Below are 123,354 nucleotides of genomic sequence, written 5' to 3'. Positions count from 1 at the left end.
AAGACCCTCCCCTCCCCCCAAATATATATAGGTGATCTGGGTGGGCAGTATGTCTTACCCAGCACACAGTCAAGGTTCCATCCTCACCAACAGGAAGGAGTCTTTCTTAAACTGTGGAAGGGTCACAGATACAGGGAAAACCAAGGCAGAAGGGGAAATGAGGAGTCTACAGAACATAAAACCCCAGGAACTGTGAAGCTACCAAGGGACGGATTCTCAGAGCACTCACAAGACACACGGACGGACAGGTTTGGACTGATGGCTTGCAGACTATAAGAACATGTTTCTTCTGTGATCAGCCACCTAGCCTCCACTAACGCGTTCCAGCTTCCAGGAGGCCTAGCCTCCACTAACGCATTCCAGCTTCCTGGAGGCCGCGCACACCCCACTTCCCAACTCTCCGCCTTTTATCCTGTACTTTGTAAGTGCTAGGCAACTGCTCTATCATTGGACCTCACACCTAGACCTCCATTTCTATCTTATTTCTGACAGAGTCTTAAGGTCCTCTGGCTGCTGTCTGGCTGTCTCTCAGTGCTTTTGTGTATCTCACTATTTCATTCTTTTTTTATTGCCACATCGTCCTGTAAGGACATACCACAACATGTCTTGCATTCCCAGTGGATGGATAGCTACATTGTTTCCAGCTTTTGTGTAGAGCAAATAAAAATCACTGTAGGTGTTCAGGTGCCTATGATGTAATCAGCTGGCTGTCAGTCTCCTGGCTCCACACCTGTGTGTTCTAGGACCCCATACATGGAAAACATTTGAAAAAAGTTATTTTACTAAACATATATGGCCTTCTTCTGAGGTCATGGTTCACCAGACAGATGGTATAGGAAAGACCTACTGAGAGGCTCTGGATTGTACAGTGTCCACCGGAGCAAGTTGGGCGTGGTGGCACACCTGTGATCAGAGGGTTGGAGCAGGAACATGCTGTGGATTCCAGAATCAACTGGGCTATGGAATGCTTTCCTGTCTCAAAACTACAGGACAACAAATCAGCGGACAGCTAGTGTTGTGACCTGGAGAGTTTGTCATGCACACCAGAGTTTCTGTCCCCAAGCACGAGAAAGACAGTCTGGAAGACTGTGCAGGTTGTCTCTGTACCAGCACAAGACAGAGGGAGTCCTGAGCATGGGCGCGTCCTGGAATCTGTGCTCCTGAGGCCGCCATGTCTCCTGGGGAATTCATTTCTTCAGTGGCCATGATCTGACTGGTTTAATATTGGGGGCAGGACTGAGACAAAGTAATATGTAGCCCAGGCTGGCCTCCCATTCGCTATATAACACAGGATAACCTCTTTAACACCTGACCCTCCTGCCTCAGCCTCATCTTGTCTAGCAAGAAGCTCAGGAGCCCTCCCATAATCTCTCCCCTACCATTTCCTCCATTATTTTATTTTGTTATTTTATTTTATGGTTTGTTGGTTTTTCTGAGACAGGGCTTCTTGGAGTAGCTCTGGCTGTCCTGGAACTTGAACTGTAGATAAGGCTGACCTTGAACCCAGAGATCTGCGTGACTCTGCCTCCCCAGTGCTGGGATTTTAACTGCACCACCACTATATGGCCATCACACCCCTTGTTTTTTTTTTTTTCTCCCCTTTTATTTGTATCTATGCAAACACAGGCTGAAGTAGGGCACTGGGAGACCGGAGGACAGCTTGCAGGACTTGGTATTCTCCTTCTACTGTATAAACTGTGGAGAATCGAACTCACATTCTCTGGCTTGGCAGCAAGCTCCTTTGCCTATTAAGCCCTCTCTCCAGCCCCTTTTCTTTTTCACTCTGGCCTTGATTCTTTTTTCTTATCTGGATGGCAAACATCTGCACAGCAGCATTAGCTGCCAGCCAGGGTGGCGGCCACCCAGCCAGGGTGGCGGCAGTCCTGCCTCACCCAGAATGTGTTGTGTCTGTCCTGCAGTCACCTGACAAGAGGCAGGCATTCCTATCCACTCCCTAGCATGGAGCCTAATTTCCCCAGCTTCTCATTTAGCACAAGGGCTTGCAGATGCTCTCAGGCTCCTCAGCACGGTGAGCTGCTCTTCGGGAATTTTTCTTCCTCTCATGTTTGAATGATCCAGGCCCTCCGGAGCTCCAGGGTTCTTCTGGTCCCTGGAATGAAAACCTTGCACACCCCTGGCATGGTGGCCTCCAAAGCACAGCTGACTTCAATCTCCTAATATTGTTTTTAGCATTTTTGCATGCACAGTCTCCTGCACACACACACACACACACACACACACACACAAACACACCACTGTTCTCAGCAGCTCTATCCTGCGGTGCCTTGATCTTCTGACTCACACCAGACTCTCACTCCAGACCCTCTCCAAGAACTGCCTGTGCCTGGACCAAGCAAGCACAGGGCCCTGGCCTCCCCCTCCTCACCCCCACATCCCACCCTTACTGACAGTCTCAAAGGGCCAGGTGGTACCTCTCCTTCAAGGCTGGTGGCTGTGTCTGTCTCCCCTGCTGGTCTAGGCATCCATGGCTCGGGCCAAGAGCCGACATTCCTGGAGCAGCAGTGTGCGGTCAGGAAGCCAGGAGGAATGGAGCCCACACTAGGCAGGAAGCAGTTAAGTTCCTTTGGCTGAGTCAGCTTTGGGCTTGGCTGGCTCCAGGGACACCTGCGATGCTGAAATCCAAGGTTCGCCCTGCTAGGTGGGATGTGCCCCGTCATCCTAACACATGGGAGGTGGAGGTGGGAGGATCTGAAGCTCAGGGTGTCATCCTTGGCTTCAGGGAGAGTACAGAGCCAGCCTGGGCTGCCTGAGACTGTCTCGAGTCTCAAACAGCAACCACAAATAAATTCAAGATTCAAGTCTTGTCCACAGACATTGGAGGCAGAATTGGGGTCCTACCTCATAACTAGGACTCCTCAAACTTGGCTCCCAGCACATAGCATTATCCACTAAAACTGAATTCCATGAGGTTGCTGTGTAACCTACACCCAGTGGCTGGGCCTCTCTGGTTCTCCACACTGTTTCACCAGGGCTGGCCAGGAAATGGGTTTACACAGCGGGGAACTGAGATGCCGTTACCCTAGCAACATAAAGCCAACCAGATTCTGGAGGCTGCTCATCTAAAACTCCTGCATCTTGGATCAGGAACATGTCTCAGCAGGAGGGCACCTGCCTGCCCATCACGTGTGACCTGCTGACTGTGCCAGAGGAAGGGATCCTGGGTCCTGGCTGTCACCCCACACCCTCCGACAGAGTGGGATCTGAGCTTCCCTCCCGTGCAGCTGTGGCAACCCTGGCCCCCAGAGTCTGTCTTAAACACAACAAGCAGTAACAGGAATGGGAGGAGGGAGTGGGTGTGTGAGCCAGCAGGGCTCTTCAGGGTGGGGGCGGTTGGCCGGGTGGACCGGAAGCACTGTTGTGGACCACCGGAAGCACTGTTGTGGACCACCGGAAGCACTGTTGCGGACCACCGGAAGCACTGTTGTGGACCACCGGAAGCACTGTTGCGGAGTCGGGATGAGCAGGCCTGGACCTGGCTGAAGCCTAGCTGGCTCTGGTGGGGCTCAGAGCATGCTGAGTGCTGTCTGTTCCTTGATTGAGATGATGGTTTTCTCGATTTCATCCAACATGGGTGGTGAACCTGTGGCTTCAGGACTTTTAACAAACCTCAAGAACAATCCCACCATTTCCTCTATGACAAAAATAAAAAGCAAATTTTAAGAGCTGGAGAGCAGGGGCTGGAGAGATGGCTCAGTGGTTAAGAGCACTGACTGCTCTTCCAGAGGTCCTGAGTTCAAATCGCAGCAACCACATGGTGGCTCACAACCATCTGTAATGGGATCTGATGCCCTCTTGTGGTGTGTCTGAGGATAGCTACAGTGTACTTATATATAATAAATAAATAAATCTTAAAAAGAAAAGCTGGCGAGGCCTCAGGATCCTCTTGTAGAGTCCCCAGCAACCACATCAGGTGTCTCAGCTCCAGGAGCTTCCATAGCCATTTCTGACCTTTGCAGGCACCAGGGAGCACACACATCCACATAATTAAAAATAACAAAATCAGTATCTTTAAAAAGAAAGAAAGGCAAAGATGAACAAGATTTATTCAGCTGGATAAGGTGGTGCACACTTTTAATCCCAGCACTCAGGAGGCAGAGGCAGGTGGATTTCTACTAGCTCTAGGCCAGCCTGGTCTACAGAGTGAGTTCCAAGATAATCAAGGTTATACAGTAAGATGCTGTCTTGAACACACACACAGAGAAGGCGGGAGGGAGGGAGGGGGGAGGGAGGAAGGGGGGAGGGAGGGAGGAATGTGCAGTTGGTTTTTGGTGTCCTGGAGCTGTGACTTCGCAGGAGCAGACCCCACAGGGCGGCTGTTTGATGTCTGCTGCTTGTCCACATCAGCACAGCCCACATTATCCTGTGCAACAGATTGCCACAGGAGAGGAGGAGAGGGGTCAACCCCAGAAAGCAAACTGGCCCTTGGCCTCTGCTTTTTGTCTCCAGGGGCCTTGTCACGCTGGGCTTCATGCCTGCCCAGCCCACCTCTGAATAGGGCTCCTGCGGTTACAGGACTTGGTCCTTTCTCAAACATTTGTTTTGAGACAAGATGCCTGCAGGTGAGTCATGGCCAGGGCAGCTGAAGGGAGAGAGCTGGGGCAGGGCCGCAGCTGCACAGGCCCTGGGGGCAGATGAGAATCTGGGGCCACTGGGGCCTGGAGTCCTGAGGGGGGACCAGCTCGAGGCACAGTGTTAGGACAGAGGCCATGAATCTGCTGGGAGGAAACTGACAGTGCAGGAACAGAAGTTCCCAGAGCAAGTGACTCCATTGATTGACAGGCCCAGAGCAGGTCAGGGTGGCAGCGAGGGGAGCCCCGAGTGACTGCCAACAGTTTGGGGTTGGGATATTCTGTGACTCGACAGAGGTAGGGTCCCTTAGAGGAGAAGAAACCACTGGCCTGTAGCCTGGAGTCTCAATTACGTAACTTTGATCAAATAAACCATACACAGGAGCTGGAGAGACGGCTCAGCAGCAAAGAGCACAGTTGCTCTTGCAGAGGATCCAGCACCTCTGTGAGCATTGGCTGCACATGGGGCAGACAGACAAGGAGGAGAAACAGTTATACACATGAAAAGTTAAAAGGCAAAATACACTAGGCACACTGCTCTAATTGCAGCAGTGGGGATGCAGTGACAAGAAGCCACGTTGGTGACCTCCAGGTGCAGCGAGAGCCTGTTTCAGCAGGGAAGACACCCAAGGCCATTTGCACATGCACACAGAGTGAAGAAACAAGCAACTGAGAGACATAATAAAAACCAAAACCGAGGCCAGGCTTCGTGCGGCCAAGCACAGTGCACAGGCGGAGGCCACGAGTCCCAAAGGAAGAGCCCAGAAGCGGTTTCTTCTGTGCCCTAGCTCTGAGTCTCACAGCAGAAAGAAGCCCTAGAAGGCCAACTCTGCTCCCCGGAGCCTCCTCTGGTGTAGTGGCGCTGACTTGGTGACAAAGACACATGGAGTCTCCTGCCCTTAACTGAGTAGCCAGAGACTTGTTTAGATATTTGGATTCGTCTTAACTAAACCAACACCATTCTCTTTTCACATACTAGCTTTGTCCTTCTAGCTCCTCTGCTTGAGGCAGAACTAAGAACAGGTTCCAACCCCTCTCTGGGGATTCTAGTCAGGGGCTCCACTCCAAGTCATGCCCCTGCACCTCCCTGAGAGATTCTGGGCAGGAACTCCACCCCTGAGCCACACCCACAGCCCCTCACTGGAGATTCTAGGTAGGGGCACCACTTCAAGCAACGCCCCTTGCCCCTCACTAAGGGATTCTGGGCAGAGGCTCTATCCTTGGGTCCTGTCCCCACCCCTCTTTATTGTATCCCTGGGCACCTCTGGGCCCCACTAACTGTGTGAGAAGATAAAGCAGTTTGCTCTGGCTGTGGATGGCTGGGCTTGCTGATTGAGGTGCGTGACCTCAGAGGTATATCAGGTGCAGAAGATTAAGGCTTGATTCTGGGTAGACGAATTTCGCAAGCAAGTGTGTGAAAAATGTACCTTTTGGGAGGAGCATATAGAAAGTTCTTCAAGGTGTTTTCCAAGGTGCTGTATCAGAGGAGGTAGCTTAAAACTGGGGTATTAGGTCCCATGGCTTAAAACTGGGGTATTAGGTCTCCTCTTTCAACCCCTAGTTTTGGAGGTGATGTGGTCACTGACTGAGCTGACAGATTCTGAGGTGAGTTCATCCTATTTCTGTCACCCTCTACATGAGCAGTTGAAGCATCAGGGTTTGAGGAAACCTAACCTCCACAGGGAAACCTACTTCATAGAAAGCAGTAGTGGCTGGTCAGCTGGTTGATACAGTGCTTACAGCTCGGTTGTTAGAGTGCTTGAGGCTCAGGGATATAGAACTTACCTAGCATGCACGAAGCCCTAGGTTCCATCCCCAACATATCAGGGTATGGCACCCACCCACACCTTTACTTCTGCCACTCAGCAAGCTCAGGAGGGCGAATCCCTTAGGCCAGTCTGTTGACACAGATTCTGTCTCAGCATCAACAACAAAAAGAGGTCCACCTGGTTGCTCCAAGAATTTCTGTCTCTGAACAAACTGCAAACGTATCGTGCCTACCAATGTCGTCTGTGAACTTTGCCATTCAGATAAAATTAATAAGTTTAATAACAAACAAACACCAGGGGATGGATTATCAGGAACAAATGTTTGTATTTCTCTAAAGGGACCTACAGGCTGTCGCCTCTCGCAGAGGCGAGTCTTCCTTCTGTCCCTCAGGGAAGTAGACAGAACTTTTTTCATAGTTCCTTTTTTCCTCCCTCACTTTCTGGTTTTCTGATTTTTTGTTTCGTTGTTTAAACGAGGTCTCTCTATATAGCTCTGACTAGCCTGGAACTCACAGAGATCCTCCTGTCTCTACCTTCCAAGTGCTGGAATCAAAGGTGTGCCACCAAGTGCCCAGCTTTCTGGATTTTATTTGTTTGTTTTGCTTTTTGGTTCAGGGTTTCCTATGGCCCCTGCTGGCCTCAAATTCAAGGCTAGCTTTTGAATTCTTCCCATCCTCAGACCCCTGTGTCCTGGGGTGGATGACCAGCCAGTTTATGAGCTTTGTCCACACAAGCGTTCTACCCACTGAGCCACACTCTACCAACTGAGCTACAATCACACGAATAACTTAGTCCCAGCACCCACTTTTTAAAGATACATCTTACTTTGTAGCCCAGTTTGGTCTCAGACTCATGATATTCTCCTGCCTCAGCCTCCCTGGTGCTACCACACCAGGTACTGTTTAGCTAATGTTTTCTTCTGTGACTCTCATACACAGTTGGGATGTATTCATAGCAACAGAAGTGCACTGCGCTGGGCCCAGCAGGACATCTCCAGTTCCGCCATCACAGAGGCTGACCGCCTCCAAAAGGCCTGAAGGCCTGAGAAAGTCGACATGAGCAGTCCACAAACTGAAATGCCATGTTGACAGTTGTACATCTGTCCTTCTGTCCTTCTCAAGGTCTACTCATGGATGGGAGCCAGTTCTGGCTGTTGTTGGGGTCAGAGTGGGGCAGCGCCTCTACCCACGGAGCCATCTTTCCTGCCCTGTGTTTCCAGCTGGAATTGCACCTTCTGCTTTCTTTCCTACAGGGCATGCCTGCGGTCCTGGGACAATGAGGCGGGGCATCAGCTCAGGGTCACCTATGGCTACATTACACTCTCTCTCTCAATAAACCAGCAAACAAAGCCAGGTGTGGTGGCACACACCTGCCTGTCCCAGCAGAAGCAGGAGGATCTCTGTGTGTTCCAAGGCTAGTCAAGACTAGACAGTCAGAACCTCTCAAAATAAAATAAAATAAAAATATGAGGTCAGACTCTTCATGGAAGGTGCAGTCCTGGTCTGTGCACCCCCACACCCAAGTCAGCCTGACAGTTTCCAATGCTCAAGGCCCCTCCCTCCCTGGCTGGAAACCTGCAATTTTCTGGGCGTCTCCAAAGACCCCATTTCTAGGGAGGACAAGTTCATGCGTGCACCTCAGCAGCTGCCTCGGTACATCCCTATCTGCAGCTGGAGGTGACGGAGATAATCAAGCAGTCCTCGGACACTCACACACACATACACACTCACATGCACGCATACATACGCACACACACAGCTGCACACACATGCACACACGCACATGCACACACAACCTAAGTAAAATGTAATTTTGAAAAAATGTAAATGGCTTTTATCAAAGCAAGGCTCTTCCTTAAAAATCCTCGCCTGCGTTATCGAACCTTCATGAGCACCCAGGTTTCACCGGAGTCAATTTCTCTGGAAATTTCTTCGGGGGACAGCGGGGAGGGAGCTGTGCTCCAGTCCCCAGCCTCACAGTGAGTAGACAGGATCCGGCCTTAGGGTATGAGGAAGATGGGCTCAGCCCCTCCCTGTCCTTGTGCCCCCCCCTTTTCTGGATGCCAGACCACACCCCAATGCCTGCAGGTTCCCTGTTCCCAGCATCACAACACAGGGAAAACAGAATCAGGCAGGACCAGGCCTGGCAATTTTGGGAAGGAGGCTGGAGGGACTGGGGCTGAAGGGAAACAGGAAGCTGGTTGCTAGGGCGGTGGAAGAAGACCCACAGGCAATGGGGAGCCACGGCAGATGTAAGATCAGGAGAGATCCCTGGGGTGACTCAGGTACCAGTAATGGTGTCATTGGGAGGAATGACTCAACTTGTCCTCCTTCTGACACATGGAAGCTCCAAGGATGACCCGAGGTGGCAGTAACTGTGATGGGGATACACAACATCTCAAGTGTTACAGACTAACATGAATTTAATCGCCTCAAAAAAGAACTAGAGGAGGGGTGAGTAAAGAAAAGCAAAAGGATTAAACTGTGATAGTCGGGTTCCAATTTCCAGTGTCTACTCCCTCTGATCCTCAGTTTCCCGACTCAGACAGAGCAAAGAATGCCTTCAGACTTGGCACTGACCTGGGGTAGCCATTGGCCTGACAAAGCCCAGAGCAGTCAGGCCCACACCCCGCGTGGGGCACGTACGCCCCCTGGCGGCACGACAACAGGCAGTCGCGCATAGGGCTAGGGCCGGTCTCGCCATCTTTTCTCCGGGCAGCGGCCATCTTGGTGAGGTCACTGTTATAAAGTGTAGTTTTTAATCTTCCGCTTTTGTTTATCAGTGTCTGAAATGAGCCCATAACATGATAGTCTAAGAAACATTTTGCTTGAAAAGACGAAGAGCTGGCAACACTGGTTTAGTATTTTGGCTTAGAGAAAAACTGGTACAGCCTCTACCAAGATGGCGGCATCTGAGAACGTCATGAACAGAGCGCCACGATGATGAGAGCGCAGGTGTGGCGACGTCATCGACATGCGACCGAGCCGGTGCCGGGGGAAGAGGTAGGAACGGCTGTGGCGCGGGCGGAGCCGGGCTGCGGGGCACGCTGGGCGGGCGCGGCCCGGTCCGGGGGTCCCGCTGGCGGGAAGGCGGAACCGGAGATGGGGTGCCCCGTGGTGGGTGCTCCCAGCGCGCAGGCGCAGAAGCTCGCGGGGGAGTTCAGCCAGTTTCTGGCCCAGGTCGAGCCAGGAGGGCTTCCTGGAGGAGGAGAAGGCGTTTCCCTGCACTTTCCTCCTGTCGCGCGGCCTGGCAATCATGGGGAACCACGGAGGCACTTTTCGAAGGGGATCATTTAGACTCCTGGGCTCATTTTGTGCCCTAGGCTGCCTCGAACTTGGTGTATTCCTCCTGCCTCAGCATTGCCAAGTGCTGAGATCACAGGCGTGGGTCCAGGAAGCCCGGCCTAGGACTGTCTTTCCTGGTAGTTGACGTTCGTAGGTTGGGAAACCGAGGTGGTAGTACGGATTTGATCAGGTCTCTGGTGAGGTGGGTCCTTTGCCGTCCGTGCTCGCGGATTCCTTAATGCCCCCAACCTGCTGCTGACGATAATTTGTTAAATGTACAGTAGCCATTCAGGCAAGAGGATTGTGAGTTCGAGATCAGCCTGGGCAAGATACCGGGGCTCAGTCTGGATAAAAATGGCCCCACATACCACCACCATCCCCCGTCCAAAAAAAAAAAAAAAAACCAAAATCACCACCACCACCAAATGCCTAAAAGGGAATTTCCACTCTGTGAAAGTGAGAGAGCTCTCAGTGGGCATTCTCACTGGGGCCACACCTGAACTGGATTGCTTCTTGAGGGGTGTTCTCATTGGATAGCCTAGGCTGGCCTGGAACTCAGAACTATCCACCTGCCTCTTCTGGGACTAGAGGCATGGCAGCCATGCCTCACCTGGCCCTGAAGTTTCAACAAGAGTTTACTGGGTTAGAAGAGTAACAGGACCCCTGCTGGCCCCGTGAGGAGCTCAGGAGACTGGGGTCAGCTGCTGTGTCTCTGGCAGGGTCATAATTCACTGTCCCTATGAGAAAACTGAGGCACATGGGAGTGCCTTGGCCACAGGGACCCAAGTTGCGCTTTGTCTGTTTGATGGCCCATTTGAAGCCAGATGGTGCTTAGGAGCCAAGTCAGGGCCGTTCACTGTTCATGAACTGGCCTCATAGCCAGCTCTCAGGACCCTGTGCCCACAGAAGCTGAACCGGGCTTTGTAAGCCAGATAGGAGTGTGTCCCCAGCCTTCCTCCTCTTTCCTTCCCTTCACTCACCAGAGTCTCCCTGGACCCCTATAAACACACAGCCTCATTCCTGCCACAGGGCCTTTGCAAGCTCCAAGCTGTCTATGGGAGCCCTCTCCTGATAGGACGCATGGCTGTGTATGCACGGGGTTTCAGTAGGGGCGGGTGGGTTTGTGGGGGGTGATATCCTGGTGGTCCTGGGCTACTTGGGACTGTTGCTCTCATTCTGAGGCACTGACCTGGAGATGGGAATGAGGCAGAGAATATTCCAGATGAGGGCACTAGGTGGGGAAGTCTGAGGCCCAGTATATTGCAGGCCTCGGGTAGATGCATACTGGGTGTGGCTGTTTCTTTGTGTGTCTAAGATGACCTGAGACTAGTGATCCTCCTGCCTCAGCTTCAAATGTTGGGATCTAAGGTGCACCCAGCACACCTGATATAGCGGCACAGCCTCCCCTTCATCTGAAGTCCGGGCTGTTAGTTTGTCAACTCACCCTGAGGATGACTGACCACCCACAGTTGAGTCAGTTTACACAGTGTAAACTAGCTGTGCATCCTTTCATCTGGTGGGATCCAGTGTACTCCCAAGGCCACAGAGCGGCCCCCAGTGTACACAGATTTGGAGCCTGGGGACAGTGGGAAAGAACTCATATACGTACAGTCTAAAATAGGGCATCCCAGCATGCCTTGCAGGTTCTACAACACTGACTGTTAAATGCTCACACCTTGGTGGATGGTTAGACAGGCTCCACACAGCATGTGTCACCACGGAGGCTCTGACACAGACACAGAAGGCCACATGGTGAAAAGGAAATACCTCCAGGGACTGGAGCAGGGGACAGGAGTGACAGCTGATAGGAATGCAGGCTCTGGAGCAGGCAGTGCTGGGCTTCCCACAAATCGGAATTACAATGTTAAAAAATTATTTCAATGGCTGCAGAGATGGCTCAGCGGTTAGGAGCACTGACTGCTCTTCCTGAGTTCAATTCCCGGCAACCACACGGTGGCTCACAATGATCTTTCATGGGATCTGATGCCCTCTTCTGGTGTGTCTGAAGAGAGTGACAGTGTACTCACATAAATAAATAAATCTTTTAAAAAACTATTTCAAAGGCCTCAAAAGAGGCTCTGCAGTAAAGCCCCTGTGTAGGATCCCCCAGGGAGGAGCTGGGACACGGCTCAGGGCTAGAGCACCTGGTCTAGAATCCTCCAGTGTGGGACTTTGGGTGTAGCTCCAAGAGGAGGTCCTGCTACATTTTGTGGGCGCAGAATCATATGTTACTAAAATGAGAGGAAACGCTGGCTTGAGGGACACCTTGCCCCTTGTTATCCCAATCGCTTCCAAGGGTCAGACCGGATCGTGTTGTCAGGCCCACCCTATCTTTTAAATGGCTTTTGCATGCGGTCTCTAAAGTCGTGGAGAGGGGCGACCCTAGCCACAGCCCAGTACCCCCACGGTGTCCCTCCTGCAGCCTGCTGAGGGATGCCCAAGAAGTTCCAGGGCGAGAACAGCAAGTCGGCCGCTGCCCGAGCACGGAGGGCTGAAGCCAAGGCGGCAGCTGATGCCAAGAAACAGAAGGAGCTGGAAGATGCTTACTGGAAGGATGAAGACAAACACGTGATGCGGAAGGAGCAACGGAAGGTGGGCGCAGTGGGGCTTCGGTGTTGAAAGGTGGCTCGAGGTAGCCATGGAGGGAGGTATACACAGAAGCTAGCTGAAGTGGGTCCGCGTCTGTTTCCTGCTTTAATTGTGCCATCCGTCCTTCCTGTCCAAAGCCTGTCTTTGAGCCAGTTCCAGGTGCCTACTTGGTACATGGAGTGGTTCCGGCCTGGTATTGATGGGTCTTCCCACTAGGTGGCGACAGAGACCTTGTCACCTCAGCGGGCCTCTCTGCTGGACTGCTTTCTTTGCCTTTAGGGTTTCTGTGACTCAGGCTGGCCCGGAACACCTGGGCTCTGCCTCTCCTGCCTCAGCTCCCCCTGCAGCTCGGTAGTACGCCAGGTTTGTGCCGTGATCAGGATTTTGTGTTTCTCACTCAATACTGATGACCACTTGACCCTGGGCTCATGGAATTGTCCGAAAAGTCTTCCTTCTTTTGGAAATGGGCTCTCCTGCTGCACGACCCTATTTAGGCTCTGTCCCTGGAGGGCTGGGAGTGGGATATTCAGAGCCAGTGGAGGAATTCTAGAGGGCAGGCTGCTGTGCAGAAACCCTGTAGCGGGACAGGGCTGAGGCAGAGGAGCCTCGGGAAGATGCTGCCCCTGGTTTATAGAGAGGCAGAGGTTGACTCCAGTAGCTGCCCTCAAGCATCTTTGACTTTGACCTCAGACAGACATTCTTCCTCACGTTTGGGGCAGCGGCACATGGAATATCCTGTGAAACACGTTAGCTGTCCAGGTCCTTTTGCTCAAGGCTGCTCTGGGGATCGGGAAGGAGGAACCCAGGCAGTTTCCGTCTGAATAAGCCTTCCTTGGGTGACACTGTTACCTCTGCAGGAGGAGAAGGAGAAGCGACGCCTGGAGCAGCTGGAGCGCAAGAAGGAGACGCAGCGCCTGCTGGAGGAGGAGGACTCACGGCTCAAAGGCGGCAAGGCCCCTCGTGTGGCTCCCGCCAAGGTCACACGCGCACAGATAGAGGACTCCCTGCGCAAAGAGCAGCGCGCAGAGCCAGGTGCGTACGTGGCCGGGGCAGACCTGGAGAACTTCGCCCACTGCTGCGTTCTTACATTCTGTCCCTGTCACCCGCAGTGGAAAAGGCCAAGAGCCACCTAGAAGTACCACTGGAGGAGAACCTGAACCGGCGCCTACAGGAAGAGGGCAGCTTGGAAGCTCGCACTGTGGAAGACGCCATAGCAGTGCTCAGGTGGGTGGGGTGGGGCTCTGTGGGCGGAGCCCTGAGGAGGGCAGCTGGTGTGGGCGGGGCCTAGACATGGGTCCTGACTCTTTGGCTTGCAGTGTGGCTGAGGAAGCTGACCGGCATCCTGAGCGCCGCATGCGCGCAGCCTTTAACGCATTTGAAGAAGTGCAACTGCCACGGTTGAAGCAGGAGAACCCCAACATGCGGCTTTCGCAGCTGAAGCAGCTGTTGAAGAAGGAGTGGTTGCGCTCCCCTGACAACCCGATGAACCAGCGCGCGCTGCCCTTCAATGCGCCCAAGTGATGGAACCGGGCTGAATCCAGCTTGTCTAAGTTAGCTCATCCCCCTCCAACCAGGCCTGACCAGGGATTCATTGTTCCGGGCCTGGGGCTCTCCCAGCTGCGCCATAGGTCACCCTCAACAAGCCAGAGGGTCGCTGCTCTGACATCCTAGCCCCCGTGCGCCCTGCAGAGCCCATGGAGTACCTGCCCAAATAAAGGCTGTGGTGAGGCTGTTTGAGGCCCATGTCTGTATGTGTAGTGGGGTCCAGCAGGAAGGGCTGTGTGGCCACCATGTCTGAGCCACTGGTCCAGACTTGCAGCACCCCCTGGATAGCAGGGTGAGGTGATTGGAGAAGTGGCTGAGGCTTGAAGTCATACAGCAGGCAGGGGAGCTGCAGCCTGTGCACAGCTGAACCTAAGGTGTAAGGCAGGTTTCTCCAGGCTGACACGGGAACACAATTGTGCTGGGCTGGCTGAGGCTGGCTGGTGGTGGAGGTCATTGGCCAAGATGGAGAAGAGAATAGGATTTGAACCCAGAACTGCTTTTTCTAGGTGTGTGAATCCTGAAGAACAGAGAGGGAACTAGAGAGAGAGACCCACAAGCCTGTGGGCAGTGCTAACTCCATGCCACTGTGAAGAAGGCTGGCTTGCACCCTGGTTGTGTCCCCGTCTGACAATGACTGTTGGAAGCGCCTTTGAGAGGCAGTGGTCAGACAATCAGCAGCATGTACTGAATGTAGAACTTACTGTCCAACAGATGTGGGCACTGAACTCTTGCTCTACTCCTGACTCAGTGGTCAGAGGACATGAAGATGGCCTATCATGGGGAGCTAAGGCACAAGGGTGGGGGCAGGGGGTGGGGTTTAGCAAGTCCTATAGTGCTGACACTTGCATACACGAGGTTGTCACCGCTGCTTGTGCCCTTGTTAGCCCGGAGTTTTCTCTTGGATTCTCCGACACAGCAACTGTCACTCAGGACCTTTTCCTGCTCAGGAATGATGTTGGTGTTCCTGCTCCCAAGGGCAAGGCTGAAGGGTCCCATACAGATGTAAGTTTCATGGAGAGGGCCTTGTAAGGATGTGAGGGGTTCTGTGCCTGAGCAAGGGACACGGAGATGGTGCGTATGGCCAGAGCTCCTCGTCGACAGTAAAGTTAGCCAGGTATGTCAGGTGAGTACCTGACCGCTCGTGGCCAGCATGTGTGTGGCCTCGAGCTCCAGCCAGTCAGGCATTCGTCGTCTTCCTGTGCTGAGGCCTGGGGCTATGTGGTCCTGAAGGGCTGCCTTGTGGGAGAAAAGTCTACCAAACAAGCTGATGGAGTCCTGGAGTGCACCAAGGCAGCCCCAGGGGCAGGCAGGAGGGTCCCCTGGCATCTCTGGAAAAGACCCGGGACCCTTGGCAAGGCAAGGGGGGTGGGGAGGTGCCATGCAGCAGCCGGCAGCAGCACACTTGACTGTGTTGTCTCCTGTACCCGTGTGGTATCCTCATCTTCCAATGACAAGGCAGCTAGGACACAGGAGAAGCCCACCGTGCTTGCAGCTCCAGGTGCCTCAGCTAGAAAACAGGTCCCATTAGTTCTCTATAAAGACGTGTTTCCGCTGTATCCCACCTTGGTGGCTGCTAAGATCGTAAGCAAAGTTATCTTGTGTCCTGGGAGGTTGCAGCAGGAGCCTTCTCCCGACCCACCCCATCCCCAAAAATGAGAACTGAGGGAGCTAAAGAGTTGGTTCCGTAGGTAGAAGCGCGCCACAACTCTGACACTAGTGCTAGGGTCTTCGATGACCTCTGATATCCAAGGGATATCACAGAAACACGTGGTACATACACATATCTACTTATGTGCGGCTACATATGTGTCCAGACAAAACACTATATACTTAAACGTTGGAAATTAAAAACGAGCTTGAGACTGAGTCTGATGTAGCTAAATTGACCTTGAACCCTCACCCTCCTGCTGGTGCTAGGATGCACTGCCACACCCAGCTTCCAGGACCACCAACAACGCAGAATTGGCCACACCATGTAGGCCATCTCTAAAAAAGGCACAGACGCCCTAAAGAAGGCTACCCATGGAACCTCCCACTTGCCTGTGTTGGACTCTCCTGGTGACAGGAGGAAGTAGGGTCAGGGGCCTGGGAGCACACTGCAGAGCAACGCGGAGCCACGCGTCTGGCTCTTTTCCTACAGAGTGAGGACTTAAAGAACAAGAGCCACATGTGGTGGCCCTTGCCAGTCATCCCAGTGATGTGGAGTCTGAGGCAGGAGCATTGCAGTAAGTTCAAAGCCAGGCTGAGCCACATACAGAGTCACTGTGTCAAAATAGAAAAGACACGGACACGAGCAGAGGCAACAACCTTTGTTCTCTAGAAAAGCCCCAGCTCCCAGAATTCCAGCCCGCGGCTGCGCACTAACAGCGGGGAAATCCCTTACTGGAGGGGGGGGTGGAAGGGATGGGATGCTAGAAGGGAGTTCCGTGCAGTTGCCAAGGAGACCAGGCGGTCACGCACTGCGCATGCGCGAAGTACTTTGTTTCCCTTACCCGGGCTTTCCCTGTGTGTGGGGGGGCGCGCATGCGCCAGCCGCTGCGAGTCCCGGGGGACTAGGGGAATCCTCCACCGCCCCAGCGCCTACGCGGTCCTGGGTAATCCCGCTCCTACCAGAGATGAGCTCCTGGCGAGGGTGGCGGGGGAGGGCTGCCGGCGGGGTCTTCCCCAGGTTTCCTCCCTCGCGATCGCCATGGCAACCGTGTGGGGGCTGCAGAGAGGGCTGCAAGAAAGCCGGGCAGATTTGCGCATGCGTCACCAAGGCCGGGGTTCCCCTTAGCGGGGCGGGGCGACGAGGACAAAGGGACCCAGGCGCTGCCGTAGAGCCGGGTCGGCCCCGTGCAGTTTGCTACACCTGTTATCACAACACTTAGTGGAGGCAGGAGAATTAGGAGTTCAAGGCAAACATGGGCGCCCTTGTGAAAAAAAATCAAGGATAGATTACTCGGCACAGAGCCTGCAACCATAATTTGGTTCCTCTCTCCACTCATTTTCCCCTCCCCCCTCCTGCAACTTCCCATCCTCAAACATCTCCCCAGCCTCTCCCTTTGCCCCCAACACTTCCTCACATCTACACCCTCTCCTCATCCTGGTGCCAGGAATTCCAGCCCAGAGTGTGTGTGCAAAGACGTGGCACCCTTACGTGGCGCCGTTCAACTCAGTGCCTGGCCCCGAGGCTACGCCTTTGGTGCCCAACACGTGCCTCTCCTTCTGCATCACTCTGAGGTGCGTGGCAGTGTCCAGAGGAACAGTCCCCTGTCGTGGGCCGCAGCGCCACTGTTTAGGGTGCAGACGCCTTCCTTGTGCTTTTGTCCTTAGTACAAAGCTTTCCTCCATCCTTTGTTTGTGGAGAGCGCGTGTGCCACACGAGGCCGTGGGAACAATGAGCCGCAAGGAGAGTCAGGTCCCAGCGGACACTCTGAGCACACACTGTACGGCCCCACTGCGTTACTGAAGTTTTGGGGGAAACGCCCTGCAGAAGGCATAAAGGACTTCTGTGCTGGGTCCAAAGTCCTTCCCAGGTGTTTGTGCACAGTTCCCATTCTCTGGCACCTTTCTTTGAGATGGACTCGCCCCAATTGCAGCTTCCTCCTAGTTCCCTAAGCGTCTTTAAACTCCTCTTTCTCCTTGGGGAGGATGATGAATGTATCAGGAATGGAGGGCGTCAGGGATCTGAAACCCGGGCGAGATGGCCAGTAGGGAGGCCGGTCGGGGGCGATCACCTTCAGGCTGTGAGTGGGAGATGGGAACAGTTGGCACAGGGCAGAGCTGGCCAAGGGGTCCAGATCGTAAGCTCCTGGAAGCTGGAACGGTTCCGACAGACGCTGGGGTTGGTCGGGGTTACCCAGGGGTTCTGGGAAAGACTATGGGGCTGGGAAAAGTCGAGTTGGTTTCCTCGATTGCTTGGATAGGACAGATGTGCGAGACAGGAATGTGACTTGTCACTAGGCTATCAAGGTGTTTCGTGAGGCAGGGATTGTAGGGAGTCCAAGAATCGCGGCGCCAGGACTCCACTCAGGGCGATATAAGGTGCAGGGTTCTCCACAGAGATGGGAGTCCTTTGTGGTTCCCCCCCACCACGGCATCTACGTCCCTCCCTCTGTTCTGCAGACCCCGAAGTTCCCCTTTCTGTCTTGTCTCTCCCCGCCCTCCCGAGGCTCCGCGGTGGGAGGGGCCCTCTCATCCCGCGCCGTTGCCAGCGCTTCCCAGCCCCGCCCGTCCGAGGAATCCCCGGCCACCGCGGGAGCGCGGCGTAGCTCACGACAAGCTGCGGGGCTGGGGGACTGGCGAGAGAGGAACAGCTATTTTTAGCTCATATGGAAGAAAAAAATACAAAAACAAAAATAACAACAACGAAAAATGATGGAGACTCTTAAAGGCCTCCAGACTCCCAGGAGGAAATCCCCCTGTCTCAGACTGTGGCAGAAGGTGGGTGGGTGGGTGCTCAGGGGTGGGGCTAGGAGGGAAGGGCTACGAGAGGGTTTGGGGTGTTGACACTTAGAGGACAAAGCAGGACGGAGCCAGCAGCCACATTTCAGTTTTGGAGAGCCACCCCAGAGTGGGCTGGGGGAAACTGAGTCTTGGGTCTAGCCAAGATCACCAAAAAGGTCTCGGTCTCTCCCCAGACTCATGCCTGCTTTCTGGCTCCTTGAGCACTCCAGACCCCAGGAGGCTTATTGTTCTGACTGGGTAGTTTGACCTTCACGGTCCCGCCACCCCAGCATTCGCCGTTAGGGGCGCAGGGGGGACCCCAGCTGCGTGAGTGGCACCCAGACACAGGGACGGAGAAGTTTTCTCTTCCTGCCTCTCTGGTCACTTAGGCACCGCCAACCCCCAACCCCCAACCAGGACCTTCCAGCCTGGGCCGCGTCATCAGCTGCTGGAGTCTCCCGGCGTCTCTCCTTCTCGACCCTCCCCTGCCCCAGGCTCAGCTTCGCGCAGGAGGGCAGTCCCCTGTGGGAGGCGACAGCTGCTGCGCCTGACTGGGTTGAAGGGCAAGGATTCCCGGTCCTTGTCCCAGCCTCAGTTTCCCCGACTGTAAACTGCGTGCGTAAAGCCAACGAACACCAAGGATCTCCTCAGCCTTTGGCGTGTCCTCGGTCACTGTCCTCGGCCTCGGCGGGGAGCGCGCTGGGAGCCGCCGCGGAGGGGACACCTGACTGTCCCCAGCGGTCCGTGAGGGTGGGGGTCTGGGCTGCAGCGGCGCGCGCACCTCTGTCCCCCGCCCTTGCCGGCTGTTTGCTCACTTGATTTTGCTCTCGGGCTGGGACGCAGGGACTCCAGCAGCTGCGGCCGGAGACTGCTGGTGAGTGAACAGGCAGAGGGGGTTGGGGGGGCGGCGATGAGGTGGGGGTGTCTCATTGCCGGGCTTCACTAAGTCGACCCATGCTTGGGAGACCTGCGGGAACCACGGATGTCCCTTCACCTTCCCCAGACAACCCTGAGCAGAGACTCTGGGAGTCCCTGGGAGAAAGGGGCTCAGCTTCAGGTGAGGATGGGGACCGCCAGTCACTCAGGGTGGCAGTCCTCCGCGCAACTCCCCTTGGCTCCTTCCTTAGGCACTGGTCCTCATGTTTGGCGGGGATTCCCCCCAGAGGTGGTGGGCAGGAGCTTCGGTGCTGACCTGCTGGGCCCTCAGGCTTTTCCTTTGCCTTTTTCAGTTCACCACCCCTGCGGTGGGTAGCTGTGGGTGTCCAGAGAGGGCTAGTACTTACCCAAGGTCACCCAGCAAGGCAGGGGACAGAGCAGTCCTGAACCCAACAACCCCTGGGTGGGTCCTGTCTGGGCTTTATGCTTCATCCCTGAGCATGGGGTGTGAAGCCCCTCAATCTGGAGCCCAGGAACTAGCAGGGGAGGTTAAGTTAGGCTCTCCAGGACTCATTTCAGGGCCAAGATCTAGATCGGCTGGCTGGGCTGAGGCCGGTCCTGAGGATCACCTAGGAGGCAGGTGTCTGGAGGAGGCCGGCAGAGTGACCTTGGCAACCCCTGGCCTTCCCAGCCACTGTTAGCCCACCACTACCCATGGTCACTGCCCCCTGCCCAGGTCCTGGGAAAAGAAGAGTCACCTTTAAGTTCTCAACAGCAAGCAAGGGAGAACCTGGAGGTGGAGGGAAGGGGAGTGTGGGACAGCCGTGTGCAGGGAGGGGTGGGCTGGGGCTCAAGGAGGGCGCGGCCTCAGGGGGCGCCTGCCACAAACAAGCATTTCACGCATTTGGAGAAAAAGTCTCATTCCACAGCCCTGGCTCGCTTTGAGTCTGAGGCCAGCCCTCCTCTGCCCTGCGTGTTACCACAGAAAGCTTGGGCTTCCTGCTCCACCTTGTCTATTTCTTTGATTTGGTTTGATTGTTGTTTTTTGTTTGTTTGTTTGTTTTAGGTTTTGGGGGGGTTTTGTTTGCTTTTTTTCTTTCTTTTCTTTTCTTTTTTTTTTTTCTTTCTTTCTTTCTTTTTTTTTTTTTTTTTTTGTGCTTTTTTGGCTTTTCTAAAGACACTATCTCACTGTGAAACCCACATTGTTTTGAAACTTGAGATCCTCCTGCCTCAAATGTGAGGCTCACAGCTGTGGGTGCCACAGTTGCCAAAGCCACTGATCTTAAAGAACACTGAGGTCCATAGGCCTTCAGCCTGGTGGTGTTACCTGCCTTTTAATCCAGGACAGCAAGGGCCACACAGAGACCTTGTCTCAGAAACCAAAGGCAAAGCCAAACAAGAAAAGGGGCCCGTGGCCCTGTCCCATCTGGTTCCTGTGTCTGGTCCTTACAGGTGCAGAGAAGAAAAGAGCCACAGGCAAAGCCATCCCACATCTGAGGGAAACTTCAAGGCACGGAAGAACACGGACCTCAGGTTGGTGGAGCCCCTTGCACCCCAGGATGAGTTACCTGGACCTGGTCATCCCTAGGTGTGGGGTAGGAGGGTTGATGACCACCAGGCCTGAGTTGGGGGAGGAGGGCAGCCTGGGCTACAGAGTGATACTTCGTCTCGTAAAACAGCAACAAAAAGCAGGTGAGTCAGGTGAGAGGACCTGGGTGTGGATCTGCCGGAACAGGAAAGCAGGGTGTGGCCATGCCTGTACCTAGAACCTCAGCACTGTACAGGGTGGAGGCAGGAGGGTGGCAGGGTTCGATGACTGCTGTGAAAGCCTGTCTCAGGGTGTAAATCCAAGAGTGATCCACAGACACCTCATACTCCCTGGCCTACTCATGTACAACACACACATACACACACACACACACACACACACACACACACACGCACACACACGCACACACACAAAGAGAGACACACACAGACGCACACAGACACAAACACATGCACACACACACACACACACGCACACACACAGAGAGAGACACACACAGACGCACACAGACACAATCTGGGTAAGTGAACAGTAAGTACAGCCACGTCAGTTCGAGCCTGATGTCCCAGCACTGGGCAGTTGTACACAGAAGGCTTAGCTAGCGCCTTGACTCTGAAGTAAGTTTGAGACCAGGGTGACTTAGAATCTTGTCCCTTTACAAAACACACACAGAGACCTGAAGTTAATTTTTAAAAAATTTTTAATTAGTTTTAATTGGGGGGGGAGGGCAGTTCCCAAGACAGAGTTTCTCTGTATAGCCCAGGCTGTCTAGGAACTTTCTCCAAACACCAGGATGGCCCCCAAACTCGCTAAGATCCACCTGCCTCTGCCTCCCGAGTGCTTAGATTAAAGGCATCAACACTGCCCTTCCTAATTTTGATGTTTTAAAAAGTGTCTGTCTTCAAAGGCTTCGCACCTAAGTGCAGGCGGAGATGTAGGGAAACCACTGATGCGGTGCCGGGCGGGGCCTCTCCCAGAGCGGTGGGTGCCCTGCTCAGCCGTTTTGCCTGTGTGTACCGGTGCAATGCTGCTGACCTTGGGAGCCAGAGGAAGGGTTGGATCCTCTGGAGTTAGTTACGGAAGTGGTATCTGCCCTCTTGGGTAAATATTTTAACCAGGCTGGGCAGCTCCTGTGGAGCAAGAGCCTGAGCCACAGCAATGCCTGCCTTCCATTCCCAGAAAACTAGGCATAGGAAGAGCCAAAGCTCAAGGTTATCCTTGTTCCCACAGTGGTAATAGATAACCCGAAAAAGTAAGAATCTGAAGCCTATAACAACATCAGCCAAAGCTGATACAGTACGGTAAGAACAGCAATGGCTGGGGCCGTTGTCCGGTCTGTCCTCTCAGCAGGAGCGGTTTGAAGAGGTTGGTGACCTGCTCAGTGCCACACAGCCTGGTTGGTAAAGTTAAAGGCAGGTCCAAAAGATCCTGACCCACCCCTCAGTCTCCAGTTCTGACTGATAGCTGATGTTAGTTGTGAGCTGTCCATGGGGTCAGTATTAGTCAATCAACAAACACGGCATGACCAACTACTACCCATGAGATCTTGGGCTGGGCGCCGTGTACACAGTAGGGACTGAGAGCTTGTCTCAAAACGAAGAAACATCGACTAGTACTTCTGAATAAGGCCAGCTTGTGAAGTTTGGGGACAAACAGAGGTCCTGATGGTTGCAGAGATGAGCAGGCTAGGTCTCCAAAAACCTCTTTAGGAGCTCAGTTGTGACCCCTTGTGTGTTATTGGGGAGCTATCTTCCTGGAGAGGAGTGGGGCTGCTGCTCTCCCGTTTGAGGTCTGGCGTGTTGGGGGCTTCTGTCATCCCTGAGAGTGCACGTTCTGTATACAAGACAGACTCAGGGCACTGATGGGTGAATCCAAGCTCTCTGAGCCCAGATAATCCTGAATTAGCTCCCTAAGATGTGTGCCCCAGTTGGGTAGGTGAAATGGCTCAGCAGTTAGAGCACTGGCTGCTCTTCCAGAGGTCCTGAGTTCAATTCCCAGCAACCACATGGTGGCTCACGACCATCTGTAATGAGATCCGATGCCCTCTTCTGGTGGGTCTGAAGACAGTGACAGCATACTCAGAAATTAAATAAATAAAATCTTAAAAAAAAAAGAAAAAGAGATGTGTGCCCCCACTACTCCTGTGACTTCCTTCCTTGCTCCTGCCTCTGGGCCTTTGCACACTCAGCACAAACTCCTTCCTAATTTTCTGTTCATTTTGCAGCAGGGCTGTAGCCCAAGATGGCTTCCTATGTAGGGAAGGCTGGCCTTTCTCTTCAGGGCTCCACATCCCATGTGCTGGACAGCAGGTGTGCAATGGCCCTGGCTGATTTCAGAGCTTGGTGGGTGTGGTGGAGGTGAGAGTTTGTGTGACCAGACTACCTCTGTTTTGGCCCCGTCTCTGGGCGCCATCAGGCCTGAAAGGGTTCCCCGGTGTCCTTCAGCCACGGCCCAGGGCTGGTGGCTCATGTTCAGCAGTCTCCAAAGGACAGTTTTTGTAAGGCTGTTTCCTGTCACAGTATCCTAAGTGTATCTGTGGCTCCTCCGCTCCCTTCCTGCCCACCATGGCACCCGGAGCTTATGCCCAGGATGAAGGTGCGGCCTGTTTGCATTCAAGCCTAGGAAGAGTCCCTGCCCATTTCTATTCCCAGCCTCTGTGTCTCCAGGGCTGGGGTTCTGGGAGACCTCAGGGCCATCCCAATTGGTTGCTAGGATATCTCCTCCTGGAGGGGCTCCCTGAAGGCAAGGTGGGGCCCAAGAGGCCAAGGTGTCTTAGAGGCAGCAGTGGCTGCTGGGCCAGTGAATTCCTTTGTTGGACTTGATTGTGTGGGTGTACGCGGTGAGACAGGGACTCAGAGGAGAGTTTGATGGCAGAGAGTCCCTAATCCCTGGGGGCCTGAGATGCTGAGGTGTGTCTACGGAGGCTGAGTGCTGAACAGTGGGGCTTGACGTCCCAGGCAGGAGGGTGAGGTCCTCCAGGTCATCCTCCCAAACATGAGAAACCCAGTTTCAAAAAAAAAAAAATGCCTGGGTGGACCAAGTAGGGGGCAGGCAGGGAAGGCCCAGGGCCGCAGGATGAGGTGACCTCGGGCAGATGGTTTGGGGGCCGGAGATAGAACCTGCTGCTCTTGGCCTGTCCTTTGGTGGTGTCTCTTAGAACCTGCTTATGTCTGTCACCTCAGGCTAGTTTCATCTGGCTCCACCTCTGTGGACAGTGCAGATGTGGCAGTGACCTCCGACACCTGGACTGTCACTGTGTTGGTGGCTCTGCCAGGCTCAGTGCTGTCACTGCTCTGGGGCCACTTGCTGGCCACACACCTGCCCCTCAGTCCTTCCTGAGGCTCTCTGAGCTGCATAGATGTTGGGCCAGGAAGGAATTGGATGGAGCTGGGAGGACCTCAGCTTGTCAGGTATCTTAGGAGACACCTGAAACTCCGGCACCTTAGGGAGAAGGCTGAGGCAGGAGGATTTTAGTGAGTGAATTCAATTAGCTTTTGGATACAGAGTGGGACCCTATCAAAAAAAAATCCACAAAAAATGGTGCATGAGCTGGGAAGGGTGGCCCAAGCCTGTCCCAGCGCTCGGGAGGTGGAGAAGGAACAAGACTTCCAGGTCATCCTTGACTACAAAGCCAGTTCAAGGCTAACCTGGGTTCCCTGGTAAGTTCTAGGGCAACCTGCACTTCACAGTGAGTTTGATGCCAGCCTAGGTTATATGAGACCTTGATTCAAAACAAACACTTGCACGGGTGAGCTCTGCAGGTCTGGCTTTGGTGATGGGAGGACAGCGGGTTTGGGGGTCTCCCCAGCCCAGCCCTGATGATTCCAGCTCCCTAGAGCTCTTTCTGCCCTGATAGGATACAGGACCGGGGGTCCCCGAGGTCAGTGGGCTTGTCTGTCCCTAGAGATGAAGTCCTGGTGTGCAGGACCCCCTGCAGTAGTAGGCTGTGCGCACTGATGGCCATCACGGGGCTCCTAATCTTGCAGAGCACCCAGGAGGGAGCTTTAAGCATGGGCGGGGCCTGCGGGGTCACGGGGCGGGGCCTGGCGCGCTCAGCCAATCCAAGGCTCCGCTCATTCGGGGCGGTGTTGCTCCCCTCCCTGGCTGGCCGCGGCGGGGACGCACTGGCACGCGGGTCCAGGTCCCCGCTGTCGCCCGCAGGTATTGGCGAGAGGAAGCGGGGGTGGGAGGGCTGATAATAGGGAGTCCCTGGGCTATGCGGCTGGGGATGATGTCGCTACCGGGTCAGGGTCAGAGACACAGAAGAGTAGGTGCGCGTGTCCCCCCCCCCCCATGAGGGAAGCTTGCGAGTGGGAGACGCTGAGTCTACGAAGTCCGTGCACAAGGGTGGATGTGGTACAGCCAGTGGCATGAGCACGCGCTCGCCGGCCACCCTGAACCGAGGTCAAGGTGCTCAGTGACAGCACCTGGGCTGCCAGCCTGGCCTTGTAAGCTCCCTGGCGGCCAGTGGGCAAAGGGCAAGCAGAGCCGGTCACCCTGGGGAGTCAGTGAGCCTGGTGAGAAGAGCTCTAGCAGCCTTCCTCCGCCTCATTCCCACTTCGGCTGCTGGGGAAGCCACCGGACACGGCTCTAGTGTCCTGGGAGTTTCTGTCCTGGGCAATTCTTGTTGTGGTTCCTGCAAAGGGGTGTGGGGAGGTGGCTGCCTCCTTGAGACTCAGCAAGGGACACCTACTGATCTGATTTTATTTTATTTTGAGTCAGGGTCTCACGTAGCCTAGGTTGGCCTCAAACTCACAAAGGACGGGCTAGCCTTGCCTCAGCCTCCCCGGTTGCTTACATGATAGGTATGTATCACCGTTTCTGGCATGACAACTCACACCCGCCATCCCTGCACCTGGTGTTTGTCACAAGGTCTAGGCCAACCTGGGCTACCCACTGAGAGCCTGTCTCTAAAGTGAATAAATAAAATCAGAGAAGACAAGAGAAAGAGACGGACTGAGCTGGTGCCTCAGGCCCCGTGACAGAAAGCAGGTCCCTGTTTTCTCACAGCCCCCAGGCTGGTTCCCTGTCATGGCCCTGCCCTCCACTGCTGGGCAGACTTCATCAGTCTCTGCTCTAACTTGGTGCCGGCTGCCTGACCTCCTTCAGCTTCTCTAGAAAACCAGAACAGGAGTTCCCCTGATGCCTGGGGCAAGTGGCTCAAAAGGCACCCAACCCAGGACTGTTCACTGAGGTAGATGCCCTGCCTGCTCTGCACCCGTCCTCCTGTGCCAGCCCAGCCTGCCCGGGAGGAGGCTGTCTCAGGGGAACAACATGGCAGCTCCTAGGCTGTGCTTGGCACATGTGTCAGGCAGCTGAGTCACAGCCCCAAACTGCCTCTTCTGTGTGGGGAGAGGTATGCATAGCCTTGCAGGCACCCAGGCTACCTTGTCACCTGCTGTCAGTAGCTTGAGGGGAAGGGGTGTTTGTGGGCCACGGCGGTGTCACCGGGGAGCTGAAGCAGGGTCTGAGCAGGGGAAGCTACATGCTGACTTTCCAGATGATTAATGCATCCCGGACTCTCCCGAGCCTTGGAATGTTCTGGAATGGCCATGGTAATGTTTGCCCTTTCCTATCTCTGCAGGTCTGCTTGGAAGCCCTGCTGCTGAACCATGCTGGGCCCCAACAGGCCTGCCGCAAGTCCAGCCCACGGACACAGGTGGCCATGAGTAGCCGCAGCCATAATGGCAGCGTGGGGCGGCCTCTGGGCAGCGGGCCTAGATTCCTGGGCTGGGAGCCGATGGACCCTGAGGCAGGCCGCCCCCCACAGCCCACCCAGGGCCCAGGCCTACACATGGTGGCCAAGGGTCAGCCTGCCAGGCTGTCACCCGGTGGCCCCAGGGGCCACCCGCAGGAGCAGGAGGAGGAAGAGGAAGAGGACGATGAAGACAGGACAGGCTCAGGGAAGCCCTCTACGGTCAGCCACCGCCTGGGCCACCGTAGGGCCCTCTTTGAGAAACGTAAACGACTCAGTGACTATGCACTCATCTTTGGCATGTTTGGGATTGTCGTCATGGTCACGGAAACAGAGCTGTCCTGGGGTGTGTACACCAAGGTAGGCTTCATGCCCTCACCTCTGCTCAGCCTGGGGTTGGCATCTCAGCTGGGCCCCATGAGCAAAGGCAAGGGACACAGGAGAGGGGGTGCAGACAGGTACTGCAGGGGGAAGTCACCAAGAGCCGTAAGGCGGTGGCAGTAAGATGCCTCTGGGAGCCAGCGGAGACTTGGAGCGGGGGAGGCACAGAGACAGACCCCATTTGGGCGGCAATTGTCCCCACTCAGCTGGCGTCTGGGCAGCGATGCCAGGAGCCCACAGTGTCCCTTCCTCTCTGTGTGCAGGAGTCACTGTGCTCATTTGCTCTGAAATGCCTCATCAGCCTGTCCACTGTCATCTTGCTTGGCCTTGTCATCCTCTACCACGCCCGCGAGATCCAGGTTGGTACCCAGCACCTTGGAAATGTGGCCCAGTCCTGGGCCAGGGCCTCTGGGGTAATGTCCCGCTCCCGACCCTCCCAGTGTTCCCGTTCCCCCTTTGTCTGCTCTCTAGGGGTCTCAAGTAGCCCAGGTGACTACTGATCTTGTCACCATCTCTCATGCTGAGATGACAGCTTGGGCCCAGCTAAGACCAGTTTTTCCTTCCAGCCGCCCCTTTGATGCTGGGAAGGCAGGTGCCCTTTGATTTCCACCCACAGCCTTCTGACCCAAGCAGAGGGATGGAGGCTGAGGGATGGAGGCTGAGGGAGGCCACAAAGCCACAGGTGTAGCTCTTTGGTTCTCAGAAGGTTCCAGAATGGGGAAGCTGCTAAGATGATCAGATTCTGGGCTGTGGGGGTGAGGAAATGAGGACTGACAGTGATGAGGTCACTGATTGGCAGTTGGGCCACAGAGCAGGTGTCACCTGAGTGTGGGGCAGGTCCCCAGAGCCCAACCCAGTGCCTCCTTTTTATCTTTTCTTTTGTGTGTGTGTATATGTATGTGTGTGTGTACATGTGTGTGCGTGTGTGTGTGTGTGTGTGTGTGTGTGTGTCCATGTGGAGGTTGTTTCAGTGGGATCCAGTACTTGAACTGAGGTCTTTAACTTGCTGCCAAAGTGACCTTGATTGGCTTTGAGTTTTGGCTGCAGCTAAGAAACCAAGTGTCCTACATGGCACATACCTCATCATCCTAGTACTTTGGAGGCTGAGGCAGGAGGATTCCTGATAGTTCAAGGCCAATCTGGGCTTTATAATGAGAGCCTATCTCAAAAAAAGACAAAACAAAACAGCAGAGCAAACCCAGCCAGATGGGGCGTCTTACCACTGTCATCGAACTTTTGGCAGGCTGATGCATGAACATCAGGACTTCAGGGTCATTCTTGGCTATCTAGACGTTCAGGGCCAGCCTGGGCTAAACGAGACCCTCTCTCAAAAGTACACAAACAGAAGTAATCTTTGTCCAAACTCCTGATCTGGGTGGGGCTGAGACCTCTGCCAGTCTTCCCTCTGAGGGGTAGCCCCATCCCCAGGAGGTAGCCCCATCCCTGGGAGGTAGCCCCATCCCTGGGGAGTAGCCCCATCTCCGGGAGGTAGCCCCATCCCCGGGAGGTAGCCCCATCCCTGGGGACCCACTCAATCACTTCCTTCCCACAGCTCTTCTTGGTAGATAACGGTGCTGATGACTGGCGTGTTGCCATGACGTGGGAGCGAGTGTCCCTGATCTCGCTGGAGCTGGCCGTGTGTGCCATCCACCCAGTGCCCGGCTACTACCGCTTCACGTGGACGGCGAGGCTGGCCTTCTCGCTGGTGCCGTCGGCGGCCGAGGCAGACCTGGATGTGCTTCTGTCCATCCCCATGTTCCTGCGGCTCTACCTGCTGGCTCGGGTCATGCTCCTGCACAGCCGCATCTTCACCGACGCGTCTAGCCGCAGCATCGGGGCCCTTAACCGCGTCACCTTCAACACTCGCTTTGTCACCAAGACGCTCATGACCATCTGCCCCGGCACTGTGCTCTTGGTCTTCAGCATCTCCTCCTGGATCCTTGCTGCATGGACAGTTCGCGTGTGTGAGAGGTGACCAACCATGGACCGCCACCAACCTGCCTTTGACCCCAAACCCAGGTCCCCAACTCACTCCATGCACCTGCAGACAGTCCTCCTATCCTCCTGTGACCTTTCAGGAGCCTGGAGGAGGACTTTAGTATCCCTAGCTGGGGACTGTGTCCATCCCTGCCTGTGTCCTGTGCCTCCACTGTCCCCAGGGAGACCTATCACTCAGTCCCTGGCTCTCTCCAGACATTCCATGCTGGCCTCTGACTTCAGTCCCCCATCCCAGGCCCTCCACTGATACCCCTGCTTTCCTTTTTCTGGGGAGCTGGGGTAGACTTCAGGGCCACCAGGTACAGGCTCAAGTTTAATGTTAACTTTCCCTCCCTGTCTCTGGCCTTCCAGACCCTAGGGGGACCAGGAGTCCCAGGTCAGCTGAGCTGCCTCCAGCCTCCACCACGATCCTTGCACCCACTCCCATGACTCAGCTACCCAGCTACCCCTGTGGTCCCACCAGCTGAGAATTTAAGACTAGCTTTGAGGGAGAGGAGCTGGCAGACAGGATGGACCTGGCTGGGAGGAGGAACACCCTGTCCAGGGTCTTTGTCAGCTCTGGGAACCAGAAGTCTCAGATTATGGGCTGCTGGGAGTGTGCAGGGGGGGAAAGCCATGCTCTTTGAAGTCCCAGAAGAAGACTGAGGTCCTTGAGCATTGAAGGACTTGCCTGGGGTTCCAGACCTGACTGACAGGTACAGCTAGGCCTCCTTAGCACGGTGGGTGTGGCAGCCACCTGCTCTGTACAGGAAAGGCCTGGTTGGGCTGGCTCTCAAGGATCTGCTGTGCCTACAGGTCTCATAGCCCCACCCTGATAAGAGAGGAACCTGAGGACCCTCCCTGCACCCCTGCTCTGAGCTGGGAGCACAGGAGAGAAGCATGCAGCCTGTCTTAAACACCGGGCTCTGCTGTTTGCCGTCTTGCCTGGCTGTTACCCCCATAGCCCTGTCCCCACCCCTGCTCATCCTGTTCCTGCAGTCAGACATGGGGACTACACCTGTCACCTCAGCACTTGGGAGGTGGAGGCAGGAGGTTATCCTTAACTACAAAGCAAGCTTGAGGCCAACATGAGTTATGTGATGCACAGTCTCAAAAAAAAAAAAAAAAAAAAAAAATCAAAACTAACTTCAGAACCATCTCTGAGAAGCTTGGGATTGTGGGCAAGTTGCCTGCCCCAGACCTGAGCAGTCCCTGCCCCTGTCGGGTGCTTGGTCTCCACAGCCCTAGTAGGTTAGGCTGCCTTCTGCAGAGGCCAAAGTCCAGCTCTGCTCTCCAGTGCCCTCTCCTTTGCATGTGCAAGGCCTCAGGCTGGGGGCAGCATGGGGGGCTGTCTGCCACCTTCTTCAGTGCCCCTCCCCCTCTTCACACTACTGCCACCTCTGGCCTTCTGTCTTCCCCAGTCCTCTTTCCTCAGGCCTTGCCAGCTGTGCTATGGGAAGTTCTTCCTAGTGTCTACCCTACATGCTTGTCTTCATGTGGCTGTGCCTCTGGGACATCCTGGGTCATGCCATGGGGGGTAGGGCAGACATGGGTGTCAGAGAAACGGGAGGCTGGAAGGACCACTGGGGAGGAGGATGGCATGGTTATCCCCATCCCAGCTCAGCCTCACCTCAGTTCCTGAGCAACCAGGGAAATGCACCCCAAAGTCCTGTCCCCATCTCAAGGGACGAATGGAGATTGTGAGGTCAGCGTGGAATGATGAGCCTTGTCTGTCCCCCAACACCAGGTACCATGACAAGCAGGAAGTGACCAGCAACTTCCTGGGAGCCATGTGGCTCATCTCCATCACCTTCCTGTCCATCGGCTATGGAGACATGGTGCCACACACCTACTGTGGGAAGGGCGTGTGTCTGCTCACTGGCATTATGGTGAGTGCACCCCAAGTCTGGTTCCAGTGTTACAGGGTTTGTCCAGGGAATTCTGGGGATATTGCACCCATGCCTAGAGGTCCCAGCTGGCCCCACATCTGTTTTCAGGGAGCTCGAGTGACTGTCAGCACCTATAGAAGTGTCTCTGTAGTGACTCTACACTGGATTCCTCACGGGAGGAAACATCCTCAGCTCTCACCTTTGATGGGTGTGGTCCACTTGGGACATCAGATCCATTTTCTCCTGATTTAAGCAACAGTTTTCTTGTCTTTGCTTGAGATGGGAGTCTTACTATATATCCCTGGCTGCCCCGAAATCACAGAGATCCGAATGTCTTGGCCTCCCAAGTGCTGAGATTAAAGGCATGCACCATCAACAGCACAGGCTAGGCAGCAGTTTTCTAATCCACTAACTAGCCCATCATTTCTTGCTAAAGCACAATATTCTTGCAAACACAGGATCATCAGCGGTCATGGTCGCTGTATTAGTCAGAGTTCTCTAGAGTCTCAGGACTTACATGTAGTAAGGGGATTTGTTGGTGACGTACATAGCACATGCCTGTTATCCCAGCATTTGGGAAGCTGAGGCTGCAGGTGGATGGCCACACCCAGGCCAGTTTGGGCTACCATAAGAGATGCTGTCTCAAAACAAAATTAAACTAAAAGAAGTTCTCAGCCACACAAACCTTAGCTGGCTCTTGCCAGACCCAGCTCTTGTAACCCCGCCTCCCTAAAAGGTTTCATTGTACTTGGCTGATTCACCCAGCTGTGTTTCACCCAAGAAAAGAGGATGAACAAGGATGGGCCTTAGCCCACTCTCCCAGAGCACAGAGCTCAATTCAGACTTCCAGATCAGAGTGGCCTGGAGGGAATACAAAACTACATTTCCTAATCGCCAGATTCCTCCAGAATGTTCTGTGGCTAACCATAGTTCCTTAATGGACATGGCTTTAAAAGTCCTACTCCTTTCAGAAAAGTCTAACTAGCAGCTGGAGCAGCACACCAGCCCCTCACTGGGGGATTCTAGGCAGGGCCCCACCCCTGAGCCACTCCCACAGCCCCTCACTGGGGGATTCTAGGCAGGGCCCCACCCCCGAGCCACGCCCACAGCCCCTCACTGGGGGATTCTAGGCAGGGGCTGCACCCCTGAGCCACTCCCACAGCCCCTCACTGGGGGATTCTAGGCAGGGCTCCACCCCTGAGCCACTCCCACAGCCCCTCACTGGGGGATTCTAGGCAGGGGCCCCACCCCTGAGCCACTCCCACAGCCCCTCACTGGGGGATTCTAGGCAGGGCCCCAACCCCGAGCCACGCCCACAGCCCCTCACTGGGGGATTCTAGGCAGGGCCCCACCACGGAGCCACGCCCACAGCCCCTCACTGGGGGATTCTAGGCAGGGCCCCACCCCCGAGCCACGCCCACAGCCCCCCACTGGGGGATTCTAGACAGGGCCCCTGAGCCATGGTCCCCAGCCACTAATTTTTCGCCAGTCTTACTGAAACTCCTGAACTCTGGGTCTCAGCATCTGCCTCCTCCTCCATGCCCTAATGGCACCCCTTGGGTGCTGGAGGCTCCATGTTTCAGTATGGCAGAGTACTCTCCCTCTTTTCTGTGTAAGTTCTCGGAGGGGCCAGGACACAGGGAGGGCTTCCTGGAGGAGGCGTTGCCTGGCACTGGGATTCTCATATGCCCTCCCACCACACACAGGGAGCAGGCTGCACTGCACTCGTGGTGGCCGTGGTGGCCCGGAAGCTGGAACTCACCAAGGCTGAGAAACACGTGCACAACTTCATGATGGACACACAGCTCACCAAGCGGGTGAGGCACCTGTAGACCACTCCTGTCTCTGTGAGCCACCACTGTAGCTGTTCCAAAGTGGCATCGGGCTCAGCCCAGTGTCCACTGTCCGCAGCTCACTGAGGAGACAGGGCCATTCTGCGCTCCCTGTTCTGGATCAAGCCGCTAAGTGCACGCCCCAAACTCTTCACATTTGCACAGCGCCCTGTCTGTGCCTCGGTGCCCCGTATATAAGATGAGGGGCTGGAATTCGGTCGGAGTGTTTGCCTAACATGCACAGAACCCTGTATTCCCCCACCCTCCACCACACAAACCAGCCAGAGGCAGGCATGCAAGGCTAGCCTCAGCTACATAGTGAGATTGAAGCTAGCCTGGGGTACATAAGATTGTGTAAAACAGTGGCTCTCAGTTTTCCTAATGCTGCTACGCTTTAATATAGTTCTTCTTGTTGTGTTGACCCCCAACCATAAAATTATTTCCGTTGCTACTTTGTAACTGAAATTTTGCTACTTTCTGAATTGTTATGTGATATCTGTGTTTTGACCCCACGGAGGTCGCGACCCACAGGTTTGGAACCACTGCTGGAGTAGCTCAGAGCACGGCACAGTTGTTACATTTCCATTTTCAGTATTGGATTGTCCAGTGCCCGTGTTGTATAGCCACGAGCAAACTTGTGGCTAGTACGCAGTGCGGAGGTTCCGGGACAGGTGGTTTTTGGATTTCCCAGAGGTTTCTAGAAATTGGCAGAAGTTTCTGATCCTCTGATAATGACCTTATTTTTTTGTTTTTATTTATTTATTTATTTATTTATTTATTTATTTATTTATTTATTTATTTATTTATTTTGATCCCCAGGTCAAAAACGCCGCTGCAAACGTTCTCAGGGAGACATGGCTCATCTACAAACACACCAGGCTAGTGAAGAAGCCAGACCAAGGCCGGGTTCGGAAACACCAGCGTAAGTTCCTTCAGGCCATCCATCAGTAAGTCCGGCTCCTTTGCAGCGCCTTTCTCTGCTCACCTGGCTCCACAGCTTTGCCCTAGTGCTGACCTCAGGGAATGTTCAAGAATATCCAAAATGATTCCAGAAGAGGACAGGGGGAGGTTGGGGGACTGAAGAGTAGACTCTTGAGAGACAGGATACCTGTGTGAGTCACCAGTGTCTGGGATATGACATTCTGATGCAGCACCTCCCCTCCGCCGCCCCGCCCCTCCGCCGCCCCGCCCCTCCGTCACGTTTCCCTGAATCCTCCAGCAGTTATTGAGGTCAAACACGTTTGGATTAGGGCCGAGAAGGAGGCAGAGGCATGGACAGACATTCCCCAGGCAGCCATACCGAGGAGGGTGTGAACCCAGGCTGAGGTAGGGAGGTGGGGGAGCCATCACAGCTATAGGAGGCGCTGAGAAAAGCCCTGACAATGGAACCAGTGTTTGAGCTGGCGGGAAACCTAAGAAATAAATCCCAAAAGGAATAGTCCTGAGGAAATACCCAGAGGCACATGTGATGGGGGTCTGAGTCTTCCCAGCCGTGTGGTGTTCCTTGGCGTGTAGAGCCTGCAACCCCTCAGTCCTCATGGGGCTCCTGGTGTTGGATCTGTCCCTCTCCCCCTTCTCTTGCCTATGATGCAGTGACAGTCCAAGGTACCAGAGTCAGAACTCTGAGCCTTAGGAGGCAGCCCACACCCCTGGGGTGGCATATGAGGAAGAGAGAGTGGAACAGCACTCCAGGGGTTAAGGGAACCTGACCAGCAGCTTTGGGTTCACATCCTGTGTGTGCTGTGCCGACCCCCATGGCACTGGCCCTGCCAGCCTCGGTTTCTATTCAGGATGTTTTCTGAGCAAGTTGCCCATGGAGTGCCTGGCACCTGCCACTCAAGGGGCTGTGGGAGAAAGGCAGTGACTGGCAGTTACCCAGGGCTGCTCGGAAGTCGTGTGTGTGTGTGTGTGTGTGTGTGTGTGTGTGGACAAAGGTGTCTTAGGGGGCTGGCCTCTTACCTTATGAGACCAGATCCCTGCCTGTCCTATGGAGACTGCTCAGGACCCCCTGCTGGGAACCAGGGAGTCACCTGGTGATGAGCCCTGAAGGCCACTCAGCATGAGATTAAAGTTGCGCTGTGCTTTTCTCTTTCTGTTTTCTTTTGCTATGCTCTCCTGGCTCTTCCTAGGGCGCAGAAGTAAGTCTTGGGGTAACTGGGAGTCTGGTGTGCATGGTGCCCATGGGGAGGGGTATGCCACGGGCATGTTCCTAGTGGGTAGAGGATGGATATCTGTCTCTGTCTTGTGGATGAGCCCACCCCTGGGTTCTTGAAAATGGCCTGATATGGGCCAGGATTACAAATGCACCCCACCCTCCACCCTGAGGGTCTGCTGCAGCCTGACCTGCCCCTGTCCCTGCCCCATCCCCAGGCTCCGGAGTGTGAAGATTGAACAAGGGAAAGTGAATGATCAGGCCAACACGCTGGCCGACCTGGTCAAGGTGAGCACCAGCAGGATGGGAGGGGAGGACATGGGCTTCCAGGGACATGGGAACGCTAGAAACCCACAATGCAGCATCAAGTGTTTATGTTTAACTTGGCTCTTCAGTTTAAATTCATGAGTAATATTCCAGGCATGGGAACACAAGCCGGGGCTCTACCTTCTCCATAGGCTGAGGCAAAGGATTCTTTGAGGCTTAGAGATCAAAAATAGCCTGGGCTATATAAAAACCTAGGCCTGAATACATATACAGCATAGGATGCTAGACATGGGCTCCACCCCTGAGCCACACCCCCAGCCCCTTACTGGGGGATTCTAGGCAGAAGCTCCACCCCTGAGCCACACCCCCAGCCCCTTACTGGGGGATTCTAGGCAGAAGCTCCACCCCTGAGCCACACCCCCAGCCCTCTCACTGGGGGATTCTAGGCAGAAGCTCCACCCCTGAGCCACACCCTCAGCCCCTTACTGAGGGATTCTAGGCAGAAGCTCCACCCCTGAGCCACACCCCCAGTCCCTTACTGGGGGATTCTAGGCAGAAGCTCCACCCCTGAGCCACACCCCCAGCCCTCTCACTGGGGGATTCTAGGCAGAAGCTCCACCCCTGAGCCACACTCCCAGCCACTCTCTGGGGTATTCTAGGCAGAGGCTCAACCTCCCAGTCTCGTTCTACACAGTATTGTCTAAGATGTTAAATTCTTTTTGTTTTTGAGACAGTATGTCATGTAGCCCAGTCTGTCCTGGAATTCACTGTATAGCCAGGGACAACTCAGAACTCCTGATGCTCCTGCCTCAGCTTCTAGAGTTCAGGAATGTTAGGCAGAAGTCACAGTGATTTGTTTCACATCATTGACTCAGTATACACATGGCTGCAGGAAGATGATTGCTTTGAATCTAAGGACAGCCTGGAAACTGTGTCTTAAACAATACATACATACATATAAATAAAACAAACAAATAAATAAAGCCAAGCTGGGTCTGGTGACATATGCCATTAATCTCAGAATTCTGGCTTGTGAGTTTGAGACAAGTCTGGTCTATATAGCGAGTTCCAGGCCAGCAAAGGCTACATGGTTATTTATGCCCTGTCTAAGGAAATAAATAAGTCAATAAATAAAATACCAGAGAGGTCTACGAGCCGACTGGAGGCTGGGTGCAGTTACGAGTGTTTCCAAATGCCATCCTGGTTTCTGGACAAGTGGGGACAGGTGAGGTACAGTTTGGGCAAAGGCGTCCTGGCCTAAAGGAGAGGACCTTCCTCTAACTCTGTCTGAGCCTGCTATGTTTGTGTGCCCCCTGGTGGTGAACGTGGTGCCAGTGTTGGGACTCCGAACCTCCTGCGCCCCCTGCTGGTCACAAAAAGCCAGGCCAGCTGCTGGAACAGAAACTGCTCAATTCCCCCTGCTCTTTAATCCTCATGATGGCCTCTACTGTCCTTAGCTCTCTATCCTCAGCCATTTCTTGGTCCCTCACTTTGTCACTTGGTCTGTCTCTCCATCTCTGCAGGCACAGAGCATTGCATATGAGGTAGTGTCGGAGCTGCAAGCCCAGCAGGAGGAGTTGGAGGCACGCCTAGCTGCCCTGGAGAGCCGGCTGGACATCCTGGGCGCCTCCCTGCAGGCCCTACCAGGACTTGTAGCCCAAGCCATATGCCCTCTGCCACCGCCCTGGCCTGGGCCTGGTCACCTGGCCACAGCCACCCAGAGCTCACAAAGCTACTGGCTGCCCACCATGGGATCAGACTGTGGGTGATAGCCTGTTGGTCACTGGACTACTTAATCTCAGCCCTCGTGTGGCCACAGCTAGCTCCTCATCGTTCTGAACCTCTGGACTACTGCACTGGCAAGCTTGGGCAGAACTGAGCCGACTGGACTGGCATTCATCCCTCCGAGGCTGGACCACAGGATCCACGCTCCTTAGCTGTCCCAAGCCCCAGGAGGGCAAAGAGTAGTGGCAGGGGCCTCACCATTTCTAAGTAACTCAGGAGCCTCCAGCCCACTTTCTGTTTACATGGCAGGGGGGCCGTGAGCATCTCCCCAGAGGAGGTAGATGACCCGGCCTGAGGATTCTGAATGGGCGAGGACAGGGTGGAAAGTCACTGCACATGCATTGAGTGCCTGCTGTATACAGGAACTGATACAATGAGTTTTCTTCCAGATCTAACTGGAGTAAGATACAAACCAATGAAGGTTCAGAGAGGTGAGGTCACTTGCCTGCAGCCACACAGCAACAGTCTGAGGCAAACGTGCATAGGTGGATAGATTCTACTTGGGGGTCCTGATGTCAAAATAAGGGCACATGGGAGGGTATGAGGGCAGGTTTGAGAGGGTGAGAGGCCAGGGGTACAGACAAGCAGAATTACCACCGATCGTTCAGACCTCGGGTTCTAGACTTTGGGTACTTGGGGAACACTGATAAGGCGGCAGCCCCTGATAAGGCTGTCAGCCACCTGGCTTGGGAGATAGTGGGCCTGTGCTGGGATCCCAGAGGCCCAGCTTGGACTCTGCGAGTTTGTGGGGAGGAGCTATTGGATGGAACAGAGCTGGTTTATTCCCCGGTTGCTGTGGGGCATGTATGTATCAGGGAAACAGGCCTAACCCAAAACCTCACACAGGTCAGACAGTAGGTGCTCAATAAATGCTCCCTCCTTCCTGAGACTGCCCATGAGGGTTTGGGAAACATGGCCTGATCCTGTCCCTTCTGAGCCCAGTGTTAGCTCCTGTTCATCAGGAGGGGACTGGTATAAAAACAGGACCGGAAGAAATAAGGCAGGTTAATGTGACATACGCCTTTCTTCCTAACACTTGGAAGGCAAAGGCAGGTGGCTCGCAATGTATGCATAGTAAGACCTGGGGGTGGCACAGAAATAAACAAGGCTGGAGGTGACTTGGAACTCCGGTGGTGACATTTGGGCGTGGAAGACAACAGGGTCCCTCAGACGGGTACTGCATGCTGCATGTTCTAAGGTCCGAGCAGGATCTGTGGTCTGTGCATCACTGGGAGGTGGGATGGAGCTGAATGAGAGTAAAACACAGATGTGAGGCCACAGATCGCCCTAGTCAGCGGCCACTCTCTCCCTGCCACGGCCTGAGTAACCAACACCCTGGAGCAGGAAGTCCGGGTGTCACGAGGACCCGGCCCGCGGGACATGCAGCTGGGCTCCCTGCCCAGTTTTGAACTGCAGGACGCAGACGCCACAGTGTGCGGGGGTGGGGGTACAGTGCTGGGCCGGGAGCTGTGTAAGCGCTCATGGTGGTGGCGCGGGGCCGGGCAGCCATGACTGGAGGGCACAGTGCGACCAGCGACTTCACAGCAGCTGAGACCTACCTGTGACGCCAGGAGGTGCTGCTCCCAAGTAAGTGAGCTCGCAAAAGCAGGGGCGCTACACAGTACACACTCAGAAAGCTGAGGCAGGAGGATTTCCAGGAGCTCAAGGCCAGCCAGACCTACATGGAGAGACCCTGTCTCAAAACTTAAGAAACAAACAAAAATCCAGAACAGCATAAGAAACAAAAGTTAGATGTGGCTGCACGTGTGTGTCATTCCAGCACTGGAGAGCTGAGGCAGGAGGATCAGGAGTTAATAATTTGAGGGTACCATATACTGTCATAGAACTCGGCTCCTAGAGGTGCGGTTTCACAAAGGGACACCCATTCATCCTGGATGAAGTTCTCCTGCCTGATCTATGTCCCTATTTCAGGCCTATGACAAACTAGAAATAGAGGTCCACAGTGGGATACCCCCAATTAAAGTGGGGAGGGATTCAGGACCCATGCAGAATCTACTGAAACCCGGAGTGGGCTAGAGAGTCTCCTGTTTAGGACCTCCAGGTGAGGGGGTCCCAATTCTCAAAGAGGCTTCTCAGGTGTGCACTCAGAATTCTGCCTTAATTTGCCTTGCCCCATCTGCTATTCTGGGCCTGTCCCTGAATTGGGGGCGGGTCTGATGGTGTGTGTGAGAAGGAAGGGAAAGTTTTCCACCGGGGAGAAGCCGGTTGGGATTGGATTGGGGGACATTCCACTGTGGATCAGGGTTAACCCCTCCCACCTCACTGTGCTGGACCGGACCGGCAGAAGCAGGGGCCGCATCTGCTTCCAGCAGCTCTGAACAGATAAATTCTCAGTTGGATGAAGGAAGTCAGCATCCGCTCGGGTAGGGCAGGAAAGGACCCCGTTGAAACTTTCTTCTCCAGGTGACTCAAAGGAAATCCTGAAGCCACCCAGACTTTCACTAAGGGCTGCTTCCTCTAACACACACACACACACACACACACACACACCACACACCACACCACACACACACCACACACACACACACACACCACACACACCACACCACACACACACCACACACACACACACACACACACACACACACACACACACACACACACACGGGGTGAGGTTGGGTGTGACTTGCTGTGTGACTCCAGGCAAAGGCCTGGCCCTCTCTGGGTCTCGGAGGCTTAACTGTGTGGTACACTCACTGTGGGAGGGGCCGTCCTCAGTTCCCGCACTTCTCTTTAGGCCAAGGCCTGTGGGGCCTCTCTGGTCCTCCAGGCCGCCTCTCCACCCCCCCACCCCACCCCGTCCTCTCCGGGTGTTGGCGAGGGGTGCTGCAGCCTGCGATTCCCTGTGTTCACACGAGGGGGGCCTCAGGAAAGAATTCGAGCCGCAGTGCATCCCACGTCCACCAGGGAGCGCCAGTGTCCCACAAACGCCAGGCAGGTTTCCCCGCAGGAGCAATTCTTCCTGTGGCTCTTAGGGGAAACTGAGGCCCCAAAAGGGTCTCTCTGTCCCAGGCACACTGCAGCCCTGGACTCAAAATGTCAGTGTCTCCTGGATTTGCTGCCTAGGCACGGCGATCCCCTTCTGGATCTGAGAGACTAAGTTCTCCCAGGCCCTATGGAAGTGGAAACTGAGGCACGTCTTCCTTGTCCCTTCCCAGGGTCCCCTAGGTGAATAAGAGTGTCTAGTGCGGGAAAAGACCAACCTTTCCCTGTCCTCACCAATTCGCACCGCCGGAAACAATAGGCCTGTAGTAGGGTGCCCCAGGTAAGTCTGCAGGCGGCAGGCAGCGAGTTGATGATTAAGCTGGGAGGTTCTGGACCAGTGGTCATGCCTGCCAACCCAGCGCCTAAAAGGCTGAGACCTGAGCTCTGTTGCTGTGAACAGCCTGGGTTACGGTGTGAGATCCTGTCTCAAAACATAAACAGTCAGGCACTGTGGCAAATGCCTAACAAGCCAGCTTTGGAAGACTGGGGGAGGAGGGCAAGTTCAACGTCAGGCTCCGTCCCAGTATGTAGTGAATTGGAGGCCACTCTGAGCTATGTGAGACTGGCCTCAAAATAAATAAACAAACAAATAAATAAATAAATAAAGCTTTCGGGTTAAAAAATCCGCTTTGAGCTTTAATTCCAGGACTAGGGAAGCAGTTCGAGTTCGAGGCCAGCCTGGTCTACATAGTGAGTTCCAGACCAGCCGAGGAAACACAGTGAAACCCTGTCTCAAAACTACCTGCCTATCATCCAAGCACTCGGGAGACTGAGGCAGGGGGAGTGTCTCAAGTCAGAGTCAAGATTGGCCTACGTGAGAACCAGTATCTAAAAACAACAGGAAAAAAAAAAACAGTGACAGCTGTCACGCTGGGTGACTAGGACCGGGTCCCCCATTCCTGGGTCTCAGTTTCCTTGTTTGACTGTGTATTTGCCAGACTCTAGGCGACAGGACTGCACTGCAGCACCTCCCACTCAGGCTCCAGGTCAGAAACCAGCCACGCCCCACCACGCTATTGGTGAACTTCTTTCCGGTAGGCGGGGCTTTCTCTAAGGCCCCGCCCCACCCCCGTGCTTTCTTGCCAGAGCGGATTTCCCCCTCAGACCACGCCCCTAACACGTTATTGGCCTATTTCCTTTTAGGGGGCGCGGCTTTCTCTCGGGCCACGGCCCTCGAGGAGACTGGCCTAGTTCTCCCAGCAGAACCAGGCTTTCTCAGACCCCGCTTCCTCGCCGCGCTATTGGTGGGCTCTTTTCCTGAGGGCGTGACTTTCTCCTCAGGCCATTCCTTCGCCGAGCTATTGGCCTGGTCTTTTTTGGGAGGGCGCAGCTTTCTCCCTCAGGCCCCGCCCAGACTGTCTTGTTTGCGGAGTCTTTTCCGGTAGGCGCGGTCTTCTGCTCAGGCCCCGCCCTCGCCCCGTTGTATAAGAGCGACCCAACCGCGGTCCCCAGCGATCTTCGGTGCTGCTGTCCCGCGTGTGCGTGCACGCAGTTCGAGCCTGCAGTACGCTCAGTCTCTAAGTAGCTCTTTTTTATCGCGGGTTCGAGCACTGGGTCGGTCTGTTTTTGGGTTCGCGACCGTCAGCTCAATGCTGTTCGATAAGGTGAAGACGTTCGTGGTAGAGCTGGACGGGACACGCGCGGGCACCGAGCCCGTGTTCCACGGAGGCCAGGCCGTGGCGGGCCGGGTACTGTTGGAGCTTACGGGCGCGGCACGCGTGGGCGCGCTCAGGCTGCGCGCTCGGGGCCGCGCGCGCGCGCACTGGACGGAGTCGCGCAGCGCGGGCTCTAGCACGGCTTATACTCAGAGTTACAGCGAGCGTGTTGAAGTCGTGAACCACCGCGCCACGCTGCTCGCGCCAGGTACGGGCTGGGGACTTCTTGGGGCGCACCGACCATGCGATCCCCAGGCCCACGTCCGCTGAGCCCCGGGTCTTGTTCCTAGACTCGGGGAACATCGCCACGCTTCCCGCTGGACGCCACGAGTTTCCCTTCAGCTTCCAGCTGCCTATGTAAGCCCCGCTTTTGCCCTCTGGCTGGGCATCTAGGGTCCCCTCATTCCTGACGTCACGGGACACCCCTCTTGCATGCCCTTCACCTCACTATCTCCTGATAGTGACCCTGATCTCCACTCTTGCCACCCCAGCTCCCTGGTGACATCCTTCGAGGGCAAACATGGCAGCGTCCGCTATTCTATCAAAGCCACCCTGCACCGGCCATGGGTCCCTGCGCGCCGCGCCCGGAAGGTGTTCACTGTCATCGAACCCGTGGACATAAACACACCTGCCCTGCTGGCAAGTGACTGTCCCATAGAGGAGGGAAGGGGACCCAGCATGGCAGCTTGGTGCTTTTTAGATTTGAGGGTCTTAGGTGGCCTCTGAAACAGGGAGCCAGAAATTAGTACAGAGCCCACTATAGCTGGGTGCAGATTCTGAGGGTGCTCACCTGAGTGCTTCTGTTTGGAAAACGGGATATGATAGGGCTTTTTCCCCCCTTGGTTTTTGTTTTTACTGGTTTTGTGTTTTTGTTTCGTTTTCTTGTTTGTTTGTTTTTTCGGGTTTTTTTTTCTTATTTTAATTTTATAAAGGTTATTCTGTGTGTAGCCCTGGCTGGTTTGAGACTCACTGAATAGACCAGGCTGGCTCCAAGCCAACAGAGATCAACCTGCTGGGACTAAAGGTGTGCACCACCACGTCTAGTCTTGTTTTGATTTTGATTCAACTTTTGGCTTCTTAAGACAGGGCTAGATTCTTTAAGGGTGTCTGGTCAAATTTTACAAGTGTCCAGTGCCCAAAGTGACCCTTGGTGTCTTTATAGGAACCCCAGGCTGGAGCCCGAGAGAAGGTGGCACGATCCTGGTACTGCACCCGTGGTCTCGTGTCCCTCTCAGCCAAGATTGACCGCAAAGGCTACATTCCAGGTAACGGGGAGCGGCAGCGGCAGCAGGGATAGATGGTAGCAGGGAAACTGAGGCAAGCTGCTGTCTCTGCAGGCGAGGTCATCCCTATCTTTGCGGAGATTGACAATGGTTCCACGCGAGCTGTGCAGCCTCGCGCCGCCCTAGTACAGACACAGACTTTCATGGCCCGAGGTGCCCGCAAGCAGAAGCGTGCTGTGGTAGCCAGTGTGGACGGGGAGCCTGTGGGCGCTGGTTGCCGTGTGCTGTGGCCGGGTCGTGCGCTGCGCATCCCCCCGGTGGGCCCGTCCATCTTGCACTGCCGCGTGCTCAGTGTGGACTACTCACTCAAGGTATCCAGGCTCCCTCACCCTACCTCAGGGCCAAGGGGACGGCAGGGTGGGCGTCACACTATGGCGCTGCTCCCCTCAGGTCTGCGTGGACATCCCAGGCTCTTCCAAGCTGCTGCTGGAGCTGCCGCTGGTCATCGGCACGGTCCCCCTGCATCCTCTGGGCAGCCGCTCTGCTAGCGTGGGCAGCCGCGCCAGCTTCCTGCAAGACTGGGGCCTGTGCACCCTGATGGAGCGGCCAGAAGGTGAGCTTAGCCGGCTGACAAGGGATGTGGGCGGGCAGAGCCACGACCTAGGCCCCGCCCTTTGTCCCTGGGGTCTCTATACAAGCAAGGCCTAATCCCAGGCACCTATCAAACCTGCACACTGAGGGCTAAGGAGTCAGTTCAAGGCCAGCTTCCAGAACTTAATTATTTAGAAGCCAGCATGAGCTTCAAGAGTCCTGGACTAAAAGCCAAGCCAAAGCAAGGTGTAAAAAGACAGCCTCTAATGCCAGCGAGCTTTGGAAGGGCAGTCTCCTCTACACCAAGATCCTGGCTCAAAAAAAAAAAAAAAAAAAAAAAAAAAAAATCCAGGTTGCCAGCTGAGGCAGGAGGATTGCTACAAGTTAGATGTCAGGCTGAGCAAATGAAGCTGTCCCCAGGGAAGAGGACTCAGTGGTAATCATGCTACAGCCACGGGTCTCCCAAAAGCTGAGCTCCAGAGCCTCACTCACTGTCTCTCCTTTCCAGCCCCGCCTGAGTACTCGGAGGTGGTGAGGGAGAGCCAGCTGGGAGCTGCTTCCCCGGGGCTCTTCTCCTTCCGACATGACCCGGGTGTGACCACCGAAGGGCCCTATTTTGCTTGTCTCCAGGAATTCCGCTACCGCCCGCCTCCTCTGTACTCAGAGGTAAGCCCTTTCTAGCTGGGATGGGCTGCCACGGGGCGGGGTTGGTCCTTGGGAGGCTGAGGCAGGAGGATCCTAAGATCCAGGTGACACCCTCCTCGGGACCCCTGACTGCCTGCTCTGAGCTGATCTATAGGAGTTGGGCTGGTGGGGCAGGATGTGTGGCTCACTGGGGCTCTGTCTGGCAGGAGGACCCTAATCCACCCTCCGAGGCTGTGAGGCCACGTTGCATGACCTGCTGACCCATGAGCTGACACCTTTGTACCAGGTTCACATGTCTTTGGCCACTGCAGTCCTGCCATCTGCTTTGGGAACACAGGGCCAGATGAGGTCATGTGTCTTCCAACGGTGCACAGGACTTAGGAGCAGCACGCGGCTTCTGTGGACGAGTCGTCTCTCTGCGTTTGACCCACCTCTAGGCTGTGGAGCAGTGCTAGGCTCCTCTAGGGAATTATCGTCTGGGAGAGATGAATGTAGGGGTGGACACTTCCAGTCTCACAGAACCAGAACCAGCTAGAAGTCCAGAGGGGAGGCAGAAGGCTTCCAAAGAGCGTTTCAGCTGAGGTTCTAATGTATGACCAGGAATCAGCAAGCAGACAGCACCCACTCCTGCCTAGGGCAGGGAGCCCAGGGGTTTAAGTGTCTTAGGTATGGCCTCACTGTGAGGTTAGCAGGGCAAAGGGCCCAGGGATAGACACAAAGGGGGAGTGAGCAGCCCAGGTGAGCTCAGAGCTGCGGGTGTGATCTGCCATGTCCAGAACCTCAAGCCTCCCTCAGGGACCAGGATCCAGACAAGGGCATTGCAGGGAGAACAGGCAACTGGGGGGCAGCTGGGTAACCCCCACATGCCAGACCTGCCAGGGACTTGCCACTTCCACTGAAGAATCGATCACTTTTGTATATTAAATAAATAAACAAAAATGGGAGGAATACACAGGGCCGTCTCATCAATTCATCCGTGACAACTGGAGGCCAGCGCAGCTGTGACCCATCCTGGGAAGGTCACCGGGACTGACCCCACCCCACACACCTGCTCTGCTCAACAGTTCTGCCTGCTGTTTGTTATACGATTTGGTTTTCCCCTGAGTACTTTGCCACACATCTCTGCATTTACACACAGTGCCCACGGAGGCTGGAGAGGCATCGTGTCCCTGTAGCAGGAGTCGGCAGACAGCAGTGAGCCCTCACGGGGTCTAGGGACAGAACCCAGGTCTTACCCTCCAACCCCGTCCCTGGCAGGTCTGCTCCGTTTATATTTTTAAAGTTTTAGAGTATCTTCCTCAGCCCTGGGTGTGGTTTCTGTCCATGATCCCCAGATCCCCTCCCCGAGGCACACCTTATATGGTTGTCACCAGCACATAAATACATACAGTTAAAAACTGGCTGAGCACTCAGGAGGTTGAGGCAGGAGGATTTCAATGAGTTCCAGGCCAATCTGCACTACCTAGTGAGATGGTAGCAATGACCACTGATCAGTTAATCAATCATTATTAATTCCATCACTGGGAAGCAGAGGCATACGGGGAGACCAAACAAAACTACAGTCTTAAGTGGCGTTGTTCTCTGGAGCCTCAGGGTAAGATGGGAGTCCAAGGGAGTGCAGACCCGCCTCCAGAGCCCCGCACAGCCAGGGGATCCTTCAGGGTGTCTAGGTTAGGGAGCCATCTTCACTACTGTCCCCCAAACTCAAACCTGTCCCCACCACTTGGGTGGGTGTGGGATCCTACTTCTAGGTGTGTTCCTGAGACTCACAGAGTGTCCCAAAAGGGGACATTCGACAGTTCCAGGGCAGTGCCCTCAGGCCAGGCCAGCTGACAGCTGGACATCTGAGCCGGCAGTGGAGACCTGATGCTTACAGAGGGTTTTTGGGGTCAGGGGAGCGACTAGCAGGAAGGGGCTGGTTCAGTGGTCCCGGGACAGAGGAGGGGGAGGGGCCGGGCAGATCAGGCCCCATGCTCAGTCTGGCTCCTCCCTCTGCTGGGCCCAGGGCCGCTTTTCCACCAGTGACTACAGAACTGAAGGCGGCATGCACCTGATCCCGGACCCCCTTCATCTGACAAATGAGGGCTCAGTGTCAAACTCTGTCTCTCTGAGCCCTGACTGTGTCCCTGCTGCCACTGAGCCCCGGGGTGACAGGCACGCAGGGCACAGACACTTGGCAGCTTGCCGGGCTGGGCCAGGCGGCCGTGCAGGAATCTACCCACAGTTGTGGCTGCCCTCACCATCTCGCGGCTGCTCCTGGGCACATTCTGTCCAGAGCAGAGCGCCCTGGGGTGCCTGGGAGGGGGCTGCTGTCTTTCTGGGCTCCAGTTACAGGACACCCTGTCCCTTTCTCCCGTCAGCGCAACCTCCAGAGTCCTCTCCAGACTCCTGCTTGGGTCTTCTGAGGATGCAGAGCAGCTCCGACCCCAGGACGTTTACTCCACCAGCAGCTCCTGCTCCTCAGCCTCCGAACCCTGTTTGTTTTTATTTTTTGTTTGTGTTTTGAGACAGTCTTGTGTAGCCCAGGTTGGCCTTGAACTCCTGATCCCTGCCTTCCCCTGTCCTGACAGGCATACACGGTTTACGTGTTCCTGGAATGGGCGGGGCTTGCCCACGCTAGGCCAGTGCTCTGCCTACTGAGCCCCAGCCCTGATCCCTAGGCTTTGTTTATGATGTTGAGGAAAGTCCCCAAAAAAGCTGAGGAGGAAGCAGTGACTCGCCCAGGTCAGGTGGTGCCAGCTGTGGCCAGTGGGGGAGGGGAATACAGCCCAGGAAGAAAGGGGACAGAAACAGCAATTTCTCTGCAGGAAAACTGTCCAGGGCTCCTCACAGCCATAAGGGGCAGAAAGGGATACCAAGCCTTGTACACAAAGCCCTGTCGGGGTGTGGGGCCCTCCCCTCCCAGCCAGGCCCGCCCCATTTCCGGGCTCCGTGTGACCACAGACCATCTGATCTGGCAGAGTCACTGGGGTTGGCTCACAGGGTCCTGACAGAACCAATCAGTGTGGGACTCAGCCGAGGTAATCCAATCCCATATACCTCTGTGACTAAGGTAGTAGGACTGTCTCAGGGACACCTGGATGGGGAAGGGAAGGGACAGAGTCCAGGACTCAGGGAGTCAGGGTGGAGCCATGCGAAGAGACTGGTCTGGAGGGTCCTGGAAAGAGGAGAGGACATTGGAGTTGGGGTTTGGGTGGATGAAGAGGAGTTTGCCTGGGACCCGTGTTCCCGTCACAGGGAAGCATCTGTGCAGTGACATAGCCGACAGCAATCTAAGACAGCCATGGAAGTGGTGAATAGAACGGGGGTGAGGGGACATGGCTCTGGGAACCCCCAGGAATGAAGCCTCAGGTACTTCCTCAGGCTTGAACTTTTGGCCCAGTGAATAGGGCAGAGCAGGAGTTGGCTCTAGATTCTTGTCTTCCCTGAGCAGGCAGCTGACCACTGGACTGTGGTCTCTTCATTGGGCACCGGCCATCTGTGAGGAGGGGTGAGGAGATTGTGGGGTTCAGGACTGGCTGAGGAGTGCCAGAGTCTGTTTCTAAGCACAGGCTGTTCCTTGTGTGGGCAAAACAAAAGGCAGGTCTTGGGGGAGCCCCAACCACAAGTGCATTTGGCAGGTTGGCCCAGTAGGTGAGGACACTGCCAGTGACCTCCGTGTAAGGAAGCACAGAGGCTGGTTTGTCCGCCGTCCTGAGGGGAGCCCAGGCCTGTGTCTCCCTATGGCCACACTGGTAGCTGTGGTGGAGACCAGACAGGAGCCTTAAACAAGGAGTCCAGCTTCAGTTTGGCCATGTCCCTTTCCAGGGCCTCCATCTTGACTACATCAAATGGAAACAGTTCTAGTCTGAAGTCATTTTGCCTCCGATCCTGTTGGGGGTTCACTTTCTCTCCTATTACCAGGATGGATGCTACATCGTTTTTGTTTTGTTTTAAAGATTTACTTATGTGAATATACCGCAGCTGTCTTCACACACAGCAGAAGAGGGCATCAGATCCCATTACAGATGGATTGCTGGGATTTGAACTCAGGACCTCTGGAAGAGCAGTCAGTGCTCTTCACCACTGACTACATTCTTGTGGTAAACTTCTAGTCACCCTTCAAACCCCTAAACTGAGCCTGGCCCCCCTCGGCCTCTCAGCCTGGTTCTGAGGGTGTCTGCATCCTGCCCAAGACTGAGGCCTCTCTGGGGACCAGCATCACAGAAAAAGGAAGATAGGACCATATTTCTCAAATATGACCACCTAGCTGGGTCCTATAGACTGGCCACACCAACCTCCACATAATTAGCCTTTTTTATTTGTGAGGCAGGGGGCTGAGTTGAGTACACGGTTATTCTCCTTCCTCAGCCTGTGGGTTGCTGAGCTCATCTGCCTGGGAGAAGCCACACGGTGTCTGAATTCAGCTCTTCCATGACTGTGCCTGCAGGATGGCCCGACGGGAGCCCCATCCCATCTGGAACTAGCAGCTGCCCCTGTGGGGACAATGTTTACTAAGTATCGAGGGATATCAACAAGTGACCAGACGGGGTCACAGGAGGGAGGCTCTAGGGCTCCATGGCAGTGCCCTGTGCTGACGGTGAAACCCAGCCTGCTGCTGGCACGGCCTAGCCAGGTTGGCTGCCAGACACCAAGTCCAGGTGACCGAAGATGAGCCAATGGTGCCCTGCCTGCCTGGACCCAGCCTGTCTGCCAGCTGGCTGTGCCACCATGCCACACTTCTTCAGTCGTGATGGACTTAGCTTTCTCACTGAGGTGGAAAAGTGAGTAGAGGCTACCCCCACAAAGTGCTGGTGTCCCAGGAGGCTCCGTTTCAGATGAACACTGAGACTCTATCTCTCTTTCTTGTTTTGGGGAGTCAAGGTGTGAGCTTGCAGATGTGTTTGGTGGAAACGGCCTAGCTAGGGCCTAGCCTCTGCAACCCCAGGGCCTTTTTCCCCTCTGAGTACTTCCCATCAACAAGCAAGAAGGAGCCAGCCAGATGGCTCAGCAAGCAAAGGCATCTGCATCCAGGCCTGTTGACCTGAGTTCAATCCTTCACCCCCATAGTGGAAGGAGAAACTGGCTCCTACAGGCCGTTTGTTCTCTGACCTCCGCATGTTGACCCCACACAAAATAAGTACACATAAATAACAAAATAAATGTTGAAACATTCAGGAAGCAGCAGAAACACAGGTAACAATTTAGTCAAGTCCTGCCAAAGGGACATACTGGGGCTGGAGCCTTCCGGAGGGTTGCAGCTCCTGGGGTTGCAGCAGTGGACTCGGGAGGTCGCAGTCGCCAGTGCTTTACCTTCAGAGCAACCATTTCTGCTGGAGCTGGGGTCTTGCAGAGCCTTCCAACCCCGGCTCTTCCAGGAACAGAGCGAGGGTGCCCGGCTTTTCTGTGGGCAAGATGAGTTCTCTCCCGGTGTAGGGAGGGTGAGGAAGTCCTGGAGCAGGATGAGCAGAGCACTTTCTCTCTCTTTTGTTTGTTTAAGGCTTTGTTACTTTTTTTCTTGTTTGTTTGAGATAAAGTCTCACTTAGCCAAGGCTGGCCTCAAACTCACCGAGATCCACCTGCCTTTGCTGCAGGGTGTTGGGATTAAGTAATGAGCACTCTTGTTTTTATTGCAACAGAGTCTCACTACGTAGCCAGGCTGGTCTCCAATTTATGGCAATCCTCCTGCTTCAGCTTTCCAAGTGTTCAGACCCAAGTGCTGCCGGCTTCAGGCCATGACAAACAGCCCGGAGCCGGATTGAGCCTGTTTTCCAACGGAGTCTATTTTAACCTGATTCTAACCGGGGAATGTGAGTTAGGGAAGGAAGGGAGGCTGTCACCGTGGAGAGACTGGGGCAGTGACTGACACCAGGGCAGGAAACAGTCTTAGTGGTGCAGGCAGGCTGCGGTTCTGGTCACAGAGATCCTGTCCCTTTTTTCATGGCTTCCCGCTCCCCATCGTTGATGCTGTCATTTTTGAAGCCAAATCTCTCACCCTGAACCCAGGGCTTAACAGTTCAGCTAGAGTATGGAGCCGGGGTCCTCCTGCCTCCTCCCGGTGGTCCTCTAACAAGCCCCAGACCCAACACTTAGGTGCAGAATGAGGGACTTGGTGACCCTGGGGCTGGGCTGCAGCTCAGACGTGTCACGTGACCCTGGCGGGGCAGGAGGGGGCTGGGGTCAGTACCAGGGCAGCACTGTGGATCATTAGTGGGGTCACTGGGTCACTGTGGATCAGAGCCAGTTCCTGGCTTCTACACAGGTCTGGAATTTTCCGGGACTCCGAAGGGATTCAGAGGTTTCTGGAGCTGGGCCTGGTGTAGTCTGTCCTTGAGGCGCAGAGGGCACTGTGCGGCTTATGGAAGCCTCACCGGGGGTCGGGGGATGCTCCTGCCGCGGGTGGATTCAGGGACCTGCGTGGCCACCTCTTGGGGAGTGTATTGCTCTGCTTTGGAGGGGCTAGGAAGGGTGTTTCTGGGCTGGGGGAAACTGAGGACCCTGGAGCAATCTGAACGCTCACGAGTGAGAAATGACAAGAAGAGACTTGACTTAATTCAAATATTAAAAAGTTTTTAAAAATATTTATTTTATTTATATGATATACTGTAGTTGTCTTCAGACACACCAGAAGAGGGCATCAGATCCCATTACAGATGGTTGTGAGTCACCATGTGGTTGCTGGGAGTTGAACTCAGGACCTCTGGAAGAGCAGTCAGTGCTCTAACCACTGAGACATCTCACCAGCCCTAAAAAGTTATAAAATTACCTTTTTATTTTATTTCTTTACTTTGTGGGGTGAAGTAGCAAGATCCTGGTCAAGAGATAGCTTGCTAGAGTCAGTTCTCCTTCCAACCCGTGGGTCCCAGGGAGTGAACTCAGGTCCTCGGGCTTGGCAGCCAGCACCCGCTCAGCCACAGTGCCAGCACTGCCAGAAATATTCATCATCAGACCAGGAAGATGAAAGCACAGGCCTGTCATCTTAACACATGGGAAACTGAGGCAGGGGAATGGCTTTGAGTTCCATACCAGCCAGAGAGCTATAGAGTGAGACCCCATCTCAAATGACAACAGCAAAGATTGGCGGGGTGTGCATCATAGCTGGGAGGTAGAGGTTCAAGATTATCCTTGGCTATATAGTACGCTTTTTTGGCTAGCCTAGGCTACATAGGTAGACCTGTCTCAGAAACAACAAAGAGCCCTGTCTAGGCAGAGGGCGGTTCAGGGCCCAGCACTTCTGGAGAAGAGTGAGGTGGTGAGACTGGTCTTACCAGACCCTGGGAGCAATTTCACAGCCTGTGGTTACACCAGAAAGATTGCCACAGGGAGGGGCTCATTGATCAACACATTGGAATTCGGGGCCCACAGAGGCTCTCACATAGCTCAGGAACTCTGCCCTAAGGTTGGGAGGGTCTTTCCCCAGCGATGGCAGACACTGAGCTCAAAGTGGTAATGTGTGGCCAGGTTTGAGGGCGCATGCTCACAGTCCCAGGACTCCAGAGGTAGGAGAACGGTGAGTTTAAGGCTAGCCTGGGCTATTAGAGGGAGACTCTGTCTCAAAAACTGAATAAAAAAGATCAATGTGTACAAATTCACATACATTAAGGATAGGGAGGCCGAAGAGACAGTGCAGGGAATCAAATACCTGTTGTGCGGGCATCAGGACCGAAGTCTGAATCTCCAGCTAAGTGCATGCTGGGTACACAGCTTTAATCCCAGCACTGGGGAGGCAGAGGCAGGAGGATCTATGAGTTCAAGGCCAGTCTTATCTACAGAGTGAGTTCAAGAATAGCCAGAGCTACACAGAAAAACCCTGTCTGGAAAAATCAATAAATAAACAAATACACACAAACATACGAACTTGCTGGCGCAGCTGTAAATCTCAGCCCTCAGGGCAGACACAGGAGGGTCGCAGATGTCAGCACCGTGGCTCGTGAGGGACACTGTCCCAAGGAACAGAGGGCTCACAAGTTGGCTCAGAGGGTAAAGATGCTTGCTGCCAAGCCTGACTGAGTTCCATCCCCAGGACTGAAAAAAAACGACGCTTGAAAGTTGTTCTCCGACCTCTGCAGATAAGCCTCAAATAGATTCGTTAAGATGGAATGAGTAGGAAGGCCAGGGCAGCCCAGGAAGACCCCAGATGCTGAGCCCTGGCTTCTGCATGCCACAGGCAGGAATGCAAGTACACATACAACGAAATGCATACACATCCTAAAAAGTAACGGAATGTTTTTTTCACACGATGCCTTGAGAAAAGTGAAAAATTAGCAAAGCAGCAACAGTTCTGTATGCACATGAGTGCAGAGCACAAAGGGGCCACAAGGGGGCGCCAGATCCCCTGGAACTGGAGTGACGGCGTGAGCAGCACTGTGGGTGCAGGGAACTGATGCCTGGAATAAAGTCTGAGGTGGCGCCCTTGGCCATGGGATCCTGAGACAAGCAGGACTGAGTGTATTTTCCATTTAGGACAGGTTTGTCAGGACAAGACCCCATCATAAGCCAGAGGACATCTGTTGTGTGTTAGTTTTTTGTCAGCTTGTCACGAGCTAGTCCTTTGGGAAGAGGGATTGGCTGAGAAAATGCCTCCATCGGATCGGGCCGTGGGCATCTTCTTAATTAGTGGTTGATGGGGGAGGGCACAGCCCCCCTGGGCTGGTGATCCTGGGTTCTATAAGGAAGCAGGCCGAGCACACCGCAGGGAACTGCATCCCTCCACGGCCTCTGCGTCGGCTCCTGCCTCAGATTCCTTTTCTGAGTCCTTCAGAACCATGAGCTGAAAGGCAAATAAACCTTTTCCGCCCCCGATTGCTTTTGGTCATGGTGTTTCTCATAGTCAATGAGGGAATAGTGTAGCGCATACACAAAGGACTCCCATGCCTCACACAAGAGCCCAGGCACCCACACCCAAGGAAACATGGTGGAGACACAGCTGCCACAGATTCGAGGCTCTGGAAGAGATCACAAACATCATGCAGCTTCTTGCCACACGACACGTGTCTCCATGCATCCACTCAGGGTGTGCACTCAAGGAAGGGCCTCAAACCCACAACCCCATGAGCCCCCAGAGAGAAATGTGCAAGGACCAGGACACATGCCCCTCTTCAGGCCTGAGGAGCCAAGCCCAGCTACTGGCTTAGGCCACCACTGGGGGCTTCTGCCAAGGTTGACAAGAGAGGGTCTAGAGTTCAAGTCCAGCTTTGGCTACATAGTGGGTTCCAGGTCAGCCTGGGTGACATAGGGCAGCAGTGGCAGGGACCCCAGCTGAGCGCCTGGGGCTTATGCTTGGTCCCAAGTCCCTCCTGCCCTGTCCAACACCCGCCCCTGTCCCTGCGCCATGGCCCGGTGCCCTGTTTCCTCCAGTACACGGTGACAGAGCCAACCTCCCCCGGCTGCCCTAGGCAGTGTGATCTGGTGTGCCATCAGCAAATCGATACCAGCCTCCAGCCACCTGTGAAACTGGCTGCTACTGTTTCCGCCCATGAGAAAGTCCCCAAGCAGGCTGCATGGGGGAGTGGCAGATGTGCTGAATTAGCAGGAATAGCTCAGCTCTGTGCCTCAGTTTCTCCATCTGTGAACTCTCTGAAGCCCACACAAGTCTTCCCTGCTGCTTTCGGGGAGGAGACCCAGCCTCACACACCTGCCCTGTGGTCATGACTACAGGTTCCCCCTGCAAAGGGCATGAGCTCCTACTCCAGGGCCTCCCATTTACCCAGTCTTCACCCAAAGCCACCTCCTCCAGGAAGCCCACTTTGGTTCCCGACCCTCAGAACCCCCACCTCTACCTGTGGGGTAGAGGAAGCCAAACCTCAGCCTGTTCTTCTGGTGCACACTACTTAAAACTGTGTGCAGTAGCTAAGTATGTCATAGGTGGAAAGATTTCAGAATCCATACACTGGGGACATGTGACCAAGAAGGACATTGGAATTAGACCCAGGAAAGGGCAGGGGACAGGGAGAACCAGGATGTTACAGATCTGAAAGCGCCCATGCAGAAACAAGACCCATGAGAAAGTCCTGAGGCAGGAGCATGACAGGTTCTGCATGAGGACCTTGGAGGTCAGTGTGACTCAGGGGACTTAGGCCATCAGTCGTCCCTGAAGTGTGAAGGCAGAGACAGTAGGCGTGTAAGCCTGGGTCGGTCCCAGGGGTCAGTCATCAGAACCGGAGAAGGGACCATAGTTTTGTGCGTCAGTGTTGTCGGAAGCAAAGAGGCCACGGCTGAGAGGATCCAGGAGCTGGCCTGGGTCCTCCCTCTGAGGCTCGCGTTAACTGACTGTTGGAAAGCACGTGACTCTGAGGAGGAAGCCACTGTTTTGCTTTCACCGGAAGGGTCCAATGCTGGGCCAGCCCAGGGCAGGGACAATGGCCAGAGCAGATCCCAGCCGGACCTCCTCCCTCACTCCCTGGTTTATTCAGTGCCTGAGCCAAAACACATGGTGCTGGGGACAGTGGCTCTGAGAGGCTGTGGACTAGGTGAGGTTTCCTGAGGCCCTGCCATGGCTCAACTTTGATGATTCTGGGGGGCTCCGAGGGCAGAGAGGCAAGCTGAGGGGTGGGGGGCGAGGGCTATGGCCCAGAAAGAGACCTGTGTAAAGGGTCAGTCTGTCATTTCAGCTGCTACCTAGAATCCCCTAGTGAGGGGCTGGGGGCGTGGCCCGGGGTAGAGTGACAGCCTAGAATTCCCTAGTGAGGGGCTGGGGGCGTGGCCTGGGGTAGAGTGACAGCCTAGAATCTCCTAGTGAGGGGCTGGGGGCGTGGCCCGGGATAGAGTGACAGCCTAGAATCTCCTAGTGAGGGGCTGGGGGCGTGGCCTGGGGTAGAGTGACAGCCTAGAATCCTCCAGTGAGGGACTGGGTGAGTTTCTGCTTCCAGTGAAACAAGTTCTATCTACAGTAAGAAAAGAAGGGAAAGGAGAGAAAAGCGAATGCTGAAAGGGGAGCAGAAGCAGTGAATGAACTAAAGGAGGGAGGAGGAAGAGAACAGAGTCTTTCTCCCCACAACTGCAGCTCGTAGGCCGGTGCCGCAGGATCTACAGCAGCCAGGAACGCAGAGCCACCAGAGCCCTCATGAGCAGAGAAACAATGTGTTCTAGGCACACAGTGGAATAGTACTCGGCTGTGAAAAGAGGCGTTGACACATGTTCAAAACTACAATGCATGTGATTGACAACAGTCAGCACAGTGTCTGGTGAGTGATCCTCGTGAGCTGGTGTCTGAATCAGGCTCAGGGGCTGTAGAAACCTACACAGGGATTCAGAGGCAGCTCATCGAAACACACACTTTGGCGTTTGGCATGGAATGTTCTGGAATGATAAGTGCACACCGAGTGAATCCAAATGTCACCGAATTGTGGTCTTTAAATGGGCAAGCTGAAGAAAAATGATGGGGAGGACTCACGTTTGAGCACAGTGTGATTTAAAATCAAACGACTGACAGAGCCAGGCGGGCATTGCTGGCAGAGCGCTGGGCGTCTGGCTCAGGTGGTGACCCCGGAGGCTGCTCTATGCCAGTCACCAACCGCAGGACATGTTCCCTAGAGCCAGTGACAATGCTTCTACACCAGCTGGAGGCCAGAGACAGAAGACCACTGGACACAGTGGGAGGTGCCTGGGGAAGGAAACTGAGGCAGCTCATGTCCCTGCTCCACACAAGGCCACTGACAGACAGAAACCAGTAAGCTGGGGGAGGGGAGGGGAGGACTGGGCCTGTTGTCCCTCAAGCAGTCATCCCAGCACTCTGGAGGTTGAGGTAGGGGGATGGTGAACCCTGATCTAGCATGGGCTGCAGCTGGAAGTCCCTGAGCAGCTCTCAGGGAAGTCACAAGCTCCTTGGTCCAGGCCACCAAGGTAAAGTAAAAGGTCATAGCCCGTTGGCAGTAACCCTGTCACGCAGAACCTTTATCTGGCCTCCTCAGCACCTTTGCACTGGCTGTTCTTGGCTGTCCTCACCACCACAGCATCGCCTCCTCCAGGATCCCTCTGCCCTTCCGCCCTATGCCCCTTTAAACCCCTCATCGCGGATCGTGTTTGTTAAAAGTGTGGGTGTGATGGTGGCCGGATCCGTGTTTGCCTGTAGCAGCCTATGAGCCATCCCATGCCACGCAGGCTGAGAAAGCAGGATGTCTGGAACACAGTAAGGACTTTGTTTTACACTGGTGACGGTCAAACCCAAGGCATTTAGCATTATGATCATCCCACCCTCAAGTGGAGTCACAGTACCAGCCTCTCACAGGAATCCTAGGCTGTCACTCTGCCCCCAGAGCCACGCCCCCAGCTCCTCACGGGGTGGGGGTGGGGGGAGGATCCTAGGTTGTCACTCTGCCCCCCCACCCACCCAGCTTCCTTCGGGCAGAATACAGATGGAGCCTGTTGGATACAAAATATATTCCATGAAAAAAGGAGCTGGACGGAAAGCTTTGTCCGTCACACGTGGCTGGATGCTGGTGACTGACGCTCCACCCCCAGGTCTGGTCTTTCCTTCTCCGAGTTCAGGCCGCCTCTAGGTGTGTTGGCAAAAGCAAGATTTCCCCACCCCAAGTGCAGCAGCATCCTCTGCTTCAGCCTCTCGGGGTCCCCAGAGGAACCCCAACATACCCCAGCATTGGAGACTGGGGCTACCATAACCGAACTGTGTAAACCACGGTGTGGCTGGACCCGGAGACCATGGCTCCTTCCCCGGCTGGAAGCTTCCAGGGTAAAACAGGTCCTAGATCTGGGAGGCCTGGCCCTACTAGCGTCGCCTACTCTTGTTATATAAGGGTTCTCAAACTTTGGGTAGTTGAAACTGGAAAAGTCCGATTTGAGCCTGCTGTGCAGGGCAGGCGGAGGCAACACGTGCCGCTGCTGCCTCCTAGTGGCCAAAGGGAGACATTACGGACGCGCATTTAAGGCGGTTGCAGCGCTGGGACAGGAAAAGAGGGGACCCAGGATGCTCTTGAAGGGCTGGCACATGAGCAAGGGGGCAAGGGCCACCCAAGGGCCACCCAAGGGCCACATCCTCTCTCCTCAACTATCTCTATTACCCAGGTCTAATCTCGGAGTTCTGAGTGACTGTCCACACTGTCCTCCAGACAGGGTCTCATGTAGCCCAGGCTACCCTCAGTCTCACTATGCAGTCCTCGGTCTTCCTGCAGCTGCCTCCTGGGTGCTGGGATGACAAATCTGCACCACGATGGCCAGCTTCAGTTTGTCCGTTACTGGAAAGGCCTGTTTATTAAGTGCCCAATGGTTCAATAGGGAAACTGAGTCCAGATGTATAACTTTTCTGTGGCTGTCTAGGCCCTGCTTTTTAGGTCACCTAAGTTATGACACTCTAGATTCATCCTGTCTAGTACTCCTGGGGTTGGACCCAGCCTAGGGCGCTGGAGGCAAACTGAGCTTGTAACCATGTCCCCTCAGACTGGAAAGACACACCCCCAATAAACAGACCAGTGACAGGGTCCAGGTATCTTGGTATCTGCCCTGAGGATACCAAGCCGGGCTGCATGAAGCACTTTCTGCTTCTTGGCAGTTTCTGGGTTCCCCTCACAGGCTGTGTGGCTACAGGCCATGGAGGGAGTGGGTGGCAGGGGAAGATAAGGGTGCTACAGCTTGGGGAGAAAGGCCTGGGTCTGTGACCTCAGGTGAGACGTTCCCCTTCTCTGGGCCTCAAGAGTCACATCTATAAAATAGGACAGCCATTGTGACCCGCTGTTGCAGTTTAGAGGCTGCTGAGGAAGAAGGCTGCTGATGCAATGGTCAGGCCTCGTGCCCCAAAGTGGGCGGTCCCAGATCGCCAAGTACAGAGGTTCCCTGGGTCACATCTCCCAGGAGCAGCGGAAGTGTCACCTGGGCCAGGTCACCACGGGAACAGTCCTCTCTAGCCAGGCCCAGGTGCCTGGCCTCTGAGAGTCCCTGAACCTGCCTCTCAGTCCCCAAGGGCCGCCTTGTGTCCAGGGCAACTTCAGGGCTGGCCTGGGGCGACTCTGTCCCATCGCCTCTGTCCCTGGGCATCTCCACCACCAGCTCGTCTCGAGGGTATAACACCTCCGGGAAGTCCTCAGGGTTGTGCCATTGCCAAGCCTAGAAGGAGGGGGGACAGAACCAGTGTAAGAAGGGGCCAGGGCTGAGTAAAGTGTGAGGCAGGGCCATGGCTGTGTGAAGGGGTAGGATGGAACCGGAGCCAGGACTGATTAAGGAGGGTTGGGGTGGGACAGAAGAAATGGTCAGTCAAATTGGGGGCAGGATGTGTGGACAGGGCCAGAACTGAGTGAAGGGGAAGGGGCGGGACCAGGATTGAGTGACAGGGGCGGAATCAGGACTGAGTGGGGGGGGGTGCGGGATCAGGACTGAGTAAAGGGACTAAGGCAGGGCTAGGGCTGTGGGTGGAGCTATGTAATTAGATGCCTCCCACTGGGGAGGTGCCAGAACAACAGGAAAAGCCTGTCATTGGGTGGGACCAAGGCTGGGTGGGCGGGGCCAGAATACAGTATAGTGGAAAATCCCTAAAATACCACTCCACAGTGGCCTGGAGTGCACTCTTCTCAGAAAACCCTCTTACAAGTTGTCCACCTAAACAGCCAGGGGTGAACCCCTCTCCTCCTCACCCCCAGGAGAGCTACAGCATAGAAACCGATCCCTTGCCCTTGATCCAGCCATGCCTGAAGCCTGCAGCCTTGCGTTTATTTTCCACATTCCCCTTCAGTTGAAGCCACATTAAGTTCTGATTCTATGTTGACTTGCAGAATACTCCAGCCTGTTGACTCTTCCAGTCGCCCTTCAGTGTGGGTGGGCAAGCTGTGCTGGAGCAGACCCACTGCCCACAGTGCTTACCCCACAACAGCGGGAAGCTGAGAAAGAACATTACCTGCTTGTCCTGGCTGCCAGGGAACTCCACAGCAGTGCTGCCACAGGGTGTAGGCAGGGGTGGGCACAAGTGCCAGGCAGCCCTGAGGAACAAAAGGCGGCAGATCAGAGAGGGTGTTCCTGAGGCTTCCTTATCCCTGCTGTGTTGTAAAGGGTGCACTGTGGACCAGAGGAGAGTTCCGAACACTCAAGATCAACAGTATCTCTGCCCACAACGCACATCCAATGGTTCCCGGCCCTCTGTGCCACGGTCTCCTCATCTACACAAGGACAGATCTATACTTTAGGTCGTGAGTGTTCTCAACATGCAGGCAATGTAGGAGGGGTAAGGCTAGAGTCACCTGTTTAAGCCAATGTATCCGAGGCTGCCCACGAGGAGGATGCTGGCGAAACTTCCCAGAGACGCGAAAATGATGGATAAACGAGAAATCTGCACCTCTGGGGGTGGGACAATTTGGGTTGAAGGATGTGTGCCCTGTTTCTACACTGACTGGGGAAGACCCAGCTCAACCCACATACAGTAACCCAAGGAGCCAACAGGGAGCAGGGGGGTGGTTACTCTGTTACTATAGATCGGAGATAGGCAGGGAGTGCTTCCTAGAGGAACTTTACAGCTGGGCTTTGAAGGATAGATAGGAGTCTGACAAATGGGAAGGAATCAAATATTCCAGGTAGGTGAGGTAGGCCAGAGAAAAGGAATTCTGACTAGTGCTTTTTCCAGAAGCCCATGAAAAGCCACAAAGGAAAAGTCAGCCAGTTGGGTGCTCTGGTGCCTGGTCATGAAAGGTATGTGGACCACAGTTCCCACCCCTGAAACAGAGCAGAGGGTGTAGGCCTGCAGGAGTGTTGAGATGCTGGGAGTGAGGTGTGCGTGTGCATGTGTAGAATGTTCCTCCTTTTGGAAATGCTCTCCCTGCCAAGGTTAATGGCTCAATAATAATTAGAAGCAGTATGGGTCCATGAGGCGAGGCTGTGCCTAATGTCAGCAAAACGGTAAATGCTGAGACCTTCAGGACAGCCCTTAAGGCTGTGGGAAAGAGCTCTGAAAACATGAGCTCAAGAATGCATAATTTCTCAACTGTGCAAAATATAAGGACTCCATATAAATCAGGGCCTTCACAGATCTAAAAGAACAGGGGCAGCTACAGTAAGAGCCAGCTTGACAGAAAGATACTGAGGGAAGAGATGGAGAGATTTAGGAAATGGTAATCTCAGGACAGGATCCCACCCAGCTAAACGTACTCTCAGTGCTTACAAAGGCAGACAGATCTCTGAATTCATTTGCAATGTTAAGAAAAAAAGGGGACAAAAGAACTAGAGAGATGGCTCAGTGGCTAAGAGCACTGGCTGCTCTTCCAGAGGTCCTGAGTTCAACTCCCAGCAACCACATGGTGGCTCACAACCATCTGTAATGGGATCTGATGCCCTCTTCTGGTGTGTCTGAAAACAGCTACAGTGTACTCTCATAAATAAAATAAATGAATCTTAAAAACAAAACAAAAACTTCTTTTTTAAAAAAGGAAAAAGATAAAAGAACTTGCTGCCCTTTTCTAAGAATCCTGGGCTGGAGTCAGGGGATGGTGATTTGTGGAATCAGGGGGAGCGGGGGGGGGGGGAGGCAGGGGCTTTGGCCAGAAAGAGGGAGGAAGAAGGAGGGGGGAAGAGGAAGAGGGAAAGAGAGAAAGACAGAGAGGGGGAGGGAGAGACCCAACCCAGAGAGGAAATATGGAGAGCTAACAGGGATATTTAGAAATTTTTCTGGCTTTCAGATTTTGATCGGAAAACCCAAGATTTACTTTTAGAATTTTTCTAATAGGATTTCTGACTTGATTGGAAAATCTAAGAATTCTTTTGTGACTTTGGTCAGAAAGCCCATGAACTATCCAGAAAGCTTTTAGAATTTTTTCTGGCCGAGAGCTGTCTCAAGCAGGGATCTATCTGGACAGAACCCAGAGCTGTCATCTTGTACCCACAATTAACTTCAAGTTGTTCTTTGGCCACTCCCCTACATCCCTGGCACTGTGGAGTCATTAGAAGAACAGTCAGCTGTCCTTGATCTCCACTCACCAAAGCTGAAGCGCTGGGGGCGGCTCCAGACGCCTGGGAGCCTCGCTGTGTCGGCTCGCACCTGAACCTTGTACACCACACCGCTGTGCAACCCGTGAAGTGTCACTTGGGTCTTCGTGGGTGGTACGAGCCACTCTGCTGGGAAAGGCAACATTGGCTTTGGGATCCCTTCGTGACCTGTGATACGAGCCTGACACTCAGAGCAGCCCTGTGGGGTCCACGCTCGCGCAGGGTCACCGCGTCTCAGGACACAGTAGCAGGGCGCGCACCACATCCCCTTCCACCTCCACACTCCCAGCACCTGACGCCCACGCGCCGTCTTCAGCCTCGCAGCGCACGACGTATTGCGTCAGGGCTCCCGGGCAGGTGCTCAGCTGCGACGCCGTCCACTCCACGGACACTGAGTCCCCGGTGTGGTTCCTCACCGACACGTGGCGCGGGGTCCCGACCTTCGAAGCTGTTCAACGCCCCAGTCAGCCGTGCGACAGCCAAAGTGAAGGCCCCGCCCTCCACGGCCCCGCCTCCGCCACGGCGACCACGCCCACCACATGGCTGCTGGCTCCACCCACAGCCCTGGATCTGCCCAGCCCCCTAACTCCACAAGCTTAGGACTCTACATATATCCTTGGCCACACCCACCGACGTGGCTCCATCAATAGAGAGAGCATCTGGCCAGCTCACATTCTTGGTTCCGCCCACAGCCACCTCAAGGAGACCAAGGGACACCAAGAACCACCAAGGGATTGATCCACTCACCATTACCCCCAAAGTAGTAACTGGACAGGACCGTGGCCCACAGCATGGGATTCTTGGGGTTCTTGGAAGCGAAGATAGTGATGCGGTAACATTCCTCCTGGTCCAGGGTGGGCTCGGAGCTCCATCTGTGCGTCACTAGAAGGACCAGCCCAATGGTCACTCATGGACTGTCCCATAACTGCTCCCGGCTGTGCTGCCTTCTGGGGCTGCCAGGAAAACTCCTACTCATGCTTCAAAGTCTTTCTACCTCTTCCCCTGGATCCCTTATCCAACTACTCCAGCCTTTACAGCCTGCAGAGGACACTTCAGCTCCACAGCCTTAGCTGGGGTTCTCTGAGAACCCCTAAAGTGTGTCTACCAGGACTCCAACCCAAACCCAGAGCACGACGCCTTTAAACAAGACACCATGCTGCTGCCTGGCTTTCTCCAGACCTCATTAATTTGCCAACAGCAACTGTGAACTGCCACCTCCTGAGGTGCGGGAAATGTTTAAATCACCATAATACGTGAGACTCATTATCTGCCTTAGTGTGACCTGCCTCGGGCAGGACAAGGGGACTCCGAAAAGGCTGCAGATGCAGGCCAGGGTTCTGCTTCTGCCTGAGCCTGACACTGTGTGACTCAGAAAGTGAAGATGACTCCCTGGGCTTCAGACACCTTGACTGCACAGAGCCTGAAGGTTGGAGCCCGCCACTGCTATCACAAAGAACACTTATCTGACAGCGTTACCTATCCTGGCTGGGTCCTCCTCTTCTGGTGCAATCAGGGTGCAGTGTGTGTGGTTTCTGTCCTGGCCCCATGGCTGCCACTCAAGGCAGTAGGTGGTGCCCGGCGCCTGGGCTGCCCATTGCATGGATGTCACCTTGCTGTCCACACTGACATTCACGGTTCTTGTCTCTAGAAGGAGACCAAGCGTCACATGGGGACAAGGGGTCACCAGCATGCCAGTGATAATCACAGACACAGGTCAGCTTCCCACTCTGAGATCAACTCAGCATTTATTGAGCACCGACTGTATGTCAGGCTGATAGTGAACAGTTTACAGGTACCACCTGGTTACAAAGCGGGACTCTGGCCTTTTGTTAGTTTTTCTTTTTCAAGACAGTGTAGCCCTGGCTGTCCTAGAACTCGCTCCGTAGACCGCGCTATCCTTGAACTCACAGAGATCCTTCTGGCTCTGCCTCCCAAGCACTGGGAATTAAAGGCTTATCTCACTGGGCCTAGCTGTTTGCCTTGTTTTGCACAAACAAAATCAGAGGCATGGAAAGGGAGAACCACACACCTGATCTGCCAGTAAAGCCTTGAATCAGCCAAGCCCAAGCCTGTTGCTGTGCCACCCTGTCAAGTGGCTGTGCCTGGACACCGTGGTGACAGGGTCAGGGACCAGGTGCGTGGGCATAAGGTTTAATGAGAGGCCAAATGCTAGGAGGCGACAAGGCAAGGTGTCCCTGTGAGACCTGAAATTTGGAATCCTCCTGCCTCAGCCCCTTGAGTGCTCCTCACCCCCACCGTCTGAATGTTTTAAAGTCCCGCATCAAACATTGCAGATCTTGGAAACTGCATTTTTTGATGCAACCTTAACTTAATGTGGGCCTTCTGTGCGTGAGTTGTGGACCGGGCATCGCGCATGCTCAGACAGAGTGGAACCAGTCTCCCTGGTGCTCCCGTCTGGGCGACCCGGGCACCTGTGAGCTCTTGGGCAGGAAGGGGCCACTTCTGGATGATGCTGCGGCCAAAGTGAGTGTCAGCGAGCACCTTCAGGTCATAGGCGGCCCCGGAGAGGTTTAGCGTCTTGCCCAGGGACACAGTCTTCCAGGTCTGAGCCTGGCACCTGCAGGCCAGCATGCGCACCAGCACCAAGTGCTTCTTCACCAGCGCGTCCGGCCTGTCCCGGCAGCCCTCCGGAACAGCCAGCTGTGGCAACTGCAGAGAGGAGATGGCGTGGGGATAGGACAGCCCTGCCCTGCAGGGTCACTGTCCTCCTCTGCTCACACATGTGCCCTAGCTTCCCATGTAGCCCAGGCTGGTCATGGATGACCTTAAACTCCTCATCCTCCTTTGTCTATCTGTGCTGGATGACAGGTGCGGACCACCATGCCCAGCCGGCTTCCAAATTAGCCTCTGCCTCCCCCACCTCCCCGGCCTCCCCCGCCTCCCCGGCCTCCCCGGCCTCCCCCGCCTCCCCCGCCTCCCCCGCCTCTAGTTTGCTCTCTTTATCTTCCTCTTCTGCATCCTGCCCCAACCTGAGCCACATCCCCTGCTGGCACAGTCACCTGCCCCTGCATGGTCAGACGCCTCCTTCCACCGTGGTTCAGGGGCTCCACCGAGAACCTAATCTTGGCCTGGGGTAGGAGTTCTGTAAGAAGAACAGAGCTAGTCCCAGACCTGAAGGACTGAGTAGCTGAGACAAGCTCCTCCCAGCCCCCCAGCCTGATGTCTAACCCCCAGCCTGATGTCCTACCCCCCAGCCTGATGTTCTACCCCATCAGCCTGATGTCTAACCCCCAGCCTGATGTCTAACCCCCAGCCTGATGTCTTACCCCCCAGACTGATGTCCTTACCCCCCGCCCACCGCAGCCTGATGTCTGAAATTTGGTGCCCTATCTTTTGTTATTTTCTTTTGAATCAGGGTCTGGCTATAGAGCCCAGACTGACCTCAAAAACAGATTCCTCCTGCCTCACCACATGTGTCTTTGTTAACTCTTTCCTAGTACTTGTAACCCAGGCCCCTCTCACCAGGTGGAACACACACAGACATGCTCCAATTACTCCAGGGACCTCCGGGAGCCCCTGAGGAGAGTCGCCTCCTTCTCCGAATCTGAATCTCCTGGGCCATGTTCTCAGAAGGGCAGAGGCAGGACTCTGGGTGAATGTAGAACACAGATCACAGTGTCAGTGTGCTGGGGATGTCCTGAGAGCTCCAGGTCACCCAGTCAGCTCTTTGTGAACTGACTGTCCCCGGGTTCTTCTTTGCCCTCCTCGGCTCTCTGCTGGGCTGGAGCTCTCCTCCCACCTTGACTGCCCTTGATTGTTGCACATGTCACTCTGACCCTGGCGGAATAGGAACAAAACCCACACTGGCCAACAGGGCAGGGCCACAGGACCTGCACAGAACAGGGGTTCCTTAATGCTTACCAGAACGACCCTTGAGAAGGTCACCAGTCACACCTAAGCCAGAGCTAACCTGAGGTCCACAGTCACCCTAAAAGAGAAAGAGGTTGGGTCTGTGGCTGGTTTGCACTTTGTGGCTCAGACAGGAGCAGGTGGAATGTTTCTGTTTTGCTTCTTTGATCTCATTGTGCAACTGAGTCCTAGAGTCCTCCTCGCTGCCCCCAGAGCCTCGCTTCTGCAACTCCCAAGGCCTGTACTGCCAGGTCAGGCTCCTCTGACTCACTGTATCTGAGAGAAAGAGGTGGACCTCACACTGGGGGTGGGGTCAGGGGTAAGATTGGGCTAGCCCTCACACAGAGTACAGAAGACCACAGCACTTCTGTGGCCCACAGGCTGGACCACAGCGACCCAACAGAGAAAGCCAGCCCACAGCCTGTCAAAAAAACAAGATGCTGATAAGACATCCAGGGAAGGTAATGGGGAGTCCCTGGGGGGGTGTGCCCTGGAGCAAGAAGGTCACCATCAAATCTGAGGACTGTGGAGCAAGCCATAGAGCAGAAAGAACAGCTCTGGGGATGAAGATGCCAACTGAGATTGTTGATGGTGCTGTAGTGACCTTTGACCTGTAAAACAAACTCACCAAGGTCCAGTTCATTGTGGGTATCCGGCGCCTGAACTGTACCTCATCATCAGCCTCATCGGACACTTTCCAGTTCATTCGCAGCTGCCCGTGTGATCGTGACACTTTGATGTGTCCCAAGGGAGGGGTGATCTTGGCTGTTGGGGGGTAGAGACCATCCCTGTGACTTGAGTACATAGGTCTGCACAGCTACACCATTGGGTTGTCCTGACTAGAAACCCTACGAGAATTCTGTACCAAGAGTTGGGAGCAGGGGATTTGTCTGGTTTGTTTCTTCAGACAGCTCTCTTGGTAAACTCCTGATCCTCCTACCTCCAGAGAGGGGGGCACCCCCACAACTGTTTATGTTGTGCCAGGGATGAACCCTTAGGGCTCCTTGTATGCTAGGCGCATGTCTACCTACTGATGCCTGTCCCCAATCCACTGATTTGGAAACTGACTGTACTAAGGGGTTGGAGAGGTGCTCCAGGGGTTAGGAACATGGGTCAGAGGTCCTACTTCTGTTCTCACGGACCACACGGCCACCGGTCCAGGGATCCAGTGCCCTCTTTGGGCCTCCCTAGGTACCAGACATATTTGTAATGGCCAGACACACACATGCAAAACAAAAATACCCATAAAATAAAAATAAATAAGCCTTAAGGAGCAAAATGCTGGGGGCGTGGCTGGACCCAGAAATTGACCCTTGCCCAGAATTCCCCAGTCCTGGACTGGGGGCGTGGCTCTGGGTAGAGTTCGAAGACAATCCTGGGTCTCATCCTCAGCAGGATCCAACCTTCTAAAAGAGCCATCTTGCTCAAGTGTTTCCCACTGAGAAGTGAACCTTTTTCTGCCACGGTTAATTTCCTGCCTCCGTGGAAGGGTGGGCACCCCCTTCACTAGCCTGCCCACATCCGTTCCTGAATCTTCCCACAATCCACATCCTCCCGCACACTAGGGACAGCACTCTGTCAAGACACGCTGAGTCATGAAAACACGGCTCCTCAGAGGATCAGGCTGAAGCCAGAAGAAGTCGGCTTTGTCACACAAAGTCCAGCACCTCACCCTGGACCTGGGATGTTCTGAGACCGGGGACCGGGGGCAGGTACAACAGACAACTCACTCCAGTTGAACAGGTACTGGGATATCTCCTGAGACTTCATGGTCCGGTCCCCAAGCCGAGACTCGACCCAGAAGTTGACCTTGGACAGTATAGAGATGCCATCCTGTTCACAGAACTGCACAGTCCGGGACCGGCCTGAGGAGAAGTAACAGCAGCACTCTTGGCCAAAGCTGGTGTGGTTTGTTGAACGAACAAAGCTGCAGGGAGAAGAGGATGAGCAATGAGTCCACGGAGTCCGTGGGCGGGGGCGGGGGCAGGGGGCAGGCGGTGGGGGAAGGACGGGGAGGGGGTGAGAAAAGAACGGGGAGAGGGTGGGGGAGAATCATAAAGGTCAGTTTGAGAGTGAAGTAAAGACTAGAGGGATTAGAAAGCCAGTCAGCCACTGTTTAATCCCAGAATTCTGGAGGCAGAGGCAGGAGGATCTCTGTGAGTGTGACTTTGAATGTGTTTTCTCCCTGTCCCTTGCAGTGACATGCTTACCTGACATTCAGAGGTGGGCGGGATCGTGTTCAGCATGAGCTCACACACAGGTCTTGGCTGTGAGGGGTTTTGGGGACAAGTGAGGTTGTGGGAATAGGTCCTCACCAGCACCACAGGAAGTGAGCCACATTGTCTTCGGGGCCATCGTACTCCCAGGAACACTCATAGTCGGCTTGGGAAACCCTGTAGCAACTCAAGTTCCTGGGTCCTAAGGAGAAGCCTGTGGGACGTTGTGGTGGTCTGAGAAGTGAGGCTCCACGGCGTACCACCCATCTCTGTGCCCCATACCCCCAAGCCTGCCCTCCTCCCCACTGCCAGCACCCTGTCTGGGCCTCACAGGTATGCACAGGCCTGGGTGGATAAGGCCGCAGTCCCCTAAGCAGGAAGATTTTTTTTTCAACATTGGGGACCTTCACCGTCCTACCTGCTTGAGGAGCTGCACCCAGCGCATTGCAGGTTTTGTTTTGTTTTAGAGTTTCATGTAGGACAGGTTGATCTTAACCTATTAGTTAAGGATGACTCTGAACCCCTGATGCCCCCACCCCCAACCCCTCATTCTCACCACCACCCCAAGTCTGGGATAACAGTAGGTTAGGGACCTATTTCCTGCTGTTCTTTTGTGATATTTGTTAATAAATATTCCCCTTAGGGACAGAGTGTAAATATGTAGCTGGTGATTGTCCCAAACACTGGCCCATCTAAATAACAGGTGCTTAAACCCTGAGGCCAGGCTGCAAATGAGGAGACCCATGCTCATGAGTGTCTGAAGGGGACAGGCGGGGTCCAGCTGTGCAGAGGCTGGGAAGGAGGGACACCAATGGGAGTAGCTCTTAGCCTGGGAGGGCCTGTGCCGGACCTGAGGCTTCATCTGGGTACGATGCCTTCTCAACACAGCAGTTGCCACCTTGGCAGGAGGCTGAAAGACAAGAGAAAACCCAGTACACTGAGTCCTGTGAGCCAGGGGAAAGCACAGGAGCAAGCATCAGCCTGCCCACCCCCATTTCTGAATGTGTCTGTTTGTCATCAACACAGCTGCCTGCAGACCCACAGACCTCCTCTGCACCCCCACCAACCCACTCAAACCACCTATCCCACCTCCCTAAAACTACCCACCCATCCACCATCGGTCAGTCCGTCCTCTCTCAGCTGTAATCCCTGTCCCTACCCTGGATCTAAGCTACCCCAGGCTCTGTGGGTCAGTGGGACACATTTCCCCTAGAGCTGCTGGGGGAGGATGCTGAGGGAGGGGAACCGCCCTGTGAGTGCTGGCAGTGAGGGCTAGCAACAGTCCCCAGGAGATGGCCATGCCCTGTGGGCAAATTCCCCGGTGGTGCTCTGGGCACCAGTGTCTCCCCAGAAGCCTGCATGAGAAAGAACACCCTCGTCCAGGAGTTAGCCTAACTGGGAACGTATCAGGACTGTCAGGGTAAAATTAGCCTTTCAGATTCTGAGGGGAGGTTCTTCCTTCTTCTGGTGACCCCAGTCCTGCAGCCTGAGACCCTGTTTCTCCCACTGCCACCATTGAGGTCCCAGATGGTAATCCTCTGTAGTAATCTGGGGTCCTTGCCTTTCGCTGTGACTTAGCACGTGGTGTCCCTCAAGGGCCTGAAGCCCTTTTGTTGGCTTACAGAGAATACAGAGGCACAGAGAGGCATAGAATTTGCCCAGAGTCACAGAGCAGCCATGGCTGAGTATGTCCTGTGTATGGGAGTCTATCTAGGGCAAGCTGTGTGCAGAACATGTGGTCTTCTATGGGCCTGCCATTCCTGAGCTTTTCTTGCTTAAGAAGATGGGAATGGGTCACATTCCTCTGAAAGGGGGAAATCAAACCCAGACTTAAGTTAAATCTATGGCTACAGGGGTCCCAGTGACAAAGAGCAAGACAGCCTCACAGACCCCTGGGACCTGGAGTCTGGACCCCTCCCTACCTAGGAGATGTGGGGTGAGGATCAGTGGGGACTCACCGATCAGTTGGCAAAGCAGGAGGAAGATGATGTGCTTGCTGGTCCCTGGCAGCTCCATCATGTCCATGAGGAGCTTTGAGTACCCCGGCACTTCTGCAGGGCTGAAGGGACGGAAACACACTGACACTGAGAAAGAAAGTGAAGGGGGGAAAGAAAAGAAACTCATTGCCTCCTAGGGTCAGTCAAAGTGAAAGCAAAAGCCAGGAAGTCAGCCCAGGGGTGGGGCCCCTCTGCACCTCTGTGCTACAAACCCACCTTGAGGTAAGTAAGCCTGGAAATTTTTTTGGGAGTTTGTTTGTTTGTTTGTTTTTTATTTTTTGAACAGGGTTTTATGTAACTCAGGATGGACTTGAATTTACTCTGTGGCTGAGGCTGACTTTGAACTCTTGCCTCTACATCCCCAGTGCTGAGATGACAGGTGTGCAGCACATCTCTCCTGATTCAGTGCAGACTGGGGATGGAGCCCAGGGCTTCCTGAATGCTGAGCAGATGCTCTGAAAACTGAACCTCAACCTGTAGGCTGCATTTTAAAGTCCTTTTCCCAGTACCTGGAGGTTGAGATAGAGGATGGCCATGATTTTGTGGGCAGTCAGTACTTTATAGACTCTAGAAAGGAAGAGAGAGAGAGAGAGAGGGAGAGAGGGAGAGCATGGGAGAGAGAGGGAGGGAGGGAGGGGGAAGGGATGGGGGAGGGAGGGAGGGAGGGAGAGAGAGATAGGGAGAGAGAAGGGATGGGGAGGGAGGGAGGAAGAGAGAGGGTGAGAGAGAGAGAGAGAGAGAGAGAGAGAGAGAGAGAGAAGGGATGGGGAGGGAGGGGGAGGGAGAGAGAGAGAGGGAGAGCAAGGGAGAGAGAGGGAGGGAGGGAGGGGGGAGGGATGGGGGAGGAAAGGAGGGAGAGAGAGAGAGAGAGAGAGAGAGAGAGAGAGAGAGAGAGAGAAAAACTTGAGGTGTAAGGCCATTCTTTAATGATGTCATCAGAGCGAGTTGGAGCTGAGCACCTTAACCACAGCACTCAGGAGGGAGAGGCAGGTGGATCTCTGAGTTTGAGGCCAGCCTGGTCTACAGAATGAATTCCAGAACAGCCAAGGATACACAGAGAAACCTTGTCTCAAATTAAAAGTTGCAGGGCTCACACAAGAGAAACAGAAGATAATGTTTTGTGGGGTGAGCATAAGGAGAAACTGAGGCTTGTATGGATAAGTTCATGGTGCTTTGGGGGCGCAGCTTGGAGCAGGAGCCAAGTGCCCAGGACAGCTGGCTCAGCCTGGCCCAGGGTCAAGCATCCTGAGGGCTATGAGGTCAGCAGCTCTGGGACAATGAGGCTGTGTCTCTGTCCTGGTACACTGTGACCCACGCAGACTGACTCCCATGGTGCTCACAGGGAGGGGCGGAGTCAGGGGGATGGAACAGACAAACAGGGAAAGCCAGGTGCAAGAACACAAACCTGCCATCCAAGCACTTACCTGGGAGGCTGAGGCAGGGAGATTACCATGAGTTCTATGCCATCCAAAGAGAAGAGGGGAGGTCGTGGACTATAGCATGGGTTAGACCTGCACCCCCCATCATGGTCTTAAAATGGCCTCACTCTCAGAAAGGCTACCATGGCTATTTCATATCACAGATGAAGAAACTGAGTCCAGAGGCCCCAGCTGGAGGCAAAGAGATAGTCACACAGCTGCTGGGGCCTCACTGGGTTCTTGGGAGCTGTCCCTATTCTGTCAGGGTTGCCTTCAACAAACATATACATCTGGCTCTGTTTTCCCTAACAAGCTGCTTGTGACTAAGGCCAGACTGGGTGAGTGGCAGTCAGGCACCTACACTCAGTGCTTGCTGGTGGCAAGCCCATGGCCTCAGGCCTCTTCAAGTGCCAGGCTGAGGGACTTGCCTGCTGGAAAGGAACTTGGGAACTGTGGAGGGGTGTGAGGAGGGAGATCCCATGCACACTGGAGTGCTAGGTCTCCCCTTTTTGAGGTCACAGTCCTCCGCCTCCTGTTGGCTCCTCTGAAACCTCAGTGTAGCTAAGAGCCCAGGGTGCCCCACTTTCAGGAACATTACACACACAGGGGTGGGGAGCAGGAAGGAATAGGTCAGAAGGGCCCCGGAAACCATACCAGAAGAAACCACTAAATGTTCCTATGGCCTTGGCTTCTGCTGCCCGTGGCCCAGTCAAGGGAGTGACATGGGCATTGTCTTAGAGTTTTACCGCTGTGAACAGACACCGTGACTAAGGCAAGTCTTATGAGGACATTTAACTGGGGCTGGCTTACAGGTTCAGAGGTTCAGTCCATTATCATCAAGGCAGAAGAATGGCAGCATCCAGGCAGACATGGTGCAGGCAGAGCTGAGAGTTCTACATCTTCGTCTGAAGGCTGCTAGGAGAAGACTGGCTTCAAGGCAGCTAGGATGAGGGTTTTAAATCCCTTGCCCACAGTGACACACCTACTCCAACAATGCCACACCTCCTAATAGTGCCACTCCCTGGGCCGAGCATACACAAACCATCACAGGCATCATTTGTCAATAAGAACAATTTCTAAAGGTTTACTCTTATTTAGTATGTGTGGTGGCTGCCTGCCCGTAAGTCTGTGCAACACATGTGTGTGGTGACTGTCAGAAGAGGGTGCCTGATCCCCCGGAACAGACAATTGTTAAATTGTGAGCAGCCATGTGGACGCTGGGACCTGTGTCCTCCGTAAGCGCTGTGGATGCTCTAACTACTTAGCCATCTCTCCACCGATCGCTCAGCTACAGCGTTCAAAGGCATTTATATCTTTACTTTCAGGTTGTTGAGACGGGGTCTCAGGTGTCTGGGGTGGACCTTGAACACTTGATCCTGCTGCCATGGCAGGAGAATGTCTCATGAGAGGACAGAACCTGGTCCTTGGAGCTGTGAGGCTGCAGCCCACATGCTCTGCTCCCTGGGGAGAGCAAACACTGCACCCATTTTTACGTGTGTTTCAGCCAGACTCCAGCCTGCGGTCCCACAGAACCAGTCACTTTGTTGACATCTGTTTGGCGGACAGGTGCTTTGGGAAACCAACTGGCACTTCCTCTCCCTGGAAAACTCACAGCTACCATATGGCCCTGGGAAAGTCCACTTGCAGGTATACATCCAAGAAGACTGAAAACATATGCTAAAAGAGACATTCCTTCTTCTGGAATAGTAATTGCAGCTACCTCAGAGTAGCTACAAAAGGAAGTGACCCATGGCCACCCGTGGGTAAGCCAGTGGGGGGAATACTATTCAGCCATAGGAAGGAAGGCACACCTGATTACCCAACAAGGTAGGTGAAGTTTGGAAAAAGTGAAACTGTGTGACAGCCAACAGTTCCAGGGACCCCTTACCCCTTCACAGAAATGGTCAGCTCAGTCAAATCCAAGGAGAATAGTGCATGTCGGGCAGGGGCTGAAGCTGGGGCCGAAAGCGCTTGCCGGTGTAGCTCAGAATTGCCTGTGATTCTTTATCTCGCCACGGATGACCTAAGGAGATCTGCTGCCGCCTTCTCTCATGCTGGAAGCTTTTAAAAATCCCTATAGTTGGGTTGGAGAGGGGTCTCAGTGGTACGGGGTGACCTAGTGTGTATGAAGTGCTTTGCCCAGCAATGCAGGGACATGCGTGACGTACGGCTGCCAGCTCACTGACCTGACATGCATAGAGCCCAGCACCAGGTAAATTCGGTCTTGGTGGCACTTGTCACTCCAGCCCTTGGGAGGTGGGAACAGGAAGATCAGAAGTCAGAGTCATCTGCATCTGGATCAGGGTGCTACATGAGACTCCGTCCAAAAAATATTCTGAAAATTAATAAAAGTTTTTAAAACCCAATTTTTTTTAAAGATAGAATGAGGGGATTTCTTCAGTTTTGTACGGAGGTGAGCGCCGCGACCATCCTGCTGTGTGACCTCAACTCTCTCAGTTCCTCTTGGCGCCTCCGCTGGCAAAGTCGTGAAAAGCTCCGGGCCTGAGGGGCGGGGCCGGCCGGGCGTCAGCTGACCCACAGGACCAATGGTGCTAGGGGGCGGGGCCGAGGGACTGGGGCGGGACCGTGGGCGGGGCCGGTTGCGGGGACACTCAGCGATGGACGAGCCGAGTCTCCTGCGGCGCCGTGGGCTCCAGGTGAGGTGGGAACGCGGACAAAACCTTCCGGGGAGGGAAACTGAGGCAGGGAGTGAGGAAGGCGGGAAGCGTCAAATTGCGCCTCTGCCCACCTGCTGTTCAGAACGGTTTTGCGCACGATAGGAAGGGAGGTGATCTCTGTCAGATGGGGAAACTGGAAACTGAGGCTGTGCTCTGTCATGGGGGAGAAGGAACTCGAGGGTCCCCGCACCACACTGGCCAGAGGGCGCGGAGCTCCAGTGTGTGCAGCCGCTGAAGTGGACACAACCCAGCAACCTCTAGCAGCTAGTCAGTCCCCTGTCTCCGGTCCTTTCCAAAGATGAGGCTCTCAGCTAAGGAAGCCGCCAGAGACTGCCCGGCTAAGATTCTGCAGGAACACAGACCTGTGTGACCGCGAAAGACCTGCAGGGTGTGTGATAGTGGTGGTTTCTCCGAGCCTCAGTTTCTCGATTTAACGCTGTGCCTCCGGAAAGTAAGAAAGTGGGTGTAGGAAGAGCAAAATGCAAGTCCAGGGCACTCCCGGGTTGTGGGGCTCTGAAGGAGACGCCTCTGACTTCTCTGGATCTCAGTTTCTCCCTCTGTAACATCTGCAAAACTCATAGAGGTTTGCCTGCTTCGTTCCAAGACTGGGACCGCACACCTAAACGTCCAGCAGCTTTGCCCCGGGGATCCCGTAGCTACCCTGCCCTGTATCTACTGGGTGCGAAACCTCTGCTGGCTTAGAGCTGACCGCGCAGGGTGGCACCGGCTGCGGGAGGCGGGCGCAGGGCCGAGGAAATTGGGGAAGTGAAGATTAAGTAAAGCTGCTTGGACAGGGACAGTGGGGGGGATCCCCCTCCCCGAGGAAGCCGCGGAGCGGAGACCCTGGCGGAAAGGCGGGAGTGGGGGAGGGACTGGCGTGCGGCGGGTGTCGCCGGGGCCCCAGTTAGATGCGAGCCCGCCCTCAGCCTCTTAAAATAGAGACACCGCCTCCGGGTGAGTGAATGGGGGCGCGGCTGACGTCAACAAGCGGGACCTGTTCCACATGGGTGGTAAATATTTTCAGATGACAAGTCCCACGTTACACACGGGGAAACTGAGTCCTGGAGAAGTATAGCGGTTCTCAGAGTCAGGCGGCTGTCGGTTGGATGCAGGGAGGACGGGAGCGGCGGGCTCAGCAGGTGCAAAGGCCCGGAGGCCATAGCTGGGTATTGTTTGTAAAGGAAACTAAAGCCAGTAGGCAGAAGTAGAAGCGCTCGCCTTTAATCCCAGGCACGCCTTTAATCTCAGCACTGGGTCTGAGGCAGGAGGGTCGAGGAGTTCCAAGTCAGTCTAGGCTCCTAAACAACAAAATCATCCAGAAAAACAAAACAAAACAAAACATTTCTCATTTGGAGCTGGGTGCGAAAGATATGGTGAGCTTTTGAAGAAGCTAAATTTTGGGGGCTAGCAAGAGGGCTCTAAGGTAAAGGCGTTCGCACTAAGTCTCACATCCAGAGTCTGATCTCCAGAATCAACATGGTGGAGGGAGAGAATCGATTTCCACAATTTATCCTCTGAGATCCACACATGCACTGAGGCACGTGGGCACACACTAGTCAACAAACACACAAGTAAATGAATAAAGAAAAATAAGCCTGGTGATGGTGGCCGATGCTTTTACACTCTGGACTCAGAGGTAGAGGCAAGTGGAGCTCTTGAGTTCAAGGCCAGCCTGAGCTATAGAGTGAATTCCAGGACAGCCTTGTCTGTATGGAAAAACCCTGTCTCCTCGATGCCAAGGTAGTCTGTAATCCGGAGCGGGGTAGGTGCTGAGGCAGGGGAAGACCTGGTGACTGGAGACCAGGGTTCTGAGGACACTGGAATAAAAGTCCTATTCTAGAGCCGGCCTGGCCCATGACTGTAACCGCATGTTGCAGCCTGGGTTACACACACAGCTCGGAGATAGCTCGGACTGCAAGGCAGCACCCTCTAAATGTAAGAACAGCTGGGCGCTGGCAACCTTCAGGCCCTTTTCTGTCCAACAGTTCGCCCAGGCTATGCCCATTGAGTGCTCTCTGGCTCGCTTAATAGGTGAGAGGCTCAGCCAGTCAGAGGCCAAGCTACCTGTGACAGCCAATGGGAATGCTTGGAGCCTGATGCTGCAGCTCTAGGCTCCACTCCTAAGTGCCGGGGGAAGCACCTCTGGTAGCCACCGTTGGCCTCCAACTCCTAATCATCTTGTCTTCTCCTGAGCTACATCAGGCCGGGGCTCAGGGGATGGGGCCCCAGGCTGTGTGTGCCTGCAGCGCTGCTACTAACTTGTGTAGGCCAGGCTAGCCCACTCCAGCCTCTAGCGTAGCTGGAAGGCAGGCGGTGTGCTCATGCTGCAGAATGGTCCCTTTGGAAATGAGTGTACCCTACCCCACACACACCTCCTCCAGGGAACCTTCGAGTTGGAGTTGGGAAACGGAGGCAGGAGGATTCCTTTAAGTTCTGAGGCCTATTGGGGCTGCAGAGTGAGGCCGTGTTTAATAAACAAAAACCAAATCCCCATTGGGCAGATAACTTCCAAGGGTGTCCACAGCACAGCCACTTGTGGAGCCATCCAGTCTTCCTATAAACTGGACCGCCCACTTCCACCCTGGCATGCCACCCCGTGCGGCTTTGCCTCAGGCTCCTGTGCCTGGGTGCCCAAGTCCCTCTAGAGTGAGGCTCCACCACGACGTCCAGTTCCTCCAAATTGGGTGATCTCTAGGCTGGTGATGAATCCTGGGGTACAGGACCCCAGTCCATGGAGAATCCCTATACACAGCATTTAAAGGGTAACCACAGTGGGCAGAGCGCTTATGGCTCAATAGTGCGCTTGTACTTTAGTGCTTGCCTAGCATGCATAAACTACACCTCCATCAATCATTCAGGAAGTGGAGACAGGAGGATCAGGAGTTCAAGGCTAGCCTGGGGTGGGGGGTGGCGGGGGGCGGGCGGGGGGCGGGGTCGGAGAGAGAAAGAGAAGGAGGGAGGAGACACCAACTGTCTCTACAACAAAACAGCAGTGCCAGAGGGCCAAGGCCTGTGATCCCAGCACTGCAAGCGGAGACAGGAGCTTGCGCCGCAGCGAGAAGCCCTAAGAAAAATAACAACAGCCAGTAGCTGGGCGTCCGTGTGGGAGTCGCCACAGGAGCAGCTGTAGAGGAGGCCGCGGAAGCAGATGGCGCGGGGACGTCGCGGGCCCACTTCCGGGGAGCTTTCCGGGCCTGGCACCCCCCCCCCACCCCCTGCCGCCTGGAGTCCTTTTGTATCTTGAGAACGCGTTTAAACTTCACCGGCGCTGGATCCTATAGAACCTGATGCTTTTTAAACCAGTTAACTAAGGCACAGAGAGGTTAGGCCAGTTGGTGAACTCTACACAGCAGCACCGCCAGATCCCCACGACCATCAAAAAAAACGACCAGGATGGTGATCCCAGGAGCTCAAATTCTGTTTCATTCTGCCATGGTAGTGTGTGTGTGTGGGGAGGGAGCTGGTGTAAAAACACCCCACGCCCCATGAGTAGAAGACCCCAGGGATTAAAAAAAAAAAAAATCCGAGCACAGCAGGGATCCATCTCTTCCCCCTTTGCCAGCCAAGTGTCCAGTGCTCGGCAGTTCCGCCCCACTCCAATTGGCTGCAGGGACAGATGACGCCACTGGTTGCCATGACAAACACCCGCCAGAACTGTGGGTAGTCTGGAACCCACCATTGTAAAAATAGTCTGTGTCCCCAAAGTGGCCGCCCCAATGAGTGCGTTTGTTGCGCTGGGGGCGTATGGAGAGTCTATTCCCCAACTCTCCTGTTCTGTCTCTGTGCCTCAGTTTCCAAGCCTGTACAGTCAATGAGACACAACATAGTCGATTCTGTTTAATTTGTTGCTGGGCTGAACAGTAGCTAGAGCCACAGCAGCCAAAAGTAATGTGCCCTGGTCATTAACACAGCTTTCCTGATGCTAAGTCCACATCGCAGGTGCAGAAACTGAGACAAGGCCTTCCTAGGGATCTGGGGTTATGAGATACTAACACAGCTTTCTCAAAATTAAGGGGGGGGGGAAGATCTCCCTGAAGAAGCAGGTGGTGGTGCGAGCCTGTCATCAACAGCTGAGAAGCTGAGGCAGGAGAATCACCATGAGTTGCCAGCCACCCTGGGCTACATAGAGAGAGCCTGTCTAGCCCCCTGCCAGGAAGCTGGTGACTGTGTCTCTCCCTGGGATCCTACACTGAAATAGATACAAGTTGTCACATGTGCCATGACACATATGTGTGTGCACACAGGCACACAGGCAACACGAGTCTTCCACAATCACGTGTTCAGATGGACTCTGGGGTGGCAGTGGAGCCCAAGGAAAGGGGTTTCTTTCTTCTTATATATAGGATAGACAGCCAGAGTTGGTACAAACCAATTTTCTTCTGAGTTCTCAGAGGGGAAATCTAAAAGTGTCCTCACCCTGGACTAGAGAACTGGAGAACTAATTGAGGTGCTGAGGTGACAGGTGTGTCCCACTAATCCTAGCACAGAATGTATGTGTCTGTTGTGTATTGTTACTTGTGACAAGTCTCAATCCATAGCCCAGGCTGGAATGAGATGTTCCTGCCTCAGTTTACCAACGCCACAAAGACAGGTCTGAACCACTGTACCTACCTCCATTTATTTTCCTCTCACTATTTTTATTACATTTATTCATTAATCTTGTGTGTAAGCACACACCCTCAACCACTTGCAGGGGTTGTTTCCCTCCTTCTATCATGTGGGTCCTGGGGATTGAACTCAGGTAGTCAGGCTTAGCAGCAAGCTCCCTTTCCCACTGAGCCCCAATTACATATGTATTCAAACCCTGACCCCACAAGCACGGTCAGGCAGCTTGGGAGCACTGTAGGTGAGAGTAAGGACCAGGCTACTGAACATCATGGAAGACCACAGTTGGTATGAGGAACCTGAGGCAGCGGATAAGCAGGAAAGAGGCCTTGATAGGGTCATGGGAGGCTGGTGTTGGGGTACAGTGGGTGGAACACTTCCTAGGTTGACCCCCACTTTCTTTGTCTCATTTCAGAAGGAGCTGAGTCTTCCACGTCGGGGGCGCGGGTGAGTGATTTATTCAATGATTAATACAATGGCAACATTGTCTCCTTTTTCCATTCGCACGATCCTTCGAGGCAGGGTATCTCAATCAAACCCAGAACTCAGCAGCTTGCTCTGGAGATCCCCTGTGTCTGCCTTCCAAGGCTGGTGTTACAGGTGGGCTGCTGTCATGGGTTCTCTGAACCTGAACTCTGAGCCTCATCATGAGCAGCAATGGCTTTAACCACTGAGCCTCACCCCAGCATCTCTCTTCCAAAGAACACTTCCCAGGGCTGGAGAGATGGCTCAGTGGTTAGAGCACTTGCTGCTCTTCCAGAGGTCCTGAGTTCAATTCCCAGCAACCACATGGTGGCTCACAACCATCTGGAATGAAATCTGATGTCTTCTTCTGGTGTGTCTTAAGACAGCTACAGTGTACTTATGTTCATATAAATAAATACAGCTAAAAAAAAAAAAAAACACTTCCCATCTTGGAATCCAGTTAAAGCATAGTTTGGTGTGTCATGCCTGTGTCCCCAGTGTAGAAGGCTTGCCCAGAGATTCGAAGGCCGTTGGCTTGAGAGGTGGCTCAGTGCGTAAAGGCAATTGCTGTCACGCTCTGGATACACAGGCAGCCCCCAAAGTTGTCTTCAGACCTCCGTATGTGTGAAGACACAGATCTTTCACTAAATAAATAAATGTAGAAAAAGATTTGGTTCTCAGCACGGGGAGTGGTGGTTATGAAATATGGGCTTGCATGACAGAGACTCGCTTCCTTTTGGCGTCTGCCAACAGAATCCGTGAGGCTGCCATCATCTGGGGAGCTCTGGAGCTCAAAGAACATTTTGTTCGGTGCGTCCTGGGTTTACAGATGGATAAACAAAGACTGGGGGAGGGGTTTGCCTCCTGTTCGCTCCCGAGACGCCCCATCTTTGTAAGTTGTGCATGCCTCGGTTGGAGGCAGTTTTTGAGCACCTATGAAGTGCTGGGGCATGCCGGTGAGAGAAACAGGGGAAAGAGATGGTTCAACCCCTCTGACTCCCCGTTCTTAGTGGGGACACAAAACGTGAAAAGTGTGTGCTCAGGGGAAATTAAACAGAAAGAGAAAGGCGCCGGGGGTCATTTGGAGGAGGTGAGGTTTGGTCTTTGAGAGGACCAGCGGCAGGTAGGGCAGGATGTCGGCAAGGCGGTCAGTGTGGGACCAGAGGGACCAGGAGTGGGACCCGCCTTGGCAGTGGAAAGGGGCTGGGGAGGTAGAGGAAGAAACGCAGGTTCTGAGAACAGGGTCTCAATTGCCTCAAAGTCTTGTGCACTACGGCTGGGGCGGGGCCGGACTTTGTCCCGAGTGCGCTGTGAGGGACCTGGGGCGGGAGGAGCACAGTGCACCGACCTCGAGGGTAAAGTCAGGACCAGAGTCCCCTGGGAGCTGCCAGTTCTGCCACTCTTGCTGTACGTGACTCAATCCCGGGCTGTCAGGGACCAGATCTGTGGGGGCGCAACGATGAGAGGGGACATGACAATGCGATCTCGAATGGGAGATTTCAGTCACAAAACCCAGGTCTCCTTCCCTTCCGGCGCGTGGCCGGGCGGCTTAAGTGTCCCAGAAACTGGTAAAGGAGGGTCAGACTGCAGCCCCCCAGGATTGCGCGCAGGTTTCCAAGCCGAGCGCGCACGCTCCTGAGCCCCGCCTCACCGCGCAAGGCTCCGCCTCTGTCCCCGCCTTCCACCACAGTTCTTAAGAGGTACGGCTCACTGACAAGCTCAAGAGCCAGTCCAGAGGCCACACACACTCAGAGGCCCCGCCTACCACCCCCATCCCCGCGCGACTAGGGTCCTGCAAATTGCTTCCGAGCGCCCAACCCACGGTATACTTTGTGAGGCCCCACCCCACCAGCCGTGTCGGGCTCAGTTGTACAAGGCCAGGTCCTCTTCATAGTCTCCTCCCTCCCCCAAGCCTCGCCCTACCTTCCATAGCTCCGCCCCTTATTCTATAACCTAGTCTATACACCGGAATCCACGCCTACTTTTCTCACTCAGGACCTCCCCAGAAGCCCGGCTCCTCACCTCTAGCCCCCCTGGCAACTCCACTCACACCTCATAGCTCCACCCCGCACCCTGTAGCCCCTCCCGATATCCTTTGGCCCTGCCCCTCGGTCCACCTTCTGTCCGGCTCTTGGCCACGCCCCATGACCCGTAGCCACTCCCCGAGGCCCCGCCCCTGTCATCAGCCGGTGCGCGCGTCCCTCTGTCCATAGTCCCAGAGCCTCTGCTCGCGCCCAGCACCACCGGGCGTCGGTTCCCGCGGTGCCGCCATGAAGTCCCGCAGAGAGAAATTAATGATCCCCGCGCTGACGCTCGAGTGAGTACCGAGGCCCGAGCACCGCGGTTCGACCCCTGGGAAGCCGCGGGGGTCACGCCGGGTCGCTGCGGGGTCACCGCCCGCCTCTGTCTTGCAGTCTGTCGCCGAGTAGCCAGAGCCCATGCCTGTTGAGCCCCGGCAGCCCGTGCAGCCCGTGCAGTCCATCGCTGGGCCTGCAGCCCTGGAGGTGAGTGGCGCCGCCCTGCACTCGCACCCTCACCCGGGCCTTTCACACCCCCTGGACGCCCCAGGCCTCAGTGTCACCCCCTCCTTGGCTCCTCAACCCGCGGGAACACCCAGCTGCAGGCTGGAGCTGGACAGGTGTCCCAGGCCAGGTCAGAACTTGAGCCCAAGGACTTCTTGAGACAGGTGCTGGATTCCCAGGGCCCTGCCGGTTGGTGACCTCGCGGATTGGCCAGAAACTCTCCCTGCGGTCCCACAAACTCAACGGGCTGCACCAGACTGAAAATAGCCATTTCTGCTCTGGTCATCTTTCCTACTGAGGGAAATGAGGCTCAGAGAGAAGCCTGCTATAATTCCCTAAGTCTAGGGGCCAGCTTGGCCACCACACCCTACTGAGAGTCAGCACCACCCTCTGTGACTCTGGGGCAGGTTTCAGAGGCTTGCCCATGTGCAAGTCAAGAGTCTTGACTTACCTGGGAGTCATTTACACCTTAGTATGAATAAGTATGAAATATTCTGTAGACTTTGAATGGGAAAGACAAAATGCCGTGGAGTCCACACTGAATTCCAAATGGATTACCTTCATCCACTCAGCAAACCAGTGTGCCAAGTAAAGAGTACATAGTTGTGAACAAGAATGACAAACATCTCCCTTCTCGGAGTCTCCCTTGGCTGGAGGGGGTGGCCAAATGAGTGATGCTGTTCAAATGCTGACCCCCTGGGGAGGTTGGAGCCATGGACAGAGCTAGGTGAAGGTTAGCACAGGCAGGTAGGACTGAGTGTGCAAAGGTCCTGAGGCAACCTTTCGAGGGGAATATGGTCTTGTGGGGACTAGGACATGTGGAGGAAAGCAGGTCTGTCTGGAACTGGTTGTCTCGTGGGAGGTAGGCACTGCTGTTGCCACATTTCCTCAGGAATGGGTGGAGGAGACCCAGGGGCACCCTAGAAGGCAGCATGAGGTCGAATACATTTCTAAATCCTTGGTTCCAACCCAGGGGAGGGCAGGTGAGAGGAAAGGGAAGGAACCAATTGCGTGTGACTGAACAGGCTATACCTGGACGAAATGGAGGCACTGTTGGGGACTGGAGCCCAGCCTACCAGGCAGCGACAGTCACCACCAGAGGGCAGCAGAGCCACTTCGCCTGCAGCCACAGAGCCTCACATTTACTCCCCAGTGCTGAAAAGACTGCAATTTGTCTGGCAACCATTTATACCTCAGTATGAAAGAGCCCCTTTGATCTGCATACTATAGGAAAAAGGTCCCTGTGTGTCCCATAATCCTTATGGTCCCAGATCTTGTGCAACTCACAAGCCCCCCCCCCCCACGCCTTTGCACACATCATTCTAAGATGCATGCTACAGAATGCAAGCAAACCCCAGTGTTGCTGGGAGGAGCACATCGTGCTGAGTGAGAACATCTTTCTGCGCCATTATTGACTGTTTATTTCTTTCACAACTTTGAGAGGCTCTAAAAGGCTTGGCCTGAGTCTCTGTTCACACTGTATGCTCAGGGCATGGCCCAGTATGCAGCAGGTACTTATTTGATGCTTTGAAATGGATAAATAGAAAGCAGGTAGAGGGGCTCTGTTGTCCTTTAGGGCCAAAAGCCATCTCAACTTGGCTCTACAGGCCACAGACTGTCCAGGGCCCTGGAGGCCAGGCACAGAGGAAATGTAGATTTACCTAAGCTGTGCCCACTATGGGGCTGGGACTGTGGTCCAGCCATTTAGAAGATGGGAAGAGGTGACAGGAAGGGTTGACCAGAGTAAGACACACTTAGGGCCTTGCCATTTAAGCAGCAGCAGAGAGACAAAGCCAGACCCAGAGCCAGTCACTGTGACTTTATGACCCCTGTCCCAAGAAGGTTTCATCCAGACGCCCTCAGCAGAGAGCAGGGAGCCCTGTGTACACCACTTGGAAGCATCAATAGTCAACATAGCCCAGTTCTCCAGAGCGGGGGAAATAGGTCATCTGGGCTTCCTGGGCATTGCTGGGTGTTTGGGGGTAAGGGAACAGCTGTGTATCAGGTGTGTTGTGGAGGTGTGTTCCCAGGCATAGCGGTGGTGGGTGGCTCTTCCTGGAGGTGTATGAAGCCCAAGGCCATTTGGGTCACCAAAGACTCTGAGCCTTTAGTCAGCACTCAGACCTGACACAATAGCCAACATGATCCTCTTTGTCACACGAGGCCGCTGTGGAGCCTGTCCTTGGGCTCTAGCCACTCGCTTTCTCTAGGTCTTACCATAGTGTGCTCTTCAGCGTTTGTTCAGCTCCTCACTGGAGCTCAAACCTCTACCCCAGCCTCTCAAAGGACAGACATGGGGGAGCTCTAACGCCACCCATGGCTCCTTGTTTCACTTTCAATTACTGCAGCCTGTGCGATTAGCTCTGTGACACCCTCCTCCCCATCTGTGACACCCTTTCCCCAAGCCCTGACTGATTCTCTTCTTTCTCAGGGTCAAAGTCATTATGTTGCCTGCCTGCCTTTTCCCCCCATTTCTTGAGAGAAAAGTAGTGTCCAGGCTGGCCTTAAGTTCCTAGCTGTCCCCCTCAAGTCCTGTGACAACAGGTGTGTGCCACCATCTTCAAGTGTGGATTGGTCTGGGGTGGAGCCCTCCGTATTAGGCAAGCATTCTGCCAGCAGAGCTACATCAGTCATTCTTTGAAATTACTCTGAAATTCTTCATCTTTCTTCATATCTGAGATCAAAGACTACCACCTCTGAAATCACCTCTAGATGTTCCAGAGGCAAGCAAACTGTAAGTGTTCAATAAATGTTTATCAAGCGAGTAAATGACCGGATATGGGTTTGTGCTCCAGCCAGCAGCGCGGGGGACGCCTGATGTGGCAAAGAGTCTGGAGAAAACGTGTCAGAGTCTTGGGGTGACTGGAGAAGAATGGGTTGGGGAAACCCCGGGCGCCTGTGCCTCGGTTTCCTCGGCTATCTGCTCATACCAAATATGGGATCTGACCTTTAAATCCGAGCAAGGCTCGGGTGCAAAGTGTCTAAAAGCCCAGGGAGCCTGGTGCTGTCAAAATGACTCTCACTGGCTACCTAGGACCTGGGGGAGGATGTATTCCTTTGGATTGTAGTGTATGTGACTTATCGCCTTTGGTAATGGCTTTCGTGGCCATGCACGCCGCGTTCATCGCAGGCATTATACAGATGGGAAGGAAAGGGGCGCGCCAGGTAGGGCTGACAACTCCGAGTCAGAGGGCAGACCCGTCAGAGCCTTCACTAGCACCGCCGAAACCCCACCCTGCTATGCTGGCCCTAGCAACTTCCCTCCTCCGCCCGTAAGACCAAAGTAACGCCCCACCCGCTTGATGTAGCCCTAGCGACGCTCCGCCCTCACCGCGCAGAGCCCTAGCAACGGCCAGGTAACCCGGCGTCCCAATGCTCAGAACCCTAGCAAAGCCTTGTCAGGGCTGCTGAGGTCCATAGCAACGCTCCGCCCTCGTCCCAGGGCGCCTCTCCTGGTTCTTAGAGCTCTAGCAACGTCCTGCCTGTGTTGCTGAGGTCTATAGCAACGTCCCTCCCTCGCTATCCAGAGTCCTAGCAACAGCCAGGTAACCCCGCCCCCTATGAGCAGAACCCTAGCAAAGCTCTGCCTGTGCTGCTAGGGGCCTTGGCAACGCTCACGTTCGTCCCAGAGCCCTAGCAACGTCCACTACGCCGCGCCCTGCTGCTCAGGGTCCTAGCAACGCCCCATGCTGTCTCGCAAGGCCCGGGCAACGCTGGGCACCGATTGGTGGGTTCTCACTGAGCTCCATCCAAGCGCTTCCGGCAGAGCGGTAGCAACAAAAGCTCCTTAGTTGGGGACCCTAGCAACGCCCCGCCTAGCGCTGTAGCAACGCATCGCGCCCCCCTTCTCCATCACGACGCCACGCCCCCTCAGGCTCCGCCCCATAACTGGGCGGGGCTCCCAGCCGGGCTTCCTCCTTGCTACGGCGCGCGCTCCTTGTTGCCCGCGGCCACTGGGCCGCTCCACGGGGCTCAGGCCGAATCGGGCCGATCTGGCCGAGGCCCCGGCAGGCGGAGGGCGGCACCATGTCGGACCCCAGCTACTGGACCGCGGTGGCGGCCCCGGGACACCGCAGCCGCCTGGCCAAGGGTGCGCTGCTTCAGCGTTCCAAAAGGTAGGGGCGGCTCGGGGCGCAGGGTCTAGTGTGGACGCCTGAAATTCGAACTCGGGACTCGGGCCGCGCAAAGCGGGGAGTTTGGGAAGAATGAAGCAGTCTGTCCTGGGCACTCAGCGGAAACGTTGGCGCAGATGCAAATACTCATGGCCCAGGCTGACGAGTGGGTGGCAGGTCTGCAGCCAAAGCATTGCATGGCTTCTCCTCAGCCCAGGTCCTCTTCAATGCACAGAGGCCAAGAGAGGTGGTGCTTCAACTGTCGACCCAGGCTTTAATTGGAGGGTAGCTTTTACCATGCTGTGTGACCCTAGGCAGTTCCTCAACCTCTCTGTGCTTGTTTTTCTCTGTATTTAGGTTTGCATAGTTAGGCAAAGTCTGGGTTGCAAGGACCCTGAGTGCTCAGTCCAAAGCTTCGATTGGACCTGAGATAGTGCGGTGCCCCCGTGGCTTACCAGCCTTTTAGAGTAAGGAACTGTGTAAGCAGTTGGCATTTAGTGTGTGCTCAAGTGAGATGGATGATCCAGGTTCTCTGAGGTGTTCAATGTGGTTGTTTTCAAGGTTTTTGCCTGTAAGCATAAAGGAGAGGAACCAGCCAATCTCATTGGCCACCGTTGCAGGACCATGGGGCAGCCCAGGCAGGGAGAGGATGTGGCTGCCAGTGTGTGTCGTGTGCAGAGGGGGCAACAGGAAGTCCTTTAGGTTCCGCTTCTGCACCCACACCTTAGCCTAGGGGACAATTCTTCTCACTCTCGGTAGCTGTAGCCCCGATTTCCCTGTGTGGAGAGCTAGCACAGTTGGTGGGTACCCCAACTCGAGGTTGGTTTGTACTGTGTCCACACCTGTCACTTTCCTGACTCTGGGGGCGTGGCCTCCTATAAGCAGGTTCTGGGAGCATAGGTGCCCCCATAGACAGCCTCACAGGGTGTATTGATTTTGTGCACCTTCTGGGTGTCCTGATAGAGGAAACAGAGGCTCCGGCACCAGCCAAGAGGCTGGGCCCAGCTACCTACCACCCTCTTGCCTATGCTTTTTGCTGCCTGCGACGCCACCTGTCTTGGCCTACAAACTGCGCCCCTCCATCGCCCAAAACCCTCCCTGCCTCCTTAGGGCCCCGCCTGTCGCTCCCTCCCTGACACTTCTGCAGAGCTGCGTTGGTGGAGGGCTGTGTGGGCTGCTCTCCTTGTCTTCAGTCAGAGCCGCCGTTGCCGGGTGACTGAAGGGGGCTGGGGAGGAGGGCAGCATCCCAGAGATTTCAACTCTGCTAGAGACGAAGCTCAGGGTCTGGTGGGCAGAAGGGGCCAGAGACCTTTGCTAGGGAATCAGGACAAGTGGCCAAAGGGACATGTGTTTGTATGAAGCCCATGCCGACCCCCAATTCAGAGACTTTGGACTAAAGGGTGTGATACCACAGGCCAAAGCATTAGCTTGTTGGCAGGATCTTGGGAAGGTTGGAACAGCAGCTTCATGGACAGGGAGGGGGAGTGGAGCTGGCTTCCCCGAGGCCTCTGGGCATCTTCTGTCTTCACCAGACATCTGGGTGTGCCTGGCTGGCACCACGGTGTAAGATGAAGGGCTGGGGGCTGGGGAGGAGAAAGTCAGTACGTCCTAGTTACCTGCCAGTGTCTCCACGAGGCTGGATGGGTTTTCTCCCACCGTGTCATATGGTGGTAATGACGTTGGAAAGGGGACTTTGAAATAGGTTGTATCTCATGTGTCATCCCAGGAGACCAGGCATCGAGAGTCACCTCTGAGTCTGTCCCAGGGTAGCCTGTAATATATGAGACTCTGTCTCAAGAATAAAAAGATATGTTTGAGCTGAGTGTTGTGGTTCACGCCTTTAATCCCAGCATTTGGGAGGCAGAGGCAGGTTCTGTGAGTTCAAGGATAGCCTGGTCTACAGAGTGATTCCCAGGACAGCCAGGTCTCCACAGAGAAATACTGTGTCAAAATAAAACAAAACGAAGGAATGTTTGCCTAGGGGTGACTCCCATCCTGTCACAGAAACCCCTTAAAGGGTCCCAATACAGGGACATCGTGGTTGGTCTAGGCCAACTTGCATACATCCATAGTACATTCCCAACTGGGTACATATCCCCATGTCCCTCAAGTTTGCCTTCTAACCCTGCTGTCCCCTTCACAGCTGCCGCAGCGGTAACCGTAAGAGCCTAGTGGTGGGGACGCCCTCACCCACTCTCTCCAGACCTCTGTCACCACTCTCTGTCCCAACTGGTGAGCCGGGGGAGATCCAGGTGGGTGGCTGGGTCCTGCCACCACCCAACATGACAGTTTCCCATGTCCTCTCAGCAGGTAGCAGCCCCTTGGACAGTCCTCGGAACTTTTCTGCTACAGCAGCCATCAGTTTCCCCTTTGCCCGGAGGTGAGTGGCCTCGGCACAGGGCTACTGAGCCTGGCAGAGCCAGACCTGACCCTCACCGATTTTTGTCCCCCTCCCTTGGCCCCTTCCTTCCTGGGTGTTTGGTGGTGGTCTCTCCGGCAGCTTCTGCCCTCCACAGCCACCTCTCTCTCGGTGACAGAGAAGGTGACAGAGACAGTGACAGAGAGCTCTCTTGGAGTCCTGGGCAGGAGGAGGGGCTGCGGCCTGACTAAATCAGTACCAGCTATCAGCCGCGTCACTTCACTAACCAAAACCGATACAGTGCGTCCAGGGCCTTCAATCCCACCAAGGACTGAGCAGCTAAGGCTGTGTGGGGGAGCAGGGGGCTGGAGCCTGCCCCCTTGGAATATCCCTGAGTTGTTTGTGGACTGGGATCTTCCAGTAGCAACTATTGACTGGCCAAAGCTTGGGCTGCACCTTATCAGGGAGGGCTTCCTGGAGGCAATGGACCTGGCTGCCTGGAGGGTCCTTGATGCAGAGTGGGAATATGCCAACACAGCTTGCTGCAAGTCCCCACCAGCACAGAGCCAAGTTGTCTTTACATCTATCCTTGTCCCTCTCCAGAGCTGACGGCAGAAGATGGTCACTAGCTTCCCTCCCGTCCTCGGGCTATGGCACCAACACTCCCAGCTCCACCGTGTCGGTACTGATAGCTGCATGGGCAGGTGGAATGGGGTGGGGTGGACCGGAGCAGACACATGCTCTGCTGTGGTTTCTGGGGCTCCCACTCTAGGCTGGGAGGGCTTGTAGTGGGCCTCAGTGGGCCTGCGGGATGCTGAGGTGCTGGCTCTGGGGCATGATGCCGACCTTCTCCTTGCCGCAGTCAAGCTCATCCTCCCGGGAGCGGCTACACCAGCTCCCCTTCCAGCCCACCGCAGACGAGCTGCGCTTCCTGTCCAAGCACTTCCGCAGCTCAGAGAGTGTGGTGGACGAGGATGGAGGCCGTTCTCCGCGCCTGCGCCCACGCTCACGCAGCCTCAGGTACACTTGGGCTGGGACCTCTCCACCCCACCAGGACCTCCTCTGTGACCCTCACCCTCCTCTATCACCCCTTTCAGCCCTGGACGCACATCAGGAACCTTCGACAACGAGATAGTGATGATGAACCACGTGTACCGGGAGCGCTTCCCCAAGGTGTGCTTCAGATCTCTCTGCCCTGCAGCTGCCACCCTCTTCTAGCATGGTCTACTACCCAGGCCCTGCCCCTGTCACTCACCAGAACCCCGCCCACCAGTAAGGCTCTGTTCCCGTCCGGTCACCAGAATCAGACCCTCTGCTGAGGCCACCCCAGCTCTGATCCGCTCCACCTCTGTCAGTTACCCCTGTCCCTATCTCTCCCCCTCTGCCTGTCTGACCATAGCCCCGCCCCCAACTGAACCTCCTTCTCTCAGACTGCTGGCTGGTCCTCTGACTGATCCACTTCTGTCATTAACACTCCCACCTCCCGCCACTGACCTCTGCCCTCCCACAGGCCACGGCGCAGATGGAGGGCCGGCTGCAGGACTTCCTGGCAGCATTTGCTCCTGGCGACCGCCTGGCACTGGCAGACGGTGTCCTGGGCTTCATCCATCACCAGATCGTGGAGCTGGCGCGGGACTGCCTGGCCAAGTCGGGCGAGGCTCTGGTCACCTCCCGCTATTTCCTGGAGATGCAGGACAAGCTGGAGCGACTGCTGCAGGATGTACGTGGGGCGGGGCCTGCCGCGTGGCCACGCCCACAGGGGGGTGGGGTGTATTAAGGGATACACCTTTTTGGGAGCTGTACTGTTCCCTATCAGGGGTGGGCGGGACCTCTTCTGTGGGCGGGCCTTGTCAAGGGCACCTGCTTACAGGCTCATGAGCGGTCCGACAGCGCCGAGGTGGGCTTCATCGTGCAGCTGGTCCGCAAGCTGCTCATCATCATCTCGAGGCCAGCGCGGTTGCTCGAGTGCCTGGTAAGCCGCAGGCGGAGGTCTTGAGGTTCTGGGGACCAGGTGAGGGCTCCAGGCTCACAACCACCCCTGCGCAGGAGTTTGACCCTGAAGAATTCTACCATCTGCTGGAGGCCGCTGAGGGCCAGGCCCGCGAGGACCAGGGCGTGAAGACCGATCTGCCCCGCTACATCATCCGCCAGCTCGGCCTTGCCAAGGACCCGCTGGAAGGTGAGGGGCACCCAGAACAAGGAAGATCTGGATTGGGGCCCAAGGCTCCCTCTGCCTCCTAGTCCCGGCCTCATTCTGCCGCTTTAAGACAGTGACCCCCTACCACCGTAATACTCAGAGAGTCACTATGGGGCTGTTGTCTGCCAATTCCTGGGGCAGAACACTTGGAGAGTTAAAGCTCTGAGGCATGTCTTTCCTAGAAGACTGTAGTTCTCGCTACTGGGCTGCATAATGAATCCTGTCCAAAAAGTTAAAACAACAACAAAAACCAACGTTCTTTCTTTGGCAGAGATCCAGCCCCTGAATGAACTTGATGAAGGCCAGCCTCCAGCTCCTGGGTCCCCCGAGGTGAGTTGCAAGCTGAGGTCGTCCTATGTTGCCCTTTCCTGGGTGGTTGGATTAGGGTGTGAGTTTGCTGAAGTATATGCTTAATAAACAAGTGTGATTTGGGGTATGGCTGTAGTGGGATGGCCCCATCATTGAAGTATCCGGGGTCTGGGCTGGGCTGTAATGGGCACTGAAAAAGTGAGTTTTGAAGGATAGGTAGAAGTTTGCTGGGAAGCAGGCTCTGTTCAAAAAAGAAAAAAAAAAAAAAAAAAAAAACCCGAGAAATGTACATACTCGTTTGACAAGTTTGGACCAAGAGAAAGAGCAGCATCAGTGAGACAGCAGCTTAGACTTGGGGACAGCTTTGCAGTGGACAGACCCTGACCTGCCCACTTGCAGAGCCGAGGCCTGGGTGGTCCGTCTCGGAGGAAGCCCTGTGAGAGCGACTTCGAGACCATCAAGCTCATTAGCAACGGGGCTTATGGGTGAGTCTGGGGTCTCTGCTGGGTGCAGCTTGGGGTTTGGACTGGCGGCTGCTCAGCGCCCCCTTCCTGTGGACCGGTGGCTGCTCAGCGCCCCCTTCCTGTGGACCGGTGGCTGCTCAGCGCCCCCTTCCTGTGGACCGGCGGCTGCTCAGCGCCCCCTTCCTGTGGACTGGCGGCTGCTCAGCGCCCCCTTCCTGTGGACTGCTGGCTGCTCAGCGCCCCCTTCCTGTGTACAGGGCCGTCTACCTGGTGCGCCACAGGGACACACGACAGCGCTTCGCGATCAAGAAGATCAACAAGCAGAACTTGATTCTGCGCAACCAGATCCAACAGGTGTTTGTGGAGCGTGACATCCTCACCTTCGCTGAGAACCCCTTTGTGGTCGGCATGTTCTGCTCTTTTGAAACCCGTCGCCACCTCTGCATGGTCATGGAATATGTGGAAGGTGCGGCCCTTAGGCTGTCACGTCCCCCCTTCCCACTCCTAGGCACAGCTGAAGAGGTCCAGAGAGGAACGGGTGCAGGCGCTGGAGCGCTTGGGATGGTGGCCATGCTCCAGCAGGTGCAAGGAAAGGATCATGCAGTTAGGCACTAGCTGTGTGCAGAGCTCCAGCTTAGAACTAGACCCTGCTGGGCAGAACCTGAGACAGGGTCCCTACCCCTTGCTGACCTCAGCAACATGAGCAGGACCTAACTCAAGTCCTGGTGTAGGGGGTGACTGCGCCACACTCCTGAAAAACATGGGCCCGCTGCCCGTGGACATGGCACGAATGTACTTCGCGGAGACAGTGCTGGCTCTGGAGTATCTGCACAACTACGGCATCGTGCACCGAGACCTCAAACCTGACAAGTGAGTGGCCTGGGCGTGGCTGGGACCGGGGGCGGGGCTCTGGGTGGCACCCTGCTGTTAGTGGTCGGGTAAGTGCACATGCGCACCTACTCTGTGCATGAGTAGCATGGAACTCATCTAGCCCCACCTGGCTCGGAAGCGAGGATCGCCACGTGCCTTTGGAGACGCGTTTAGAGCTGATGCTGTTTGCACTTAGCTCATCCGATATATTTGACTGTTTGTCTGGGCACTTCATTTCCGTGTAGCTGAAGTGGCACACACACACAGTAGTCACAAACGTGCTTCTTTGTGCAGCCCAGGCATAGAGTAGGAGGGCTGATGAATAGCAATGTATACAGAAGGTGAGCTTTGAGGGGCTTTTTTGTAAGGTGTGGATGTATTTGCAAGGTGCATAACAAAAGGTCATAGTGGGGTATGGTGGAACACCCCTGGTATTCAGGAGACTGAGGCAGGGGTCCAGGAGTTCAAGGCCAGCCTGACCACCTAGAGAGTATGAGGCCACCCTGGGTCACATGAGCAAAAAGTTCTTTTTAAAGCATGTGTTTACTGATATGGGTTGCCTAGGGAGATGGGGTCTCAAAACAAAAACAGTATATACAGGGGGACTTGAGCCAATCCTGGCAACTATGCTGGCTCTGGCCTTCCCACCCAGCCTGAGGGTCCTGGCCTCACCCACAGCCTGCTCATCACCTCCCTCGGCCATATCAAGCTGACGGACTTCGGCCTGTCCAAGATTGGACTCATGAGCATGGCCACCAACCTGTATGAAGGTCACATCGAGAAGGATGCCCGAGAGTTCGTGGACAAGCAGGTGGGACCCAACTCAGGGGCAAGACTGAACACTCCCCCAACTCCACCCAGGTCAGACCGTCCTCACTTCCCCATCCGTGTAGGTGTGTGGGACACCTGAGTACATCGCGCCGGAGGTGATCTTCCGCCAGGGCTATGGGAAGCCGGTAGACTGGTGGGCCATGGGTATCATCTTGTATGAGTTCCTGGTGGGCTGTGTGCCCTTCTTCGGGGACACACCTGAGGAGCTGTTCGGACAGGTTGTCAGTGGTGAGTCTTAAAGGGTCTAGGACTGGGAGATGGGCTGACCACAATACTACTGCATGGTGGGGTGTGGGGGACGGTGTTTGAAAGGGTGTCCTGTTGCTCCTCCCACCGCAAACTTCAGATGAGATCATGTGGCCAGAGGGAGATGAGGCCCTTCCCCCCGATGCTCAGGATCTCATTACTAGGCTTCTGCGTCAGAGCCCAATGGACCGGCTGGGGACTGGTAAGTCTGTGGGGCAGCTCCACTCAGGACTCTGTTTACGTGGGTGTGTGGAGGAGGGAGCTGGGGTTTTGAAAGCTCTGTAGGAGTTAGTATGCATAAAACTTTGAAGGAAGTAGTTGGGTCTTGTCTCCCCATTTTTTTTTTTTTTGACCACATTTCTGGGTTTGCCCTGGCTCCATTCAGTGGGAAGGGAGGTGGGGAGTGGAGAGCTCAGCCAGACTGTCTGCAGGAGGCACCCATGAGGTGAAACAGCACCCCTTCTTCCTGGCCCTGGACTGGGCAGGACTCTTGAGACACAAGGCAGAGTTTGTCCCGCAGCTTGAAGCTGAGGATGACACCAGCTACTTTGATAGTAAGTGACACCCCTGCCCCCTGCATGTTAGGGGTCCTCCTGTCTGTTCCTCTTGTGTGACATGGGACAGTAGCTCAGCCTTGAGAGACCTCCTTGTAAGTGCATGAGTTCCTTCTGTGACCACCCAGCTTTTGGGGACACAGTGGGGACCACGAGAGTTGGGATCTACTGTGCTGTGTCTGTTCCCAGATGCCTGGCAGGTTCTGACTCAGGTTTTCCTGCTGGCTGGGACATTCTCCCATACCTGAGCTGCACAGCCCTGGGCCTCTAGGTGTCCCTGGCTGCCATGGCCCCCCTTCCCCCCACAGCTCGCTCGGAGCGGTACCGCCACTTGGGCTCTGAGGACGATGAGACAAATGACGAGGAATCCTCAACGGAGATCCCCCAGTTCTCCTCCTGTTCCCACCGCTTCAGCAAGGTGGGCTGGCCAGTGCCAACATGCTCCTGAGTCGGTCTACCTGTGTGTTTTGTTTAGTCTTGTGTTCTGAGACAGGGTCTCCTGTCGCAGCCTCCTAGGTGCTGGGGTCACCTTTGTCACCATTCCCCCAATTACTGACATTAGAAAAACCCTCACAGGTTTACAGCAGTTCTGAGTTCCTGGCTGTGCAGCCCACCCCCACCTTTGCTGAAAGAAGCTTCAGCGAGGACCGGGAGGAGGGCTGGGAGCATAGCAGTGAAAGGGACACTGGCCGCCGGCTGAGCACTGACCTCCGGTAAGTGGACTGAAGGGTCAGGGAGAACCAGATTACAAAGTCTGATGTAGAAGGAGCTTCCCAGTGGCCCGCTAGAAAAGAGTGAAAGGTAGGCAGTCCCTGACAGTCTTGCTCCTATGGCTTTGTACTCTTTAAGACATAGTGGCTGTTGTACTCCATAACAGTGCTTGACTTTGGCTCCATGACCCTTTTCTACCCCAAATGCGCTTGGCTAGCAAATCCCATCCCTCCTCCATTCCAGATCAATAGAAACAACGTTGGCTGGAGTGTGGGAGCCAGACACTGGGCTTTTAGTAAACAGTACATTTAACCTTTATTTGCTAGATTTAATTGTGTGTCTGAGGATTTTGCCTCCCTCCACTAACCTAGGCCTAGTTCTAGCCTCTGTACAGTCTTCTTTTTTCTTTTTTTAAGGTTTATTTTATGTACATGAGTACACTGTTGCTCCCTTCAGACCCAGCAGGAGAGGGCATCGGATCCCATTACAGATGGTTGTGAGCCACCATGTGGTTGCTGGGAGTTGAACTCAGGACCTCCGGAAGAGCAGTCAGTGCTCTAACCACTGAGCAATCTCTCCAGCCCTGCCTCTGTACAATCTTACCTAGGCCTAGAATGTTTTTCAGCCTCTGAGACTTACTGTTGAATAAGCTCACCCTTTCTAGCTCTTTCTGACCTCTGGCTGGTTCAACTCAGCTGTCCTGGCTCAAACTCCTCTCCACACTGATTCAAACTGGCTTCCAGCCAGAGGGGATATAGGAGTGTGCCAAGGCATGTTGGTATTTCAGTCAAAGTATCTGGATTAAAATCCCTCTCCACTGATTAGTGAGTGAGTTCCGCAAGCTGGTGTGGCTGAATGACAGTCTCCTCCCTCAAACAGGCTGAGGTCCTGGACACCTGCCTCCTCCTGTCATACTGATCGGGGTCCCAGCCCGTCTCTCCTAAGCACTATCAGCTTGGACGTGATGCCTAAATTTGCCTTCTCCTCTGAAGATGAGGGAACAAGTTCAGGGCCTGCTGACACCAAGAAGCCTGTCTTTATCCTGGGGGAGCCTGACCCCCCACCCCCGACCACTCCAGTGACACCCAAGCCCTGCAACCTTTCTGGTAAGTGGGCTTCAAGCTGAGTGTGGGGGTGTTGAAACAGGAATAGAAGTTTCTCCAGAGATCACAAACTGAGAGTAGACAGGCCTTACATGTCCTGAACCTGCTAGCTTCTTACAGCTGGGGAGCGGTGGCGGGGCTGGAATGAGATGAACAGGTGTCAAGCTCACCCCAGTTGTCCCCTCAGCCGACACAGCTGTCCTCAGCCATGCCCGCCTTCGAAGTAACAGTACAGGAGCCCGGCACTCGACTCCTCGGCCCCTGGATGCTGGCAGAGGCCGCCGCCTAGGAAGCTCAAGAGACACCGGCCCTGAGAAGCCCCGGGCCTCCCCTGGTGGCAGTGGGGGTCGAGTGCCCAAGTCAGCTTCTGTATCCGCCCTGTCCCTCATCATCACTGCAGGTGATTTGTCACTTTTCCCTGTGGTGGGTGGTGGGGTGCTCTAGAACTGGTTATGAGCCCGAGTTTGGGAGAAGGATAGAGACCCACACGTAGTAACCCTCCACCCTCCACAGACGACGGCAGCGGAGGCCCCCTCATGAGTCCCTTGTCGCCCCGCTCGCTGTCCTCCAACCCCTCCTCCCGAGACTCCTCGCCCAGCCGGGACCCATCACCAGTGTGTGGTAGCCTGCGGCCCCCCATCGTCATTCACAGCTCTGGCAAGAAGTACGGCTTCAGCCTGCGCGCCATCCGTGTCTACATGGGCGACAGTGATGTGTACACGGTGCACCATGTGGTCTGGGTGAGCCCTTGAGAAACCCTCGGGAACCTCACTGTGAGACCTGGCCGTGGGAACCAGCGTGCTCTTCATCCCTGAGTGGGCCCTGCCTTGCTCCGTAGCTAGGGAAACTGATGCCGCGGCTTACCGGGGTTACACATGGGTCTGTGGGGGCGTAGCCTGCCGTACCTGACCAGCTGTGCTGGCCCCGTCCACAGAGCGTGGAGGAGGGGAGCCCTGCGCAGGAGGCAGGACTGCGTGCTGGGGACCTCATCACACACATCAATGGGGAGTCGGTTCTGGGCCTGGTGCACATGGACGTGGTGGAGCTGCTGCTGAAGGTGCGACTCGGGGACCCCTGGCCTGAGCATGTGCCAACTGTGCATCCCGGGGTCCAGGGCAGAGGGAGCTGAGTGTCAGGTTGTCCCCCAGAAAGCTCTCTGGTGACTGGTGTCTCTTCCTCAGAGTGGCAACAAGATCTCCCTGCGCACCACAGCCCTGGAGAACACCTCCATTAAGGTGGGGCCTGCGCGGAAGAACTTAGCCAAGTGCCGCATGGCCCGAAGGAGCAAGCGTAGCCGCAGGCGTGAGACCCAGGACCGGTGAGCAGAGAGACAGGGAGGCCCCGGCACCCCCGGCTTTCTCAGCCTTCCTCACTGCTACCATGTGTATCCCCAGGCGGAAGTCTCTGTTTAAGAGGATCTCGAAGCCATCTTCCGTGCTCCACACCAGCCGTAGCTTCTCCTCGGGCCTCCAGCACTCTCTGTCCTCCAGCGAGAGCCCCTCGGGATCACCCACTCACAGCCTGTCCCCTAGCCCCACCACACCCTGCCGCAGTCCTGCCCCTGACGTCCCCACAGGTGGGTGGGCTCTCAGCCTGGGCCACAGGTTGCCCGGTAGCTAGTGCCCTTCGTCCCAGAACTTAAGAGACGAGGCAGAGGCAGAAAAACGATGACTTCAGGCCAGCCTTGTCTTTTCAGCCTGGCCTTCTGAAACCGCCTGGAAAAGGAATACATATGTATACCTGTGATAGCAGTCAGTACAGAGCTGTGCGTGTGCTTGAGCTGAGTGGATGGCTTGGTGTTCATTGTTTTTAAGAGTCAGACACAGCTCTGGGAAAGGATCAGGCTATACTAAAAGGAGGCAGAGGTTTTTGGGATGAGGGGTTGAATGAGGCCTGGCTTGGATGGATGAGTAAGAGTTCATTTAAGCAAGGCCAAGGGGATTCCCTGTGGGTGGCAATACTGGAGGGCGGCACTGACCAGTTCCTGTTGCCCACAGACACAGCTTCCCCACCCAACGTGTCCCCAAGCTCCAGCAGCCCCGCTTCTCCAGCCACTGGCCACACTCGTCCCAGCTCACTGCATGGCTTGGCAGCCAAGCTCGGGCCACCGCGTCACAAGAGCGGCCGCCGCAAGTCCACAAGCAGCATCCCTCCGTCTCCGCTGGCCTGCCCGCCAGTGCCCACACCCCCGCCACGCTCACCATCGCCCCTTCCGGGGCACATCCCCATACCCGCACGGTCCCCTAGGCTGCGTAGGGGCCAGTCGGCCGACAAGCTGGGCCTGGGCACCAGTGAGAGGCTGGATGGGGACGGAGGCCGGCGTGGCCGGGGGGCCGAGGCTGAGCTGGTCGTCATGAAGAGGCTGCATCTGTCAGAGCGCCGGGACTCCTTCAAGAAGCAGGAGGCAGTGCAGGAGGTGAGCTTCGATGAGGAGCCGGGGCCACCTCGTGCGGTGCCGAAGATCGCGGTACAGGGTGCAGAGGCCACGCCTGGAACCCCAGGACCAACCAGGAAAGACTGAGCACCTGGCTACAGTTCCTCCCTGAGCTATCGTCTTTGCCAAGTCACCTAAGACGGGGTGCAGCCATCAGCCTAGGTCTTGGCTGGAGGGTGCTCCCCTCCCAGGAAGGGCTGGGATGGGGGTACCAGTGACTTGTAAACAGCAAGCCCTCAAGACTAATTTATTACTTTTTATAAGCAATAGCCAGGCTGGTCCCCTGGTGGACTCGGTGGTCTCGTCTGGTCCTTGGCCCCTGGAGCGCAGCCTACAGACCCTGTTCTCTGGGCCAAGGTGAAGCACTTTGGGCAACTTCTGTGTTTTCTAGTTTGTCCCGTCCTTTCCAAGTATGTGTGTGTGTGTGTGTGTGTGTCCATCCCATTCCCAACCCAAAACCTACTTCAAGGCACACAAAAGCTGGTCCCTGCTGAGTCGGGATAGGATTCGGGAGCTGCACCCCGAGCAGGAGGATCACCAGTTCAGTGAAGGGCTACACTCTGAAGACTCTCCTCGGACTCCTTACTCTGCCTGTGATCCTGCGTGCTCCAGTTTAGGGGAAGTGTGGGAACACAGGACTTGGGGGATGAGGAATGCTCTGGTTTAAGGCAGAATAGCCCATACACCTTGCAGGAAGTAACTGACAAACCTAAGGGCCATCAAGGTGGGAAAGTATCCATTATAGGGATGGGACAAAGCACTTGTCTAGCCAGGTGAGGACCATGCCTGACCACCAACCCCCTGCACCATCATGGCCAATGCCCACGTGCAGAGTCCCATGTGTGAGGCCCAGCATGGTGAGCCTGGGACCATAATGTGATCTCCCTTGAGTGCCAGAGGGCCGAGTGTGAACCCCAGCTATGCTGTGTAATTCTGGAGAAGTGTCTCTCCCGTTCCGTGCCTGTGTTGCTGTGTTTAAAGGATTAACCCCAGTGACATGCATACTTATGTGCACTGAGCACGCCTGAATTCCCCCCAGCTTTGTGTGACCCAAGCAGCTGAGGTCCCTAGTCCAGAGGCTTGGCCCACAATGGCCCAGTAAGATTCCTGGCTCAGGACAGGATCTCCCACCCTACTGTGAGCATGGCCATGGGGGAGCCCAGGCTGTCCCCATAATGCTGTGTGACACAGCAGCCATCTAATAGGCTGCCAGCAATGCAGCTCTCCACACTCCATGAGGGGAATTTGCAGGCACTCAGACCCTCTCTGCACCCTTCCTGACTCCCAGCCAGTACCTTCTGCTGGAAGAGACAAGGCTGTGCATGAGTAACCATCCCCTCATCTTGGAGCTGGCAACAAATAAAGCCCCATGATGACATCTGATCCTGGTGTGTGCATTTGTGAGTGACTGGGGATAGGGAACAACTATTGGCTCAGTATCATGAGGTGAGTTTTGTAGGCTGTATAGGGGTTTGTTTAAACACTTAATCCAGGCCAGGCTGAAGCCCAGCTACCCAGCAGGCTGGGATCCTGAATAGACAGCAATGGGGCAAAAAGTGTTTCCAAGCCAAGCAGTATACACCTGTAATCCCAACATTGGGGGTGGGAGGAGCACTGAAGCAGAAGGATCATGAGTTCAAGTCCAGCCTGGGCTCGCTCATAAGACCCTGTCTCAAAAAATAATAAAGCCAAAGGATGAATCGATTAAAAGCACTGGCTGCTCTTTTTTTTTTTTTAATAAATACACACACACACACATATACACACATACTGTAGCTGTCTTCAGACACACCAGAAAAGGGCATCAGGTCTCATTACAGATGGTTGTGAGCCACCGTGTGGTTGCTCAAATTTGAACTCGGGACCTCTGGAAGAGCAGTCAGTGCTCTTAACCACTGAGCCATCTCTCACTGGCTGCTCTTCTAGAGGACTCAGGTTGTATTCCCAGCACCCACATAGTGGCTCACAGACACCTGTAATTCAAGTTCCAGGGCATCCAATGTCTCTTCTAACTTCTACAGACAACAGGTACACGCAAGGCGCACAGATGTACATGGAAGAAAAACACACATAAATCTTAAAAAGCCCCAAAACCCATAAAACTTGGCGTGATAGCACTTATTTTTTATTTCACCATGGTCTACACACAGTAAGACTCTGTCTCAAAAAAAAAAAAAAAAAAAAAAAAAACAATTACTCTCCAATTAGCCCATCTTTCTATATTTTCCCTAAATATTTAATGTGTATGTTTACCACTTGCCTGCAAGTCCCAGAGACACCAGAAGATGGCGTCGGGTTACAAGCGGCTGTAATTTACTGAACCTGGATCCTATGCAAGAGCAGAAAACTCTTGTCGAACCCCTTAGTCCCAATTTCCTACCCTGGTGTTTGAGCAGAGCTAAAATAAATACACCCCTCCGAAACCAGCCAATCAAGCTGGGTTACTTCCGGTTCTCATTCTCTCCGGTTCGGTCTCTTTGCAGCCCCACGGCCCCAATTGCCGGCGTCCGTCGATATTTCCGGAAACAATCTCGCTTCCGGACTCCGATAAGCCGCATTCTCGCGCGTGTTGGGCCGGAGACATTTCGGCTGTTTCCGGACGCCCAGGTTGCCATGGCAGCGCCTTCCTTGCCATTACTTCTAAGAGCAGCTCTCTAATGAGGGTGCAGCTGCCTAACCTGTCCAGTGGGACAGGACGTGCTTCGGCAACTTCCGGAAGTTGTTCGGGCCTCCGAGTCAACTCCCAAGACCTATATTTGAGGTCGTTAGGTTCCTTCCAGACACGCTCCGCGGTCTTGTTGGTCACGACTTAAAAAAAAAAATGAAAGAAAGAAAAGAAAAAGCTGCTGTAGCACGTTCAGCTATTTCCGGAATGGCTCAGGTATCTCAGAGTCCCCAGTCCTACCGAGTTCGGACCGAATGCATTCCGGACCCTTTCACTTCCCAGTGTTTTCGTAGGCCCTCGACCGCCTCACGGCCAGGCCAGCGGCACCCTAAATGCGCTCTCGAATCGGCTGTGCTCGGCTGTTTCCGGTCAGCCTCGGCTGTCTCGTGGCAAACTACAGCCTACCATTCCCGCGGGAGTACATTCGGGAGTTTCCGGAAGCATACCCGCGTGCCCCAGTCTTCGGGCTCCGCCTCGTGTGGGGTTAAAGGACCGCCCTCCCGGCCCGAGTGCGCTCGGCTAGTTCCGCCTGGGGGCGGGCCCGAAGGTTTGGAACCGCGGCGACGGCGGCTGACGCAGGGATCCCGCGGCTGCGGCGACGGTGGCGGCGGTCGTGGTGGTGGCGACGGCGGCCGGAGTGGGTGAGTCGATGGCGGCGGCGAGAACCCGAGGAGCGTGGGGGCCGCGCAGAACCGGGCTCCGAACCGACCGTGGGGCTGTGCAGCCTGCAGGGTTAAGACGGGGTCTCTAAGGCCGGGAGGTCCCCGCCCGCAACGGGGCTGAGAGCTTCGGGACACGACCCGTGATCCGACCACTTCCGTCGTCCGGGGATCTTCGGGGTGCACGAGGGTCTAGGGGCTCGCCTGTGTGAGCACGCAGATTACGCGAGCACCCTAGGCCTCTCCTTTTGCATTAGGGGTTCCGCGATACCCTTCCCCCGCCCCATGGTGTGCAGACGTGCACGGCACGGGGGCGGGCGGACGGGTGGCTTTCTTAGGAGAGGCCTCTCCGACACTCATTTTCCCTACCTATAACATGCAGAATACAAGAGGCCGGACAGTGAGTCATGCCAGGTACCCTGGAGCATGAAGCCCTAAGTCCCTCTAGGACACCTGCACCGGGTCCGGAGATCTGGGGATGAAGCCCAGACCCTCCCCTTGGCACGCTAAGCGCCTGTGTGATGGCTCCTTTCAGAAAGCCATCGTGCATCCTGGGCAGTCGTCTTCTACCATCAGGCCTTTGCAGGGACTAGTCTGTCTATGCATTGTCCTGTTCCCATCTGAGGACCTGTCACCCTCGGTCCCCCAGGAGGTTGCACAGAGGATAGAACTGCAGGCTAGAATTGGGACCCAGGCTAGGACCCGATGTGGTGTCCAACTCCTGTCCCAATCCTACTGTGGCACTAAGGTGATCATGGTTCTTGACACCTCCCCTCTAGCACATCACCAGAGAGCTCCAGACTAAGGCAAGCTGGGGACACTGCATCCTGTCTGTTCCTCCCCCTGCAGCGACCAAGACTTCTGTTTCTTTGGATGCCTACCCAGGCCACAGCTCTTGCTAGGCTATGTCCACTGCTCAGGTGTTCAACCCCTTCTAGGGGTCCCCCATTAGCCCCAAATCTAACTGGCCATGTGGTCCCTGTCTTTGTTTCTGCCTTGGACTTGGGTACATCTGTGGTTGGCTTCCTCCTGATGAGTGGGGGGGTCCTTCAGAGAGCACTGAACTTCAGTTCCCCCAAACCTAGTGGGGACAGCAAGGCATTTGGCTTTCAGCAACCCTGAAGAAAGGCTGTTAGTGTGGGCACTACAGATGGGAAGGCTGATAAGGGGTGGGACAGGGACCAGCTCCAAGGTCACTGGAGGATTCTGGCCTGGCTCATTCTGCCTTGTCCGTGTCCTCTAGGCTGGTAACCCTGACTGAGCATGGTAGCAGCCTGTGGTCTGAGTTCCCTCATCTGGTGTCAGGTACACCTTGAAGAGCCAGCAAGCTTGGGCACCCACAGCCCAGCTAATGACGGAGTGACCCACCTACCCCAGCTTGGCCATCTGATGGGGGACACAAGCCGAATGATTTGAGAAAACACCAGAGACATCATCGCACAGGTGACTAAATGGTGGATTGTGTGACAAGTGGCTTTTAGTCATGGCCAGCTAGGCATGAGCGGCCCCCGAGGTCGCCCTTGACTTCTGCAAGTAGAGTCTGCAAGCCTAGCACACAGGCCACACCAGCCCATGGGGCCCCTGGAGCCCCCGGAAGCCACCTGACTGTCCAGACCCTCCCCAGGCCCAGCCATGGCGGGTGCTGAGGGCTTCCAGTACAGGGCTGTGTACCCATTCCGCCGGGAGCGGCCTGAGGACCTGGAGCTGCTCCCTGGTGACCTCCTGGTGGTGAGCCGGGTGGCTCTGCAGGCCCTGGGTGTGGCTGATGGAGGAGAGAGATACCCACACAACGTGGGCTGGATGCCTGGCTTCAACGAGCGCACCCGGCAGCGAGGGGACTTCCCTGGAACATATGTGGAGTTCCTAGGACCTGTGGCTCTGGCTCGACCAGGCCCTCGCCCACGGGGGCCCCGTCCGTTGCCTGCCAGGCCCTTGGATGGACCTTCTGAGTCAGGTGAGCAGACACCTTGGAAGGCACCTGTACCCTCAGACCTTCAGTCTGTTCTGTGTTCTCTTTGGTGAATATGGAGGACTTTTATTGGGACCCTGCTGTAGTAAGCTCACCCCTGGAGCCAGGTCCTGGTCAGGAAGTGAGAATGTGTCACTCTGGTGACAAGAGTGGTGAGGAGCTGAGGGTGGAGCCCTCCAGGCACAGAACACAAGTCCTGTAGAGTCCCAGAGGCAGGTTCAGAAGGCAGCCAGCAGGGAGTGAAGGCGAACTTGGGAAGTGTTCTGTAGGATGCAGAGGCCTCCTGCATGCTGCAGACAGGTTCTCTATGTGAGCCTCTAACCCTGTCCTTGCTGAGCTATAAGCCCAGGAAAGGTGGGGTGCTGAGCCATGGCTTGCAGCAGAGTGGAAGGCAAGGACCCCACAAACCTGTTGACGACACAGGCAGCCAGAACATGGTGGTGCATGCCACTAAACCAGCATTGGGAAGGCTGAGACAGGAGGATCATGTAGAGTTCTGAGGCTAGTGATGCGGCTTCAGTGCCCAGTGCAAACAGTTACATGTTGGAGCCCCTCACTTGGGGTGGATCTGCAGCACAGCTGAGGCCTGGAAGGTTGGCTCAGGCCACACAGCATCTGGTGTCCCCAGAGCCCAGGCCTGGACCTGAGAACTGCAGGGCCCCAGCCCATCTGGGCTCACAGCCAGAGCTGTGGCTGCCCCAGTAACAGCCGCCGCCCTCCCCAGGCTGGCCAGGGTCCAGCCATCTCACACACCCGCCTCACACTCAAACCTTCAGGACTTAGGGCAAACTTATGCAGGCTCAGTTTCCCCACCAGCCAAGGCTGTTCCTCCAGGTCCTGAAGAACCACCTGGAACCACTCAGCCAACTCCTCAGTACTCCCTTGCTTTCTCTCAAAGGGGGTGAGGCTTTCGCCATGGGGCCTTCGTTTGGCATTGGGGTCCCTGGCTGTTAACGTCTTCCTCTCCTGCTGGCAGGCTGCTCAGCTCCTCTTCCCTCCTTTGGGTTTAGGGGTGTTGTTTCTTTTTCCTTTTTCCATACAGCTAGGCCAGCGCCACTCAGAGAGGCCCTGCAGGCCCTGGCTTGCCCCTGCTGCATGCCGGGGCATCCCTGCAGAGGGCCAGAGCCAACCCAGATGGTAGGGGCAGGCAGAACCTTGCCAAGGCCAGGCAGACACCTATGCACAAAAGGCCCTGCATGGGAACCAGGCACTACTGGGAGGGGGTTGGGCCTGGAGGCTGGGGTGGGGGAGGGTGGAAGACAGGTGTGGGGATGCCTGGCATCCCAGCCAGAGAATTGCTTTGTGTTTACAGGGCTACATAGTAGGACTCTGCTTCAGAGCCAAACAAAAGAGCATCAGACTTGGTGGCCCCCGGCCTTTAAGCCCAGCACTCTGGGAAGCAGAGACAGGAGGATCTTTGTGAGTTATAGGCCAGCCTGGTCTATATACTGACAACCTGTCTCAAAATAAAAAGATCTTAAAAAAAAAAAAAAAAAAAAGAGATACTACAATCTGGTGATTTTCTTTGAAGTGTGAAGCCCAGAGAGGGTGATCCACAAGGTCAGGGATGCACAGCTGACCGTAGTAGAGCCAAAACCCGTATGAACTTTCCTCGAAATCACACAGGTGCAACCATGTGTATATATTTGAAGTGAAGAGGGCTGGCGCTTGCTTCTCCGCTAGTTCCAGCCTAATACGGACTCTGTCTGCACTGACACCTGTTTTGGTTTTGGAGACAGGTTCCGTGTAACCCAGGCTAGCCTGGAACCAGCCATCCTCCTGCCGTCAACCCGGAGTGCTGGAGTGATGGGCATCCACTCCCACACCTTGCACTCAGCTTTCACGGTCCTTGGTGTCCCTGTCCCTGGACTTGCAGGTTCCTTGTGATAAACTTCAGAAATAATCCCCACTGACAACAGCCCTCCCGGTGGCCCGGGGTTCCCTAGTTGGCATAGAAGCGTGAGGGGTCACACCCTGTCCCTTCCTCCAGGCCACGGACTGGCAGACCTGGCAGAGCAGTTTTCCCCACCTGACCCTGCTCCCCCGATTCTGGTGAAGCTGATAGAAGCCATTGAGCAAGGAGGTGAGGTCCTAGTATTCCTGCTTGCTAGGGTGGAGGGCTCCATCCTGGTCTTTTCAAGGGCAGAGGCAGAGCTGGGGTGCTGTGGGTTCCTTGCTGGCTGGGGAAAGAATGATACCTAATGGGGAGGTGTTATGGGCCCCATGTGATGTATGCTGGTCAGTCATGTAAGTCCCCTTCTCCCAGAGCTGGACAGTGAATGCTACAGTAGACCGGAGCTGCCCGCACCACGGACAGGTCAGAGATTCTGTTCACTCCCCCACCCCGTGATGGGCGGGGCAGGCAAATTTGCCAGGCTGGACTGTGAGGCTTTGCCATACTTGCAGACTGGTCCTTGAGTGACTTGGAGCAGTGGGACCGCACCACCTTGTACGATGCTGTTAAGGGCTTCCTGCTGGCGTTGCCTGCAGCCCTGGTGACCCCTGAAGCTGCAGCAGAAGCGTATCGGGCGCTACGGGGTAAAGCCTAGCAGAGCAGGGTGGGCAAGGGACCAAGGGATGGATACCTGGGTGGTCACTGGCCTGACTGACTGCTTTGGCTGTCTCTGCCCGCAGAGGGTTCGGGGCCTGTGGGGCTGGTGCTTGAACCCCCGACACTGCCGCTGCACCAGGCGCTCACACTGCAGTTCCTGCTGCAGCACCTGGGCCGCGTGGCCCGCAGAGCACCCTCGCCAACCACAGCTGTCCATGCACTGGCCAGTGCCTTCGGGCCGCTGCTGCTGCGTGCACCTCCGCCAGGGGGCGAGGGTGATGGGTGAGTGGGCGGAGCCCTGACCAGGTGTGATTTGGTGGGCGTGGTCGTCACTTGTGGGATGGGTCCCAGAAATGAGGGAAAGGGACAGTAGTTTTCCCTGATGGGAGGGGCCAGAAGGGATCAAAAGCTTAGGGATCGTTAAGATAGGTGGGGCCAAGGAGAACCTCTTCATAATGCAGAGGGAGGGGGCAGGGGTGGGGCCAAGGAGAACCTCCTTATAAGGCAGAGGGAGGGGGCAGGGGTGGGGCCAAGGGGAACCTCTCTATAAGGCAGAGGGAGCGGGGCAGGGGGTTCTGCATTTGGACAGGGCTTTCACTGTGGGACGGGACACAAGGATCCAAGCTCCTGGGGCCAAAGTGAGGGAACTAGAAGTAGAGAGGGTCCATCAAGTCTGCACACAGGCACCGTTTTACTTCCTGTTTTCCTCCTGGAGCTCCCATTGCACATGTCTTGCTGCACCTGTCTTCCCGCACAGCCAATTGTGATCCACACCTGCTGTCCCATCTTCTCACACATGGTGCAGCTGTCACTCCCAGACCTTGACACCCCTACTTGCCCTTAGGAGTGATCCTGTACCCGACTTCCCCGTGCTGCTGCTGGAGAGGCTGGTGCAGGAGCATGTGGATGAGCAAGATGCCGCCCCCCCAGGTGACTCCCATTCTCATAGATGCCAGTCTGCAGCCAGTGTCATATTCAGTTAGCACTTAATGTGTACGTGCTATTTGCAGCAACAGTATGCACTTGGTGTGTAATGCACATGTGTTTTCTGTCTCCCCAGCACTGCCACCAAAACCCTCTAAGGCGAAGCCGGCACCCACGGCTCTGGCTAATGGAGGGAGCCCACCCTCGCTTCAGGATGCAGAGTGGTACTGGGGGGACATCTCCAGGTAGTTCAGCTGCAGCAAAAGATGAGCTGTGTGTGTGTGTGTGTGTGTGTGTGTGTGTGTGTGGACAGGCCATACCTCTGTTTCTCAGGGAAGAGGTGAACGAGAGGCTCCGGGACACACCTGATGGTACCTTCTTAGTCCGAGATGCATCCAGCAAGATCCAAGGAGAGTACACGCTCACCCTCAGGTAGTGCCCAGGCAGTGGGGTCAGAGGGGAAACTCGTGCTGGGGAGGCCTCCTGGGATAACGGCCTCACCCCTGCCACACAGGAAAGGCGGGAACAACAAGCTGATCAAAGTCTTCCACCGGGATGGTCACTATGGCTTCTCAGAGCCCCTCACCTTCTGCTCCGTGGTGGAACTCATCTCCCATTACCGCCACGAGTCACTGGCCCAGTACAACGCCAAGCTGGACACGCGCCTTCTCTACCCTGTGTCCAAGTACCAACAAGTGTGTTCTGCACTGAGGGTGCGTGGGCCTTGGTTGGGCCTGGGTTTGGAGGGAAAGCACTGATGGTGTGTTGTGGGGTGCAGGACCAGGTGGTGAAGGAGGACAGCGTGGAAGCTGTGGGCGCCCAACTCAAGGTCTACCACCAGCAGTACCAGGACAAGAGCCGCGAGTATGACCAGCTGTACGAAGAGTACACACGGACCTCCCAGGTACTGGGCTGGGCACAGAGGGGTGGCCCGAGACTGTGCCCCTCCCCCAAGCACACAGTGCTAGACAGCATTTCCTCTCAGAGGTTCTCAGATGGCCAGGTTTTGGAGTCCGAAAGATGAGTACGAAGGAATGGTGGGTGTGTAGCGTGGGGTTTGTAGGCCGAGGCCAGCCAGCCAGCACTGTTTGAATATCGTTCTCAGTGAAGGAGACAGGCAGAATTACCCTCCACTCCCAGTGGCAGACTTTAGGACCTGGGCGTTACTGAGACCCACCCTGCCCCCAGGAGCTTCAGATGAAGCGCACAGCCATAGAAGCCTTCAACGAGACTATCAAGATCTTCGAAGAACAGGGCCAGACTCAGGAAAAGTGCAGCAAGGAGTATTTGGAGCGCTTCCGGCGAGAGGGCAATGAGAAGGAGATGCAGAGGTGCGTGGGCTTCTGTGCGTCCTCTCTAGTGGGCACGGGGCAAGAAGGAAAGGAAGGTGGACTAGGAGGCTGGCGGTTAGTGGAAATGGAATTTGGAGGGCGCATAGGCGTTCACCCTGCCCTTTACTCAGGATCCTGCTGAACTCTGAGCGACTCAAGTCTCGCATCGCGGAGATACATGAAAGCCGTACGAAGCTGGAGCAGGATCTGCGGGCGCAGGCCTCGGACAACCGTGAGATTGACAAGCGCATGAACAGTCTCAAGCCTGACCTCATGCAGCTGCGCAAGATCAGGGACCAGTACCTCGTGTGAGTCGCACCCTCCCCTCACCAGGGGGCGCTCGTGCGCATCACTGTAGTGCTGGGCAAACCACCAGGTTCCAGGCGCCCCTTTGGGTTGCCAGAGATACTGCACTTGGAACCGGCTCTGGTTTACCTCAGTTTCCCCTGCACATGCTCACTTACCTCTCCCCTGTCAGGTGGCTCACCCAGAAAGGTGCCCGACAGAGGAAGATCAACGAATGGCTGGGAATCAAGAACGAGACTGAGGAGTGAGTGATGTGCTGCAAAAGACGAAAGGACTTCATAAAGGGGAGGGGGTGCGTGCTTGGTGGAGGATGAGAGATCACCAGGCTCCTCTCACCCCACAGCCAGTATTCACTGATGGAGGATGAGGACGCCCTCCCTCACCACGAGGAACGCACATGGTACGTAGGCAAGATCAACCGCACACAGGCGGAGGAGATGCTGAGTGGCAAACGAGATGGAACCTTCCTCATCCGGGAGAGCAGCCAGAGGGGCTGTTACGCATGCTCCGTGGTGTGAGTGCTGGGCTATGGGCTGGGGTTGAGTCATTTGTGTTGAACCCATTGTGTGCTGGGCCCTGTTGAGCTTGACAGGGAGGAGGGGCAGGAGCAGGCGGGGTGGGAAGGCCGACATAGCTTTTCCTCTGAACTGCCCTTTTGGCCGCGCAGGGTGGACGGCGACACGAAGCACTGTGTCATCTACCGCACGGCCACTGGCTTCGGCTTTGCAGAGCCCTATAACCTGTACGGGTCCCTGAAGGAGCTGGTGCTGCACTACCAGCACGCATCACTTGTGCAGCACAACGACGCGCTCACCGTCACCCTCGCCCACCCCGTTCGCGCCCCCGGGCCTGGCCCGCCGCCTGCTGCACGCTGAGTGCTCCCCCTCTCCTGGTGAACACACGCTGGAGGCCATCCTCCCGCCACGCCTGCCATGTTTACAAGGCTGCGGGGGCCACTGGCCTGGGCGCCCCGAGTTCTTAAAGCCATATCCCCGGGGTTAGAAAGGAACTGCGGTAGGTGGTTTCCAGGAACTCAGGCCTGGACGCTTGGGGCCGGGCGGGACCCGCCCCGCGGACCCCAACTTCCCCTCTTAAGGTCGAAGTGAAACCAGTCACGGGGTTACCCTGCAGCTGCCGAGAAGCTCCCTCCTGAGGACAAAATATAAACTCCGGCCCTCGCCCAGGCCCTGCGCTGTTCTCCTGACTGTGCAATCGCCTCCCCTATGGGACAAGGGCCCTGGGTGTGTCCCTGCTCCCTGGACCCCATACCTGCTCAGGGCTGATGGGCAGCGGGTTTTGTACGGTACGTTTATTGATACGAATATGAAACATTGTACCTGTCGGCTGAGTGTCTTTGGGGACTGGAATTCTTAACCCGTGTTGTGAACGACGGACTCTGGCCTGCCCATGGTCGTGAAGCCCAGTGGTGCAACTTGGCCCTGCCCCATATCCTGGCCTTCCAGGGAGCCCCAACCCCCACACAACCTTCTGGTGCCCCAGCTCCAGGGTGCTCAGACAGGCACCAGCTGTGCCCTCAGATGACGCCCTAACTTCCTCACGGGGAAGAGAGGTGGCAACAATCTCTCCAGGCGGATGTCTCTTGTCCCTAGTCTCCCTGAGTTGTGAGGGGAAGCCAGGCTCTGGCCCCTCCACATGTCTGCTGACAAGACCCCAGGACCTGTGCTCAAAAGTCCTGTCGTGGGGAGGAACACATGGAGATTACTTGTGCTCCATCCCCCTCCATCTACACTAGCATGTGTCCCTATCATCTGAGAGTGCCTTTGGACAGAGCCCATTCCTGACCCACAACACCACGGGCTCAGCTGGCCTGGGTTCTCCCTGCATCCTGCAAGTGACCTAAGACAAACAGCACCTTGTGATTCCAGATTCTGGAAGCTGAGGCCTTAGCGGGAGAGGCACAAATCAACATTAAAGGAAACAAATGTTACCTGTGCTTGGGGCGTGGAACCCCTCCCTTAGAATCTCCCTGTGAGGGGCTGGGGGCATCGCTTGAGTAGTCTCTGCCTATAGCTGTCTATCAGCTGTGGAACTCTGGAAATCGCCTTCCCCTGTGGTTTGCTATCTCCTGCACACAGAAAGCCGGGGTGTCTCACACTTGGAGCTGGAGCTTTTCCTGCTGTGGCCTATCACTTCCCCAAAAGACCCAGTGTTCAATTTTCAATCTGACTTGGTGCAGAGGCTCCAGTCCCAGCCGAGGTCACCTCGGATTCTTTCCTGGTGACCACCCACAGTCGTATGTCACTCGTGCCCCGTTTCACAAACTGGGAAAGCGCAGATGATGGAAAGAGGCAGGGTCCTGGAGTCCAGGCACATCTCTGCCCACACACTCAGTGCTGGAAGCAAGTACCCCAGCTATGTCCTCAACCCAAGCCAGGGCCCAGGAGCTCAGAGATGGGAAGTTTACCAGTTTGCCTTGGGGCCTGAATCAGCGGGGGTGGGGGTGTGCCGGGCGGGGCTGATCTGGAGCGGTAGGGGTAAGAATTAATGATAAGATTGTGTCACTCCCGGACCTCCGCTGAGCTCAAGGGAAGGACATGAGGACTCTGCCTTGTCCCTCGGCCGGTCACTGTCTGGAGTTCCCCCTTCTCATTCCTTATCCAAAAGCCTCACGTGACAGGACATGCTGGCCACGGAGGGCGGGAGGCTGGACAGAGTCCTGCGGCCTCGTGATTTGGGGCCAGCACCTGGCCGAGGCGGAGCCTTCGAAAAGGAGGCCCAGGGTTAGGAGGAGTCTGGGTGGGTGTGGCCTCAGTGGGTGGGTGTGGCCTCAGTGGGTGGGGCCCACATTTGCTTTAAAGTCTCCCGCCTCCCTGGGGCCTCCACTTGCTTTAACTTCTCCCGCCTCCCTGGCCTAGTCAAGCCGTCCAGACAGCTTTTTGCTCCCTGCCATGTCCTGGTCTCCATTCCTACCATTCTTGTCCCTTCTGCTTCTGCTGTTCCAACTCCAGGTTCCCAGAGCAACCACGGCGTCCTTGCTGCAAGGATTCTCCGAGGGCGCCGCCACCCGCAAGGTAAGGACTACGACGTAGGAAGGGCCGAGGGTCAGATACCCGCCAGTCTTTCTGCATAGGGACTTCTCTGCACTAATTCCGTGAACTCATTCGGGGAACTCCAAAATCTCTAGGGGAAGCTGTCACGCTCAGGGCCGCCACTCCATCCAGTCCCTGGACACTGAGCACGGTGTCCACACCCTTTCGCTTCCCCATCTTAGGTCTGAAAAACGCAGGTATCCCCTGCCCGCCTTGCCTGAGCATTTATCAACCACCTACGGTATAGGTCCGAGTCAAGAGCTGAGGGACGGGCGCGCGGGGTGTAGGGGGTGTTCTGCTCCAGACCTGTTGAGCTACTGTCTGGTCTCCACCCTCACGCAATTCTTGTCGCTTACCGCGTGGGTTCCAGCCAAAGAAGAGAGGGCTAGCGTGCTTCTGACTTGGAGCAAACACATGCCCCGCACGCCTTAGAGTCTAGTTCAGACTCGGGCCCGCCCTCCGCGGGGACAGGAAGTCTCTGCACGCATCAGGCCTGGGTCCCTGGAGAGAAAGAATAAATAGAGTCCTCTCTTGTGAGTGAAAGGCTTCAGCTCAGCTCTGGCGCGCAAAATTACGAGGGGGCTTCATGCATTTGGCTTCAGAGAGCGCATCTCTGAACAGACAAGGCTGAGAGAGAACATATCTTATTTTTATTCTTATTTTGCTATTGTTTTGATTTGGTTTGGTTTTCTGCTTTGTTTGTGGAGGGGACAGATTCTCACTGTAGCGCTGACTGTCCTGGAACTCATTGTGTAGACCAAACTGGCCTGGAACTCTTCTCTGCCTCCTGTGTGCTAGAAACAGGCATGTCTTAGCACTTCCTTAATTTAGTTAAAGATTGTGCATTCACCAAGCACCTGATGTTTGAGAGCCTCTTGGGTTCTGTTTTGCAGATAAACTGTGATTGCGGAACATGATCTAGAGCCTAGAAAACCTCAAAGGGTCTGGGGCGTGGCTTATAGGGAGACTGCTCACCCAACATGTGCAAAAACACCTCCAGCCCCAGTGTTGGGATAGAAATCGCAGCTTGCATCTGGACAAACCACACCAACACGGTGGTTCCAAGTGGGAGAGGTTTAATGAAACGACTGGACAAGGGGGAGAGAGAAGAAAGAGAAAAGAAAGAGAACGGGAGAGAGGGGGACAGCCTTTCTGTGGGCTGTGATGTAACTTGCTTCTGGGTGTAGGTGGGCGTCTGAACCAACATATGCTGGGAATGTTTGGTCTTTTCCATAGCAACGGATACCCCTGGTCCCTGTCATCTGGGGCAAGAGCGGTGGTTCCAGTGCCACAAGGCTGACCAAACTATTAGTGTCTTGGCATAGGGCTGCCCTCTGCAGGGGTAACAGGGCTGGAAAGCCTGGGGATAGGCTGGAGAGATGGCTCAGCAGTTAAGAGCACTGACTGCTCTTCCAGAGGTCCTGAGTTCAAATCCCAGCAACCACATGGTGACTCACAACCATCTGTAATGGGATCTGATGCCCTCTTCTAGTGAGTCTGAAAACAGCTACAGTGTAGTCATATACATTAAATATTAAATAAAAAAAAACAAAAAACAGAAAAGGCAACAGTTAAAAAGAAGAAGAAGAAAGCCTGGAGATGACAGGGGCTGCACCTCACCAGACGCCTCTCTTCCTTTTAGGCCCACAACCTGTCCCTCTTCAGTCCACGCCCGTTGTCCCCCATACCACCTGTCAACGTCAGCCTCTACTATGAGTCTCTGTGTGGGGCTTGTCGCTACTTCCTTGTCCGAGATTTGTTCCCAACTTGGCTGATGGTTATGGAGATCATCAACATCACCCTGGTGCCCTACGGGAACGCACAGGTGCTGGGGGTTGGGAGGGCAGGGAAACGGAAGCAGGAGGGATGCCCAGGGACAGGAACACCTGGTCACTTTCCTGGTCACCTGCGCTCACCAAGATCCATCTTACAGGAGAGAAATGTCAGCGGTACATGGGAGTTCACGTGCCAGCACGGGGAGCTGGAGTGTAGACTGAACAAGGTGGAGGTAAGGACGCTGCCGTGCAGACCTGCCGCGGAGGGAGGCGGGTCGGCCACTTTCACTTTCTCATTTGCCTGCCTCTCCAGGCCTGTCTGCTGGATAAGCTGGAAAAGGAAGTGGCATTCCTAACCATCGTCTGTATGGAGGAGATGGAGGAGATGGAGAAGAAACTGGGACCTGTGAGTTGCCGGATAGGAGGTTGTTCAGCCAGGGCTCCTTTATCTAGGCAAGGGCTCCACCCCTGAGCCGTGGCCCCCAAGCCCTGGGCGGTGACTTTTTCCTGTGTAGTTTCTCTACTGGAAAACCTTTAGGCCTATGAGCAGAGCCTAAAGCGCAGAGCCGAATCTTCACTATCTGTAGACACAAGACAGGTGACAGGAGATAAGCCAGACTGAGCCTGCTTCCCAGGGCATTGTGGGAAATAACGTACAAAGGTTGAGTCACAACTCTCCAATGGCTACTGTGGCCTCCCAGCCTCCTGGAGCCTGTGGGACACTCCCAATCCTGTTCCTTTGGTGGGACTGGAACGTGAGGTAGGGTGAGCACCTAGGAGACACCAAGAAAGGACTAGGTTGCTACCGGCAGAGGGATCATGTACGAAGGCCCTGAGATGATAGGGGACAGAGGCTGCAAATCTGGTGTTCCAGCAAATGCAGGAGCAACCAAAGGTTCAGCTTCAAGGAACCTCCACCCAGGCTGACGACGAGAGGGGAGAGGCTTGTCTGGGGCCACTTGGGAGATGATGGCGAAATAACGAGGAAACTGAACAATGTGCCCTCCTCGCCCCATAGTGCCTGCAGGTGTATGCTCCTGAGGTGTCACCAGAAAGCATCATGGAGTGTGCCACCGGAAAGCAGGGCACACAGCTCATGCATGAGAATGCCCAGCTCACAGACGCCCTACAGCCACCCCATGAGTATGTGCCCTGGGTCCTGGTCAATGAGGTAAGAACTCTCTAGATGGCCAGGGAAGCACAGTCTGAGTTCAAAGCCCCAGACTCTTATAAAAAGGTGAGTGTGGTGGTATGTTCCCCAGCAGTGAGTGTCCGTGACTCCAGGCTCAGCGGTTAAGAACACTGGCCCTTGCAGATGAGCTGGATTCAAGTCCCAGCACCCAGGTGGCAGCTTGCTGCTGACACTCCAGCTCCAGGGATCTACTGTCCTCTTGTGGTCACCACGGGTACTACTTAACATGGTATACAGGCATACATGCTGGCAAAACACCCTTACACATGAAATGAGATAAACAAATCTAAAAATATTATTTTAATTAAAAAAAAGACACCAAAGCAGAAATAACCAAAGATTTCCCATTTTGAGCTCTGGCCTCACACAAGAGTCAGAGTGACAGAGCAGCCAGCCTGCCTAAGTCAGTATAACTGAGATTGTTCTGGAGCTATCAGTAATCCTCCTGCATCAGCTCCACCTGATTGTGCTTAATCATGTCTCCTGTGATGTGCAGAAACCACTGAAGGACCTCAGCCAGCTCCTGAGCTTGGTTTGTCAGCTCTACCAGGTAAGCTGGGCTCGAACCCTGGGATTTTCTGGGGGGGTTGAGTCTGCCCATTGCCTCCCCACTCCTAGCCTGTCATCCTCCTCCAGGGAGTGGAGAAGCCAGACATCTGTTCCTCCATGGCCGACTTCCCTAGGGAGGTCTGCTATAAGTGAAGGTCATTGTCCCAAGAAAAACTGCTGTTCACATTGGAAACCTACAAGAGTTGCTCCTCACCATGAAAAACCTGCACATGTCCCATAAAACTCAGTCTCAAAACTCCTCAGAGTCAAGAATCCTGCCTTATTTTCAAATGGTGCTAAATTTAAATTCATGGAATAAATAATCTATATTGCTATGATTCCTTTTTCCTGGAGTTGAAGCTTGTGTTTTTGTCTTTAATGTGGAGCTGTTGCTCAGCACTCAATGCCCCAGACCCTGGAGTTCATGCCTCATCAGAAAAGCCAAAAAACTCTGGTCTCTACGAGTTACCTTTTCATTTGTATGACAAAATACAAAAACTACTTAAGGGAGGAAAGGCATATGCTGGCTTACCTTGTGAGAGTATAGCCCATCTTGTTTGTGTGTGTGTGTGTGTGTGAGAGAGAGAGAGAGAGAGAGAGAGAGAGAGCGTGCGGGCGTGCGGGAGCTTGATGTCACATTGTGTGCATAGTCAGGAAGCAGGGAGGCCAATGCTGATGCCCCACCCACTTTCTCCTATTTGGGGGAGGGGCTAGAGACTGGGTTTTCCATGTAGCCCAGGCTGTCCTGGAACTTGCTCTGTAGAGCAGGCTAACCTCAAAATCACAGATAGACCTGCCTCGGCCTCTTGAGTGCTGGAACTAAGACATGGGCCCCCATACCCAGGCACTTGCAACTTTTTAATTTGTCCAGAACTCCAGCTTATAGGATAGTGCCACCCACCTGGGGGGTGTCTTTCCACCCCAGCTATCACAATCTAAACCATTGGCTCTCACCCTGTGGGTCCAGACCCCTAGGTGGGGTCAAACAACTCTTTCCCAGGGGTCACATATCAGATAGTTACAATTCATAACAGTAGCAAAATTACCTAACAGTTGGGGTCACCACAACAGGAGGAACTGAATTAAAGGGTCTCAGAGAACCACTGCTCTAAACCAGCCATCTCACATGCCCCAGGAGCTTGTCTTCAAGGTGACTCTAGATTCTGTCTAACAGCATTGACCATCACACCTTAAGATGCCAAGGACCAATGAGTCTGCTGTCCAGGAAATGCAGAACCAAACCTGTCTCTAGTTTAATGAAATCAGGATAGATCAGGGGAGGAATGAGGGCTGGAGGATGGGATGTGTGGATTAAGAGTTTATTATGAGAGGCATTTTAGGCAGAACAGAAATCCATGGATAAATCCTTAGTTATAGAGACACTTGGTGGGCATCGGGGGTTTGTATTCACTGTAGCAAGAAATAAGGAAAGGGTAGGTGAGATATTCGGGAACCTGGGCTTCAGAAGAGAACAGTTTGGTGGCTGAATTCTGTTAAAGAATAAAGGAACTAAGGATGTTTGTTTTTGCAGAGACAAAGTAGCTGTGAAGAGATCAATACATGAATTTTGCATAATAAACTCCTATTTAGTCTTCAAATCGCAGACTTGTTGGCACGAAGGTGGAGTAGTTCAAGGCTAGCCTAGGCTACATGAGAACAGGTCTCAAACAGCTGAGGTTAGGCCCATGAACTTGCCTAAGCAGCTTCGCTGGCGCAAGAGAGGTCACGTCAAGGTCAAGTCTGAGCAGAGAAGTAATTGCTCCTCGCCCCGCCTGTTCCCAGGAAGCTTTGTTGGGCAAGGAGGCTCAGCAGGAGGCAACAACCCACGATTGGCCAGCTCGGCTCAGGGGGCGGGACACCACGGGGGGAGTGCCTGCGAGACTCATGTGCGCCTGCCTATTGGTCCGCTGAGAGCAGGAAAAGGGCGGGTAAAGCAAAGCAGGACTTCCGTGTTCGGCGTGAGCGGCGTGCCGCAACGCTTGAGAACGATTGGTCATGTTCTTCAAGAGGCGGAGCTTTTGGACTTTGGATTGGTCCGTTCTGACTAGGGCGGTTCTTCGGCGCGGCATGTGATTGGCGCGCGTCCGGCGCTCGGGCTGCTGCGGCTGCTTGTGTCGGTCGCGGCGATGGCTCCGGGCGGCTGGAGCTGGGCACGCAAGGCGCTGGCTGCGGGGCGCCCGCTGTTCCAGGGCCGCGCGCTGCTTGTCACCAACACACTGGGCTGCGGCGTGCTTATGGCCGCGGGCGATGGCGCGCGACAGGCCTGGGAAGTGCGCGCGCGGCCTGGACAGAGATTCAGCGCCCGGCGCTCAGGTGAGCGGGACCGGTCTGCGAACGAAAAGGACCCCCAGAGGGACCTATCGGTTAGCCTTGGACCGGGCACCTACCTTCATGGGGGCCTGTCAATCACCCTGGGACCGGGCACCCACTCTCATGGGTCCTGCACCTCACCAGGAGGTCCTGATTTGACTCTTTCTGTTCGCAGCCAGCATGTTCGCGGTGGGCTGCAGCATGGGCCCCTTCCTACACTTCTGGTACCTGTGGTTGGACCGCCTCCTCCCCGCGTCGGGTCTACGAAGCTTCCCGAGTGTGATGAAGAAGGTGCTAGTGGATCAAATGGTGGCATCTCCCATACTGGGCGTCTGGTACTTCCTGGGTAAGGAGCCCAGGACTCTGGCTTCAGAAGTGGTGATGGGTAGAGCATGGTTTTTGCTGAAGAGAGTGCTGACTGGCCTTCTCTAATCTTCTGTCTCCCCCCGCCCCCCCCCCCCAAGACAGAGTTTCTCTATTGTCCTTGCTGTCCTGGAACTTGCTCTAAAGATCATCCTGGTCTCAAGCTCACAGAGATCCTCCTGCTTCTCCCTCCCCTCGCCCCTCAGTACTGGGATTACAGGAATATGCCACCATGCTCGGAGGGGGCCTTTTATTATTTTGGCTTTGTTTTGCTTTGTTCTAGGAGGCATCATGTACCCAGACTGCCTTGAGTTTGCTACCAACAGGGCCATAGCCGTTTCCTGTTTCCCATTTTGAGACAGGGACTCAGTGTAGTCCCACCTAGCCTGAACATCTCTATGTAAACCAGGAGGGCTGTGCAGCCAAAGAGATGTGCCTGCCTCTGCCTCCCTGAGTGCTGAGATTAATGTAGGCCACCACTCCCGACTTTCTCAAACCTCCTGACCAAAAGGAGTTTGGGGCAGAAAGGGTTTTTCAGGTACAGTTGCAGGGAAATCAAGGCAGGAACTGCACACAGCTAGTCACATCTCAGCCAGAGAGCACGGCACGGTCTCTTGCTTTGCTCAGATTACTTCTCCAGTCACCAGCTAACTTAACTGCCTAAGCCTATACAAGCATGCCACAGGCCAGTCATGCACACAGCCCCTGGAGACTCCCTGGTGAGTCTAGGCTAAGTCATATCGACTTAAAGGTAACTGTTAACACAGGGATCGGGCTCATGACCTCCTAAGGCACACCTTCATGTTTTCATAAGCAGCAACTCAGGTTCCCTGACACCAGCCTTTCATTTCCCTGGACTCGCCCCGGTGCTTCTGCCTTGCAGCCACCTCAGCCTTTACATTCGTGTTTTCCTTCTTCCCAGGCCTTGGCAGCCTGGAGGGCCAGACACTAGAGGAGAGCTGCCAGGAGTTGCGCGCCAAATTCTGGGACTTCTACAAGGTGGGCGTGCACGTGTGAGCTCTCTCAGCACGGCTCCACCCCCACGGCCTTAGCCCCACCCACTTGCCAAGCCCTGCCCTCACAGCCGCCCCTCCTTTCCGCAGGCTGACTGGTGTGTGTGGCCGGCTGCCCAGCTGGTGAACTTCCTCTTCATCCCTTCTCATTTCCGAGTCACTTATATCAATGGGCTGACACTGGGCTGGGACACATACCTGTCCTATCTGAAGTACTGGGTGAGCTCAACCCCGTGGAGGGAGGGAGGGCTTGGGTTCCACTCTGTGCCTGTGTGACCGTCCTTCTGCTGCATACAGGCCCCTGAACCTCTTCAGACTCCAGGCTGTGCAGACTGAACCCAAAGCTCAGCAGAGAGTTGGTGGATGGACACGCTCCCATAGGAGACTCTGAAGCAGGTTAAAAGCTCTGGGCCATGTCCAAAACCCAGGCTGTTCCCATGTGGAGCAGCCGCGAGCACAGGCTGTCCCCAGCTTCCACTGGGACCATGAAGTCCTCAGTCTGCCTGGACAAAAGCAAGGACACCTCCACGGTCTTGAAGTAGGGTCTGGTTTGGCCTCAGAAAACTTGAGCAAGGCTGGGCAGCCATGCAGAAATTTCATTAAATTCTCTTTCAATGTCAAGGACTGCTTTGTGGGCTGGTGCAGAGGCTGGGCCGGCAGAGACTCAGCAAGGTCCACTTGCTTTATTGACTGTAGTGTTCATAACTTCTAGGGAAGTGTGGGACACATTTGACACTCATGACGTCAAAACAGCTTGGGGGTATCCCAAAGTAGTGAAATATATCCCCCCACACCCTATCTATCCCAAAGTATAGGGCAGAAGGCCCAGGGAAGCAGGAAGCCAGTCTGTCAACCAGGTGGTCCATATGGCAATCCCCCAGCCTCAAGGCTGGCAGGCCCTGCCATCTTCCATCAACCTGCTGCAGAGTGACATCTGGTCCCCTCTTCACAACTGACAACTGTGGATGGGGTGGTTTACAAAAACAAAAATGGGGGGTAAGGGGTCTTAAGAGGAGAGGAAGCAGCAGTGACCACAATACACCACGGCAGAGCTGGGTGGAGATATGTACAGGGTAGGAGGGGCGCGCTCGGGGCGCATCCTCAATAAATAAATAAATAGCTACAATAATAAATAGGGGGTGGGGCTGGGGGACGCACCCCTGGCAGCAGGGAAGGGAAGTGGCTCAGCAGGCACAATCCTGATGAGGTGGTGCCTGCTGGTCAGTGAGCTGTGGGCCCTGCTTCACACCTGTGACCGCAGGGTCTGCAGTATCCAGGGACTCTGACATCTTCTCACAAATCACGTCCACCAGACGTTCAAAGGTCTGCTTGACATTAATGTTGTCCTTGGCGCTGGCCTCAAAGAACTCAAAGCCTGCGTCAGGAGAGAATGGAGAGGACAGTGGAGCTGCAGTCTCTAGACACTCCAGGCCCGCTCTGAGGGCCGCCCTCACTTCCTTAGAGGCACTGGAGGGGACCAAGGGAGGTCACACTGGCCTGGATGAGCGGTTACCACCGTCCCTCTGGCTAATATTGACTGAACCTAGTGAGACGTCCCACCTGCCTCCCCAGTTAGACTCAATAGTCCCTTTCCAAAGACAACCTCTGTGACCTGGTTTTTGGCAGCTCAGCATGCAGTGACAGCCGGTTCCTCTAGGGGGCGGTCATAGACCGCTGTCACTTTTCTGCCTATACCAACAACCACCCTTCCCACACCGGCTTCCAAGAAGCAAGGCTTGGCCTCTTTCACCCACGTTTCTTTTTCCAGTTCAAAAACTTCTTCACAGGCCCAGCACCTTGAAGGTAGCCCATGGCTGTCAGCCGACACGGCAAACATCCCCATGTCCATCAAGACATGGCCAAAGCCCCCTGAATAAGGCCTAGTTTTCTCAAGTGTGAACCACCTGGATCCAAGCACTGATCCATGAAACACTGGGTGTGTCACTATCAGGGGTCTGGGTCTCAGTAACTCACCCAGGTGGTCAGCCAGCTGCCGGCCACGTTCCGAGGACACCACTCGCTCGTCTTCCATGTCACACTTGTTCCCCACCAGCAGCACCTGGGCATTGTCCCATGAATAAGTTTTGATCTGAGTGGCCCTGTGGAGGCAGCCAGAGGCTGAAGAGGAAGCCAAAGGACCCAGCCCTATCCCTGAGTCCCTGTGTCTAGCCTTTGGAAAAGAGACCACCCACCCTATAAGCCCAGGTTATCCTGGACCTCTCCATTTTCTTGCCTCCCAAATGCTGGGGAGATGGCTGTTGTTCCAATACATGGGATACTGAGACCTGGGGGATTCATCTGTGGTACTTCGGCTGGAATCCAGGTTCTCACCTGCTAGGCAAGTGCTCGGGCAGAGAACCACTTGATGTCAGACAAGTGAGCTCAGGTGGTTCTGTCTGAGCTTCCCAAGTAGCTGGGACCACAAACATGGCCGACCATTGCCTGGGTGGGCAGAACAGGGCAGTGCTGCAGATCCATGGAAGACCCCTTGTCTAGCTTACTAGTTACCTTGTTTCTTCCACAACCCCAAGCCTTGGGAACAGCCCACATGGTCTGTCCCACCAGAGTACTATTCTTTGTTGTCTTTTGGACTTTGTCCTAGCCAGGCGGGCACTCCACCAACTAAGCCATAGCTCCAGCCACCTCAATCCCATTCTTCTGAGTCTTCTATTTCCTGAGTGGGTGGGCTGCTCACCAGTCCTGCACTGCATTGAAGGACTCCTCGTTGGTGATGTCATACATCAGGATGAAACCCATGGCGCCCCGGTAATAGGCCGTGGTGATGGTGCGGTACCGCTCTTGCCCTGCTGTGTCCTGAGGGAGAGAGAGGTCAGAAGGGATCTCACAGCAGCCCCTCTGAGAGAAAATGTGCTCTGAGGTTGTCCAGGCAACCACTTTGAGGCCCAGGGGCAGTGGGTCAGAAAAAGCAGAATCACTGTGGGATCACTTAGTCACGTGACAATCACATACTGGGTGCTGTCTAAATACCCTACGCCACACTATGCCAGAAGTGAAGTGGGACTCCCAGGGCTTAAGAAAACAAGAAACTGGTGCTGGAGAGATGGCTCAGTGGTTAAGAGCACTGAGTGCTCTTCCAGAGGTCCTGAGTTCAATTCCCAGCAACCACATGGTGGCTCACAACCATCTGTAATGGGATCTGATGCTCTCTTCTGGTGTGTCTGATGACAGCAACGGTGTAATCATAAATACAATAAGTCTTTTTTTAAAAAAGAGTAGAAAAAAAAACCCAAGAAACTCATACTGGGCAGTAAAGATGCAGACCTTAAATCTCAGCACCAGTTGGTAGCCTCTGGTACCCAGCTTCCTTGTTTTATGGACCACAGTGGGGGAGTTGAGAACACCTGCATTCTTGAGCCCCACTGGGGGACGGGAAGACTTTTCCCCTCCAGCCCTACACACCCAGATCTGCAGTTTGATCCTCTTGTCGTTGCGGTAGATGGTTTTGACCTTGAAATCTATGCCAACGGTGCTGACGAAGGCCGGAGTGAAGGAGTCGTCTGCATAGCGGAAGAGGAAGGAGGTTTTGCCCACACTGCTGTTCCCAATGATCAGGATCTTGAACATATAGTCGAAGTTCTGGTCTGAGGACTCCTTCTGCCCGTAGCGAGAATCCGTGGCCGATGCCATCTGCGGGAGGCGGAGCACAGAGGGCCTGAGGGGAGCTGCTGGACCACACACAGGGTGGGCACTGCACAGGGATAGGTGAGGCCTCCCCAATGTCACATGCCCACCTCCCCCAGCAGAGGCAGAGCTGTGACCTTGACAGGCCCAAGGTTTTAAGGAGGCTGTGAACCTCCCCTGCACCCTGAGGTGAGACTGAGGCCTCATCTGTCTTCCCATCAGTCTCTCATTACCCTAAAGAGACCCACGCGGGAGCGTGAGTGCAGGAGGGGCCCCAGTTCCCCCTCATCCTTATTCCTCTCCTGGAAGGACTGGGGCCCAGAGATAGCCGCATCACGTGATGGAGACTGGATGAACGCAGGCTCACAGGCACAAATTCATTCGCGTGGGCGCGCGCACGCGCGCACACACACACACACACACACACATACACATACACACTCTAGCACAATGAAGCATCTAGGGCATGCATACCCAAACCCCTGCTCAGCATGCAAGAGTGGTACTAACAGGAGAAACAAGCAGACATGGATAGTGTGTGCAAGCCCATGTTTGAGCACAGCTCCCTGCACCCGTGCACGACTGCACTTATGTCTCCATAAGCGTGTGAGCTCATACTTGAACTGAGACCCACGCGCACGCGCACCATGCACGCACAAGGTTTCACAAGTGTGCACGCTGCGCGTCCTGAGGTCACGCGAGCCTCTCCATGCCCACCGGGCGCGCACACGCGTGTTCACCCCACGAGCACGAGCACGCACAAGCCTCCCGCAAGGCCTGGCCTTCCCCTCCCCCTCTGTCGCAGAGCCCCGGCCCAGGTGCTAGGTTAAGGGTGAGGGGTGCCGGGTGCGGAGTGCGGGATGCAGAATGCTAAATTTGAGACCTATAGCCACTCCATCCGAGTCGCGCTCTCCCCTTGATCCCCCGCTGTCAGTGCAAAGCGGGCTCTGCAGTGTGTGACCCTGGGTTGCGCTCACCTTGCCCTCTTTAAGCTGAGACAACGCTGGCGACGGCGACCGTGGAGACTGCGGTGGCGACCGAGCCCCAGAAGAGGATGCGGGGGCTGCAGGCGGCGGCGGAGGCTCAGGCCCCTGCAGTCCTCGCTGACGTCCTGCAAAGCCAGGGGCGGGGCTTTCTATGCAAATGAAGCTGTGACGTTAGGGGAGGGGCCGCGTCGACAGCCGCGGAGCCCCACTGGCCCGAGCAGACCGGAGGGGGACGGGGCCTGGAAGCCACTGGAGGACCGGGCTCTAGAGAGGCATGAAGTTCTCATTGGCCCATGCTCTCGAGCGATGGGCTGTATATCGAATCAGCACACAGCTACGTCTTTAGCCGCCCAGTGGCGACTACCAGGTATTTGAAGGGCGGAGAGCCCGAGACCAGGACCCAGCTCTGGTTGGAAATTTGTGGTTAGAAGTCCCTGGCCCTTCCTTGCTCTTGAGACGTGCAGCACTCAGGAGTTTAAGTTTTGGTTTGAGAAATGGTCACGTGTAGCAGGCTGGCCTCGAACATGCCAAGTAGCAGAGGCTAATCTTGAACTCTTGATCCTCCAGCCTGCATCTCACAAGTGTTGGGATAAAAAGCATGCATCTTGCTTACATTTTAGGGCTCAAAAGACCCATTAAAGAAAAGACAGAGTTTTTCATCCCAGCACTCAAAAGGCAATTGGGGGCAGATCTCTGTGAATTCGAGACTAGCCTGGTCTAGATCTCTGTGAATTCAAGACCAGCCTGGTCTACAGCGTGAGTTCTAGGACAGCAGGACTGGGAAGAGAAACTTGTCTCAAAAAGCAAAATAAACAAGCAAAAAATAATAATAAACTTTAAAAAGTGTTTTTTAATGTGCTGAAGATACTTTCCAGTTTGGTGGGGAGCCTGCATTGCAACACAAAGGCATGGGTTGATCCAGGCCCCCAGTTCTCTGCACTGGAAGGGAAGGGGGGGTACAGAAATCCAAGATCATCCTCAGTTACATAGTATCTTGCAGACAGCCTGATCCACATAAAACCCCGTAGCAAAGAAACCGAAGAAGATCCGGTTCTGTGCAGAGAAAGGGGTCTGACAGTCCCAGGAGGACGCACCTTGCTTCCTCGGGCACTTAGAGCTCAGAAGTATCCCGACCCGTAACTCTTCCAAAATTGTAATAAAAGACCAAAAAAAGCAGAGAAGGTTCGAGAGCAACCACTCCATGCCCTTTATGATATGGACACTTGGACCCAGGCGACCCTGTGTCTTAGGAAGCTGGGCGTAGAAATGCAGACTTCCAGACCAAGATAACACAGGACTCATTCCCGCAAATCTTCCTGCCACAGTGGGAATGTGGGTCTTTTCTGTTTTTCCTCCCCGTGCGTGCGGCTCGGTCCTCATCACTTCCATCCCCACAGGAAGTCGAAGTGGGAACGTGGCCTGGCCCCGTTTACAGACCGCACAGCCAGCTGCGGAGGCGCCAAGGGACCAGAATAACTTGTCGCCTGG

The 123,354-nt window shown here is 55.0% G+C and overlaps 9 protein-coding genes across 22 annotated transcripts; 7 read left to right on the top strand and 2 right to left on the bottom strand.

Moving 5' to 3' along the window:
- The first annotated feature begins 9,333 nt into the window (after window positions 1-9,333).
- Window positions 9,334-13,976, top strand: CCDC124 (coiled-coil domain containing 124). The gene is made up of 5 exons (XM_080928739.1): window positions 9,334-9,360; window positions 12,065-12,234; window positions 13,089-13,263; window positions 13,341-13,455; window positions 13,548-13,976. Exons 2-5 carry the CDS (start codon window positions 12,076-12,078, stop codon window positions 13,750-13,752), a joined length of 654 nt encoding a protein of 217 aa, XP_080784865.1. The 5' UTR covers window positions 9,334-9,360; window positions 12,065-12,075; the 3' UTR covers window positions 13,753-13,976.
- Window positions 13,977-24,722: 10,746 nt separating this feature from the next.
- Window positions 24,723-37,583, top strand: KCNN1 (potassium calcium-activated channel subfamily N member 1). The gene is made up of 9 exons (XM_080928741.1): window positions 24,723-24,790; window positions 26,214-26,684; window positions 26,969-27,064; window positions 28,258-28,676; window positions 30,430-30,571; window positions 32,278-32,388; window positions 33,223-33,350; window positions 34,774-34,843; window positions 36,346-37,583. The coding sequence occupies exons 2-9, from the start codon at window positions 26,295-26,297 to the stop codon at window positions 36,589-36,591; spliced, it is 1,602 nt and encodes a 533-aa protein (XP_080784867.1). The 5' UTR covers window positions 24,723-24,790; window positions 26,214-26,294; the 3' UTR covers window positions 36,592-37,583.
- Window positions 37,584-41,084: 3,501 nt separating this feature from the next.
- Window positions 41,085-44,679, top strand: ARRDC2 (arrestin domain containing 2). The gene is made up of 8 exons (XM_080928374.1): window positions 41,085-41,476; window positions 41,559-41,625; window positions 41,760-41,907; window positions 42,431-42,533; window positions 42,606-42,862; window positions 42,942-43,104; window positions 43,591-43,748; window positions 43,934-44,679. The coding sequence occupies exons 1-8, from the start codon at window positions 41,203-41,205 to the stop codon at window positions 43,985-43,987; spliced, it is 1,224 nt and encodes a 407-aa protein (XP_080784500.1). The 5' UTR covers window positions 41,085-41,202; the 3' UTR covers window positions 43,988-44,679.
- A 12,758-nt stretch (window positions 44,680-57,437) lies between these two features.
- Window positions 57,438-68,731, bottom strand: IL12RB1 (interleukin 12 receptor subunit beta 1; the record flags this gene model as incomplete). Its single annotated transcript, XM_080928596.1, has 16 exons — window positions 57,438-57,761; window positions 58,546-58,627; window positions 58,886-58,982; window positions 60,612-60,746; window positions 60,913-61,068; window positions 61,368-61,502; window positions 62,097-62,264; window positions 63,053-63,290; window positions 63,641-63,723; window positions 64,104-64,229; window positions 64,503-64,569; window positions 65,119-65,255; window positions 66,221-66,417; window positions 66,806-66,920; window positions 67,557-67,616; window positions 68,665-68,731. 16 exons carry the CDS (start codon window positions 68,729-68,731, stop codon window positions 57,438-57,440), a joined length of 2,187 nt encoding a protein of 728 aa, XP_080784722.1.
- Window positions 68,732-72,739: 4,008 nt separating this feature from the next.
- Window positions 72,740-97,863, top strand: MAST3 (microtubule associated serine/threonine kinase 3; the record flags this gene model as incomplete). Of its 14 annotated transcripts, none has more annotated exons than XM_080928984.1 (28): window positions 72,740-72,778; window positions 77,820-77,851; window positions 80,284-80,373; window positions 86,647-86,735; window positions 86,814-86,883; window positions 87,466-87,544; window positions 87,725-87,882; window positions 87,960-88,035; window positions 88,373-88,582; window positions 88,733-88,834; window positions 88,909-89,041; window positions 89,331-89,389; window positions 89,768-89,853; window positions 90,090-90,298; window positions 90,564-90,702; window positions 91,381-91,513; window positions 91,596-91,761; window positions 91,880-91,981; window positions 92,211-92,333; window positions 92,642-92,751; window positions 92,910-93,046; window positions 93,924-94,150; window positions 94,335-94,547; window positions 94,661-94,887; window positions 95,082-95,204; window positions 95,329-95,465; window positions 95,542-95,723; window positions 96,145-97,863. In XM_080928984.1, 28 exons carry the CDS (start codon window positions 72,740-72,742, stop codon window positions 96,666-96,668), a joined length of 3,975 nt encoding a protein of 1,324 aa, XP_080785110.1. In that variant the 3' UTR covers window positions 96,669-97,863. The 14 variants fall into 14 exon arrangements, with proteins under 14 accessions (XP_080785110.1, XP_080785102.1, XP_080785106.1 ...); XM_080928976.1 differs by having other exon boundaries at window positions 86,811-86,883; window positions 87,427-87,544; XM_080928980.1 differs by lacking the exon at window positions 80,284-80,373.
- A 1,906-nt stretch (window positions 97,864-99,769) lies between these two features.
- Window positions 99,770-108,846, top strand: PIK3R2 (phosphoinositide-3-kinase regulatory subunit 2). The gene is made up of 16 exons (XM_080929108.1): window positions 99,770-99,887; window positions 101,149-101,859; window positions 103,865-103,957; window positions 104,141-104,191; window positions 104,281-104,412; window positions 104,509-104,707; window positions 105,270-105,355; window positions 105,486-105,594; window positions 105,683-105,781; window positions 105,864-106,044; window positions 106,128-106,253; window positions 106,538-106,680; window positions 106,812-106,988; window positions 107,159-107,230; window positions 107,330-107,500; window positions 107,654-108,846. Exons 2-16 carry the CDS (start codon window positions 101,538-101,540, stop codon window positions 107,859-107,861), a joined length of 2,169 nt encoding a protein of 722 aa, XP_080785234.1. The 5' UTR covers window positions 99,770-99,887; window positions 101,149-101,537; the 3' UTR covers window positions 107,862-108,846.
- Window positions 108,847-109,845: 999 nt separating this feature from the next.
- IFI30 (IFI30 lysosomal thiol reductase) lies at window positions 109,846-113,890 on the top strand. Its single transcript, XM_080928339.1, has 7 exons — window positions 109,846-110,018; window positions 111,679-111,861; window positions 111,970-112,044; window positions 112,125-112,217; window positions 112,830-112,982; window positions 113,500-113,553; window positions 113,640-113,890. Exons 1-7 carry the CDS (start codon window positions 109,896-109,898, stop codon window positions 113,703-113,705), a joined length of 747 nt encoding a protein of 248 aa, XP_080784465.1. The 5' UTR covers window positions 109,846-109,895; the 3' UTR covers window positions 113,706-113,890.
- Window positions 113,891-115,653: 1,763 nt separating this feature from the next.
- On the top strand, window positions 115,654-117,859 carry MPV17L2 (MPV17 mitochondrial inner membrane protein like 2). The gene is made up of 5 exons (XM_080929064.1): window positions 115,654-115,865; window positions 116,038-116,208; window positions 117,148-117,224; window positions 117,329-117,457; window positions 117,536-117,859. The coding sequence occupies exons 1-5, from the start codon at window positions 115,679-115,681 to the stop codon at window positions 117,572-117,574; spliced, it is 603 nt and encodes a 200-aa protein (XP_080785190.1). The 5' UTR covers window positions 115,654-115,678; the 3' UTR covers window positions 117,575-117,859.
- Window positions 117,860-117,906: 47 nt separating this feature from the next.
- RAB3A (RAB3A, member RAS oncogene family) lies at window positions 117,907-121,989 on the bottom strand. The gene is made up of 5 exons (XM_080929063.1): window positions 121,858-121,989; window positions 120,659-120,886; window positions 119,934-120,052; window positions 119,213-119,337; window positions 117,907-118,613 (listed from the first exon to the last, which is right to left on the bottom strand). Exons 2-5 carry the CDS (start codon window positions 120,884-120,886, stop codon window positions 118,423-118,425), a joined length of 663 nt encoding a protein of 220 aa, XP_080785189.1. The 5' UTR covers window positions 121,858-121,989; the 3' UTR covers window positions 117,907-118,422.
- Window positions 121,990-123,354: the final 1,365 nt, after the last annotated feature.

Source organism: Micromys minutus, assembly GCF_963924665.1.
Source record: "Micromys minutus genome assembly, chromosome: 14".
Lineage (NCBI taxonomy): Eukaryota > Metazoa > Chordata > Mammalia > Rodentia > Muridae > Micromys > Micromys minutus.
The sequence above is the reverse complement of the archived record's forward strand: the minus strand, read 5'-3'. Positions and strand labels throughout refer to the sequence as shown.

Bases quoted from the DNA above. Each gene is read 5' to 3' on its own strand.
- CCDC124 (XM_080928739.1), top strand. From the start codon at position 12,076: ATGCCCAAGAAGTTCCAGGGCGAGAACAGCAAGTCGGCCGCTGCCCGA. The intron at 12,235-13,088 runs GTGGGCGCAGTG...TTACCTCTGCAG, and splicing joins TGCGGAAGGAGCAACGGAAG to GAGGAGAAGGAGAAGCGACG. The intron at 13,264-13,340 runs GTGCGTACGTGG...TGTCACCCGCAG, and splicing joins AGAGCAGCGCGCAGAGCCAG to TGGAAAAGGCCAAGAGCCAC.
- KCNN1 (XM_080928741.1), top strand. From the start codon at position 26,295: ATGAGTAGCCGCAGCCATAATGGCAGCGTGGGGCGGCCTCTGGGCAGC. The intron at 28,677-30,429 runs GTGACCAACCAT...CCCCAACACCAG, and splicing joins ACAGTTCGCGTGTGTGAGAG to GTACCATGACAAGCAGGAAG. The intron at 32,389-33,222 runs GTGAGGCACCTG...TTTGATCCCCAG, and splicing joins ACACACAGCTCACCAAGCGG to GTCAAAAACGCCGCTGCAAA.
- ARRDC2 (XM_080928374.1), top strand. From the start codon at position 41,203: ATGCTGTTCGATAAGGTGAAGACGTTCGTGGTAGAGCTGGACGGGACA. The intron at 41,477-41,558 runs GTACGGGCTGGG...TCTTGTTCCTAG, and splicing joins CGCCACGCTGCTCGCGCCAG to ACTCGGGGAACATCGCCACG. The intron at 41,908-42,430 runs GCAAGTGACTGT...GTGTCTTTATAG, and splicing joins TAAACACACCTGCCCTGCTG to GAACCCCAGGCTGGAGCCCG.
- PIK3R2 (XM_080929108.1), top strand. From the start codon at position 101,538: ATGGCGGGTGCTGAGGGCTTCCAGTACAGGGCTGTGTACCCATTCCGC. The intron at 104,192-104,280 runs GTCAGAGATTCT...CCATACTTGCAG, and splicing joins GCTGCCCGCACCACGGACAG to ACTGGTCCTTGAGTGACTTG. The intron at 106,989-107,158 runs GTGAGTCGCACC...CTCCCCTGTCAG, and splicing joins ATCAGGGACCAGTACCTCGT to GTGGCTCACCCAGAAAGGTG.
- IFI30 (XM_080928339.1), top strand. From the start codon at position 109,896: ATGTCCTGGTCTCCATTCCTACCATTCTTGTCCCTTCTGCTTCTGCTG. The intron at 111,862-111,969 runs GTGCTGGGGGTT...TCCATCTTACAG, and splicing joins TGCCCTACGGGAACGCACAG to GAGAGAAATGTCAGCGGTAC. The intron at 113,554-113,639 runs GTAAGCTGGGCT...ATCCTCCTCCAG, and splicing joins TGGTTTGTCAGCTCTACCAG to GGAGTGGAGAAGCCAGACAT.
- MPV17L2 (XM_080929064.1), top strand. From the start codon at position 115,679: ATGGCTCCGGGCGGCTGGAGCTGGGCACGCAAGGCGCTGGCTGCGGGG. The intron at 115,866-116,037 runs GTGAGCGGGACC...TTCTGTTCGCAG, and splicing joins ATTCAGCGCCCGGCGCTCAG to CCAGCATGTTCGCGGTGGGC. The intron at 117,225-117,328 runs GTGGGCGTGCAC...TCCTTTCCGCAG, and splicing joins AATTCTGGGACTTCTACAAG to GCTGACTGGTGTGTGTGGCC.
- RAB3A (XM_080929063.1), bottom strand. From the start codon at position 120,886: ATGGCATCGGCCACGGATTCTCGCTACGGGCAGAAGGAGTCCTCAGAC. The intron at 119,338-119,933 runs GTGAGCAGCCCA...CTGCCTCCACAG, and splicing joins TTCAATGCAGTGCAGGACTG to GGCCACTCAGATCAAAACTT. The intron at 118,614-119,212 runs GTGAGTTACTGA...CTCCTGACGCAG, and splicing joins GCAGCTGGCTGACCACCTGG to GCTTTGAGTTCTTTGAGGCC.